At 42.5% G+C, this 141,395-nt stretch overlaps 6 protein-coding genes, 1 long non-coding RNA gene and 1 other non-coding gene across 13 annotated transcripts; 4 read left to right on the top strand and 4 right to left on the bottom strand.

The window, feature by feature from the left end:
- Window positions 1-46,985: 46,985 nt before the first annotated feature.
- Window positions 46,986-53,268, bottom strand: SOD2 (superoxide dismutase 2). Of its 2 annotated transcripts, XM_066315451.1 has the most exons (5): window positions 53,151-53,252; window positions 51,801-52,003; window positions 49,609-49,725; window positions 48,847-49,026; window positions 46,986-47,499 (listed from the first exon to the last, which is right to left on the bottom strand). In XM_066315451.1, exons 1-5 carry the CDS (start codon window positions 53,177-53,179, stop codon window positions 47,354-47,356), a joined length of 675 nt encoding a protein of 224 aa, XP_066171548.1. In that variant the 5' UTR covers window positions 53,180-53,252; the 3' UTR covers window positions 46,986-47,353. The 2 variants fall into 2 exon arrangements, with proteins under 2 accessions (XP_066171548.1, XP_066171550.1); XM_066315453.1 differs by lacking the exon at window positions 48,847-49,026 and having other exon boundaries at window positions 53,151-53,268.
- An 83-nt stretch (window positions 53,269-53,351) lies between these two features.
- Window positions 53,352-54,863, top strand: LOC136359119 (uncharacterized). The gene is made up of 2 exons (XR_010743226.1): window positions 53,352-53,862; window positions 54,567-54,863. It is a non-coding gene; the product is annotated as an uncharacterized lncRNA (long non-coding RNA).
- Window positions 54,864-56,265: 1,402 nt separating this feature from the next.
- On the bottom strand, window positions 56,266-81,850 carry WTAP (WT1 associated protein). 3 transcript variants are annotated; one of them, XM_066315449.1, is made up of 8 exons: window positions 81,619-81,842; window positions 77,531-77,568; window positions 77,392-77,447; window positions 72,705-72,763; window positions 70,864-70,991; window positions 64,178-64,356; window positions 59,288-59,442; window positions 56,266-57,491 (listed from the first exon to the last, which is right to left on the bottom strand). In XM_066315449.1, the coding sequence occupies exons 2-8, from the start codon at window positions 77,558-77,560 to the stop codon at window positions 56,908-56,910; spliced, it is 1,191 nt and encodes a 396-aa protein (XP_066171546.1). In that variant the 5' UTR covers window positions 77,561-77,568; window positions 81,619-81,842; the 3' UTR covers window positions 56,266-56,907. The 3 variants fall into 3 exon arrangements, 2 of the variants coding, with proteins under 2 accessions (XP_066171546.1, XP_066171547.1); XM_066315450.1 differs by lacking the exon at window positions 81,619-81,842 and adding an exon at window positions 80,637-81,165; XR_010743225.1 differs by lacking the exon at window positions 56,266-57,491 and adding an exon at window positions 63,623-63,967 and having other exon boundaries at window positions 59,292-59,442; window positions 81,619-81,850.
- A 6,964-nt stretch (window positions 81,851-88,814) lies between these two features.
- ACAT2 (acetyl-CoA acetyltransferase 2) lies at window positions 88,815-97,455 on the top strand. Of its 2 annotated transcripts, XM_066315448.1 has the most exons (9): window positions 88,815-88,956; window positions 89,057-89,191; window positions 90,335-90,516; window positions 91,339-91,456; window positions 92,248-92,391; window positions 93,444-93,566; window positions 94,261-94,415; window positions 96,531-96,641; window positions 97,215-97,455. In XM_066315448.1, exons 1-9 carry the CDS (start codon window positions 88,908-88,910, stop codon window positions 97,380-97,382), a joined length of 1,185 nt encoding a protein of 394 aa, XP_066171545.1. In that variant the 5' UTR covers window positions 88,815-88,907; the 3' UTR covers window positions 97,383-97,455. The 2 variants fall into 2 exon arrangements, with proteins under 2 accessions (XP_066171545.1, XP_066171544.1); XM_066315447.1 differs by lacking the exon at window positions 88,815-88,956 and having other exon boundaries at window positions 88,990-89,191.
- Window positions 97,456-97,643: 188 nt separating this feature from the next.
- TCP1 (t-complex 1) lies at window positions 97,644-106,330 on the bottom strand. The gene is made up of 12 exons (XM_066315446.1): window positions 106,164-106,330; window positions 104,540-104,625; window positions 103,650-103,778; window positions 103,183-103,280; window positions 102,755-102,865; window positions 101,875-102,056; window positions 101,152-101,278; window positions 100,657-100,832; window positions 99,816-99,939; window positions 98,681-98,873; window positions 98,202-98,365; window positions 97,644-97,948 (listed from the first exon to the last, which is right to left on the bottom strand). The coding sequence occupies exons 1-12, from the start codon at window positions 106,234-106,236 to the stop codon at window positions 97,732-97,734; spliced, it is 1,680 nt and encodes a 559-aa protein (XP_066171543.1). The 5' UTR covers window positions 106,237-106,330; the 3' UTR covers window positions 97,644-97,731.
- Window positions 105,197-105,332, bottom strand: LOC136359841 (small nucleolar RNA SNORA29). The gene has a single exon (XR_010743350.1). It is a non-coding gene; the product is annotated as a small nucleolar RNA SNORA29 (small nucleolar RNA).
- A 1,339-nt stretch (window positions 106,331-107,669) lies between the features above and the next one.
- On the top strand, window positions 107,670-110,628 carry MRPL18 (mitochondrial ribosomal protein L18). The gene is made up of 4 exons (XM_066315445.1): window positions 107,670-107,829; window positions 108,271-108,451; window positions 109,884-110,118; window positions 110,421-110,628. The coding sequence occupies exons 1-4, from the start codon at window positions 107,778-107,780 to the stop codon at window positions 110,490-110,492; spliced, it is 540 nt and encodes a 179-aa protein (XP_066171542.1). The 5' UTR covers window positions 107,670-107,777; the 3' UTR covers window positions 110,493-110,628.
- A 976-nt stretch (window positions 110,629-111,604) lies between these two features.
- PNLDC1 (PARN like ribonuclease domain containing exonuclease 1) lies at window positions 111,605-123,072 on the top strand. 2 transcript variants are annotated; one of them, XM_066315443.1, is made up of 19 exons: window positions 111,605-111,682; window positions 112,163-112,220; window positions 112,342-112,415; window positions 113,355-113,388; window positions 113,510-113,633; window positions 114,252-114,340; window positions 114,601-114,707; window positions 116,087-116,166; window positions 117,145-117,282; window positions 117,887-117,956; window positions 118,188-118,273; window positions 118,498-118,553; window positions 119,611-119,675; window positions 120,535-120,588; window positions 120,804-120,846; window positions 121,370-121,469; window positions 121,921-122,096; window positions 122,255-122,353; window positions 122,916-123,072. In XM_066315443.1, the coding sequence occupies exons 1-19, from the start codon at window positions 111,607-111,609 to the stop codon at window positions 122,980-122,982; spliced, it is 1,596 nt and encodes a 531-aa protein (XP_066171540.1). In that variant the 5' UTR covers window positions 111,605-111,606; the 3' UTR covers window positions 122,983-123,072. The 2 variants fall into 2 exon arrangements, with proteins under 2 accessions (XP_066171540.1, XP_066171539.1); XM_066315442.1 differs by having other exon boundaries at window positions 119,608-119,675.
- Window positions 123,073-141,395: the final 18,323 nt, after the last annotated feature.

Here is a 141,395-nt window from a genome sequence, read left to right as displayed (position 1 = left end):
GAGTGCATGGGTGCCCCCTGCCTGTCCTGTTTGAGACACCCATGGCAGAGATATGATGGGAAGCAAGCCAGGGAGCCTTCTCCTGGAAAGCATAACCAGGAGCAGCGCCATGCTCAATATTTGCTTCTTTCCCATATATAAAATTGTCCTCAGGATGGGAGTGACATGTGCAGGAGAGAACTCTGCCTTCCTCTCAAATGCTTCTCCCTGGCTTGTTGCCTTTCATAGCAAAGCTATAACTCCTCTAGTGATTTCCTTTCATCATGCATGCAGAGCTTTGTCCTCTTGCTGCTACCTTCCCCAGCTGTGCCAATGCCCATGGCAGTGTAATGCTGTCCCATGTGGTGCAGAGGTATACAAACAAAGCAGGGCTAGTGAAAAACCCCCTCTCCCTCCCTATCTGGATCATGTGCTCAAATCCAAAACAGTTTGGAGGCATCACTGCTCCATCTTCTGGGTCCTGTCATCAGCAGCATGTGCTCTTACCAGGATATAACCCAGCTGGTCCTTCTGTGAGCTGCTCCCCACTGTCATAATGTGATTGATGAGCAGAAAGAGCCAGACAGAAGAAAGACAGTAGGGAGCAAAGAAATGAGAGAGAGAGCAGGGGAAGAGAGCAGTGGGGGAAATCCCTTATAATAGTGAAAAACAAGCAGGGAAAAAAAAAAAAAAAAAAAAAAAAAAAGAAGGCAGATGATGAGCAAGTACAGAGAAGAAAAAAAGAAAAACTAAAGAAAACAAAGAGTGTAAAGAAAAAGAAACTGAGGAAGTAAAAAAAAAAGGGAAATAGTAGCTGAGACAGCCCCCATCTTGCAGATAAATAACACAAGAGAAAGCCTTTTGGCTAGCACACGGTAAACAGCTAGGTCAGGAGGTAGCAAATGCTGCCCTTTCTGTGGGACTGGGGCAGTCATTTGTCACAGGCAGGATCAAAGGCATCCAAAGAGACTTTTGAGGGAGTTACCACAATAGGATCAGAGGCAAACTCTGTCCTGCAAGCTGGAAAGGGCCATTAAATCAGTTATCAGAGAGCTGATCTGTTGCAAGGTCAGGCTCGGCTTGTTTGGCAGCAGCGTGTTTCTGTGCCCATGTCCTGCTCACTGCACTTGCCTCGGGAGCACAGAAAGTTCACAACACATCAGCAAGAAAACTTTCTGCCTCCTGAGACAGTGGGGCCAATCTGTGCTGCATGCAGAGACCTGTGCTCTCTTCCAGTGTAGTCATCCAACTAGTTATAAAGCTGGTCTCTCACAAAATAAAAGACTACTTGGACTCTGCTTAATATATTTTTTCATTGCTGAGATGAAATCCTTACGATGAAAGCCCACGTTTTACCAATTTAAGGAACACTAAAAGAAAGAAATGCTGATACATTAAATGCCAAATCAGAGGAAATGAGTAAAACCCACTTTATTCTCTTTAGAGCCTTCTGAGGATACACATGCTACCAACCCAATTCTTACTTCATTACCTCCATGCAGTTCCACACATGGAAGGAGGTTGCAGACATGACTAAGGGGGCAGAAGTTGTACAAGGAGGTTGAGGGAGTTGCTGCTGCTGTCCTGTGAGGACAATTACCCTGCTGAAGCACATGGTTGCTGGCGCACACTGGGCTCGCTAGGTCAGAAAATGCTGGAGCCCATCCATGGGCTCTTTGCTTTTGAATCTCAGCTCTCTGTGTTCAGAGTAACTAATGACACAGGTTTTTGGAAGGAGATTTTGCTAATCTGCAAGACCTAGGGTAAGTTTTTCCAAAAAATCCCAGGAGGTTTAAAAGAACTTCTTCTTGCTTTCTAGCAGAGCATTGGTGCCTGCACAGCTCTAAAGCAGCATCACAAATGAGAAAATGCTCACCAGACTGTGCTTGTACATCCTTGGTAAACAGCCAGCAAAAAAACAGGGGAGGAGACATGAAGTGGGATCCTGGCCTCTGTGTCACTGCAGGAGCAGAACTGGGGACAGAAACCAGCTTCTCACTGCCTCCAGCTACAGCAAACCATCCAGTTGCTACATTCAGAAAAAATAAAACAAATTTTCAAAACAAGGTTTATGTTTTGGCCTGACATGAGCACTGGAAACACTCCTGTTGCAGACTCTGTAGCTATGAAATATTTCTTTACTAAAAAGATTCCTCAGTCATAGGAAAAATTTCCTCACTGGAAGAGTGGTCAGGCACTGGAATAGGCAGCCCAGGGAGGTGGATACTATCTCTGGAAGTGTTCAAAAACCATGTTGATGTGGTGCTTAGGACCACGGTTTAGGGATGGACCTGTCAGCATCAGGTTAATGGTTGGGCTTGATGATCTTAGAGAACTTTTCCAACATTAATGATTGTGTGATTCTGTAATATTAAGTAAAAGCACATCATCCTCAAATTACAACAGATAAGAAAAGTTAACAGCTGCTGTAAACTGATATCCCTGTGCAGGAATTAGCATTGGCTTCCTCAGAAATGGCTTTCAGAGAACAGTGGGAATTTACACGACATGTACCCCTGCCCCCGAGTGCCCACTCTTTATATGTCAAACCACAAACACATCTTTAGTGTTAAAGGCTGAGCTGGAACAACAAAGTCAGACTCTCCATTAATGAAAAGAAAAATTCTCAAGAGATGAAGACAGTTACAATAGAAACACTATTTCAGATCCATTAAGCTATTTTGGAGGTCTTGGTTTAAAACACTACTTGAATCTGTCCCAGAAAACAAAACAAAACAAAACAAAAACCAACACCAAAAAAAAAAAAACAAAAAAAACAAACCAACAAACAACAGGGAAGCAGCAATAACATGAAAATTAGACTTGACTAAATGAAGGTTTTGGTAAGTAGAATAATTGTTCAATATTTTAAACTGTTAGTAAGGATTATGGTTGTTTTGTTTTAGAGCAATGAGAGCATAAAGGCATTTATAGGCATAAAATGGAGGAGGGAAGATTTTTTAATTCCATCAGATACAAAAACACCCTTCTACACCCACACATATACAAGTAAAGAAAAAGTACAAGTGCTGTGTCAAGAAAAAAACAACACATCCAGTTATTTTGCTAGTTTATTTTGTATATTTCTTAGACTAGCAAGTCTTTTAAATACTTTTACAGTCTTTTAAAAAATCATCTTGCACTGAGGGAAGTAATTTCTATTAGATAATGGTGTGGTTTGCTGTGGTTGATGGATGAAGGTGTAGAGTGGTGATGCTGTTAGGCAGTACTTCCCCAGGGTTTCCTAGCCAAGGTTATATAGAGCTCCCAATAATTCTTCATGGCATTGGAGAAAGGAGAGTCACAATCCTCCTGACCCTAAAAGCAGAGTGTTTCTCATTTCTGCTCTTTCAGTGTTGTTCCCTTGTCATTGCAGGCTGCAAGGCTGTGAATGGGTACCAGCAGTTCAGAAATCTTTCTTCACCATGACACTTGAGCATACCCCTTCTTGTTCACATCCGTAGTGCCTGTGATGTCTTGAAGCTGGATATGGAGCTGCTACACTTTAATATCTCAGCTCCTCCTCGTGCAAAGCCTTTCCCCTTCCCAACACCACATACCATCCTGGGAAACAGTATCCCATTCTGAGATGGTGCCCACTGGGATTTAGCTTTACAGTCGTCCCTTCTTTATGTGCTCTCAGTAACAAGTGAGGGGACTGACCCTGCAGCCACACAGACCCTTGTACCCACATCATTATCAGATCCATGCTGTGGCTTGGTTAATGAGCTGTGGTTGTGGCCTTGGGCTCAGCTGAGGTCCCTCTGTTGGAGCAGGACAGCAGTCTCTGGGAGGAGGGGGGCTGGTTCTCTCCGTACTGGGTTTCTTCCTCTGGCTGTACCTTGCAGCTTGTCTCCTCTTCAGGTCTCACTCTGTATCTGCGCAGCAATTTCCTGCCTCAGACTGTGACAGCGCTCCTTCAGCTTTACATCTCATGGTAGTAGCTGGTTTGTTTTAGACATAGTTGGCCAAAGCTTTAGCGATGTGTTAATAGGAATGTGAAGCTGACATTTTCTAGAAACAAACTCAGGAACCACATCATCTGTTTTCAGTGTCTAAACTGGAAAAGAATGTAATGTGTAAACATACAGTATCAACTGCCATAAGCTATTTCAAAATTATTTTTTATCTTTAAATTTTAATATTAAAAGCTCTTGGTCATAAAATCACAGAAAATGTTTATTTTCTATTAAAACAAAAGCATTTTCTGCATTCTTAGGCAATGATTTTTGTGATGATCTGCACTCAAGCTGTGAGATATTCAGCCTAACATGTAATAAATGCATATTCATATAGCTCTTAATAATGAAGCTAATCAGCATGTTATTCTCTTTCCAAAGGATTAACTTTTCCCTTTGTCACATCTGACTTTTAAAAACATCAGTCTCAGCACTGGGTAAACTGCATTAACAGAAAAGATGAAATCACTTCATGACAAATACTCAGTGTACTGTTAGATGCTATTATTTCAAAGTCTAACTGCAAACTTCAGCTTTTACAAGCAGGATGCTGGCCAAACTGCTTAGTTACCAAATGTGTTTGCATTTCTGTTTACAAACTGAACACATCCCTCCCTTCTTTTAATTAAAAAACATTAAAAAAAAAATCCTTGTAGTTTGTTAAGCTAATCCTGCACTTGCTCGCCAAAGGTTGGACAGGGAATGTCCCTTCCAGTCAATCACCAAAATTAGCAGTTCTCCCCATCATCCCTTTGCCACACCCTGTGTCAGTGGAGACATCTCCACCCCACTCAAAACCAATCCATCTCCTCCAGACAAAAACATGATGTGTGCTAGGGAAATCAGCTAGTCTTTGGCAATGCGTATTTCTGGGCACTAGAAAAGCTCCCGTGCTTTTGGTGTAAGGGAGGGTGATAATTCTTCCTTATCTGACAGGATTATTGTGGAATTACTCTATTTATGTTTGTAAGAAAGTCCAATATTTTGCGCAGTCTGAAGGAGAAGAGACTGACAAAACCCAGGCATGAGTATACTGGGAACTGCCTGGGAAGTGGGATGAATTGGTCCAGCAGAAAGGACCTACCAACGGAATGCAAAGGTTCAGGAGGAAGTCAACATTTCATAGACTAATTTTTCTGAGAGCTGATGGAAAACCAATAAAAAAACCCCTCCAACCCCTCACCAAACCCCTCCCCCGCCCCCAGCCAACAGCAGAACAAACCAAAACCAAACAAAACCACAAACTAAACAAAAACCACAACCAAAAAAACCCCAAAACCCCCAAACCAACAAAAACCCTCTACCACTTGTTCATCTTGTTACTACAGGAGACACCAACCAAGAGGGACAAACTGACTGATTGGACTGGCCAGTGCTGCGACATCACATTTTGGGTTAGAAAACAAAAGCACACACTAGGGGCAGTCAGCTGGGATTAACTGTACCTGCACAGTGCCTTTGAAGAAAAACCACAAGGGTCACACAGCACCAGGACCTCTTTGGCATGTGACAAAAATAAAAGGGCAGGGAAAAGGGATCTTTCTGCTCCTTCCCTTCAGAGAGGCCTTTCCAGGCTTCTCTGTCCCTGAAGGAGAAAGGACACAGTAGAGCTTTGGTGGAAAGCATGTAAACAGATGCAATATCAAATACTCATTTAGCCAAGCACTGATTTTTCCCTGGCACACATTACTACACAGTTGCAAAATTTCTTACAAGTCTGTAGGGGAGATTCCTGTACTGCATGATCAGAGACAAAATTCCCACCCACATCAGCAGGGCTGGAGTTTTACCCAGTCTCTCATTCCTTCATGCATTTTTCTGTCTGGAGGGGGAAGCTTGCACTAATCTTTCATATCATGAGCTGTTTTCTGTACACACTCAGTTACACCAAGCCACAGCTTGGCTCTGCACCACCCTCCAGGTGCAGCTCCCCACCTTTATGCCCTTAGAAAGAACAGAAGCCAGTGCTGAAGGAGCATCCTGTTGCTTTCAATAAAAACACTCCTGTAGCCTTTGGATTTTTCAGTTTCGTTATTCGAAGTAAGCCACTTTAATTTTGTATTATTTGGCCTGTATTTCAAAGTACTTTGTCCCCTGTGGGATCTGAGGTAAATAAAAAAGTTATCATTAACTAGAAGACTTAGAAAAAGTGCATGCACTGACCAAATATGCAGAAATCAAGTCCATTGTGGGGTTCTTGCCTTTCAGAAATCCCACCCTTGATGTGCCATAGAAAACAAGGTTGCCTGCCAGACATTTATTCTTCTTTCTCCTCACCACGCACAGAAAAAATCAGGGGCTAAACTTCAGTGATGTAAGATAAGGATAAAAGTGACAGCTCAAATTACTGTAGCCAAAAGCTGTAGCCAAGAGTGCCCACTATTCCCTGTATCAGAGCGGTCTGGTGGAAGTCCTGTGACACCAGATCCCTCCTCTGCTGGCCAGCACAGGTTGCTGAATGGGCTAGAGAAGAGCCCTGCCAGATGCAGGTCCTACAGTGGGGCAGCTCATGGGACTGCTGCACCTCATCCCACTGCTGGGATGTCAGGATGGAGTGCCCCATTCCCATAGGTGCTAGCCTGGGTGTCACTAAGGATGGCCACCAGGGAAAACCACCAGTAAAGCTGCTGCAGCATCCCAGAGTGCAGGAGGAGTTCTCCCTCCATCCCAAAGCACCCCGTGCTCACAGCAAGGCACCCAGCCCCTTCAAAGCGCTGACACCAGCAAGGCCATTTGCTGCTGGAGGTGGGATCCAGGTGTCCCCACCAGGAGTGCAGAGAATGTTCCCAGTGGAGCCACATGAGCCCCGTGGCTGTGGGGACCATTACCCTGCACTCCTGCTCAGAACCTGCCTGGCACCCACCTGGCCCTAGGCCAATGTCCTCAGGATGCCAAGGCCACCAGCTCCTGTCCCAGCTTAGATATGCCAGAGAGGGCTCTGGCCACTGAAGTGCTCACCAGATTTCACAAGGGCATGAGGTCCAGAATGAATGCATTTTTAGTATGTTTTCCCCAGGAGGAGAAAAAATACCACGCTAAGAGAGAAGCTGTGTGGAAATTGAACAGACCCATGCAGTGCTGCACAAAGTTGTCTAATCTAATCTTTCGGACTAGATCATTTTAATAAGCAACAATAGTAGTGCCTGCCAAAATACTTGCCACATTAAGTCTCCCTCTATCAAAGGACAGAGCAGTGAAACCTGCATGTGAATGGCAACCCTAATTACCTTCTATAAAACCACATTTATCTCCATAATTTACTTCTAAATGGTCAACTGATCTGTTCAATTAAGCTGCCCTTAACTGATGTTTATTGCATTTGCATGTCAGTGTTACTCTAAGAAATGAGCCAAAACCTGTGTGAAGAACAGTGAAAACCTCAAACCACAAAAAAAGGGTGAAGATTTGTTTTAGCAAAATGAAATAAGATTAAAAGCATTCTAGGCAAAGTTTTTTGACACAGGTACAAAACTACTCTCAGACTGTGTTTTAAATAAGAAATATTATACAGAAGGAGTGCATATCTAACTGAGTAAAACGTTGGCACAAAAATTAGTATTACCATAAAAAAAGGGTAAGCACAAGCAAGCACAGTCTGTTGGGCATTGGAAAGATCAATAAGCCAGTAGAGAAGCTTCTGGTTAAAAGTTTAGGAAGTACAAGTGTAGAAATTTTAAAGGCAAATAGTTGTAAAGAAATGAAATATTTTTTGTGCCATATATAGAAGGTAGAAGGAATGAAAAGTGTGGCTGATATGCAAAATGGAGAAGGTTGAAATGAGGGATAATCTAGACAAGTCCTATAACCTGAGTTTTTAATAAAGATGCTGTTCTTGAACATGGGAACAAAAATGTAATGGTTGACACTAGCTGGAGAGAGCAGGTTCCCAAAACTAGGATGCAAGTCAATTTGAAAGAAGATAATGCATGAAATGTTGATGGCACATGCATTCCCCGTAACTCTGGAGAACCTACAACTGGAAAAAGGTGAAGCCACAGTAACTAAAAGCACTGTGACAAGCAGAAAAGGCAATGAAACCCAAAGTGCATTTAGTAGGGCCAACATGATTTTTGGGGTACAGGACAAGCGCTTTCTGGAAGAAGAAAATGCAAAAGACCTGCTCTTTTTGACCTTGAGTAAAACATTTCCCACTGCATTGCTTCTGGGGAGAGCTGAAAGTGACAGCAGACTAAAAGCAGAGAACAGATTGTGTTGGAAGAGATTTGTGAAGTTCATCCAGTGAAAAGTATTGGATCTCACAGCAACACTTTCAGCAGTGACCTGAGTGACCTCTTACAGTTTTTCATGTGTTAATGAAATTTTTGCTAATGCAACATGGAAAGGAACTGCCAAGAGGCAAGGACTGCAATGTCATTTGGGAAAAAATCTGGATGACCTTGAAGTCTGGGACAGTAGAAAATAAATTAAAAGTACAAAGTCATACACTTAATGTCTAGTAGGAAGGATCTCTGATATATCCCAAGAGTTTGTTTGTGTGAGATGACGGAGGAGACAGACTGAAGTGTATTATTTAGGGTGATGCCCAGCCAAAAATGTGGTGCATCCATTAGAACAGTTGATGTGATCACAAGATGAAACAGGTATTTTGAATACAAGGACTCATGAATCAGTGAGATTACACAAAGTTCTTGTGACACACGATTTGTACAGCTGTGCACAATTTTTTTGCAAAGAGTAAATTAAATTGGAGTAGGGCTAAGCAAGGTTACTGTGGGGGATCAAGTGACACACCAGGGATGGAAAACACCTTTTTTTTAAAAGAAGGATTAATGACTGCCCACGCCAATAAAAATGGTCCTTAAGTGACAGGATTTCCTGCAGTTACCTCTGGAGAAAGGTTTGGGAGACAGGTATGTAGGCTTAAAGCAAGGCCTGATCCACTTACTCTACTAGTTGCTGAGGAGAGGGAGAGGGAGAGGAGAGGTTAAGATGCAGTAGGAAAAAAGTTACCTCAGAACTGCAGCTCTTCACTGTAAGGTCATTGGGTTCCAACCCCACCCAAGGCAGCTGTGCTCGAGTTTTTCAAACCAAGCCCAAAGCTTGTGACTTTGTTTTTGGCTGAAGGAGAGAACAGAAGACTCCTTGAAAGGAATTCTTGGAAGAAACAGGGAGGGTGGAAGAAGGAAGCTGCACATGATGTGCTGGTCAGGGAGGATGCAAAGGAGTGTCTAAAAGTTGGAATAATAGAAATCCAGCAATGGCTGGAAATACCTGAACACCAAATGGATAAATTAAGGGCAGCCAATATACAGCAAATGGGCATGCAACAAGTGTGCCTGACACAAATAGCACTGGCAGCCCTGAATACCTCTTCAAAGGCTTTTTTTTTTTTTTTTTTTTTTAAAGGAATGAAATTTACGACTCATCTGGGATTTATTTCAATTTTATTTTGTTTTCTTAGGAAATGCTTTACATTTCATCTGATCATTTGCAAATGGATGGAAAAGGTAGGATGTGTTTAGGAATCCCCAATACATGTTTTGCAAACAATCCTTTGACTCACCTCCGTCATTCCTCTGCTCTGGGTGAGTCTCCAGCAGACATAAAAGACAAGGAAGGAAGCCCTGGGGTTAATGAAAAACAGCCTGCTTGCAGACTTAATTCTTATGTTAACGATCAAAGAAAACAGAAGATACAGTATTCCTTCCAAAGCAAAAACACTCAATTTGTGTTCAGAACAAGCCAAAACCAAAACAGGAATGATCTATTCCCCACAGTGTTGCAGAGGAAGAAAAATATAGAATGGGTACACTATGCACAGGAAAAGTCCTGAAATTTCTGTAGCACTCTCAGTGGTGGCAGGAGCTGTATATGTGGGTAAGGGAAGCAATTCCCAGCCATGGTTAGTCTTTGGGTGGGTCTCCACATGCACAAGCCATGGTCACTGGGTGGCCTTGCAGATTTTCTCAACATCCAGCAGTGATGGTGAGTGTCCAGCAGAGTGGATGTTCACTGGACACTGCTATCAGCATTCCCATTTGAGCTGCCCTTTTAATTTATGAGGGTCCTTCATTTCAGGGATGTGTTTTTTCTAGTTTGCCTACGTCTTCTCACCCAATAATGGTGGGCATACTGGGAAATACAGAAGCTGGAAAAAGGAGACCCTGCAGAGGCAAAAGCAGTGCCAACAAGAGCTACAGCATCCTGTGGCCCATATTCCCATTACTGTGTGTAAATCAGTACTTGTATCTTTTCCTCTGCACTTCTTCTCAAAAGACTTGTTCAATCAGAGGGTCCCAGATAATTTCAGCAGCAAAAAGAATTGCCTTTTCCAAACAGACCTGCCCTGGGAATGTGTGCCACTGCAAGGATGTCAGGTGCTGCTGATGCAAGTACGACTCTACCTGTTGCTGGAACAGCTGGACCCTGCTCCTCACATGGAGCACTGGGCTGCCTGGTGACACTCTGCTGGCATGGTCAGCACTGCCTGCCTAAAACTATTGCTGCATGGTGTGCTCCTTCCTCAGAATCCCCAAAAGTGGCTGTGCTGGCAGAGCCTGAGCATAACATCCCATCTTGTCACATTCCCTGCACCAGTCAGAACAGAATTTCATGCAGCACGAAGAGGTCCAATGCCCTGGGGCATCTCTTTCAAAATAAATCTACAGACTGTATCTGCAAACACTATCTTGTGTGTCTATAACAATCAATCAATCAATCAATGTACCTATCTCAATCAACATCTCTCATCCTTTATCAGCTGCTGAAATGATGAAATTCACCTGCATTCTGGTCATTAAAGAGCAATCTCTACTTCAAGCCTACATCAGGCTCACACCTTTGGATCTACCACCACTATTGTGCTTCTGTCACATCTGGCCAAGTGTGGCTCTATCACATACATTCTGTCAGAAAGCATTGGTGCTAACTAGAAAGGAGGCTCTTGCAGATGAAAGACAGGAATTCAGCTGCCAAAAGAATCATGCCTAAAGAAATTTCCCCAGAAAGTGTATTTCTTAGCCCACATATTATTTCAAAACTTGAAATCTATATAATTTTCAGAAACTGATAAAATCATGTCCTTCCTTAAATGGCAAGATACCTCAGGGCCAAGCAGACCAAATTTTTTGTAATGCAAGTTGCTTCTCCTCCTAAAGTCCTGAACCAAGAGGCTTTGCGCCCAGTATCTATTTCACTTACTGGCCTGCTCAAAGGTCTTTATTGTCTGTTAGAAAGACCTTCAGCTTGCTGAAATTATACAGCATCATAGTTGCTAGTAAATTCCTTGTGCCTTCCCTCAGCATTCATTCAAATAAGCAAATGTGAGAATAAAAACCTTTTCCTTCTTAACCAGATATCTTATAAGCAATAGAAAACAAATTACATTTTTACAAGCACCAGATAAATAAAACTAAATCTAAAAAAACCCTGTACTTCCTGTAGGAAATGTTATGCGCTGTTTACCCTGACAAACAATTGAAAGCATTGACTAGGCTAACAGTAGGGAAAAAATTTAAAGCAGTGGAAACTATTTCAACACACTCCTGCAATGTGCATCAGGCTTGTTTAAGCATAACCCACCCTAGACACAGAAATCCAGGCAGTGAACATCTCTGCCCGTTCTGCTCTGTGTCTGTCCTCAAGACAGAGCAGCTTCTCTCGTGTGAACAAAGTTTTTAAGTGAGATGAAGCCACTAAGCCTTTAGACAATGATTAGTTCTCTTTTCTTTCGCACATACCAAGCATCCACACCGTGGCAGGTGATGCTATTTGGACCTGGTGATTCTCCAAACTTTAAGTCCCTTTTCTGAGGGAATATGAGGCTTGGAAACAGTATGGGCAAACCTTCCTCTGCAGAGGTGGCTGCAGCACTGGTGGGGCAGGATGTGTTTTGTCCTGATCTTCCTCTCTCACCAGCTTCCACTACATCCTGCTCAGGCATCCTGGGATGAAGAAGTGGTGGTGGCAGCCACCGATGTGGGAATGGGAGCAAGACCACTCCTGCAGAGGAGGTCTGTACAGGTGGCACCATCACAGCTGCAGAGAGGGGCACCAGGAGAGGATACATTTATGATGACTGAGGTTCACCAAGTCATTTCCATAATATGAGACACCTCTAGAAGAACCACCTGAGCAGGTGTGATGAGACACAATACAGTTCACCACCTGACACCTCTCCATTAAGTTCCTAGCAGCTCTGTGATGCTGGTAGACATGTGCCGACCTACATCTGCTGAAAGGCTGGCACTTTTTTTTTGTCTCTGAAGCATCTCCAATTCAGAGTGATCAAAAACATTGACAGACAAAGCTTGTGTGTCATTTTTCAGGTTGGTATTGATATTCTTGATGTGCCATACTGATACATCAATATCTGACTGGAGATTTCTCATCTAGTCCTATTGATATTATAGATGTTCTGCAAGAGGACAAAGTTCATCACTTTTGCCTCACACACACAAAAGCAGACATAAATACATAGCAGAGAACTTCCACATTTAAGTCTGTTTCCTTTATAAGTGCTAAAAATATTTGAGTAGGTCTTGATGCAGTCCCAGAGAGTTAAGTCATTATATCCTATTGACTTTGATGTAATAAATTTACTACTATCTACTGACATGTTTTATGATAGTTTCCTACCCTGATTGACATAAAGCACTACAAAACCTCATATCTGAACTTAGATCAAAAGAGATTATGCACTAGCTCAGACAGATGCTTTTTATTCAGTTCTCTCAGAAATGCCTGGAATTTCCATGGCAAGCCTTCTTGGGACTTTCTGCAGATAGCTGATCATCCACTGAGCAGTCTGCAGATTTACAGAGGTTGCTGCAGAACTTATGAGTGCTGGAAGAAAACTCATTTTCCATAGCTCAGGCCACATTTTTCTCTTGGAAAGCCTTGCATTCCATGGGTTTCACTGTCTGATTTTAATATATATGACATTCAGGTTTCTAAATGTGCTCTCTGTGTTTCTGTGAGAAATTTTTTTCTACCACAAATACTTTAAAGCAGGCATCATGATAGGAAAAACACTGGAAGAGGGGAAATGTTAGATGATAGAAGAGTGAAGTAACAGTATCATCATCATTTCCCAAAGGCTGATACACTCAGAGAAGTCTGCACAAGCTGGCCATTAATTTAGAAAGGAGAGTTAATAGGAGCTGACTGACAATTTCTTTTTTTTTTTTTTTTTTTTTGCTGGAGCCTGAAAATTCCAATACCTAGTGACCACCAGCTACCCCTGGTTTCCAGGTTTCTCAAAGTGTGGCACTCCTTCTGCCACCAAAAACACTCCCTCTGTCAGGAGAAGACACATGGAGCTTCTGAGCATATTTAAAAATTTACATTTTCTGGCAATACCAACAGTCACAGGAGGAGTTTCCTGTGAGCACAAGCAGCAAGTGCCCTATGTCATAAGCCTGGCACACAGAGTTATTTAGATCAAAATTGGATCTTGACACACATTCCCCCCTCCACACCAGTAGAGAAGGGGCTGAGCACTGGGACTCTGTGGAGCACAAGTCAAGCAAGTCACTGCAATCTCTATGGTTGCTTGTAAAAGCAACCATACTACCTGCTTACCAGTGGTTACTACAAGTGTTGGTGAGATCTGGCAACAAGAAATTGCTAAATTCACAATGACAGTGCAAGGCAGGGTCCTGTTTCCTGTGCAATGCATGCCGCTGAGTTGATGCCACCCTCGGGGACGGGGCCTTGCTCTGGCAATTCTGTGTGCAAAGCTTCGTGGGAACCTTGCTGTCAGGTCCAAGAGCACCAGAAGAGCCTTTCTCCTCCCTCCTCCTCCTTCACACCTTGGCCCCCTCAGCCAGCCAAAGGCAAACACACAATCCTGGAAGGATCCTAGTGCTACTCACTGTGTTCACAAATACTCCTAAGTCTCTGGCCACGTCAGCAAAGCTGGAAGGCAAAGCCCAGCTGTAGGAAGGTTGACTAGAACTTGGCAAGCACTAGGTGACAGCTATCTCAGCAAACATTTAAAATCTGACCCCCTTCCCAAACACTGTCAGCTTACAGATGGAGGAGTGGCCATTCCAGGCTGTCCTGTGCCTGGCCCTGCCAGCGTGGAAGGAAAAGCTGTGCACAGGGGGAGTAAGGTGTCCCAGGGCTTGGATTTGTGATCCATCCTCCCTTGGGTGCAGACAAGGACACTGAAATAGGCAGAAGAGCAGTTCTGCCTAAAACAGACATCTTTACAGACAGTAGTGACATGGAGAGCAGTCCAGAAATATGATGTCATCCTTTTTATCATTCATAAATCTTTCTGTACTCCTAGCCAACTCTACGACGTGGATCAAAGTTTTCTAGAGAAGGAATAGGAGCCCACTTGTTATATCTTATGAAATACCCTGTGGATCTGCTACAAAGGGATATCAAACACTGTTTATCCAAATCTATAGATATTGTGAGACTTAACACAAGGATTAGGATGTTGTTTCAGTGCATCTCCATTACATACTCTGTAAGAGGAATAACCTTACCCTGAAGGGATGGCACTTGCAAGTTTTGAGAAACCAGTGCCAAAGAATATCTCCTTTGCTTCATATGAATATACTCACTAAAGTCTTGGGCCTTTAGTTCTGCTGAAACCATCAAACAGATAAGTGTCCCTTTTATTCAGATAAGCATTATGGGGGAGGAGATGTCACCCTAGATGTTAGGACTGGTTTCATGTAAATGCAGCACTGTAGAGCAGATTGAAATAGAATGATTCAGGAGACATGTAGGAGGACAAGGATAAGGTATGTCCCCAGATAAGTATGTTTTTGTACAAGTATCTTTTTATCTAAGATACTACTGTTAGTATCTAAATATATAAATCTCGTAGGACATAGCAAAAATTCATGTTCAGCCAAGGTCAAAGAGCAGTTTACCACTACATGAAAAAGGAACACTCAAGAACATGTTCATGTCTGTTGCAATATATTACCTCAGTTTGACTGATTTATTTAATTAAATTACCTTAAATTAAAAGAAACATTTAACTTGCAATGTCAGTGCAAAAATGTTGGTGAGCTGAGAACCCTCAAACACTCCAAAGCAAATGTGACAACCTCTGCCAACAGTCCTAGCACAAAGGGACTGTCCTAGGGAGAAGAATATGCTTATCTGAGGCAGAGCATGGACCTATAGTCTACAGCAATCCCTAATTTATTTTTGTATAGAAATCCACGGTGGGGACCCAATGTTAGTGCCCTGATCTCATTTCTATCCCTGTGGTACCTTGTATCTGTGACGTCTGCACATTTATGAAGAATTTGCTAAAAGCAGTTTTAGCTGTGGGTGTGATGTGAGCTTGATGTCTGTCAAGTGCGAGGCAGGAGGAACAAGGGTTCTACTGCCCTTTCCAGACTGAAGAAGCCTGATCCTTACTGCTGGTCTTGTGGACTGGGCTCACCCCACCACATTCACACCTGCACTCACCAAATAAAGAATAAATTCAAGTTTATTGTTCTTCTTCACAATATGTGTGAACTCAGCCACACAGAAAGGTGCCAAAGGACCTGAGCCTCAAGGTGCTTTTGTATGTTTCATAAATCCTTGAAGAACTGTTCATACTTAAAAAGCTAAAACCCTTAAAGGGCTGCCAAAATTATGGTTACCAACAACATAAATGGCAGATGCATAAAAGAAATGTGACTTTGCACCAGGACTGGGTGCCAGAACTAACTCCTGCAAGCATTTTCTGACTCATTGGGTAACCTCACCCTTGCCTGTCACTGTTGCCAGGCACAGCACATAACCAGCTTTCCATCCTGCAAAATCAGTAGAGTGACAGGAGCACAGATAAGACAAGCATTAGAGAGAACAGGTGTTTTGGCTCTTGCTGGGTTACTCACATCCATCCTCAGCTTGGCTCTCATACACAGAAACATTCTCACCTTTGACCCAAGAGATCCGTACATTGGCGTGGACTGACATCAATCAATGCATGTCAGGTATTAGAAAAATCACATACCCTTCCTCACTTCAGTTTGGCTTAGTTGCCTTCCCTTCAGTCAGGGACAGAGGTTAGGGTTGGGGTGTAGGTGTTATTTCCTTACCTGGTGTAACTCCAGGAGAGAGAGGAACAGCCATGAGGAAACAAGCAACACCTGAGAATGGGGGTGGGGCATCCCCTTTTATCTCTAATGAGCCTCCAAACAACTCCCAGAAAGGAAGAGCCAAAGCATTACCACCCAGATAAAAAGAGCCACAGGGAAGAGTAGACATCCAGTCTTACCATGGGGGTCATGTGGGTGGGAGGAGTCATCCTTCTCCCTTTCCTTCTCTCCCCCTTTATTTCTCTCAAGGAGGTGTGTAGATATTCTAGGTATAGACCTTGGCATATCTTGGTAAGCGTTATTTAAACATATAACAAAATGATTCTCCACTCCAAGTTCATGATCAAAACAAAAGAGAAAAACAGAGCAGGCACACATGGAGCCTAAAGAAGCAACATCCATGTATAACAAATATTTATACTAAGACTTCCTGGATTTGATTGATTAAAGACTATGAATGTAAGTTTTAATTAAACATCAGAAGTAAATATAAGAATGGTTGTGCTTGGTCAGAATAGGCTGCTGTGGTCCTTCTCAATTCCTCCTCATCATTATGCATGATCTCCTTGCTTTTCCAAGTCCAGGGCTGATACCTTTACTGGACTTCTCTGTGGCAATACCTGTTCATGTAAGAATGATGGCACATCTCCATCTATCTTCCTTGCCTAGAACCTCACATTCACAAAAAGTGCATTGTGACTTAGACACCAATCCCAGAGGTAATTCAGGTCCACACACACTCTCAGCTCCCAAATTGGGAATTTCCTCCAGCCTGAATGCCTGCAACAAAGCCCAAGTCTGACCAGCATGCTTTATACAAGCTGTACATCACAGTCAGGTGATGGTGGCTTAAATCACTATCAGAGGAATGCAGAGCTGTTACTGATTTACACAGCTGTTCTGAAAAAAATCCTTCCTTGCTTCCTTCCTTCCTTCCTTCCTTCCTTCCTTCCTTCCTTCCCTCAGTGAAACATCTTGCACCCATCTTTTGACTCATTAACTTCAACGAAAAAATTTAAATATAGTAGAAGAAATGCAATTTCTGTAACACCACTTCCAGAAAGATACTCATACCTCATGAAAATGAGGTGCAGGTGTGCATTTCTGATGTGCCTACACATCAGCTACTCTTTCAAAGATGAATCCAACTGTTGTTCTTAGTTTTCCATTACTATTTTTTGCCCTCCCAATGGATTTCAAAAGTTAATAGAGCTTCTTCAAAATGATGATAGTGTTCCCTTTTCTTGAATAACAGGAAAATCTGATACTCACAGTAATGATTTATTTGAAAAATCATTCCACTCACCTGCAGTTATGAGTAATACTAAAACATACTGTAAGATCATCAGTCTGAGACATCTGAGCAAAATTTCTTCTTTCTGTGATGTTTTGCAATGCAACTAATGGGATTTAATAAAGACATTTATACAAAGTGAGTGCTGTTGGAGGAGAGTTTAAGAGCGCTTTACAAGTGCAAAACACCTGTCACCTGGTCACCCTCTCAGCAGACGCAGGTGGGTGGCTCCAGGGATGGAAATGATTGTGAATATGGCACTTTCACCTCCTGAGAGTCAGAAAAAAGTAGGGGTCCATTGCCTTCCTCTCAGGCATTTTGCTTGTAGTTCATTTCCTTTCTTTTCTTGTGAGTTATTGAAATAACACATTTAATCTGGAGTCAGAAGGGGTATTTCCTGCCAAACTATGTAGACTTAGTTTAATTCTCCTTCACTGGGTGAGAAACCAGACTTCCTTTTTCACACTACTTCAGTAGAAAGCCAAATAATTTTTCCCTTTATCTGACTTGACATAGCCTCATGAAGAACAAAAAGCACAACCACCCCCCACTCCACCAACAGTTCAAGTGCAAGGGGAGAGGCAGGAGATGAGCACAACCCTCTTGACTCCTCCTGTCTTTGAAGAAGTGACAAGAGTAGACAAAATCTGTCCTGGTCCCCAAATTTATGGCAAGGGCTGTTGTTTCAAATGCTGCTTGACTTGGGCTTGTCTCATCCCTTATTCCATGATGAACCTTCGTGTGGTGTCTGACATCTCATGGGCACCTGGAATGAGACAATGACTTGAAAGACCATCTCTTTTCAGATATGCCAGAGACCAAAAAAAAAAAAAATTGGCATACTGACTGTAATAAAGAGGATCTTAATAGTAGTTACTGAGTTTCTTACATCTCAGCTTCCCTCCATAATTTCTGTACCTTGGCATTTAACCCCATCACTAGGTATTTCTTCCTTACAAGTGAAACACATCAATCTCAAACTCCAAGGATGGTTCTCTGGTGCGTTGAGGAGGAAGATACATCTCACACAAATACACAGCAGCATTACTTGCTGCTCAGCAAGTGTTTGTGTCCCAAACCGCTCAGGAGCTCCAGCCACCTCAGGAAGCAGAACAGCCTCCACAATGAGCAGGAGGACCCACAGTGGCAGCATCCTCCTGCCAACCCTGTTTTGTGTGGCAATTATTTGTGGGTGCCTCTGCCCTGGCACAGGTACCCTGGTGTGGACAGAAAGGAGAGTAACTTCCTCCCAGTGGTAAAACAGCAGCTTCCTCTCTTGTGCTGCACATCTGGAAGCATCACTACAACCACCTCAGCCAGGAGGTTGCACTGCTGGCTGCTCAGGAACAACACAGCCTTGTAGCCTGTGCTTAAGTGCAAGCACCTCATAAAGGGCAAAAGCAATCTCCATGGCAGTAGCCAGTCTTTTCTCTCTAGAGGAAATCTCCCCAAAATGCCTGTCTCAGGGTCTGAGTGCTTGGGATTTTGGTAGAGGATGTGTAATTGATACTGAAGGGGAACAGTCAGTAAATTAAATTCTTGTGGCTAGAAGGGCAAATGGTTTGGCTGAGGCAATCCCCAGTAATTACAGAGATCGCTGTAATTAGGAGGTTAATGCTGTCCCAGGAGCCTGGAAAAGGAGATGTCTTCCTGCAGGGATCAGCAAGGAATTTCCCCTGTCACTCCTCACCATGCAGCATTGCTTTGTCCAAGGGATATCCTGACAGACATCCCAGCCTCCAGCCTGGCAGGGCAGGCCAGTACAGCAAAAGACCAGTGCTGAGCTCCAGCTCTCAAGGGGAACATCACAAACTTGAGAGCACCATGGAAATGAGCCATGGGAAATGTTTGTCTTACACTAGAAACCACAGCCATGCCATTACAGGGTGTTATCCAGGCTGTTCCAGCAGTGACCACTCCAGCACCCTGCTGTGGCTGCCCACACAGATCAGCATTGCTTGGCTTGTGGTACATCAGTGCTCCAGTCCCCTTTGCAAAGCCACTCTGGTTTACCCAAATAGCAATTCCAAACACCTCCTCTCCTTCCCCTCCCTTGGCCCTGAAGCAAGGCAGCATTTGGGGAAAGTGCGGCTGAGGCAAGAAATGTTTGTCCTACAGCTCCAGAGTTTAGTGACAGACTCAGGCAACAATGCTAGACCTGAAGACAAATGTCCTGTTCATGGCTCTCCAGCTTACCAAGACTTGTTTTGAGGGTGGGAGATGACATTGAGGAGGATGGCATGAGTTATCTTCAAGACTTCCTAGTCAGTACAGAGCTATAAGCATGGGCAGATATGCTTGATTATACAGAAATATAAAGATATATAAAAACATATTTATATGTACGTAACCATATCTGTGTGAATATAGAAGAGATCTCTGTACATGACAAACCCATCAGGGAGCAGTCCTACTGTTTGAGCACTCTAAGACCTTGGCTCAGATCTCATCCATAAAGAAGTAGAACATTATTTTTCCAACCTGTAGGCTGAGCTGATGAGCTGGGTTTTCCTCCTTCAGTTGAAGAATCCTGAAATATTTAGAGGTCCCACGTGAAGGGTAAATTCCATTAACTTCCTTAATCGTTGTCACAGCACCATCATGAAAATACGTTTGTCCAGAGGTGAATTTTTCCCTAATGGGATAAACAGAAGTATCTGTAAGAAGAATTGTGCCCCTTTCTCCTCCCACAGAAAGCTACATCAGAGACCAGCAAGGACAGGAATCTAATGAATCCAAAAGAACCCAGTAACAAAAGCAAAGCTCTCTCTGCTGTGGCCTGGACCAAGCCAAAACCTTCCAGCTGTTCAGTTTGCTTTCAGCAAGCATAAACCTGGCAGGTAAAAATGGAGAAACACCTTGGGAGTTGTTGCTCCGAGTTCAGGTCTTCCCTTCCTCATCCCCACATTCCTTGGGGACACACTAACAAAGCTTTTGCTTTTTTCCTGCAAGCCACCATCGGGCTACATGGAGATGACAGCCAGCTCTCTGAAATAAAATGACAGGCAGAGGCTTCCAACCGTGCTCCTAAATACCCTGTTTTCAGTGCAATTACTTCAATTCTTCTTATTAAATTATCTGTCCACTGCTGCTAATCAAACAGGAGAATGTTTTCTCTGTAAGTCAGGGAAGAGCTTGGTTTTGGTAACAATGAAAGATGACAAACCCATATTTTGCCTTTGGTAATTCAAGATGATACAGCCTAGGGCACCAGTGAAATTTTTAACCTGCATGACAATTACAGTCCAAACCTTCAACTGAAAAAAAAATGTGGGGACAAAATTCCCCTCAGAAAATATCATCAGTGGAATTTAAGATCAATCCCACACCATGAGATTGCTGCACTATAATTCTCTAAACAGAAAAGGGGGAAAAAAAAGCTGAAGTTGCTGAGAACCAACGGAGAGACAATGGAGACCACTGTGAGATTTTACCTGAAAAGACCCAAGGGATAAATGCAGAGGGATGTAGAGAACCTGCTTCAGGAGCAGCAGACATACCACGAAGGCGCATGTTAAATGGAAATAAATTGCAAGGTGAGCGGTGGTGGAAAACACTCACACAGTCTCCAAGGGGAGGCAAGTGGAAGAGGCTAATAACAGGACTTCAAAGTATCCATATTAGGATGTCATGATATTCATATTTCTGAATTCCTTCTTTGGCTACTGAGCATGGCTGTAAAATATCAGTCAGCAGATGCTCTAAATCAAAAAATACATCTCATTCCAACACTTTGGCAGCAAGTTACAACAACTTTGTTGTGTCAATGACACTGCATTCACATTCAAATGTTTCATTTCATCTAAAGTTCACTTTTCACCCTCAAACAGGGATTAGATTGTGAGCACTTTTAAACCTCTGCAATAAAACTTTTTCCTAGAAACACATTCATTAGTCCATTGCCCAACTGAACTTTCAGCTAAGCCTCAGCCAACCCAATAAAAGAAGTTATTGGCCAGTCACTAATGATTAATAGTATGCTGTTGATAGGAAATGTTTCAGGCAAAGCAGGTCCTGTTGATGATCTTGCAAAGAGAAAGCCCTTAGAAGTTCAGTTGCTTGCTGAAGCATTCACATCCCCACGCCACAGTGTCTCCAGAGAAGACATCCTCTCTGCAGAAGTGCCACGTTATCAGCACTAGAGCTAAGAAACTTCTTAGGCTTTTCTAAGTCTCTTATGCTTTGAAGCAACAAGAATAATTGTTCGTGGCAAGCACTCTCTCCAAAATGTGCAGATAGTTCTTATACAGTAAAAATGAAAGATAAAATTGCACTGTACGAGAGGAAAACTTATAAAACAGACTTTCCTGAGAGGAGCCAAGCTAAATGTGTCTAGCAGTCTTCAGGAACCTGCACTGTTTCAGCTCCCATTGCCTAAACCACAGGATAATGCTGGGCTTGGCAAAACCCTGAATTGCCTATTCTGTTTACCTGGGGATCCTAAGAGTCTGCACTCCCTCCAGATGCACTTGGAAGCCAGCACCATCAGACTAGAGGCAGACTAGAGGCTAGAGGCTGCCCCCATCATATGGCTTTGCCTTTAGAGCAGCATGTCTATATATCTCCAGGCTCATAATCTTTGTTTATTTCTAAAATCTCTCATGTCCTTTCTCTGAACAATTTCTTCCCTTCCTCATCGTCCTTAGGCATCTTCAGATAAAAAAAATAATCTTCAAGCTTATCCTCCTTCCTTCTTCTCCAGTGAGTCTACACCTTCTGTCTTTCCTTCTTTCACAGGCCTCCTGCCCACTGGACCTGTGACTGTATGAGCTCAAACACTGTCCAGGTGTTAGCTGCTCCATCGAAAACCTTCATTATGCATGATCCCTTGTCTGGCTGCTGGCAAGCTTGTCTGCTCTTTTTACTGGGTGGCAGATGTCAAATCTGCCAAGGTGCGTCTGCTTTTATGAACCAGCTGAAACTGCAAGTTTTCCATCATTTTCTCATGCAACCAGAACCAATTTCTCTCACAACAAGGGTTACATTTATCCTAAGTATTCAAAGCTGAGCATTTTAAAGAGTTTAACATAATACAGTGAAGATCGTGAAGTTACATAAAAGAAGGGTGACCAGCAGGGCGAGGGAGAGGATTCTCCACCTGTACTCTGCTCTGGTGAGACCCCACCTGCAGTGCTGCATCCAACTCTGGGGTCCCCACCTCAGGAAGGAGATGGATCTGTTGGAATGAGTCCAGAGGAGGGCCATGAGGATGATTAGAGGGCTGGACCACCTCTCCTTTGAAGGCAGGCTGACAGATTCGGAGTTATTCATTCTGGAGAGGGCTCTAGGGTGGCCCTTGTATGTAATTTTGATAATGATTTTAAGCCTGTGTTTTCCAGAGTTCAGGGGTGGAAAGATGTGGTGGTTTAGCATGAATGTGAAGGGTTTTTTTAAAAAGGAAGTACTAGCATGGATTGTGATTCACAGATTGGCTGACGAATGGGAGTGTTCTTCTCCTACCTAAAGGGGGCCTACAGGAGAGTTGGAGAGAGACTTTTTACAAGGGTGTGTTGTGACAGGACAAGGGGGAATAGCTTTAAACTGAAAACAGGCAGGTTTACATCACATATAAGCAAGAAATTCTTTGCTGTGAGGGTGTTGAGGCACTGGATTAGGTTGCCCAGTGGAGCTGCAGATGCCCTATTCCTTGAAGTCTTGGGGAGGTCAGGCTGGATTGGACTTTAAGAAACCTGGACTAGTGGAAGGGGTCCCTGCCCATGGCAGAGGGATTGGAACTAGATGATCCTTAAGGTACCTGCCAACCCAAACCATTCTATGATTCCATTAAGTTCCATGGCCAGGTGTTTCCACTGCTGTAAAGAGGATGGAGGATACACAGCTTGTTGCACAACTGCAGTTCCATTGAGGTCTGACCCACCTGCTGATGCACTTTTGTGTTAGCAGTCATTGCTAAGTTAATCTGAACCATCTGGCTGCTGCCATCCTCTAACAGCCACACATTTTCTGCATATTTTCTTGTCATTGCAGTGCTGTGTTCCGGTGTCTTTGTGAAAACATCTGCCCTGAGGAATCGCCTTTTATAATATCTTTAAAATATGTCACCATCTGCTCACTCTTAAAATTTCTTCCTTTATCCCCCTACAAGTAACTGGCCCCTCAGTGACCTCCCATTTCGTAGCAAGGTGCTTGAGCAGGAACATTAATTTCTTTGCTTCAGAACGTGAAGCATACCCTCTGTCAGGTTTTGATCCATTGGTTTGTTCAGTGTGTAGCCTCTGCTTTAGCAAATGCCCCTTCTCTTGACTGTTGTAGGCTTCTCTGCTTCTTGGCATTGGTGCAATGTCAGAAAGAAGACCTCCACCCCATCTTCCCCTGAAGCAGCCCAGCTCCAGGCAGAAATTCCTTTGGTTCTTGCATTGTAACAAACTAATTTTTCCACTGCCCCAAAAACCATCTGCACCACACACCAGACACGACCATTCTGGAATCTTCGCCGCTTGCTCTTCCCATTGTCACATTGTTTCTCCTCTGCCGTGTACATGCCACAATCTTTTGCTGCTCCCTCTAACAGCCCACCACGTGCTGTCTCCATTTCCTTTACCTATTTTCAGGCTCATTTTCCTCAAACAGTAAACGTCAAAATGCACTGCGTGTCATGTCCTTTGGACATCACAGAGTGGCTGATTCTTTACACACCCCTGTTGAGAGGACAGAGTGGGTGTTCAGTTCCCTCTTCTGAAGAGAAAAAAATTACAAAAATTGATTGTAAGGGCCCAAAAGCTGTTTTCTCATGCCCAGTGGGCATGGTTCCCCATGTAAGTTTTATTTTACAGCCAGTTCCTGATAAGAACAGTTAATACCTGCTTTAAGATTAAAAAATTATCCTCAGGTCTTCTCCACAGCTCAGCTTTTAGCTGGAATTTTCTCATGTTTCACCAAGAAAGCCACCAGGATTGTCTCAACTGCTAGGGAAACTGTTTGTGTTTTATCTCCAGACTACCAGTATATTTTTCCAAATATTTGAGAGGCATGAAAATTTGTCTTGCTAATCTGTCTTGAAACAGAGAACAAGAAGTAAACCTTCCCTTGCATCTGTCAAAGCACATACTTTTAAAAGTGCTAAATGATTTGGTTTGCATGCAAATACACGAAGATCAGAAAAACAGACTTTGATTTCCTCAAGTGAGTTTATATGCTAAAGGCGATTGACTTAGCTAATTTGAAAATGTGAAGTATGGAAAGGATAAAACAGTTCTGGAAGAACATATCCTGGGCAAAAAACAGGGAGGAAGAACTGCCCAAAGAGAAGGATGTCATTGACACCAGCAAAAGGGTGACAAACTGGACTTAACACCATTAGCTTGCAAACTGGGAGAAATCCCTGGACTGGAGTCCTATGAGGATGAAGGACAACCCCTAGGCTCTGCTGGGACAAGCAGCTGACATGCCCAGAAGAGTCTCTGACTCCCCAAAGGGGTCTGCTCTGGCAGCTGTGGCTACACAGCCCCTTTGGCACCTCTCAGCAGAGCCTGGAGTTAATTTGTGGCAGGTGTTGTCTCTCTGCATCTGAGAGCTGAGCCCTACCCCAGCAATCCAGCTGGTCCTGGTTAACCAAAACATTGCAAAATGCTAGAGATAAATTCTAGCATCTTAGAGACCCAGAGGACATCACTGCTGTCGTTGGACATTATTTTTGTTTGTTTGAATGCCGCATTCTAGAGCATTATCTAGAATTAGATAATGTTTTTGTGAGGATTTGAAACTGGAATCTTTGAGATGAAAAGAAGAAATTGGTTGATTTTTTTTCCTTTCCTTTTTTTCCCATTTGCTTTTAATTTATTAAAATATTCATGAATTTTCCTGGAGATTCACCAAGAATAATTCCAGAGGGACTAATACTCATCATTTTTCTGGATCTAATTAAATCTAACATCCATTGCCCTCATCACTAACATGTTCAACTATATTCAGCAGAGCTAAATATTTCATCTTATTGTAAATTGCATATAATTTGGCTTATTTGTTTTTCTTTTGTGGGCACTGATAGCTGTTTTTCTGCTCTGGATTTGTCATCAGTAAACCAGAACTCATCCAGAGAGAGCTTGTGTAAAGTAATCTATCAGAAGAGGTTCCTGAAGAATGTTTGTAATGGACATTACAGAGAGTTACAACCATTTCTAAAATGGGGAAAATGTTGCAGTTCCTGCCACTGTTCATTGCACAACTTGGCTTCTAAAAACACTGGCAAACAGAAATAGGACACTGCCAACTTTTGCAATTGTATCATAGTTCCTAATACTGAACTTTTTTATGAAGTCCCCACTCCCGAAAGCAGCTGGATTAGATGAAGATCTAAACCTTCATTTGTTATAAACACACTGTCTTTCTGAACCACATGGTTAGAAAAGCTTGGCAAAACATAGGTGTTATCTCATCTGGATAAACTGTCTGTAATTTAGACATCTCATACAAGCAGGTCACCAACTCCGCTCTACAGTCCATGGAAGAGGCTGGCACTTCCACAGATTATCCTGCCCTCTCTACTCACTGGCAGCTCAAAGTGAGCCTGAGCTTAAGTAGGTGGAAAGAATAGGGCTGCTTCTCCTCTCCTCTGTTCACACACGTCTTGCACTGACCCCTCAGCAACTTGATTCAGCCCCCAGTAACTTGATTTCAAAGGAAATCCAGCAGTGGGAACAAGAGACAAACCTGTGTGGCTGTGTGGCCCCACCATCACCAGCACTCCCTCTCCAAATGGTGGCCTTAGCCTGAGCCCTTGAATGGTGCTGGGTGTTGCCTGGGCCACAAAAACCAGCAGCTGTCCTGGCAGAAAGCTGTAAGAAAATAGAGCCAATGGAGCTGTGAGCCAAACTGGTCCCACGGGTGCCAAATCATATAGAAGAAGACAAGAACCACAGATTGTGACTTGGGAGATTTTTCTAATATTAGGAAAACTCTTTTCCTCAGGAGGCACTGCAGTGCTGGAGCAAGTCCCAGGTACAGGATGGGCTTCCCATCCTTGGGGGTTTCCCAAGGACTAACATAGTCTGGTGTCAGTACAGAGTAGGGCTGAACTAGGTGATCTTCAGAGTTTCTCTCCTGCCTGAGTCAGGAGATTTCATTATATCCTCACCCTGAAAGAACTGGATTTCCCTTGAGTGAGTATGCCAGCCCTCCCTAGAGAGAACTTCTGACACACTCCTCAGGTGCTGCTGGGAGTCGGCAGAGAGCCCATTTTGAGAGGCATGAATTGTGCTCCATGTGCTGGAACGTGTTCTCTCATCATTTTTAATGCTCATTTTTTGTCTTCATTTTCTTAGAGCAGCTGTGAAATAAGTCATAACATTTTAAGAGCTCCCTCCAAAAACGATTGTGGCTCCTCTCCTCTCCTCTCCTCTCCTCTCCTCTCCTCTCCTCTCCTCTCCTCTCCTCTCCTCTCCTCTCCTCTCCTCTCCTCTCCTCTCCTCTCCTCTCCTCTCCTCTCCTCTCCTCTCCTCTCCTCTCCTCTCCTCTCCTCTCCTCTCCTCCTCTCCTCTCCTCTCCTCTCCCCTCCCCTCCCCTCCCCTCCTCCCCAATGTCTTATATCCCCTAAAGGCTTGAGGCTTGTTTGGGAGTTGGGGATGTTTGATAATGACTGGAAATATTGCATTAATAGAGGGAAATGCAAGTTCTGTGAAAGAAAAGTACTGTGTGCTATGCACATTTAGTAAAAGACTATTTGAAAGACAGTTAGTTTACCATAGGTAAAAGTGATTTTGAAAGAATTGATGATTAAGAAAACCTAGGACGCTCTCACTTTCTAAGGAAGGTTCAAAATTTTTAAAAAGTCTAGCAGATAAGCTGGGAAACAAGACGTTTTTCTATGTAAGATATAGCTAGGCACGGAAGTTCCTTAAGTGTGCTACTGAAAGAGCAAGAAATGCCATGGGAGGAAGAATAAAGTTGTTTCACAGTTTGAAGCTCAAAAGCTTATCAACATGGGGAATGCCTCCCTATAGACCAAAAAAATCACTGTACTTCTGCTTCATGACAGCCCTAGATGTTCAAAACATTGCATTTAAAGAAAACATAAGGAACAAGAAAAATGTCATCACAGCACAGATAAGCAGGCATGTCTGGACACCAGAACTGTAAAGCAAACTGAGCTCTTTGGGGGTTGGAAGATCAGCTGAACTGGTTCTGGGGTGCAGCATCTGAAACACAATTAAGGATCTGCTGCAAAAAGCACGCAAGGCTAGGAATAAGAGGAAGATTTTTTTCCAAGTCAAAAATTGGTACCAAAAAAGCAAACACAACCCTACCCCAGTGGAGCAACAGCCTATCACTGTGCAGTCTTACCTCTCACTTGGCCTCTCCACAGCAGCATTACCTCATCTTGGCTACTTTGGTTGTAGAAGAGCAGAGGCAGAAACATGCTCCTAAGGTCACATGCAGACTTAGAAGCCACATTACAGAGTACCTGCATTGCAGCCAGCAGTAAATAATCTCCGTCCATGTAAGTCTGCTTCCAAGTGACCATGTGTCCAGCACATGGGGAATGCCCCAGGGAATCAACACACTTACAGGCAGAATGTGCAGGAACACACACAGGGGAGAAGCGTCAAGAGCAGGGAAAAATTCACCCTTAATCATCTGTGTGTTGTTCACGGGCTTGAAACAGGGTTTGTAAACACAGAGCTCCAACACCCCAGCTGGAGCAGGGTCTTGGTGGGACCTCCCTCTGAAGGACAACTGCATTGCTGAGTGACTTCCTCCCTGCACCCAGATGTTGACTAAAAATGGCTGGGACAATGTTAGCCATGCTGCCCTGCGTGACCAGTCTTTTCCATCTGGGGAAAGGTCATGAATCAAAATGACGACAGGACTTTTACACTCCCAGGTTCCTCACAACATGGCTAACTACAAGAACTGAACTCAGCAGAGAGCACAGGGCAAATACACCCTGGGGCAGCAGAGAATTGTGCCCAGGTAGATGAGTGGGCAGGAAACTAGTTTGACATTTCATTCCTGAAATCAAAGCATTCACATTTCCTCAGGAAAAATTGCCAAGAGAATCCAAAAGCCCTTCAGTGGTTCTCATGGTCAGCCAGGACTTGAGACTAGGAAACAGTAACACTACCCATCTTCAACCGCAAAAGAGAGAGCTGCTGCAGCTTTGGGAGCCATTCTCCCCTTCTCAGAGGGATGGGGCAGAGACACCCTCAGGATACCCACAGGGGCTCTCTGCGAGGAGCAAGCAGGAGGTCAAGCCACTGCTGGACAAGGAGCAAAGTGAAGACTGCTTTGAAGGGTAGCTCTGTAATGTTTTTTACATTACTCTGCTGGCTGGACGGCGGCAGGCAGCATCTGTTTCCAGCTACAGAACTGCTCATGGAAAATACTCTGGTGATGGCAAAGACTCCCTTCCCTCTCCCCAAGGCCTCTCCCCAAACTGCACAGGGCTGGACTGCAGGCCTCACCGCTCAGGGCATTTTGCCTGTAATCACTGGCAATAGATTTAGACTTGTAGTCCAATTATGTCCCAAAATTTGTGATTATAACAGAATGATTTATGCTGCAAACGAGAGAGCTAATGGGTCACAAGGCTTGTCTTCCCATGTTTCTATTTGTTTCCCTAATGTGCTTTTTTCTCTTTCATTTTTGGGGAGTTTGAGTTTGGGTTTTGTTGCTGGTTTGGTTTTTTTCCTGCCAGAGGAGCTGCCTCCTCATGGCTTGACATACCAGGCAAGAGGGGGGAGGCATGCCAGCAGGAAGCAGTGACTCGACGTGTCTTGTACAGTTAATTGGTCTTAATTTATGAGCTGTAGGCAGACGGTGGCTGCAGCACATTAAAGATTCTTTAGGAAATAACACATAGATTTTTCCCTCCAGTGCCTGAAAATATTGCATCCTGAATAAAAAGTTTGAGACTGCACAGCCCAGCATCAGCACTGCGGCAGCACCTGTGTAGAGCTGATGAGCCTCAGGGTCTGTTGTTTTCCAGGGCTTTTTTTGCATGAAGGCAGCTAAAGAGGAGCACAACAGCTCAAACAAAATCAGAAACGCTGATGACAACATATGCTTGCCCCCTCTCACCCTGTGCAACACCGTCTCCGTATCTATTTATCTTCCCTGAACTGGTGAGAAACCTCAAAGGAAAAAGAACAAAGTAAAAGCAAACAGAATCTTGGAAGAGAAGAAGAGCTGCTGCTTTGAATAAAGGATGCCAGATGGGAAAATCACAGCACAGAAATACAGTGTGAATCGCTACAGCAAGAAATATGGCTCTTCTGGTATACCTGCACCACCGAAGGCAGACGTAGTTGCAGACACCATGTGTCAGAAGCTTGGCATATTACTTTTACTATTACTAAATATTTCATCACAGGTCACTTGGAACATCTGGTTACAGAACATGTTTGCAAGAAGACTGAGCAGCTCTCTGTATCTCACTGCTGACAAAAGTAGAAAGGCAGATAAAACCTTTAATTCTGCTCATGACATGAGGACTCCACCATCAATATCTTTCTATCCCAAACAAACTTGGCATGGAATGCTGCAGGTGTGAAAGTCTACTTGGGTTCAAGTGACAACTTTCCACATTCATGAGCCAGAAATACATCAAGAGGTATTATATAGTCACTTCTATCTTATACACAAATTTCTGGAGGATAGGAAAGCATCCCTGTGCATTTGCCTCAGTCTTACACCATTCCCTGGCTTTGAGTATGAGTAATGGCCAGGCTCATCTTCCTGGGCTGAATGAACCTCTGTTCTGACCACTTGGTTGGTCTTATGTTCCTGTAAGATGCATTTTATGGCAAATCTGGTCAATTTTTGGTAGATCATTTCCACCCCTCCTCCAAGACCTTCCTTCCATGAAAGAGCATATCAGATGTTACCCACACAGTAGTTTACATCGGTGTAGTAGCTATTAAGTGCTTTAATGAGTCTGATGGAGCCAATGAAAGCTTATACACAGGCACAAAGTGCTGTAATACTCTATTTGAACTTTATTTTTTTATTCTCATCAAATGAAAAGAAATCAAAATAAGCCACTCTTTACCGCCAGTAGCCTATACCTATGCCGTCCTATATCGCCACACCAGCTAAAATATGCAGTAGTAATTAATCCCTGATATTTTGCATGGAGAATAGGCCTTTCTTGCAGTTCCTTGGGGATGCTTTGTTCAGCACTATGAAACTGCAGCTGCAGCTGAAGACAGAAATCCTTGAGACACTATATAGAGCTGATACAATGTTAAGGTCTATCTAGCATGTCACTCTGCATGCCACAGGGTTCCAGCAAACCCCTCCCTGGTTGCTGAGGGTTGAAACACTGCAATATCAACACTCTGCACTCCTGCCTCAGATTTGAGGAGGTGGAGAGACATCTTTTCCCTGGAAAGGCTGCTTGGAGTAACAGAATGCCTTCGAGGCATCCAGTGGGATGAGCACTTTGTTCCACTGCAGTAAGGAGAGCAAATCTAACTTGGATTTTGGACTGTTTTAGAATACAAGTATAAATAGGAATTATACCCAACACATACTTCACTCCTTGCAGTGACAGAATGTGCTTAAAAATTGTTCTTTCCATTTGTCTGTCCCTGCTTCCAGTAAAATGATTCAACCTTGCACACAATTCAGAGCTTGAACCTTGTGAAGGCTATTTTATGTGCACGTGTTCTCAGAGATGAGAAACTCTTCTGGCCATAAGGCCGTACTTGATATTTGAAACAAAATCATATGGAAAATATATTGCAAAGAACCGTATTGGGAATCTTAAAACTTCAAAAATACAGTATTTACAGCAGCTGACTTCTGTTGAAGGACAGTGCAGAAGAAGTTGGTAAAGACTTATAGCCCAAACAAATCTCTAAACAGAAGACAACTCCCTTCAGAATCCCAGTTTGATGTTAACCAGCCTTCTAACACTACAAGTAATATGTACCCTAAGGTCAAAGCAACCAGCTTTACCAGGTCAACACGTTCAAGCCACCCTTGTGCTCAAGAAAAGAAAGCATTGAAAGCCTCCTGGGCTCATCACAAAGAGCAGCACTATGGCAATCCACACCATCAAAGAAGTGGAGCAAGGGCACAGGTTTTGTTGGCACCACTTTGTGTAACTCACTGCTCAGTGCCTGCTGCTCCAGAATATGAGCACAGCCTCTGCAGGCAGGCTGCTGGGGACCCTGCTGGTGCTGAGGGATTGTGCTTTTGCCCACTGGTGGCATAGATCCATCCATGCCCCTGTCACCTGCAGGTGGGACAGCTGCCTTGGTCTCCCCCAGGCCCCAGTTCTAGAAGAGTGGGGACAGAAGCTGGTGGAGGCTGAGCTGTGTCCCTGCCCAGGGTGCAGAGACAAGGGAGCAGAGCCTGGGAGTCCCTTTCCCACAGGCTGGGTTTCTGGGAGAAGTGTGGTCCCAACCCAGTTGCTCCTGCCAGCACTGCTGTTTTCTCTCTGGGCTCCTCTTGGCTTCATCCTGTGCAGCTGTGCTCTCCACATCAGAACGGAGAGCACAGAAGGGACTTTTCACAGAAAAGTGAAATTAGCAAAAATAAAGATAGTTGAATGCATTTTGTTTGACCACAGAGACTGCTGGTGGTTAGCAAATAGACATGAAATGTTATAACATAATTTCTAACAGTACCCTATAGAGATGACTTGCCTGTTAAACATGAAATAAACCTGGCAGGAAAACCACCATATTGACTTAATAAGACATAACATTAACTGACACCAAAAAGCAATTCAGTTAAGAAGTAGAAAACTTTACAACCTCAGTTATTTGAAAAATACAGAGGTAGCCCTGCAATTAAATTGAACGTGATCATTAGGGTAATTTGAACTATTCAGCTCACTACAATTAAACATAATGCCATGAATGCATTGGGTTGGAATTTCTTTGACTCCATCATTCTCCTGACTGGTCCTGATCAAAAAAATATTAAAATACTAACTGCCAGTTGAAAACCATACACTGTTCGGCAATATTCATTTAGAGATATTTTTAGCTGAGCCAATTAAGGCTTCAGAGTTTACAGAGCGAACATCTTCCAGTCCATAATGGTACATACATTCTTGACATACTCTGTGGCTCAAACTGGGTAACTAGAGGTACTGCCTGGGTCTAAGTGAGGCCCTCAAAGCAGATATTATTAATCCTTTCTTTCTTTTAACTGGGATTTTGAAAGAACATCTGTGCCCAAAAAAAGTGAAAAATACAATAAGGTGCTAAACTACAAGGTAGTCTCTAGTTCATACCTGTGTTTCTGTACTGTGTTCACCCTGGTCCTGATCTAACTCCTTGTGCCATGGGGCCCAGAAGAGCCTCACAGTCTGCTGTTCTGCCTGTCATGAGCAGCTTTGTGGAAAAGCACAGGGTGCTTAAATGGCTGGTGAGGTGGATCAGTGTGAAACCACAGAGAGGTGAACATCACTTGTTCGTGCTGCAAGCAAGCCCCTGTGACAGTGCAGCTGTTACTATTTAAACTGCAATACCACAGTCCCAATTCCTGATTGTGTTGGGAATCTAGGGTATCAGATCATCTCCTGGTGACTGTCAGCAAAGGGCTGGTATAATTTTACCATGGGGTGGTGCATGATCTCAAAGTATACCATAAGGGCCTATCCCTTAACTGGATGGGTCCTGACCCTATTCCTATCTATTCTTCCCAGTGTCTGAGGTGTCTCCTTTTTATCACATCTCCTCTAATAACACAGTTAGTCATTTGTTCACTTTTAGATGTACAGCTTCCCTGAGAGAGTCAGCAATTTTGCTTTTTTTGTTAAAGACAAGCACAATCCATGTTGGGATGTCAGGGTTGTTTCCAGCTGCCTCTTTACCCATCTAATGCAATGTTTCAAACATCTCTGGTGTGCAACAAGAAATACAGCTACTGTAAACATTTTCCCAGCACCTAGACAGCCAGAGAAAAAGAGAAAGGTGGGAGTTTTTTGGTAGTGGTGTGTGTTTAAAGAGTGTCTAGTCCCATGGATTATATCAAGTACCTAAGTCTCCTAAGTGATAAAATATTATAAGGAAATTAATTAGGAGAACAAAGTAATTATATGGAGTAAATGTATAAGAGCAATCAATTCAGCCTTCCTCCTTAAACCCTAGGGTTTGGTGCCATTTGTCTAAAGATAGAAGACTTCAAATGCCAACACACAAAGTTTTAATATGCTTTTTCCCTAAGGCTAAACTAAAGAAAAACTGGCTGCACTTTCCTGGAGTTAACAGGTCACATTTATCATGCTGCCACTTATGTTCAGGAACCAGCAATTTAACTGTAACTGGCTTGGTTCAGCCCTCCTGAAACTGGAGATGGGCTGAGGTTTTTACACAATCTTTATCTGCTGTAAGTGACTAATATTAGAATAACACAGGACTACAATCTTGGCATTCTGGAAAGGTGGTGAGATCCTATCCCTAAATTCTCCTTAAATGCCGCTGCTAATTTCAGCAGTGTTTGTGTTATTACTATGATTTATTTATATATATAGGTCCCAGATAAGTTAACCATGAAGGAAAAGATAATTGACAAATTCTCCACTAGTCTTCTGAGTTGTTTTTTCCCCTCTTGGGACCAAAATTTCTCTAGAAAAAAAGATGATTATTCTCTCCCCGCAGCTATAAATTCCTCAGCCAGTTCCTCTGTTACCATGCAGTCTGCTGGGCATATTCCAGAATTATTTCTGAAGTTTTCTCAAACTTCCATATAAGTCAAAAAATTCCATAGTCCTGCTCATGCCAGCACGACAGTTGACCCTTACTGCTTCTTGGTATAAATTCTTGAAACACTCAGTTCCGCTGATGCGGGGCAGCCAGTTAAATTAAGGGCACAAAATCCACATAGTCCTTTGGGAAAGTGCTGCCACAATAATCACATCCATCCCTTCAGAAGCTTCTGTTCTTTGTTGCAAACCAAGCTGCCCTAGAAACCGTGGGGGTAGAAAGCAACCAGCCATCACCATGTAGTCTAACACTGATCATCGCCAGAGGAAGAGGTTTTGGGGGGCAGTTACAAAAAAGAGAGGGGGGGAAAACCCCAATATCTGTGCCAAAATACATGAATGGTACAAAAAAAAAAATAATACTCCTCCACTGAAGGCAAATAAATCACTCCCAAGTCAAGCATGACTTGAAGCACTTTATGAAAACAGATGCAGCCTTCTCAGCCCAGTGGTGTCCACAGTGAGGGCTTCCTACCAGAGCCTGGTGTGCCAGGCATGGTGTGGCTCCCACGCCTACCACAGGCTGGATGTGCAAGGCCAGTGTCTGCTCATGGCCTGTGCATCGCTGTTCCCAGCTAAAAGAGCAAGTTAGCCAACAATAACAGTGTTTGTTTTGTTGCCATCTCAGTAGACGCTCTAATAGAGCTAATAGGAAAAAGAAACCTCACCAGAGAAGGGAAAGGTCAGAAGGCTAATAAAATAAATGCAGCTATTGTGTGATCCCTTGGCAATTCATAAGGGAGGGTAATTTCCCCTTTTTTTTCCCCTCAGCAGCATCAGAATCTTCTAATGAGTCCAGAATGAAATTTCAACTTTCATGCAAAGTTTATTACTGACAGTCACATCACCAGAGAATTAGGAATATTAGAGATTTAGGTTTACACATGTTAGATTCCCCCTCATTTCATCTCTCTAGGGTTTTTTTTGAGTTTTTCTTCCAGTTCAGCTCTGGCTATGAAAGAGAAGCAGTGTCATACATGACAAAATGTTGGCCAAAAGGGTAATTTTACACCAAGAGTCCCATGATGTTCTTGAAGGGCACAGCTGGCCAGCTGCTGCCCTTTTTAATGACATTGCCCATTTAGGTAATTCATGGTTGTTTGCTCTTTAATCTAGTGAGCATTCTTCTGTTTATAATCAAATACCTGCGAAGTGTTTGACTGTTCAAGGGCTTTGAGTCAACAAAACACAATTTGATAAATGGTTTTCTTACAAGCACACCCCTCTCCATGGCACTCTGGATTCAGGGACTGCCATTTCTGAATGTCTAAGTGTACATACACACCTGTATCCTGTGTCCCTGAGAGTCACAAGTGACACACACGGCTGGAATTTGATTCTCATAGCAGTGGCAAAATCACTACAGTGCTGGAAAGATGTCCCTATGGGTAAGTGATATAAATGCAGCTGCTGCCTCTTCTCTAGGAAGGTTGTGCTTGTGCTCTTCGGCCTTCCAGGAAGAGTCAGCAACAGCAGCCTGGAGTTATGGATGAGTGGGCACCTAGGGAATTGGTATCCCAGGGCCTGCCCTGCATCCAAGCAGGACAACAACCAAGGCAACAAATCCTCTGGTGCTGCCAGCCTTTGGCTCTTCTCATACCCAGTGGAGAGGGACAGACGTGATCCTGAAGCTGTTGTAAAGGATCTGAACACAGGCCACGGTATTAGAAACAGCACAGCACAAGCTCAGGGAGAAAATAGCCTGAAAGTCTGCAAAATAAGTTACATGGCCTCACTTAAGGAGGTTTGTTCCCAGGAACTACAAGAGGAGGCCACCTGCTGCAATGAAGCTCTCTCAGATCTGCAGAAGGATGCACTCAGTCCAGCCCTCTTCCCTGCTATGGACTCCTACAGAGCCATCAGCTGAATCAGCAGCATCTGCAACTTCCCTTACAGCCCAAAGACATCGCCTAGTTTAAAAACCTATCAAACACTGGAGAAGGCTACATCCTGGCTTCTTGTATGGCAGGCTGATGCAAGAAAACATCCAGGCCCCACACCCTGGGGTGGAAGGAGGGCAGTGTTTTGGTGTGATAGAATTCCCTTCCCAGCATACTAGAGGAGAAATTCACTGTACTAGAGAGGAAAACCCATCTGTCATTTCAGCCATCCCATCCCAAAAGCAGTGGAGCTTTTTCCTAGTCAATATTTGTTACTTTAAAGGGTTCACTTTGTGGCTTTTCATGTCAGTCATTACTGAAGTGATGTGAAGATCACAAAAAACCCACTACATTTGTAGTCTCATCTGGTATACATGCTTCATGGTACCAGCTATATCATGGTACCAGTAACAATATATCCCGCCTCAACTTAACTTTACTTCTTTATAAAAACAACAGCCTGAGATTCTCCACAGAGTTAATGGAATGCTGTGATTATTTAACAGGATATTAAGCATCACTCAGAGGTGTTTTTACCCTCTGCGCACAGCTCTGGTGAACACAGACAAGGAGAGATGTAAGTACCACGCTGACAACCATTCATTCAAAAGGCTGCCAAAAATAAAGCAGGTTCATTGATCTGCTACGAAAATAATCTCATCTTTGATTGGAGTCTCTGTTCATACAGTTGGTGACAGAGCATGAAAGAGAGCTCAGTTAAACAAAGCAAAGCATGGGAACACAAAACTTCATCTTGTGAGCATCTTAATTTTTTTGTCCACATAAAAACCTGCTGCCCATCACGTATAATCTATCCTCTTAGCAACCCAGGTCTCCTGCCTAGAGCCCCTTAGTAGTACAGCCCCTTAGTTCTCCCTGAAAGTTTCCTAACCAAAGTCATTCTTCTACAGAAAAACAAAATTATATTACAACAGTGTGATTGAGAGGGAGATTAGTTATTGCTGCCTCTAAAACAAGAGATCGTAATTTCTTTCTGAGGCTCTCTTGTATCACACAGAATTGGTTAGCCTTAGAAAACCTGGTAATTCCATACCCTTCAGTAAGAGGCTCAGACTAGCCACAGACATCCTTCTCTGTTGGGTTATACACATTAGAAAGAGGAAGGCAAGGATTTGATCCAAGGTTTCAGCTTCTGCAAGGGGAGAGAACTCAATTTCTCAGCAAGGAGAAAGACAGAAAGAGTCAACAAATCATGTAGGAAACAAGAATGGGAAGAAAAAGTTTGAATTTATAGGCTTTAAAACACAAAGAGACACTGTGATCATCCATTTTGCATAGACTCCTGCATAAGCCAGGCCACAAAATGATTGATTACCTCCAAATAAATAGGTGGTTAGTTCCTCTACAGGTGTTTTCAGAAAAAAAACTCCACTTACTTGTATGCTAATATAGCAGTATTTTACCAGCATCACCTATTCACATTTTGGGAATATATTCTTACATGCTGTTCCAGATGCTGGATGTGAACTTGTGCAAAAAACCCTCAGATATGGTTAATACATTCACTAGGGAATCTTAGAAGAATACGGGATTTCCCAAATCTCTTTGTTAGAGAACATATATTGCTATTCAAACTACTTTTAAATCAGCATCCCTCTGAGGAAGAACTGTCTCAGATTTTTCTGCAAGCTCTCATTATGATGGCAGTATTTATGGCTGTGCCTCAGGGGAGCAAGCAGACAGCTTCATCCATCCATCACACACAGCCAGCAGTTACCGGGCCCTACTTACACAGAAGGGTTTTTTGATACTAATTTTATCTCAGGCCAAGGGTTCAGGCAATGACCTTCTAGACACCCCCACAGCCCCACTTGGGACTTGGACTGTTATGCCACATTAAATTTCATAACCTTAATCTGCTAAGTGATACTGAAAGAAGAGCGAGAAGCCACGAGGTCACAGCTCTTCTAACCCAGCGTTATCAGTCAGACATTCACAGACCATTGTCATGCTGCTGGGGCACTTAAGGACTCTATCAGCTCCCAACGGAAAAACATGAAACACTTCTCAAGATACTAAAGCCTTCTCCAAATACATACAAATGTGATGTGTTTTCAGAAAGCAGCAGCAGCATTTTTTTCTGGTCTCTGCTGCTTATGTTCCTTCTGAAATGTATTGATGTCCTATGTCTTAAAGAAACTGCAACTGGAGTTTCCTACAGGATTTCTTAAGAATGAAACTTTTATGTGCTGAGGATGCATGACAAGACCAGAAGGCACAATCTCAAGGACTTCTGCAGCTCTAGAGATGTGTTGAGACTTGCTTGATAAGAGGTCTGTGAAATGCAGCAGGCTTTTTACTCCAGGACACTGTTGGCTTTGAACACCACATGTGAGCAATTTAACATAAATCAGAGAGAAATATATTTGTTCAGAATTGAGACCTCTACATAATGACATACGAGACAGCACAAGAACCAGATGGGCTTACCATTGACTGTTCTCTCTTTTGCCACATGGCAAAGGAAATGACATATAATGGATTATTTTGTTTCTATGGAAATAAATACCATCTCCTGCTGGAAGTGCTCTTCTCTGCCTGTGTAGATGATGGCTGAACAAACAGCTGTCTGATGGATTCATCCAGCTGCCTGCTCTGCTTGAGTTATGAGGATCTGGGCCATGCAACCACTGTCACTCGTATTGGAAGCTGGAATATTGACACATCAGACAATAAACCCCACAAGCAGCTACAGGCTCTTCTGTGAGCTTTTCCTTTGGTGATAAGGAGCATCTACCTCTAAAGAGAGCAGAGGGTCCCTACATACATTAACACTGCCCAGTTTCATGTTAGTTCAATTTGAGAGTGAAAATAATGTGACAATAGGATATCATCTAGTCTAAGTGGGGCCTCTGTTATTTGACATATTTTTTTTAAAGATTACTGCTAACAAGTCTGGGTCATGCTTGATAATCCTTGACTGAAACCTGAGAATTTGACAGATGATGGCAATGAAGTGATGGGTTGTTTTGAGTGGATGGTGGTGATATTACTAACTTCTGAGGCAGCTTTAAATCTTCACCAAAAATATCCTGCAACAGATAACCAACATACTGGCTTTCTACAAGCATTGTTGGGGTTTTTTCCAAAATTTTTTGTTCTTTTGTTTTGTTGTTTTCCAGTTATACTATTTTTCTGATTCCTTCATTAGGACTTTTTTCTCAGGAAAGTTTTACAAATTTTTCACCATTGTCAAGCACTTTGCAAATTAGTACAAAAGACAAAAATAGAGCCTTTTTCCTCTACCTATCTCTTCCATTGCATCTATTTTTCTGGTCAAGGTGAAGGATAAAACCTGATTGTTCCTCCAACAGAAGGCGAGGTTATGTGGATTCAAAAAAGAAAATTGTTATCGCCGATTTCAGGCTATAGTATTTCTTTCCCTTTAAAAACCCCCAAACTACAAAAAAAAGTGTTGGGACTTTCAAATAATTTTCTCCCTTTGATCTGCAGCCTGACAGGTAGTTCTTTCTTCTTTTTCATTTATTTTTCATGTTACTGGTTCCTACTTCTTGCTAAATTTAATTTTGCACTATATTTAATTCTGCTGTCATTAACATAAACCAAATGTCACTGCCAACTGTCACCAAGACAGTCATTCTGACTTGAGATGAACAAATTCATTATTAATTCCTTGGGGAAAAAAAAATTCACAGCCTGAATATCTGTGGGAGATAGAGTCTAAATTTGATCATGACAAAAATCAGTAGATCAGAGTTCTTGTTTAGATGCTGTTACATGTTCTCTGACTCAGTCAACAAATTTATTTCATTCCTCTCCCCCTTTCAAGCCAATAGAAAATAGTTTCATGCAACTAAAAAATGCTTTGGGCAAGACTGGGAGAAGCAAATAACTTATTTACTGAGTATGGGGTGTTGACTGATTCAGAATGTCTCGCCAATTCATCTGAAGTCACCAAATGCTTGGAGCTGGAAAGAGGATGTTGGGCTCAGTTAGTGGAACAAGTTCATGCAGAGGGGCAGATGGCTCCCCTTGAGCAGTCAGGATACTCCCCACAATATTTTTTGATATCCAGATTCTCCTCGTTAGGGGAGTACCTTGGGCAGTGGTCCAGAGTGGGGTCCCCTTTGCCTGACTACCTCAGCTAATGAGCGTTTCAGTCATTTTGGCTGCAAGAACTCAAAATACATCACCTCTGAAATGCTCCTGCCATGGCAGACAGGGCACACCACTGGGAGATACATGTTCAGGCCCATGTCAGCAGAGGAAGAATTTCATGCTCCTCTCCTGAATTTTGGAGTGTCCGAAGTGCCTACCCAGACAGCAGAGGCAATGCTCCAGCACACACATCCTCCTTCTTTGCATGAACTGCACTGTCATCCCACCCTTTTCCTTCATCCACAAATAAATCAAAGAGGCAAGACACAAGGTCTCATTTCCTTGCATGTGTGTGTGTGGTGTGTAAGGCAAGCAAAACATATTTTTCCTGGAATTCAGTTCAGATGCCAAATGGAAGCATTCACTTTTATCACACTCATAGTGCAGGACTGACATTTCACCTGTACAATATATCTGGGTGACTGCAAGTACAGTTCCAGCCCAAGCAAGAGCTTTTTAAGGCCAAGGTTTTAGTGATGAAGCACTAGGAGAACCATATACATTTACTGCCACTTGGATTAACCTGGAAGCACTTCCATGTGGTCTAATGGTGACAACACCAGTCTAATGGTGGACCTTCTGTCCTTCCAACGCATTGTTAGATCACACTCTTCCACAAGGGACGAGTTCCTCTGCAGCACTCAGTCGTAGCAGGGAATCAAAGCATGGAAACCACATGAGCAGAGATTACACAGCCTCTCAAGTCTGGCAGCCAGATGTTGGCTTGCAAGAGTGAGTGCAACCAGATGGTTTTTCTGCCATGTTTTTCTCTGAACATTCAGAAGATGTTAACAGGATGACACACATAGAGATAACTTCGTTATCATATTTGTATATTTAGACACATACACATACTAGGCTCCTCAAAACTCTAATCCCTAAGGATTACAGGCAGGACTAGGATTTTCAGACTTCAGGCCCAGCTCAGACTCTGCAAGAAGCTCCAAGTGAATAACAGCCAGAGTAGGACTTCTCCATATTGCTGCTCTGATGTCAGGAGCAGCCCAAGGGTGCAATCCAGAAAGTCCCTCTGCAACCACTTAAAAAACATGCTCCTGGGTGCAGTACATGGGGACAGCTCATCAGCTGGACATGGGAAGCTTTGCTTTTTTCCGACCCATGCAAAACTGCCTTACAGTGAACTGCTTGAGATTTGGAATGAAAAAATTCAGCAGGAAGATCACTGCATTGTTGTGACATACTGGCCGCTGATGCAAAATGCTCAGGCAAAGGAAGGAAGGCTTTGATGGGATAGTCCTACATCCCAACATGATCTAGCTGTTGGATACTTCTCTGAGGCCACAGAAACATGCTACTTTCTAATGAAGCTGACATCATAGCCCACTGGAGAGAAATCTGGGCAGGTCAGTTTTGAATCAGTAGATGCAGATGTTAATTTCAAGGATCAGTTTCAAGGCTGAACCCTCATCACTAGCCCACACCTCTATCTGTTCCTCAGTGTCTATGCCAGACAGCCACATCTGGAACAAAAACATTTTGTTCTACTTAATATCCTGTGCTTTTCCCTATACAAGACATGGGTCTGCCACTCACATACTCCATGTGCACTGCACAGTCTCACACAAGCTGGAGGGAATGCAATTGGGCTAATTGGTTTAATAAGGAATATCAGCAGATGGACAACAATCAACACTTAACTGCTATGACTTATATTCTAATAAAACAAAATCCAGGAACAACTCTAATTCCCAGCTAGATAATACCAAAAAACAGCAATTCTGGCCTTGAGCTGCTTTTAACTGACCTGGATCTCACGAAGGCAAGTGAAAACTCCCGTTGGAGCATTTGACCCTAAGACAGGCTAAATTCCAGTTGATTGTTCCCATTTTATTTAGTTGTGCAAACAAGCACCAAGTCCTATTATGTAAGCTTTTATAAATAATATCCCTTCATCCCCAAAAAGCCCAGGTGAGGGCTTTAGTTTTGTGACCCTTATTCTTTCATAAGAAAAATAAACAAGCAGAAATTAATGAATACATTTCCTTACCAGTAGAACCTATTGCAGTTAAGGCCAGGAAGAGGTGGGGGAACCCAGATGTAAGAAAAAGTTAAAGTCCTTCTGACACAAGTTCCTTTCAGTGACTTGGGAAACAAACTCAAACACTCAAGGGACCCAAGAGTGAAGCTCTTCTCTTGAAAGGCTGGCCAGGCTTGTGTGCATCTTTTACAGGAGGAAGAAATCAGACAACTTGATGATGCATCCTTTGAAAGACTGCATTTCCTCTCCTCCCTACAGCCTCTTAACACAATTCTGCTAGAGGGGTAAGAGTGGCTGGAAATATCCCAGTGAAGCATTTAATCAGAAGGCAGATACATGAAGAAACAGAGAGCTTTCTTAAACAATACCTTTATGAGCCTGAAATGTTTTATTTGAAACAGCTCTATGTGAATGACCTTTGGAGAAGCCTGAGGCTTCAAGCCCACAACAGCTGCCCTGACAGACAAGACACCAGACTTCCCTGACAGCTGTAGGGCCTGGGGAGCTTCTGGATTCCTGGAAACACTGACAAGTTCAATTCTATCCAATTGTGACCACAGCCAAAATTCAAAATTCCTGAAAACTGGGAGCCCTTGCTTTTAGCTACCTCAGGTCTGAATTTCTAGAGACAAAACAAGAGTTGCGACATCGCCATTTCCTGTCAAGTTCCAATATCGAAATAGTACAAATTAGTCCTCCTCAGAATTGTGAGATTACCTTCAAATTATGACACTTAAATGAACAGATGTTCTTTTGTCTTGCCTTCTGATTTATAGACCTCAGATGTGTCAGTGGTATCCTTTGTAGTAACTGCATGAAAACTTTTAACTTTCTCTTACAAAAACAAGGCAAAACTGAAATTCCTGTGCAGTAATCTTCTGAGTGTTGCAAAGGTTATGGATAAAAGTAGCTGCATTACCATGCTACTTGCTCCTTGATCCAACCTTTTAGAGCTACAGTCTTAGTGCCAGTAGCATAAAGGACAAGCCCTTAAGATGCAGACCTATAGAGCAGCTGGTGAGAAGAAACACAGCTGCAAGGAACAGAACTGCAGAGCATACTCCAAAGGAAGTGGAGCTCAACAAGGGACCTCAGGAGAGGTAGGGAGAAGGCAGGGAACTATAGACTTGGTTCCTCCTCAGAAAAAAGGTGATGAAAACAAGAATGGACTAAGGAATTGTAGTTTAACTGAGGACAAACCTGGACTTTTCAAAGTTTTTACCCTTCCAACTGGGACAAAACTGTCTCACATCAAATCAAATTCTGAAGGCCTCCAACCTGTCTACAAATACCATCTGCAATAACCAGGAGCTTTTGTATGTTTCCACAGAGTTCCACAGAAATTAGTACTTTCACAAAACTGTTGTTTCCTCTTCAAATATATATGCAACAGGAGCCCACAACTAGGGGGATTGTCAGTCACTTCACACAGCCCTTATGTCAAGACTTCCCCAGTACTGTGCTGTAGGGAATTCTCTGAGCTCCGGAGATTTCCCATCAATCCGGACATGCTTTAAAACACTGCTGTAGGACACATGTCACAAGGCTGTGTGGGTCCACCACCAGCTATGTCAGGTCCAGGCAGCAGGTTTACCAATTCGTGCTAACTGGTTTATCCACCTCTTTAGGTGAGAAGATCCAGTGAAAAGCTGCTGCAGCAGCAGCCCTATAAAGCAGCACAGTTGTAACTGCAGAGCTCCGTGCCTCAGGTTGAGCACTCCCTGCAGGCTTGGCTTAATTACAGCGATGTGACAGGCTTCACCTCCTGCAGGTAAATCTGTGGTCTCTGGACTTGAAAGACTATTCAGGATGTCATCTGTCCCTACACAGACACACTTAGAGCCCGATGAAGCAGACGGGAACCATAGAAGCACCTTCATTTTAATTAGGAGTACCTCCCTCTAGCCTCTGCCTGCCTGGCTCTAGTGATGGTAAATTCTATACTTGTCTGTACATGTTACCACAAACTGTCTTCTCCCCAGCAGCATTGTCTCCCCTCACATACTGTTCACTGAAGAGGGCGGCCTTGATTATTTACGAAATGGAAATCCAAACAGATCCTCTCCTGAGAAGTGAGAACACCAGCCAGTTTCCTAACCTGACCCTTGGAAATTCAGCTTGGAAGCCCGAAGTCAACAGAGTAAGACAGACAGACACTCCCACCTAGTGGGGAAGGCAAAGCTCTGGGACTGGAGCTGCTTCAGCCCTGCAAACTCACACACTGCTATCACAGAACCCTTTGCTTTTTTGAATCAACAAGAGTAACAGCTATGACGAAACCTGATGGCCTTACTTTTAATTATTAAGCAGAAAGAAAAAGCCGGTTAAGCCTACCGTGTTACCAGTATTTTTATCTCCTCAGTATTAGACATGACTGCAAACACAACTCTTTCACATCATAGTAGTGTAATGATTAACTTCTGCGAGGTCAATGCAACAGGCATGTAAAATATTAGCAGAATGAGAAGTGGCATTTGAAACCTACTTTGCTACATAAGGGAGAACAAAATTCTTGAATGCAAAATAAAGACAAGTACGTCTTCAGTAAATAAAGAGGCCTTAATATCTAGGAGAGCATACCAGCTGACAAGCTGTGTCGCTGTCAGTATTTTCTGGAGACAGTTTAAGGGTTTAGTACTTTTGGGGGATTTTTAATATATGCTGTAGATAAAGATAAAATAGAAAAAATGTAAAGTGGCAATTAGAAGCTGGAGCGAAAAAGCCTCTTTGATCTTTTTCCATTTCTCCAGGCTCAGTAGAGATACCCACAGACCCTCCTGTTTTCCAGCAGGATGAAGGTGCCATCCTGGGGGCTCACTGGGGCTGGCCATGGCATCACTCCCATGGCCTGCCACGGGGAGTGGCAGAGACACTGCAAGAGCTCGGTTTGGCTGGTCTTGAATTACTTTAATCCGTTCTGGTACACAATGAGATACACACACTTTGTGATTCCTATTAGCCTTCAAAGGTCTTTTTATGAGTCAGCAAAAAGTCACAAAGGTGCACTTGCATTTCCCAGCAGCGTACTGCCCTTTGGGATCCAACTACCTGTTTCTGAAAAAACATTCAGCCACCAAAATATGCAATGTGCAAGCCAAAGTCTCTGTGTGCAGCAGTTTTGCCACCTGCAAGTATTTATTATGGGATCACCCTGATGGACCCTGTTCTTTCAGCCCATGACACACTATCATTTCCCAGGTTTTGGGTTAGGTACTGCACTTTGTTCCCCTCTTGAAAATTATTGCACGTTTTTATCTTCAACACACAAATTTAACTGTGGCCTACACACAGCTTGTGTCTACAAACATAGCATCTTCATAAGCAACATGGCTAAGCCCTGGGGTCTGCCAGGATGCAATTTTGCAACTCTTCTGTTTGGTCCAGGTCAAAGACTAATCCAGCACTGAAATATGCAAACTCATTATTCCTGTTGTGCACATCAGGTCTACAAATAATTCCATGCTCATTGATGATACTCTGCACAGTGCAAGTTGGAGATGACTTTGCACACAAAGTTATTTTTACCACTGGGGTTAGGAAGGTCTAGGTAGAACAAACTAATGGGTGTCAGACTTGTCCAGACAGGGCATTTGAGATCAGATGTAAGGCTTTTCCCTTCCTGTTTCTCAGTTGATGTAGGGAGAGACAGACCTGCCCAGCTCCACAGCAACCACTATAACACAAAGTGCTAGTTCTCAGCAGCAATTCTGAGTTTACTGCCTAACACAGATTAGTAAGAGGTTTACATATTTTCACTGACCAGCCAACAGCTTTGCCACCACACTTGCTAAATTACAGGCACATACTCCACCTCAGTGCCACAAGAACTTTTTCCAGATTTCATAGCAGTATGGAATTGAGTTTTACCAAGCCTTTACTTCAAATGAACCACATAAGAAACCTTTGTCCTTTACAGCTGTCCACCAGAAAAAGCATTCAATAATTTTTACTGCTTCACTGTCCCTACTCTTTGCCTCCAACAGTAAATTCTCATCTTCCTGTTCCAGACATTCCTTTTTGTATAGAGCTGAGGACTTTCGACATTCAGACCTAGACAGGACATAATGTAGCAGGACTACTCACCAGCTGACTGGAAGCAGATGAGTGGAACTTTTTCTTAACTGGTGCACAGCAGAAACTGGGTCTTACCAGCATGTGCTGGGCCTCACACTATTGCCTTTAGAGCCTCAGCAAATGTTGGCTCTCCTTGAGGAGCTCTCCGTGGTTTAAAGCCTCACCACCTGGAGCTAAGTCAACCTCCACAGCTTAAGCACTCCTTTCCAGAGCACCAGTCTACAGGCATTTACCTCCTGTTCCTTTGGAGTGCGCCGTACCAGGATGTCTGGCACACACGTTATGGCACTCCCCAACAAAGCCCTGCCTCAGTCACTCATACTGAGGAGCAATCCAGCAGTTTTGATTTCATCTCTGCAGTCTGGTACTTCACTGTATGTAATAAGGAACAGAAAAAAAACTCCAGTTTCCTTCACCTTCAAGCAGACACCATGGTAAGCAAAACATGCCAACCATTTCTTTTTCAAGACCATGGGCATGCTCTGTCACACCACACAGGTTGTTTCATCCCTGCTTCAAGCATCAAGTTTAATGACACTACTGCCTCAGCAGCAGGCCTGTGCAGAGAGAACTTGTACTTGATATATGCATGGAGTCAGCCCCTTTAGTTAAGGGATGGTCTAAGACACACCTGAGCAGTTAGTATGAAATGAGTGTCACATGCTGTCATTCAGGCTCTCTGTAACCTCCTGCCCAGGGTAATGCTTCCAACGCTTGTGCATCAGTGTGACACATGAGGGTCTCATGTAAGAGATGCAGGAAGGGGTAGAGATGACTGAAGACAGTCAATTCAAGCAGACACAGCAACACCTATTTCCCCTTCCATTTACCTTTTCAACCTTTATAAAAGCTCTACAGCCTGTAATACAACAAATTACAAAAAGCATTTTTCTCTTCGAATTGTTTTAAGATCAAGTAACTAGTCCAGATATTACCAAAAATGAGTCTCCTGTAGACAGTTATAGAAGATTCTTCTTTTGAGTTTTATTTGTTTATAGCAACAGTAGCACATATTTCCACTTAGGTATTTTAGTGCAACAAGGAAATCCATTAAGCTTCAGCAAGGTGACCTATGTTTCTATACACAAAGGAACAGATTAAAGTGTCTCCCGTTGTTGCACAACAGTTTAAAGCTTCAGAACTCTAAGTAAATACCTTTCACAGAATTAAACAAGCAGACACTGTGCTTGATTATGAAATGCTTTTGTTGGATGAGTGAAGAGCTTTCTGCAGTAGAACAATTCATTTGTAAGCCACAGGCACTACTACAAGAGTGGTATCAGAGTAGAACTAGTGACATTTTAGTAGTCTGTGCAAGAATCCCACTCTACTTCTTGCAAGTTGCATATCTTGAAGATACATTCTCCCAGTTGATCACATTCCAGATGGCTTTCAAATAATCCGGTCGAACATTTTTATATTGAAGATAATAAGCATGTTCCCATACGTCAATGCCTAGCAAAGGAATGAGACCTGTGAAAAAAGAGGATAAATTTTGTAAATGTATGACAACAGACTTTACATGTAAAGTTTTATATTGCATCCCCAAGTTGTACCCAGTTTCTGAGCCTTAATCTGCAGGAAGACAAAGAGCTCTGCAGCATAGTGATCCTTATTGGAGTGTTTTACAAAACTGTGCTCACACACACACACACATATACTCCACATAAACTCAGAGAGCTGATTTGGGTAAACACATCTATAAATATTCTGGACTGCCTTGAAGACATAACCAAAACCAGATGAAATAATTTTTGAAAGGTTTTTACCTTTTGCAGAGTTATGAAAGCACTTTCATGAAAAATTACACTATAAAGGTTTCTTGCTATGCCAAATTACTTCCAATACTTTAACTAGAGTCTATACGTTCAGTGTCTAATTACCTCCTTGCTTTTGTGCTAAAATATCCCTGTCACTGAAATTTTAATGGTAAATTTTCACAGGAGGGAGGGTGAAATTTACCCCCATTATACTCTATGTCCCTATATTAAATCTATAATTTCTTTTCACCCTACTGAGAGGCAATACACAGACTGCTGGCAATATATGAAATTCCTTGCCATTCTCTATGAGTTCTGCAGATCATGTTTTAAATGTATCTGCAAAATGATTTGGACAAACTGACACTGCAGGCAGATTCTCACTGGCTGCATCCTCTTCTCTGTGAAGGGTGTCCAGCTTGCCATTACCACTTCCATGTGTTTCTAAGAAAGTTAAGAGCATTTTGGAAACATATCATTGCCAGTACTGTGCTGCTTGTCCGGCAGCAACATTTAACCACATCATGGACTACTTTGGTTGACACTCATTATTACTCTTTGTCAATATAAAGGAAATTTATAAGGCTCTATTTTGAATCCAGTCCAGATAGGAACAAGAGTTATTATGTTCATCTTCCCTTCTCCTGTTGTCTGGCCTCCACTGATAGTGCTTAGAATAGCTCCTCCGCCAGAGAAAAAAACAATCTGAAGGTAAGAGGCTTAATGTTGCTTGATATGTGCAAGTTACTCCAGTTACTCAAGAATCTAAGGAAGCTGAAGCTAAAATATTTGCCAAGCAAAAAGCACTCCCACAATACAGCCCATCCACTTTCCCTTGGACTGGAAGGCCACTTAATCCTTCTGCTCTTCACAGTTTTTAAGTCCTGCTTTACAAATGCTGCTCTAAAAACTATTTCCACTTCTGCTAGAAGAGACACTTGATTTTTCAGATCTATTTATCCATTAATTTCTTCTCAAAATTGTCCACAAACCACTTTTCAGATGTCATACACTTGCCTATCAAACCTACAGGAGCAGAGGGGAAGGAAAGAAACCTGACCTGTTGTTCCTTGCAAAGGGTCTTGATTTGCACAAGCTGCTATCTGTAGGCGCCCCTGCTCCTTGTTATAGCCAAGCCACCCCCAGCCTGACCCTTGAACACCAACTGACACAGCTGTCAGCTTCTCCTTGAAGTTCGCAAAGGAACCGAAGTCACGCTTGATGGCTTCCATCAATTCTCCTTTAACAGAAAAAAAGCACAGAAAGGTCACAGGAATATAAACCTCAATCAAAACCTCTCAAGTGTATCACAACAGCTTTTGTGAGATCTGTACTAAAAGGCCTTTACCTTTAATTGCAGGTCACTTTAGGTAATCAGTACTCTACCCTCCACCAGGGGATTCCTTCCTTTAGGCTTTAACTGTTAAACTATCCCTATCCAAACTGGAGCATAATTCCAGCCACTAGGCTGCGTGGGTATGCAGCACATTTCTTCCCTTTCTGTGAACCGAGTACATGCAGCAATTTAATTAGCACAGCTTTGTACAACTATTTTCTCTTACGAAGGTGGAAAGGATATATACAGCAATAGCCAGGCATTTTGCAGTGTATACATAATTAGCTCTAGAAATGAAAAATACTTTGTGAATGACTAGTTTTTTATACTTTTGGCTTACATCTAAACCCCCCCCAAATACCTCAGAATTTTGGTAATTGTCACACAGAAAGGTGAATTAACTCTGAAAAATAAAGATCTTTTAGACTCCTTCAAAGAGAGGAAAGATCATCAATGATGAAATAAACCACTGTAACACGCACTAACCTTTAGGCTCCCCTCCTCCATTAGGGGAAAGGTTTGTCCAGAAGATGGTGTGATTAATATGACCCCCACCATTGAACTTCAGTGCAGGCTGAAGTGACACCTGAGCTGTAACATCACCTAAGGATACAGAAAATAAAAACACATAAATAAAAACATTATTATCACCACAAGAGGCAGTCAGTTTATACTAGGCCTCCACTGATCTCCAAAATCTTTCTACAAGCATAAAACTTATCAATGGAAAACCTAAGGTTTGTACTGTTATCCATACTTTAAACCATCACAGACAAACTCTATTAAAGATTTATTATGTCTGACCTTTTTTAATGCTGCAATAAGTGATCTGCAATATTGCAGCTATCAGGCATCCCATACCACACGTTAAGACCTACTGCCATTCGACAGCAGAATAAAGCAACAAGCACAGCCAGAACTATTTGAGAACCAACCACTTGTAAATTCTTCAGTATCATCACTACAAAGCAAGAATATTACTCACCCATTAGCTCACTGATTTGCCAACTAAGCATTTTTAAACTTCCTAAAACAACTTACAGGGCAAACAGCTTGTGCTTGAGAAAAGTCAGTAAGTAGAGTGGGCACATACACAAAATGTTCTTCTCCTTCCTACCTTTTGTTTCATTTGAGGGGTTTTTTTTGGAGAGAGGAACTCACAGAAGAGCGACCAAAATCACTTTATTACACGTGACAGAATCCTGCATCTGAAATCAAGATCAAACAGCTCTGTACCCCTCTCCTCCCACAAAATGCTGTATTCCTTGAAGACTTCACTGGTGCCTTGTGTCTCTGAACAGTGTTGCACCACTTCAATACAAGTGTTTTCATTACTATTTTTTTTTTAAAAACAGTTAAGCATTTCAAATGCTTTTACAGCTTTTTCCACTACTCCAATACATTCTTTAGTAAGGATCAGTGGGAGACCTGCTTCCTCCACCCTCAGGATTGAGTGGTAGAAATTTTCTAAGTCACCTCAACAACACAGACATGAAGACAAGCCTCAAAGCAGTACCACATCTGTTACTAAGGTTTTAATTCAGGATTTCAGGTTCTCAGCATTTCCTCACAACATTCACAGAGGGGTACAGCATTAAAATAAAGCATCCAATGCAGTTTGTAAAAACATTATTTGCTGGACTTAGGTATCATGTTAAGAATAAGAAGTCTCTCATGGCTACTCAGATGGCACCTTTTGGACATTATCCCTGAATTCTGCATGCCTTAATGAGACTTTCAAGTTCATCCAGAGCATACAACACATAAGCTTACTCAGATATCAGCAATTCTCACTTTCACCGAAGTACAAGCAGTTAAATTCCACTGTGAAGCCAGAAGTGAGTCTATACAGTAATCATTTGAGGTAAATTGATACCTTCTAAGAAAATCATCACAAAAGCAAAAAAAAAAAAAACCACCCAGAAAACATTCCACCTTCTTAAAAAGATAATACACACTATTTCACACACTTTAATCCAACTGAAAGATTCAAAGTTCAGAAAAATGCATCTCATGTTTTAGCACAGCTCTGCTGCACCTGCACTTTTCACAAAAGGAAGCGTATCTCAAGCCTGAGATGGTAACAAAAAATTCCATGATAGTTTTCTGCATATTTTAATGTCTCACATGGGCCTGTGACCTACACAACCCCTTAATTTAACCCAGTGACATAAGTGACACCCAAATTCAGGTCTCTCTGCATGTTGTATACATTAACTGTATGTTTGTCTTACCTCCACTTGTAGGCAACTGAGATTATTTACCAAGACTGAGCAGAGCATTTGATGTGAAAACTATCAAGGCACACAAATTTCCCTTAACTAACTTTGCTACTAACCTTTTATTGCAAAGCATTTGTTCAGCAAAATGACTGCAATTTCCTACTGACTCTTTGTAAGGTTCAAGTTACTAATGGAGTATGGACTAAACCTGCAACAATCAATAAATCTTCTAGTTTTACAGCACTACAGAACAGAATTCATACTTTCTACTTATATTTAATTTCCAATTATCAGTACCGCTGAAGCTACAACAAAAGATTTTCCCCTAACAATACTGCCACGACATAATCCAAAACTTTTAAAAGAAAGTATTTCCCTTCATTTTTTATTTTTGTTCTCTTGTATCACTTATGCCAGTAAGCTTCCATCTCACCTGTTAACTGTGGATATACAAACCTTTTGCCAGTGCCTCTTTGTACTTCTCCTCGACAACGTTCAGGTTGTTCACGTAGGTGGCATGATGCTTGCTGTGATGCAGCTGCATGATCTCTGCATTAATGTGAGGTTCCAGAGCAGCATAGTCATATGGCAAGTCAGGAAGAGTGTGCTTTTGTCTAGAAACCAAACACCCCAAGGGTGCCACCAACTTGGCACTGCTTCTAGAAAACAAAAACAAACAGAAGGAAGTAGCCTTATTCAGCAAAACTTGGGCTTTACCAGTGAAATAGACTGAATACACTGATGTTATGATCAGCTGCTTTAAGCACCTGGGGTGATATCTTAGCCAGAGAAATCAGATTTCTATTTCTCAAGAGTTTAGAGCAAGCATACTTTGCAGCTTAACTGCAAAGACGAATTCACACAAAGGTCGCATATATACAGGGCTTTGCACTGTGAAGCTGTTGCTTCTCAAACCGAGCCCCCAGACCACTGCAAAGACTCACGTACCCTCTTCCCAAGCACGCACGTGAGGGAAAAGCAGAGAGACAGCAACGAAAAGCCAGCAGTAACTTGATAAAGCTTCAAAGCTTCACCTGATCTTTATTGATTAAAAATAGAAGCAAAGATGTCGCTGAAACGTCATTCCTTCGCTATCCACAAGGTCCCTGTACTGGAAAATAAAAAGGCAAAACCCCCTGCAGAGTCACCGAGCTCCCAGGACTGAATCTCTCCAGCGTTTACACGGACATGTGCCCCCCTGGCCCCACTGGGTACCGGGAAACCACACGGCGTCACGGCCGTGCCCGGCACAGACACCGCAGGTCCTGCTGCCCTTCCCCATTTTAACACCTCGCACTTGTCATGCGACATGACAAGGGCTACCACGAGAGGAGAATCGCCGGGCCGGCAGGACGGTGACCTCTGAGCCCGCCGTATCGTGGTGACCTTGACATAAGCCAGGGACACACCGCGACCAAAGTCCCCGGGACCCTGAAGAGCGGCCGAGTGGGACGACCCCGGCCAGCAAAACCAAGAGGCTCTGGCAGCACCGTGTCAGGCCAGCTGAGCTCCTCGGCGGACGGCACGGACGGAACCTGGGAGCGCTCAAGGACGACCGCCAGCAGCCCCCGCCCAGGCCGGCGCCGACCCGGCGGGGCAGCCCACAGCAGCGCGACCTCCCTGCGCAAGAAATGGCGGGGGAGGGAAGACACCGAGGGGCGAATAGCCCACCCTCCCGCCGCCTCCTCCCCCGCTCCCGCCCTCCCGTCCCCGGCTCGGCGGCGGAGGGCGAGGGCGGTGCGGCGGCCGGCCCCCGGCGCGGGGCTGTGCCCGGCCCGCGCTCCCCCGGCGCGGCGCGGCGCTCACCTGCCCGCGGCAGCCAAGCGGCACAACATGGCGGCGTCTGCAGCCCGGCGCGGCTCTCACGGCGCAGCCGCGGCCCGCCCGCCGCGGGGGCTGAGCTCGGCCGAGCCGCAGGTGACACACCCCGCGGTCACCCCCGGCCGTAGGATTCGGGCAAATAACATTGCTTAGCAGTGGGTGTAGCTCGTCTTTACGGACGGAACCGTTATCCTAGAATCGTTATCTTAAAACTCAGGCCCGCAGTAATTCCAGCGGAGGCGAGGCCGCCTCAGCGCCCCTAGGACAGAGATAAAATGCCGCCCGGTGCCTGTGCCCCCGAGAGGGCCCAGCAGCACAGCACAGCTGGGCACTGAAAGCGTGCCGCCCAAAGACAGGGTTCGGGCAGGTTAGTGACGGCACCGGCAGCTCTAACGCTACCGTTTCGGCTCTTCTTGTCTACGACTTACTTTCGTTGGTTCATTTCTGTTCTTTTACCCATATTTTGAGAATCTGGTTTTCCCCAACATCTGCTTTTCCTGCGTGTAGCAATTCAGCGGCCTCTGGTGCTCATGAAGATCCTTTACCCAATTACCTTAACCCCCTGAAATAAAATAATCGGTAGAGTTAATGCAAGTGAGTCCAAAGACCTATTAAAAACTGGCTCTCTATCGAGGTCAGGGAGGAGAAGCTCATCCCTCAGAATTAGCAGGCACTCTGCAGACAAGACAAACATTAGGTTATGTTTAAATTGTGGAATTAATCTCTGCTACTACAAAACCTTCCATCTTTGTATTTCGTCTTCTTTAATAAATGCATATAACCTTAAGATCTTACAGCACCCACATTTACCAGACTATAAAATCTCAAAATACAAAAATTCAGCAGGGACTAAGCCTCAACCATTTTGTTAAGAAAAAAAATAACCCAATCTTTCCAGTTTGGAAGAAATCCACCTGGAACGACCCCACAAAGAGAATCCCAGCCTGCTGGGAGACATAGTGCTTCCACCATCCCTCACTTTTCGAGGTAGCCTGGAAAAGGACAGTAATTCAGTTTCTCTATCATCCAGCGGTGCTCTTGTGGGAATCTGGACAGTAAAAATAGCTGCTCTAGCTAAGATGTAAGGCAAATTATCCAAAATAAGCAAGCTGTTTCTTCGTCCCTGACTACTGAAAATACATACACCATTTATTTATCTAATTTTGAAGAGGATTATGTTGTATTTATTGGATCGATAAAAAGTCATTTTTTGTTAAAATGAACCAACTACATCCAGGACTATTAAGTGTCATAATACAGGCGCCAATAAGCCATGGATATTACAGGCTTTCGCATTTGCATATGTAGTATTACACTGCAGTTCACTAATGCTTGTTAGCAAGTGTTCCGTGAAAGTAAGTCAATTATGTAATTATGTATCAATTCTACTAACTTACACAGTTGCTGGGTTGCCTTCATTTTGGAAGAAAAAAAATATCACACAAAGCACCCCACCCAGCTTGCTTATTTAGAAGATACCTTCTAAGCAGAGGACAAGAAGTGGAATGCTTTGTCTTACACCATTTTTTAAACAAGTTAACTTGATGTCTGATGGTATAATTTGTATTTCTGATTATTTTTAACTATTTAAAAATAACATACCACCCTTCAGAAAATAAAAGGCTCATGTGCAGATGATTTTAAAGTCACAAATGTCCTGTAATATCTGATTTAAATAAAAAGTTGAGAAGTGGTGAACTATGCCTTTTTTAACGACAGATTTCCTCACAAGGCTTTTTACCACCTGATCACATAAAGTCCGATTACTATATTGTGTTATGAGCGTTTGAAGCTTCTTACAAATACTGTATTTTACCATGTACAGGATGTACATACAAACACATGCTACATAAGCTAGCAATATGATGCTAAGACAGGGATTTCTGTGATCTAAAAATTCCTTTGGGTGCCAGATGCTAGTACCATTTTTGTTCAGGTACTTGTCACCTCCCTTTCATGCATTCAACCATTCAACTGCTATTTTTCAAGCTATCAGGCTTGAAGCAACATTCAAAAAGCAACAAGGAATCACCAATGGAATTTATACTTCTAGTGACCAATACTGATTTTAGAACATTGATGCAAACCCTATGAAATTAAAATAGTCGTGCAAGCCATGGACTAGCATTTAATACAGACAAGCATAGATGGGAGCAATTTCATTACATCCATTTGTCTTGGACAATACTACTGCAGACACTAATTTATGCCACTTAAAACTGCTACTACAGAAGTCCTTCTATAATGTTAAGAATTTACTGTAACTGTTAAGTGTGCTGTAGAACTTTTAAGAAATACTGCTTTCAACAAGTCTGTTTCCAAAGTGAATTGCAAAGCAGTTAACTTTTTTCTTTTCATTTTAGTAGCTATATATGCATTAATTTTATTAGTCATCTGATAATTACAAGACTCACAAGTAGAAAAATGTTGGAACTGGACTTCAGTCCACCATAAAGTACACAACTAAGTACTTTTATCTTGCACCTTTGAACAGTGCTTTTTCATCTTGTTCATGTACTACCAGCTATAAACTAGTAGATAGAAAATAAACACCAGAAATCCAAATTGTGAAATTAATAGCTCATTGCTACTGAGCAGTAGAAGTATGTTTAATTAAAGATAATTAATTCTTCCTCTTTAATTAAAGAGAATTCTTTAATTCTCTGCACTTGCCAAGCAATCAGTATGCTCAGGCAGGCATTTAAAAATGAAGTTATCTGGTTAAAAAGGTTAAATTGCTAATTTCTTCATGGTTTTTAGTTTAATTTGTGCATTTACCTGTTAGGTACTTCAAGTTTTTGGGGTTTTTTGGTGATCATTAATAAAACCAGGTTCAAACTCTAAGGTTTTGTTTTTATTAACTTCTCCTTTCCACCTCCCCCCTCCCACCGTTTTCCTGCCAAATAAGGACAAAACCTGTGTGGCAAGCATGGTCAGGGATGTCCTGAAATTAGTACTGGTACACACCTACAACTTCATGTATTTGGCACAGGCTGTATCAGACAGGATTGACACAGACACAAACTCATTTCAAAAGCAAGGACTATAAATACACCGCATACAAACAAGCCATGTAAGCCAATGCAGAACAATGAGGAAATTACATTATTAAAAGTTTTTATTTAGGTTTGGTCAGTACAGGTAAGATAATATTGGAGTCACAGAGCAATATGCATCAACAGGATACAACAGTTCTTAAAAACTGAGTAACTATGCACACAATCCATAAACATTCGGTCACCTAAGGAGAAAATGCACAGATGTATGGTGGGAAAAACTGTAATTAACACTGAAACTACTACAGGACTCCTTCAGTAAGTCCATCTTTTTAGTGATAAAACTACTGTACTGGGCAAACTTGGCAGTCATAAACCCACAGCTATTATGACAAATCTTGAAGGTGGTGTTAAGTATAACAGTATGAGTAAGAATGCCCTTACACAGCACAGGTTCTAGATATACACAGATTTGTACAGACATCATTTATGTTATACTTTATGGAAATAATTTCCATTTCAACTTCACATTAACTCATATAAAAATAACTTGAGCTACACAAACGTCCTTTTAGCAACATTCAACGTAATTAACTGTTAAAATTTCCAAAGTGGCAGAGGTATTGAAGCAAAAAGAAACCCACAAAAAGGCAAAATTGTGACAAGTATGCACTAATTTAAACGGCTTCTGGACAGTATCCTCTCCCAATTTCAATGACACTGTATAAAAATTTTGCAGAAAAATGTTACAAAACTGAACCCTGCACATTTACACTGGAGTCCAAACCATTCTGGACATGACGAGAACCCACAGTTCTGTTACCTTTCATGCTCACTGTTTTCTCCTCTTGAGGATCATGATTGGAGTCTGTGTCATTTGAGTGGTGAGTGAGAGAGTTTTCACTGCCAGTGGGAGAGTCTACACTTTCATACCCAGTACTGAGCTGGTTTATGTAGCTACCACTTCCTCTACCAGTTCTATCTTCAGAGTGGTTGGACAGCTTATTACCATTGCCTGGAGAAGCCGGGAAGTCATCTTCCGTGCTGCTACCCTCCCTATAAAATCCAGGCCCAGACGTCCGCTGGTGGGAGGAGCTGCCATTGCTTGGTCCGTTTGCCAGGCGGCTGCAGTCTTTGCCCACAGCCTCACCCTGCTCTGTGGGCTCAGAGGATGGAGTCCTGCTGCTACCTGGGTTGGAGGCCTGCGACTGCTGCTGCTGGTACTGTGCCAACTGCTGCCGGGTCTCCTTCAACTGCTGCTGAAGAACTAGAATGGTGCTCTGCATACCCTCTACCTCCTCATCAAGCTGGATGATGAAGTCATTCAACTCTATGTAGAGAAAACACATTTGTTGCAAACACTTAATAGCCCATATATAGCTTGAATCTCAGACAATAAATTAAAATCCGGTAACTCAATATTTTATGCTAAATTTTTTCAATGAACTATTTCTCGGCCATCAGGTATGCACTGGTTTTGATACTCTGCCTTTGAAGGAGCAAATGCTTAACAACTGTGGTATCTACCCTACTTTCTATACTGCTATTGAAAACAGGTGAGAAAAATTTAATTTCTGGGCAAGAAAGGAAGATACTCAGAAAAAAGCTCAATTACAATAACTAATATTTTGCAAGTAGATCCTTCTTTTACTCAAATATAAATCCCTGGCAGAAATACTGTAAAAGTGACCATGAACCATATCCATATGTAAGAGATCTGAGTTACTGCAAAACCCTATTCAGTAGCCCAAAGTATTATTTTTTCATCCTATTTCAAGGGAGTTCCAATTCTTACTGTGTTTAATCCTTTAAATCCTTCAAGAGAGGACACAAAAAGACCTTCTTATCAACAACAGTGTTAACTAATTTCACGGGATGTTTTAATATTTATGTATCAGGAAAGGTTTTTACAATTAGTACTACATTCTGGAACAAAACAAACTTGATCGCAAAACAGTGTAAGAAACACTGACTCAGTCTTCAATTCAACTGCACCATCAGTATGACAGAGGAAATAAAATGCAAACTGCTTAATATTGTAAAAAAAAAAAAAAGGCATTCTTGCTGCTACAGAAAACAATCATCAGGAAAACTGTTATTGCAGGAATATCATCATCTTGATTAATCTATGGGGAAGAAGCAACTCAATGCTGGAGATTGCTGCTTTTGAGTATAGTAGTCTTTAAAGGATGTCTACACTTGCTTTAATTTTGTTGAAGTGCATTATCAAAACAGTAGTTTGTATTTGAACAAAATGACATTATACAATCATTTACCTCAAGAGTTCTAGTTATCTTATACTGCTACTTTCTTAAAGAGATGAAAATATGATTGGGGGAAGATCTATCCTTAAAAATGCAGGACATCTCAGACTTAGGTGTGATGCCATATCAAGTTTCTGGTATCCTACAACCTTCAGACGTAAAACAAAAAGATATTCTGGTCTATGTAATGTCTAGATAGGTTATATCCCCAAACTTCAGATAACCTAATTTAACATTCTGTGAAGAGCCACTGACACTACACAGAATTTGAGACTGAAAACTTTAAAACTTGCATTTTCCCCTTCATTTAAATTACGCAAGAGGTCAGAGTATTAGATCATTTCAATTTAGAGTAACAGTGTTGCAAAATTTAGACTATAAACATGATATTCTCATTCCTCTGAATTACCAAATGAAAAAAAAATCAGCTTTTCACATTATTAGGCCTTGTTGGAAAGTTGATGATTTTTTTAAAATAAATTCCAAATTAATCAGAGTTAAAAAGAAGCTTTCTGTTCTCAGTGCATGCCTAGGCTTTATATAATGTTAACAGCTTCCATCTTGCCAATTCACCAGTAATGTGTGCAGTCTAAACATTCCCTATTAAACAGCAAGACTTACAGTACAAAAATCTCGATTTCAAACACTGCATTACTGGAGCTGCAAATCCCACCAGTTCCCCCAAAGTTAAGGATTTTGTTTGTTTTTAACTAAGACTACCACTTAATACTTACTATTGTCATATTTTACTCAATACTGCCCTCTCATTTTAGCACAGATGGTTTTGTATTATATGTATCATCAGAGAATTAAACTTGGAGAAGTGCAAGGCAACTTCTATTTTTGTTAAAAAATCCCTTACCATCCTGACTGCTTTTAAGCTCCTCACTATATTTCTTCTGTAAAGCCAATTCTGCCTCAAGCTGTGCAATACGTCCTTGGGACAGCTGCCTTCCAAGCTCTTGATTCTCCTGGATAAGCATTCGACACTTCGCCATTAACTTTTTCCCTGTTTGGCTGCAAAGGAAAGAGCCATCTATCACAAAATGAATATAAAACCTTCAGTCATCTTCCTCAATCACAATTACAGACAAAAAGGAGATGCAATTTCTGCATGTCACAATTCAAGGAACATTATGCCTCAACATAATTGTCATAGCAGAAAGTCTCCCTATAGTTACCACATGCTGTTCCAACGGCAGTTGATCTTCTGTCGCTGTCCCACAAAGTGGAAGGCAAGTTTTATTACTGAAAATATGAATAAGCATATTGTATTTTTTTGATACCAACATCTGGATTATCAGTATGCACAATCTTGCATGTGCCAATTCTTAACAGAGTTAAATATTTGATTAAAGATGTGTTTTGCAATTCAAAAGATCAAGGACTGCACAGAAACTACAAAAGCAAATTATAAGCAAAATCACTCCCCATCTGTTGTACTAATGAAATTTAATAACTGAATTTGGGTGAAAAAAAAAGTTACTTGAAGGAAAAGAATAAATCTCATGTTCATTTTTCATACTGAACAACCATTTTACTTTAAGAAGTTTAAACATTCATTTAAGTGCTGTCCAGGTACTCTTGTTTAAAAAATGGGATATCTATTTTTCAACTCAACTTATATGTTTGACAGTCACATGCACAATCTGCTTCATGATTTCTATGGTCAGCATTTCTTACGTACATCTTGTATGGTGAAGAGGAATAAAAATGTAGCTGAACATTGGAAGGACATCAAGGATGGTGAGTATTATCTGCTTCCTTTAAAATGACAGATGCAGATTGTAAGTAATGATCATTATGACATTCAGTTTCTGAAAGAAATGTGAAACAGGTAGGAACTGACAAGATTTTCTTTGCTAAATTGGTAACATTACACATCTTTAATCTTTTTGATAAAAATCTCATTGTAAAGCATTATAGGAAGTAGTATGCAAATTAATATATAGGCAATACAGCTGACTCAATGAAAGGAAAAAAAAAATTAAAGTCCTTTAGGACTCGTAGTCTGCCAGGATAGCATTGCCAAACAGTTCTCCTTTTAATAGGCTCAGCACCATAATGAAGCTGTCCTCTTTTCTACACCAAGTGTAAGCTCTGCCAAAACCCCCAAACTTCCACAGTTTTATTGTGAATTCAATAGCAAGACTTGCATTACTTTTCAAGACCAAGATGGTCATTTAATTTTTTTGTATGCTTTTAAACAAGTTACAAAAACTGAAAAGAAATTGAGGATTAAAAAAATAGAACAGGAAATGTCTGCTACAATCACAGCCACAGTTCTCTCCTGCAACCAAAATACTCAACCAGAAAAATTTAAAACAGCAATTTCCTTATCAACTACCTTCTGAGCACTCCAGCCTTAAGACAACTTTTAAGTTTTCTGCCAACTCTGCCCCATTTAACATTTTTCAACTGACTTTCCCAAATCTTTCAGATGGGCTGCTCCAGAAGGAATCTGGCTGGGTAAAGTCCTGGAGGCCTGAAAATCTGCTAAAGGCAGCAGCCTGTTTTCTTTCTTGATGTGATGTCCAATGCCAGGTCCTTGAAGTTTAAATTGTGCCGACCTAATACAGTCCAAGTCGCACATTTAAGATGCAAGTTTCCTTAGAGATGTTCATTCTGTGCAAAGCAGGACCACTTTGGAGATAACCAATGTGACAGATCCCAAAAGTTATTAGGCAGACGTGATTTTTAGCCATTTGCAAATTCCTGTTACTGTATTCATCATCACTACAAGTAGAAAATGTTCACAATGCTTAAGTCATTTAATGCTTTTCTCTTCACAAACCAACATCAACGGCAGAATCAGCAAGTACCAGTTACCTTGGAATTGGGACAAATTTAGAATCCCATTAATATCTTCAGGTTAACTCCTGCCAAAATGTAAAATATTTATTACCTGTATAGAAATTTGCATAGTTACCTATAATGCTATTTCTTCCCATCAAATTTTTTCCAGATGTTCTGAACTAGTAGAGAATAATTTTGCAAGTTACAAAAAAGACAACACATTCAGGAACATTAAATTCAGTAACTATTAAAAAATTCCTATGAACTGTAAAACTAAGTTCAGCATTGTTTTCACAAATCCTCTTGGACATACATGCAATAAAACCTGTAAGAATATAAGTGGTTAAATTTCAGTAGACTAAAGTTTGTTGTACTAGGCTTACTGCAAAATGACATTTCAACTAATTTTTATTCCAAGTTTATACTCTGCTTAATGATGGTTAAAATGGCTTAGCATAGCCATTCCTTTGATTACAAGCCCTTTTATTTCCCCTTCCAGACATCAGCAATGTTTATGCTGCACAGCCTACATTAAGGTCCAGAACTAACTCTGCTTAGGGCGGCAGGTAACATGTTATCCACCCCAAGAACATCAGTTTAGGATCTGAATAGGGCCATTGCCTCTTTCAAAAAGTAGGCCAGATGCCATGAAGTAAGTAGTCGTATACAAGGATGGACAATTAAAGCAATTAAGGAAGTGGGGGGGGAGGGGGCAAGATGCAAAGAGAATGAAAAAACCCTACAAATATTTTACATGAGGCTATTTCTTCACCTTTCAAGAAATAAAAACCAGTAAAGTCTTGACCCAGTTAACAAAGCCTCAATTATTTACCAGGAAATCCAGCCACTGCATGTATGAATTATGCACATTCACACCACCAACTTAAAACTGTATGATGCAAATTAGGGTATGTCACAGCTACAGAAATAACATTTTCTTTTGACACTTGGGTTTGAAAGGAAGTGGCAAGTTACCCATCTCTCCTTGGTTGTACTCACACACTGAGAGCCTTAGGACTTCAGAAAACAACCAACCGGTATCTAAACGTTTTAAATAATTTTCTGAACCAAGTTAGAAACAAGCAATCTGCATGGAATCTGTTTCAACACATTATAGTGTGCTTTACAAATGCCTTGGTAACACATCAACAATTTATTAATGTAAGTCTTACCTCTGTTTTGATGCTAGATCAATAAAATCTTAAGATACTGCTATAGCAAAATCATTCCAGATGTATCACTTTTAAAAAGGTAAAAATTTTCTGTGGATTTTTTCTTTTGCTGTTAAGTCATTACTCATGCAAAAAAAAAATAAACCTGCATTAAGTATACTACTCTTTGATCCCGTATTAACCATCTGAAGCACAAACAGTTAAAGATACTTCCAAGTCAAAATTATGTAATGGCATCTTAATAAAAGTCACCAAAACAGTTAGAATACATCGCCTTCTGTGACAGCTGAAGGTCTTTCTTTAATTTAAAAATTAATTTTTTAAACTGAGTCATAAAACATTGCCCAACTGTTTTGAAAAATAAAAACCTCAGATTACTAAATAGAAATCTATTTGCTACTGGAAAAAAAACAAACACATAAATGCTACACCAAATCTACATTTTGCTTTACAGACCTCAGATGTGCACTCCCAACTGTCCCAGATCACTACTCTTACAAGTAACTTGGGACAACAGAACAGAGGCATCAATAGAATAGCAAAACCTCCTTCACTGAATCCACCAACAAAAATGCATGCATTTAAATTATTTTTGGTTTGTTAAAATACTGACTTTGTTTTCAGCGAACGAGACAATTCAGAAATAACAACCTGTTCAATTCTCGTTCATCCCAGGAGTTTCACGATACATCAGTATAACCAGAAGCGTTCCTTGAACTATGGATTACAACTATTTCAAGGCACATTTTATAGAAAAGCACAATACAAAAAAACCCCAGGTGTACAACGGAATAAAAACACCCCACCAACACTGAAGACAGTTGCCATCATGTGCCTTCTGTATTGAGCATTTGAGATCAGTTCTTAGTATGAAGATGGAAAAATTCTCATTTCTGCATGAAAACATGCAGTCAAATTCTTATCACAACCAGTTTTTCTTATACATGCTAGTTGTGATCAAAGATATACTGCTATAAACAATTTTAAACCTGCATTTAGATGGAACGTACATTTTTGTACAGTCCTAATTTTGAGGCGTCCACAGTATTACCAACCATCCAGAAAACAGTTCATTATTTAGCAACAGTGACTTAAAAGCTGCATCAAGCGCTAGAAAGCCCAAAGGCTAAACAGTCATATGTGTACACTACCACTGTTGTGATATCAAATAGCACTCTCGTGGCTATTCAAAACTGGTTAGCAAGTAAACTCTTTAATGCAAAATTCACCTCATCGAGTTTTGACCCAGCAGTTCAGTGAACAAGCAGGAAGTCCACAGTCTTATTGGCAAAACTGACTTACAGTGTCTCTAAGTCACTAGGCTCAAGGTTAAGAGCGAAGCATATTCCAGTTCTACATTTTACGGGAATTTTACATGTTCAATTCATGATTTATAATCTCTAGGTTCTCTCTCCTCCAAACTGTCTGTAGACACAGTGTGCCACAGACTTAAGACTTCTGTTTCTCCCTCTATTTTCTTCAAATAGAACAATTTTGCAAACGTCTACATGTTCTAGAAAAGATTTTTTTCGAAGATGGCCATTTCTTCAGAATAGTCCGACGCTGTCAGGCCTCTGAAGCAAAGGGGAGAAAAAAGCTGAAACACAAGGTTCATCTGGTAAGTTTTACATTAAGCATTACAAGCTGGACAGTATAAGAATGTGGCTTTTGCCTCAAAACGTCTGAGTCTTGGTGTGGAAACGAGTACTTGGCTGTCCCACCATAGCATTCTCGTAGTGGGACTGTCAGGGAAGTCTTGACTGGGGAGTATTTGTTTTGTTTACCTATCAGGCGTAAATTTCCAGGCACTCAGTTCATTTTGGGCTTGTTCCAGTTTGTCTTTAGTCTGTTCCAGTTCACCTTTCATTTTTAGGAAAAACAAGTTGATGGCTGGGTCCACCATTGTTGATCGCAGTTGGGCAACACTAGGCTGCTGGACTTGCTTGAGGTACTGAATCTGATTCTGCATAAAATAAGAAAAAAAGACTGTTATTCATACAATATTAAAAAAAAGTTTAAGTAATTTCAATACAAATAGTTACTCCAAAGTTAACATCAAGGTACCTTGCCCTCTTTCACACTGTAATCTGAAAAATGCAGGGTAAAAATCACTTGTGCACACCTTGCACCCTTGTCTATGCTCCTGCTCACCCAAGCCCCCATCGTAAGCATCTGCCATGCCTAACCTTTCATGGCAGATTTCCTTCCAGACCCCAGATTGCTTCCTGTATGTCAATTCACATTTGTCAGAGCAGTATCTGGAGCACCAGAATGCTCCCTTTCTTTTGGATCTGCCTGCACTTCTTCTGGAGAACAAGGAGCATAGGGAAAGAATTATCTGCTTAAAATAGACAGTTGATTCCTACTTAAGTTCAGTGGAAGTTATTAAGGAACATTACAGCTAAATTTGACATGAAATATTTACAAGCAAATAATAAAAATTACCTTTTAGAACTATCTGAAGTTTTTTTGCAACTGCAATAGTCACTGATAATGCAAGATTGTGTATTTTTAAACAAAATTATCTAGAAATACTAATAGCAATTAGAACAGATTTTGGCTGGATTTTATTCTCTTGCAAAAACCACAAGCCAAAGGAGCTGCAATTTTATATGTTTAGAGCATAGTTTGCAATAGTCAAAATTTCTGAAGTAATAACTAAGAGGTTTTCATTTAAATACAGTATTTATAATTCAAAACATGAATGTAAATAAATAGGATTAACTTCCAAAGTTTCTTCAATTTTAATCCCATCACAACAGACATATCTTAAATTGTACTAGAAGTATGTGTTTAGAACCCTGCTAACCACTGATAACACATCAGCCTACACAGAATGTGTTGATTCTTGAATTCAATTAATTATGCTTCCTGTATCACACACATTTCTACATCAGCGAGACGTGAACAAAACCACACAATGTTAAAAGACATTAACTGGAAGTCAAGACAGTTGGCCTCCTGTGCAGGCAGTCTTGCAATCAGACTTGAGAGCAAGAGAGTTTCACTGACAAACCCTTAAGACAAAGAGTCTCCCTGCACCCTCTCCTTTCCTTGGGACGCACAGCACAGGGAGCAGCATTGACAGCTTAACCACATCCCTGTACATGCAGTTACTCTTACAGGGTCTTTACACAGCAGTGGTGAAGAGGACATACAGAAGTCCTATACAACTTCAATGTGCAGTAGCAACCTCAGTCACTTCTAAATTGAGTATAACATGTTTTAATTTATATATTGTTAAGTAGCAAAAAATCTTGGATTTTATTTCAAGTAAATAGTTTCAAAGGTATTGGAATAACGGAAGTATTTCCTTTGACACATTAATTTGATATAACAATAAAAATATGTAGCTACTTAAAAAAAACCGAAATCATCATACTTAAAATTTTAAGCAAAGTTCTATGAATCCAGAAATAAATATAAAGGAAATAAAGCACTGCATATAAATATTTTCAACAAATAAAGCACTTAAGAACCCATATACAAACATTACCTAGAAACAGGAAGTTCAGATGAAGGTTATGCTAATATTTCTTGGATGGAATTTTACCTCTCAGGTCCTTTCCCTCACTGAATGCACAATATATTGCCCACTGAATAAAGATCAAATTTGTTCATTGTTATTGATGAACGTTTTCTATCCATTCGATTTTTTGATTCTTCTGCTACTGAAGTATTTCAACAACCTGCCAATGCTTTGTGATGGCTAGAGCTAGTGACAATGAAACGGAAAACTTCACTGGCAACATAATTCAGAAATATAATCACAATACAGCAACACTGTTCCTAATCCATTTTTAAAGAGGCATCAATAAGTGTGAGGGGGGGGCTGGAAAAAGAAGGGCCATGTTCTTTGTCCTACCAAGGCCCAGATTCCTCCCTCTTCCACTGTAACTCTAAAAACTGTAACAGATTCCTTGGATCACTACTAGCACACAGAACTGCTGCCACTGCTCCGCAGTCACGCCAGAAATACACTTGAGCACTCCAGAGGATGCAGCCAATGCTGTGCAATGCCAGCTGCCAGCCTCAGCGGGGTCTCTCCAGCAGATGGCACCTGCACAGGACCAGCTCAAGCATCCTTTCTAAAGCAGTCATGTAGAAAAAACTTACTTAAGCTAAACAACCCTTGCTCATTCTCTCCCCAAATTTAAAAAAACATTCTTTTCCTCCACTTTTTCCATCTCAAATTTTCTCAGTCCCTCCACAAGGGCCTTCTCCAGTTGTTAACTTCAGAGTTGTCATCTGTCAAGACTTTTCATCCATGAAGACCCAGCAATCTCCTCACAGTATGAGTTGCTCCCAAAGCAAGTCCAAATATCTTCGCTTTTCTGCCGATTTCCTAATTAAGTTTGTCTTCCTGCTTAGCCAGTTCAAACCTCACAATTCTTGCTCCCTCTAATCACTTTCTGGTATGAGTCAGCTCCCACTGATATTCCAGGTGGTAAGGGTTAGGGAGCAGGAGAGTTTGCCTGCAGTCAGGAGCAACTTCAACTACAGCTGAACATACAGCAATAGTCATGTTCAATGCCAGACTCCAGGGAATGCCCACTATAATACCTGAAATGCCTATGGACTGTTCATATTCCCAAACAGGAAAGCACACACTAGCTGGTATTCTTCAAAAGCCCATCAGATGAACAAGCAGAAGTAATTTTCACAGAGTAAGAGTCTTGCTATCAGCTTTCTCTCTGGTCCAACCCAAGGCAGGAGAGCCCTGAAAGCAGTCTATTCAGAAGACATCAGGCTGGGTGAGGTTTTGTTTATGTGGATTTTTATATTTTTGTTGAAGACAAGAAAATAACATTTTAAATCCCCCTAGTTCTCACATCCTTGGAAACAGCTGCATGCTTTCAGCTGAAATTATCCAAAGATAGCTACAAAGAACAGACTTTCTAAACATGAAGAATTTACAAAACAGATCACAGGTGCCTGAAACAAAGTGTAAGCAATCTTAAGTCAGATCAACTGTATATCCTTCTTACAAGGAGGAGGAAGGAATAAAGAGCACAACTAAGAAGAGAAAAAAACACAACAGAGCTGGAACCTAGACCACAAGAGTAATGACTATCTAGTGCTACAGTCCAATTGCACCCACAGAAAGTTCCACTCATTGTTATCTGTTCCATAAAAACATATTTGAGCAGCAAATGTTTCCAAATATCTACCCACTTACTGACTCTCAGTAACTGTGCAGTAGCCTGGAAGGAGGGTAAGGCTTTTCCCTGAAGTAGCATTAACTTTACCACCACCTCGGCCAGAAATAAAGCTTTATGTAGAAACCATACCAAATACCTTCCCCACACTTCCCTAAGAGCAGCAACCTCTTCTAGGGGCTTGTTCTTGCTGGGGGAAGGCAGCTTGAGGCCACTGCTGACAACAGGGCACAAAAGATGTTCAACATCCGAACTTCAAGGTAGCCCTTAGTCACCCTAAAACCACAGAGTAACTCTGCAGCACCTGTCACAGGGTTTACAGAGCTGCTGGCTCTGAAGAAATCCATATATTCTCCCGCTAGACTCAGCACAGAGCTCTAGAGAGGATGGAGCTATGCACTCCCCTCCTGCCCTGTTTCCTTAAAAACAGCACTTACACAGAATAAGGGCAATGATTCTACTGCTACTGCTACTCTGACATGCACACCTACACTTTCAAGATGACAACTGGTGCCTTTCATAAGCTGAAAAAAAAAAACACTAAAAAGCTACTATTTCTAACAAGGGTGAAAATTAAAACACCAAAATACAGTTCATCACACCTTATTTTAAAACAGAGCCAGTGTACTTTAGTAAGCAAGGTGTTCTACACAAGTAATCAGAAAACTCAGTCTTTGCCAACTACTAGCAGCTGACCATAGTATGAAGTTTTTAACCCTTTAACTTTGAAAGCAGTAAGCCTGTAAGAATAAAATGTCCAAAAAAAAGACATCTGTAGTTTTCAGGAAACGACACCACAGATGCTCAGTCTTTCTAATCAAAATGTGACTGAAGGCTTATATAATAAGCAAACATATAATTGTTACTGGTATATTTAACATATAAGTGTGGATTCTAAAAAAACTGTTAACTATAATAAAAATATGAAAAAATATTTTATGGATTAAAATCAGGCACATCAAATAACATCAATGATGGATAGTTTATTAAATTATTTAGCAACCTGTAGCTTAGCTTTGCATCTTATCCAACATGATATATATTTCTACTGTTACTGTAGTAGAAAACATACTCTCTAGTAGTACAAAGCCAAATCCTTCAGACCTTTAAACCATGTTTTTAAACTTGAAAATACCTAAAGGTGACAATGCCTCCATTATATACCTCCAGTGTATTCATTTTACACCTCTTCTTTAAGGATGCATCTTCCTACCTCCATATACTATGGAGATTACATCCCTGGTGTTATACTTTAGTCAAAAGCCAGAGAAATAAAAGCCACCGGAGTGTGTGGGCATATGACTATTTTTTGTTTCCTTTTGGTAAGTTGTTACCCACTCTTTTTTATTTTTTAAAGTACACTGAAAATAAAAGCTCTTCAGAAGAGATTTTTCTTAACAGATGTTCTGGAAAGATTATGCAGTTATAAACATCTAACAAAGTGCAGTCAAAAACCCCTATAGTCTTCATGATACTGTCAAATTCAAAGCTTTAAATACTTGAAGTTTATAACTTCAAGGGAGGAAGAAAGGCAAATACAGTACACACAAATTTGGTTTTGGTGTAAAAAATTAGTATTTTTTTATTTATTTTTATTTATTGCTTTAACTAGATACTTCTAAGTTCAAAAGAACAAAAACCCTGTTATTACTGCTGTTCCAGATCGCAGAATTTATCAGAAAAACTTTCCAAGTGGAGCAGGACCAGTCCAGTAGCCTTACAACTAGGGAAGTGCTGCAGTACAGTAGCAGAAGAGATCTTCACTGGCATCCTGGGCTGCATTAGCAGGAGTGCTGCCAACCAGCTGAGTGACCCCTCCTATCTCTTGGCACTGAGGAGACATCTGGGCTACTGGGGGCAGACAGGGACACCCCAGTACCACAGAGGCACACACATACCAGGAGGAGGCCAGTGAAGGGCTGTGAGGCTGATTAAGGGGCTGCAGCATGTGACACACAAGCAGAAGCTCAGGGTGTTAGGGCTGCTCAGTCTGGAGAGGAGAAGGCTCAGGGGATGTTACCAATGTGCACAAATACCTGATGGGAGTAAAGAAAGCAAAGCAGGTGGTGCCCACTGAAAGCATAGAATGTGATGGGCACAAACAAACACAGGGAAGTTCCACTTAAATATAAGAAAACATATTCTGCTGTGTCAGTGGTTAAACACTGGCACAGGTCACCAAAGAGCTTTGGAGTCTCCATTTTAGGAGATGCTTCAAAGCCAATAGTGCACAGTCCTGAGTAACCTGGTCCAACTGACCCTGCTGTGAACAGGCAGGCTGGACTAGAAACTGCAAATCTCTTCCAACCGCAGTGATTCTGAGCTTTATTTTTTTCCACTGCAAAGTAAGCTTACTCCCCTTTATTGTCTTCCTGTTTATAACACTATTTTCTGTGAACTAAAGTGATCTTATGGTCTTAAGATCAGTGCAAATACTGTGTACAGAGTTCAGTCACACTACTTCCCTATACCTTACAGCTCTGAAAAGCTTCGGGCAAAAAAGAAAGGAAGACTTAAAAAGCAAAGGAAAGCTACAACACCGGTTACAAGTTTTGCACACAGCTTTTATTTTTCGTAAGAGGATCTCTGAAGAGTATATTACTGAAACTAGCAATAAGCTTTTTACAATCCTCTCAGAAACCGCCAGACTCAAGCAGAATGAAAATCATGTTAAGAAGGTAATCCAAAATGAGATAGTTTCCAAGAAACCAAAACTAAACACAGATGTAAAAGTCACAGAAAATGGCCAGAAATAAGGAAGAGAGAAAAAGATCAACAAAACATGTATTCGGAACACTAGAAATTAAGCAGATCTGCCAAATTTCAAAAGAACTTTGAACAAGTCAGTAGCAACTTCACCTCTCCAGCCAAACAGACAAAAGCTTACAAATACCTTGTTATCCAAAGGCAAAGCAAGTATCAACCTAAGACCTCCTAGATGAAACCATATAAACTCAATCATATAATTACATTTTTATTTGTTCCTGACTCTAATGATACTCAGAAGTAACTTTTTTGTAGATATGAACTGTGGATAAATGCTAGAAGAGAGCATTTGGCGCATGCAAGAATTCACTTGACGTCTTTCCAATCACAACTGCTGCTGAAAATCAACAAAAATAACTAGTATTAAAAAATCCCCAAACTTTTAAGACATGATCTTTACTAGTTCAATGAAAGCTAAAGTACCCTGCCATGCCTTTAAAGAAAATGTGATGGTGTAGACACACAAAACACATAGCACATAGGTACTGGCTCAACAGCTGATACTGCTGCAAGTCTCAACACACTTATCCTTTCTAAATACTTACAGTACACTCTTGCATCTCCTGCTCCTTAGTTGCCAGCCTCATCACCAGAATATTCTCTCTTCGGGCAGACTCTTGCTGTTGCTGTTTCAGCTTCTCTTCAGACTCTCTCAGCCCCGTGACATCATTAGCTACCACAAGCACAACACAGAGAAAGCATGTTTTATAGTACCCCCTCATAGGAAGTTTTTTAAACATAGCTAAAAGAATTTAAAACCAAATTCATAAACAGAAGTCAAACAGTTACACTTTTTGCTGTCATGTTTATAACCAGCATAAACAAAAACCAAAATATCATTACGTATTAGAAAAGCTTGACAACAGGTGGCTTTAAATCCATATTCTTGGTCCTTCTTTAACACTCACTAAAATTTTGACGTTATTTCCATGTTTATATAGGAAATCACTTCTAAGCTGCTTCTTAACCAACTATTACTACAACCTGCAGTCTGAAACTTGGAGGGCTGGAACTGCACAGGTATATGTAAGGAAAGCTGAGGCCAGGGTGGCAGAGGAGAGAAGTCTGCACTCTTACAAAAACCTATCTGCAGTCTGTAAAACAGTTCTGTTTATAGCCAATGCTCAAACTGGTCTCAACACTCCATAAGCAAACAGTAAGACATTTGAGAACATTCTGTCACAACCAGAACTGTGCTCCACAGATATTTATGAAAATCTATATATGAAATATGAGAGAAGGCAGCACATTTCCAAATTACTGAAGCAAGAACACATGCAAGCAACCCAATAACAACTGTACACATTCACTTTGCTACTTGTCACATGCAAAACAATAATTTGAATAATTTAGATTTTTTTTTTTTTTAATTCTTGAGAATAATCAGCTGTAAATATAACCTGAACATCACAAATTGCTTCAGGACAATGATTTCTAAATACATCTTTGCAGATAATTCATTAATACTGAAACTTGTACTACAGCCTGTACTGTTTCCAAAATCAAGAAATCAGGAATGCTGAAACAATTTATTTATGTTTATACAGTTTGAGACATGAATGGAATCACCTGTTTCCATTTGCTGTATTTTAGTCTCTCCAAAACCCAAAACATTATGAGACAGCAGAACAAGGGTGTAACAACAGCAAAAGAGAGGATATCTCTTTGGACTGACAGAAAAACGCCCTTTAAACACAGTGGTACTGCATCTTTAAGTATTAAGACTGGAAAGATGAGTGGAAAACAGGATATATACCAACTCTAGCTGCCAACATAACTTTTAAAAGTGACTTAGGATGGGCTGTTTAGTCACTCTCAGAATGGATTCATATTCTCTCATTTCAGAGTAGGCTGTTTTCCCCATATTATCTTCCAAAAGATCAAGTTTTAATGACCACATAAGAATGACAATCAAATTTGCCTAATCAAATCAAATAATCCTTGGGGACTCATTTTAGACATTTACTTCTAAACATTATTTTTCCTCCCAGTTTTACAATCCTGAAAGACTATCACAAGCACAGACATTCCTGGAGTATTTCAGTAGATAAAGTTTCATTTTCTAATAGTAAAGTTCTGAAAGTACGCTTATTTATGGGGTTATGCTTTGAACCTTTCCCCTGCCCAGCAGTCTGGGTCCTATAGATGCAAAACCAAGACTTTTTAGATGGTGGGATAAATTTGCAACTGAAAAAGAAGTTGGTAAGAAAGCTGGGAGAGGCTGAAAACCTACAGTAGGAAAAATGGGCCGTTTTCCTGACAAGTAACTGACACAACAGATTATTCTCTCTTATCTCTAGCCCTGTTAGACAGCACACATATTACTTGATCACTCTGCTTTACACATCCCAACAATTTGGACCATTTTGAAACACAGCTGACTTACAGTTAAGGTCTGTGTACTTGCCCTCCAGAGCTTGCACGTACGCTTCATATTGTTTCCACCTGTTGCAGATAAAAAGAGAAAACAATTTTCTGAAGCTCTGTTTATGAAATCAAGGCATCTCATTCCTAAGCTTTCAGAGCTCACACTGATCCCATAATCAGAAAATGTCAAGAGGGAATTACAAAACTGCACAAAAGACAATTCTGGTATGGTAGCTGTGCATAAAACTGACATAAAAAAAAAAAATCAGTATTTCAGACAAACTGCAGGATCAAACACTACTTCTTTGGTCATCTTTGTAAAGGACCCTATATACACCTTATTCTCATAGCAGAGCAACTCAAAATTCTGTAACAGAAACTGCCATATAAATAGAACATGAAGTATGTGACCAAGTGAGCAGGACAACCAAGTGTGCTATAACACTAGAAATGGCAGTCTAGGTTAAGCAATTGAATTGGCTCATTCAGGTTAAAAACATTCTTTGCTTGTATTAATCATCCATAAGCCAAACAGTTTACTCACTCTTTGAAAACATGTTATTTAGGCAATTCATCCGCAGTCAAAAAGCATTACATAAAAACAGCACTGCATTTTATACAAACCATCAGATAAGTAGAAAATAACGTCTGCTGTAAAGTTTAGCAAAAAATGCTTTATGAAGTAAGTTCACAGCATGGTGTTTTGGGATTTTTAAGCACTCTGCACCTAACTATGTGTGCTCCTCACGATAGAAGAAGCTGTCTGTTCCCTCCTCTCCCTGACATGTATTTTATGCCAGATTCATCACAACTGTTCCATTTTAACTCTAACCCGCACCACTACTTTAACCGAAACTGTAAAATCTACCTCTAGGCAATCTGGACTATTTAATGAACTCAAATAGTACTTTAAAGAATCTAAAAAGCACCAGAGATCTGTAACAGCAAGCAAGACCACATCACTGAGAAAAGGAAGCAGATCTTTTCCTTCAAGCAATAACAAATTTTTACATCTCTTCAGCTGAACATGGCAACAGCATAAACAAACTCCCAAAGTTCTGTAAAAGTGAGCACTAGTATTCATACTTAACCGTTAAACTAATCTCTCTGCTCTAACAAGTTTCATCATTTGACCATTAAAAATTCTGTGTTAGCTCAGGAGATTTTTATCTCCCAGAAGTAAAATTCAAAGGGTCTACTGAACCCATCTAGAAAGAAAGAACCTAATTTTACACTAAAAAATAACACACAATAAAGAGTTGGTCTTCAAATACGCAGGACTACTTGACTTTTAAGTTACACCTAACAGCCCAAACCCAGTCCCTCTATCCAAGTCATGACATCTCCATGCCTCCCTAACAGGAACAATATACAGAGCAAGTGAAACGAGGACATGAAACACAAGTTAAGTAGACATGCTAGACCACTACCTGAAAAAAAAAGGAAAAGAACCCCCCAAATAACCACCCACAAACAATCCATGAAGCCTACAGTCACCAAGAATGTCACAGATAATACCTCTAAAGTAATCTCTCAAAAACTGCTAGGATTTAGGCAAGAACCTAACTCCCAGAAAAGAAAACCTAGATGGCACTGGGCCATGTCATGGATTTCAAGTCCTGTGCCTACCCATACGTCTGGAAAACCAAACTATTCAGATGGGGCATTTTGTCAAAAACCTGGTGAATACTCTTACAGTTCATGCAACTTGTGTTGAGTCTGGCTGAGACAGAACCCTCACAGTGTTGTGCTTGGCACTCACAGCTGACTGGTGTTGGTAACCCAGCAGTGCTTCAGCCACTGCTAGGAAGTGCTCACACACTATCAAGGCATGATTTCCAACATTCCCACCTCACCAGTAAACCCGGAATGGGCAAGACCTTGGGAGGGAACATAGCCAGATCCTTGATGTCCTTGCCCCAGACTATGCCTTCCAGCACACCTGCAGCAGACTAAGGTCATTCATCAGTCAGTCTGAGTGGGGGCAGAATGACAAAGGCCAAAAGCCAGATTTTTTTCTCCCATTATTTTGCTTTCCACTCAATATGGTAGTTTATGTCCACAATCTGATGGTTCAAAATTAATAACCTGAAGAGCTTGGAAAGGTATTCAAAAACAGAGACAGGAGAACTGTGAGCACTCTCCTGAATCTGTTCTGTATTCAAGGGATCACTTAAGAGTTTCATAAGAACTGGAAGGTAACTGAGCAGCATTATGCCAGTTATTTAATTTCCTTCATTCTCTAAACATATTAAGCAGACTTTATAGAGGCAATTTGAAGCTATGAAGTCCTCAATACTTCTTCTTGAAGCACCTACTTTTTATGCTGAACTTTGGGGTTAACAGTAAACAATAAGCAGTTAGGGGTTAAGACACACACTGCACCCAGGCCATTCCAAAAATGACAGGCTCCAAGTCCCTGTTGACTGAGGTTTAGTAAAAGCACTGTACTTCCTCAGAAATGCTTGTGTATATTGCAGTGCTTCAGTCTTTTACCAGCTAACCACTCAGCTAAATGATCAAGGCAATACTGATTAGATTTTTAGCTATGATCCATGAAGTCCATGTTCCTGGCTCTCTCTCAGCAGCTCCTACAGTCAAGCTAAGTAACTACTGCATTAAAGAGGGGAAAGTTTAAGCTGAGCCCACAGCAATAAGTCATGAGACAAGAAGAAATTCAAGGTCAGATCTAAAGGCTCTGTGTTGGTCCTGCTCATGTTTAGTCAACTAAAGTAAAGATGAGCAAACCTTCATGGAAAAGAACAGTAAAACTGGGACTCATAGCAAAGCAGCTCACTTAAAAAAAAAAATTCTAGATATGTATTTCATCACTGCAACTGTAAAGCAATGGTGACTTATTACCTACAAGACTAAAAGGTGATTACTCATGTCTGTGTCAAAAAGCATTTGCCTCACCAAAGCACAGACCAAAAAAATACATTCCAAATCTTAAAGACAATCTAAAGGTCAACACGTTTTTCTAGGTCTTAAAGTAACAGAAATTACATTAATTAAAATATATGCGTAATAATAATATTTTATTCTAGCCTACAAATGAATCCAGCAGTCAGTGAAATAACTGCTAATTTTATGTGAAATCCCAATTAGAGGTGAACTTACTAGAATTCCATAATTTGCCCCAATACAAAAAAAGTGTTTGAAAGACTGATCAACGCAAACTAATAAAATGGACATGACCAAAACAGAATTTAAATTTCCATTTCTGGGTATATTGAACAGTCATTCTCCTTAAATCCATCATGTGTCCTTTTTGAGAGCATGTTAGTTTTTCTACACACTAAGATGAGGGTTCAATAGCAATACAGCTGTCATTAGCAAACTCCTTCTGCCTCTTTGTTAACATAGGTGAGCTGCTGACATACTTTACCTCCTTGTATGTATTCCATCACATTCTCTCCTGAATGTGTGCTGGAACTTCATCTCTTCTACGGTGGCAACTAATTATTGCAAGTTACAGAACTGATTACAACTGACAGCCTCATTTTGTTTTCACACTATCAGTCAGAAAGCAAGTGGTACAGGATCCATGCTTTGGTATTTTCACATGAATTTTATCACAGGAAGTAAGGGCACAGCTTAGGAAAGTTAAGAGTTTACTACTGCAAGAGAATCTTGAGTACAGAAATTTCTATAAAAAGGATCACAAGACCAAAACCTCTTATGAAAGAAGGACTTTTTCTTGCTGTTTAAATACATTTTTCTTTACAGCCCAGAAGACTGGATGCTCAGAGGCAGACATAAACCAGTTTTAAACATATGAAGCCAGACTGTGTTTACTCCCTGGAAAGAACTCACCCCCAAGGTATCTGGCAGGATAGTTTACCCAGAAGGGAGGGGAGCTGATCACCGTGTACACTAAGTGTTGCATATGTAACTCCATGTTTCTACACAATTTAGTCTTTGTTCTATGAAACAGCAAAATTTACCTTGAGACCCTCATAATGCTAATAACTCAGTATATAGAAAGCCAAGAACTAACGTTTACCAAAATGCAGCGACTACTCCAGCAGATAAACAGATGCCCCACAGAGCATCAAACTAACCCACAGGTTAGTTTGGGAAGCTCCTGGTTTACAAATCAGGAAATTCAGGCATATGGAGACAAGTAGCTCGTGGTGGCTTTTTTAAGCAGGTGGTCTGTGCAACAGGATTTTCAATAATTGTTTCTCTGGTGACACTTAAGCTTTCTAAAAAGTGAAAAGGATGACCAGGTTCTTCCTTATCAAAGTTCTAGGCAATGAAAACTTAATTTTAATATTTTTCTGTTAATATCTGAGCATGCTGAGAAGACAACTGCATGGACTCAAAGTGTAAAAAGTACTGGAGAAGTAAAGAGTTGACATTTTCCTGATGTTTAAAATAACTTGCTATCTATGAAGGAATGTAAGCAATCGTATCTTTGATAGTTACAAGTGAAGAAAAAAACTACTCGTACTCAATTTTAAAAAAATACTATTAAGGATTTTGCCTCTTGGGAAAAAATGTTCCCTCCCAAACTAACAAACAGAACTTTAGAACTTTACAGTTCTAAACAGAAGAGAACTTTACAGAAGAGATGCATCGTGAAACAAATAAAACTCTTTTTCTGAACAAGGCTGCTAAAAGACAATAGAAGAGTAAATTCACACATCTTCCAATGGAAGTTCACCAAAATGTTGAGATGGAAAAAACACTTTTTACGTTACCTTAGGATAAGCTCATCTCTAGGCAAAACCTTAAAATCTGCTTCACTAAGGCGAACCTAGGAAGCAAAAAGAAAAGCATAACTTATTGAGCTGTCCTGATGACCTGGAAGGGTGAAGTCCCAAGTAATTTTACACATACCTTCTTTGGGAGAGGTTCTTCATTCGTCATTGTGAATGCTGAAGGGAGAAGGAAAACAGGAGTTTTATTTAGTGCAGTTTCTGGTGTAAACAGAACACTGAACAAGTCAGAAACTTGTACTTCTCACCTCAATTGTTTTAGTTCGCAATATTACAACACCAAAATATTGGATCCACACAATGCAGCACCAAAGTACAGAACAACATTATGACATGTTTGCTCCTGTAATCCGGATATAGTCAATTGCATTTTTTCTAAAAGTTACCTCAAATTTTCTATTTATGTCTAAAAAGCAATCAGAAATCAATTCTTCCTATTTAACTGATCAAAACCACCCAAATCTGTATTAACCTGACATTCAGTATGTGTCTGCATCTACATAACATTGTATTTTACAAGGTGACTTATAATCAGGGTCTGAGGAAGGCAATTCACACTACTGCTCCTCCTCTTTGGAATAAAAGAGAATCATTTGTGAACATTACAACATGTTCTTGCAAGCACTTATTCTCTTAAGAGTCTAATAAACAGGAAGCACTGTTATTTTAAAACCCATGTGAATATTTTCAGGAAAGGCAAGATGCAAAATAAATGGCTTAGACAGGCCATCAAACCAAATTCCTCTAGTGCATACAGAGCATAGAGGACTGCATTTTGCTAGGTTAAATATTCACACTGCCCTGAGTTACAGGACATCTCTCCTTATCTCAAAAGAGTAATACATAGTATTTTCTACAACTATAATTATGTAAAAATACTGAGTTCCTAAATCTTACAGGCATTCAAGTAACAACAAATCCAAGGTTTCCTAGTGCCATGCACCTTTGCAGTATGCTTTCCAGTGGAAAAGTTGCATATAATATTAAGAGTTGACAAGCTTGTAAAGCTGCTACTGCACATGTACCAGGGAAAGGATGTCCCAACTCCTTGGTTGTGAGCACTTACTTAGCTTTAAAGACAATGCTCTTAAGGAGTAGATATTCTCAGCGGTTTTTATGGATTACCTCAGTATTTTTCACAATGACACTCAATGAACCAATTTAACTTCTCCAAATTCTAAAACTGTTAGTCAGTAAGACAAGCAAATACATTCCTATGAATCAGAGCCTTTTCAACCTGCATTAATTGACACCACTGACAACTACACAGTAACCAAGTCCTGGTTAACAACAAACGAAATAACCAACACTCACCCTCCCTTCCTATAACAAATACTGACATTAGAACCCACAGAAATAAAACATTCAGTAGAAGCATCTCACTAATGAATGGCAGCTGCCTGTTGCTAGGCTTAGGAACAGACAGGCACTTAAGTGCTTCCCTAAACTAAGAGGTCTCCTCCACTCCCACCCGCTTTTCCCTCCCACTCACGAGAAGTTACTCAAGCATTTTGCTTGAACTTCTGCAAGCAGCTCCTTATTTGAGACTGTTTTAACAAAAACAAACCTTACAAGCATAAGAACCTATTGACACAAATTGCCAGTGCCCAGCTCGAGATTACAGAAGGAATGCTTGTGACCCCTGTATTTAGGATGCCTACCTTTCCCACTGTAATTTTTTCCAAAGATTTTTAGAATTTTTAACTCCTTTTGAGTTTGGAAGTAGTCTTAGAGATCCCAGCTAGTGTTTAGTTCCTGACAGAGAGAAATATGCTTTTCAGATGTTGCGCACAACTACAGCTAACACTGACTTAATGGTGAACACATGTCAAGTAATTATGTGTGTGTTCCTCAAAAATACCAGAAGCACATAAATACCAAAAAAAGGTGAATTTCACCCCAAAGACCTGCCTTGTAACCCCTGCTGCAGCACAGAGGCAATTACAAACATGACTGCTGTCACAATCACGACTACAAGAAATCAAAGGTTGTCAACCTTGCATCTCCAGACCTCACACAGAATTCCAGCACCAGACCAGGCTACTCTAACCTCTACACCCAGCACATCACCGTTTACAAACTACCTCTTGCTTTCAAGACAAGAGCATAAAAGACTGAAGTTACGGGCCACTGCATTACAGAAATTACTGACTTACTGCCACCTATTATTACTTGCCATGATAGGACCACACACTAAAAAATAAAAACATACTAGCTAAAAATATTCTGTAGGTTATTCTGGAAAAGTTAGGCTGATAATATCTACAAATAAACACTTAGTGCTCTTTCCACACGTATGAATTTCACCCTGCTATTGCCCTGCAACAGCTTTCTGAGAACCTGGAGTAACTTAGCAAAGCTTAAACATTTACTACTGCTGTATACTGCTCTCGTTGTGCTCCATGTTCCTCAGGAATATCAGCAGCACCAGCCTGGCTACAGCAACTGTCACAGTGATTCGCCTGAGTTTTATATTAATGAAGAGGCCAATCCGTACGCCCCAGACAAGAACTGCAAGTGAAATGTTCATTCTTTGAATCTAATACATCAACTTTTCATGCAGTGTCCATCAAGAGATGCTTCTTACCACCCAGCTCTCCTCTGAAAGAGATCATCTCTCTCCTACCCATATCAGAAATACCTTGCAAGAACATGATGAAGTGTCACTTTCTACAATAAAAAGAATCAATGTAAACAACATTCCTGCATAACTGACTGGAATTAACACGATTGTATTTTGTGATTTATATTATAAACAGCTTAACTGTACTATCCTAACTAAGCACTTTCATGCTTTTGCAGAAACACTGGCTGCCACACAGCACTCCTGCTCCATATCTGCTCCTGGCAACAAGCAACATAAAACCACACTCCATACTTAGAATAACGTTGTCACAGGCATTAAAAGAATTTTTAGGAAAACTCAGTATTTTAGGCTTCTACAGCAGTTTTAATTAAGAGACATGAAATGGGGAAAGCACACTTTAATTTTAGTAACTCTGGTAGAAGCCCACACACCTTTTCCTACAATATTTATAAAACACAGGTTTTAAAAACCTCAATGAATAAAAGCGACTGAATCAGGTAGGAAGCTTTACTTGTTATACCTAAACTGAGAATTATTTTAATAACTGAAGAAAGAATTCTATAGGGAAAACCCCAGTATGGGCTCCAAGCGCCTAAAGCACGTATGTGTGCAGATACATATATACAAACATATAATTTACAGAATCACAGGATCGTTAGGGCTGGAAGGCACCTCCGGGGATTACACAGTCCAAAACTGCTCCTGCCCCCGTCCCCACCAAGGCAGGGTCACCTAGAGCAGGTGACACAGGACCGTGTCCAGGTGGGTTCTGAATGTCTCCAGAGCGGGAGACTCCGTGACTTCCCAGGGCAGCTATCCCGAATGAGCGTACCTGAGATTGTTCAAAAATTTCTCAGATCACACTGCAGCCCGGAAAGGAGTTAAGGGGAATGCACCACCACCGCAGCCTGCTCCAGTGCTCTGCCGCCCTCAACGTAAGCGCCTCCTCATGCTGAGGAAACTTCTTGTATTTTAGTTTATGGCCACTGACCCTCGTCCTGTCGCTGAGTACTACTGAAGAGAGTCTGGCACCATTCCTTTTAAGACAGCACTCGCCTTTAGGATAATTGTATGTACTGGTGAGAGTCTCTCTCAAACTGCTCTTTTCTACAGTAAACAGGCCCAACTCACGCAGTCTCTCCTCACAACCGAAATATCGCAGACCTCAAATCATCTCTGTGGCCTTCCCCAACAGCTCGTACTAAGGAGCCTTTCTACATTACAAAGCTCCACAGTAGCCCCGTAGCTGGCCAGCCCTCACACTCGCCTCAGCAGCCGCGGGGGTCCCGCCCCCCCGCGGGCCGCAGCTGTGTGACAGACCCAGCTGCTGCGGCCGCCCCGCCGCCTCGCTCCGCTCCCACAGGGTAAGCCACAAACGCGGCTCCCGCAGCCGGGGCCGCGGCGGCAGCCCAAGGCAAGGGGAGGACGATCCCGGCCGCGCAGCCAGGCCGGGCTTCGGGGCCTCGAACAAAATGGCTCTAAGTGCTTCCGCTCCTCCCCCCCGCGCCCGAGGTGAGGGATGGAGGCGCCGCTGGGGTTCAGCGCCCCGGGACCGCGGCCTGCCCTGTCTGTCTGTCCGTCCGTCCGTCCCGCCGGAGCAGAGCGCTCGCACGGCCACTCACCTCCCGCCCGCGGCGCGGAGGCCCCGCGCCCCTCGCACGCCGCTTGCCTGGGCCGCGCTCCTCCTCACATTGAGCGGGGACGAAACGCCACCAGCAGCAACGCGGGCGTCGCCGCCGTCGCCACCACCACAACCAGCAGCTCCACGGCCGGGACCGCCGCTTCCCCCCGCCCGAGCTCCCCCGCGCGCCGCTCCCGCCCGCTCTTTATTTGCGGGTTCTCTGCGCTACAAAATGGCGCCCAGGGAGGAAATGAGCGCCCGCCCCGCCCCGCGGGCGGCGGCTGCGCGCGCACCCGGTGGCAGGGCGGGCGGCGCTGCGGCGGTGCCGGGCCGCGGCGGGGACGGCTCGGCCTGCTCGCGGGCGGCCGTCGCCCGGGCTAGCCGCTCGCCCTGCCGGGAAGCGGCGACTCCCACGGGTTGTTAAAGCGCCGATTTAAAGCCCGTCGGCCGAACGGGCCGCGCAGCGCCCGTACCCGTGGGGTGCCGCGCGGCCTCCTGCCGGCGGGGGGCGCCGCTGTCCGGTGCGATGGGGCGAGCGGCGCCCGTCTCCCGCCAAAGCGGCTGAGGGGAGGGAGGCCCCGCGCCTCCTGGGAAAAGCGCTTGGCGCCTTCCCGGAAGGCTGGCGGAGAGGATGGGATCTCTGGGAAGGAAGACTGCGCGCAGCAGTAAATGGAGTAAATAAAATCCAGTGAAGTATGCCCTTCATTGCGGTCTAGCACTGAGCTGGTGCATTAAAATAAAGTTTATCCTCCTTACTATCCGTGATTTCGCAAGCTGTGCTATTGGGTAAATACTTTTGCCGGTGAAGTCGTAAAGCTGCTGTAGGCTAAATTAGTCTTGTCTCCTGGGCTGCAGAGATGAAATTGGTTGCCACTCACTATGTCAGTGCTGAGGGTGCTGCAGAGCTCTGTCCTGACCCTTAACCCATGGCAGAAAGAATTTAATCTCTACAGAATGGAACCCAATGCACGGGGTCCCACATCCACATGTATGTGCATGTAGGAATCCACGAAATTTTCAGTGAGGACTTAAAACGTTTAAAAACCATGCTACAAGTGATTTGACGTAGCTACCCGAGGTAGGATGGTAAGGTGACCACAAGGAGAAAGGACCTGAATAAATGCCTTTGAAATCTTACCTCATCTAAAAGTGAAAAGAGATATGCCACAATTACTGTACTTCCCTGCTCCTGCTTTTCTTGCAGATAGTTTTTTAACCATTCAAGATTCCAATTAAGAGGTGAAGCCGTCCCAGGATATGGCAGCATGAGAGATGCACTGAAATATTAGAGTAAGCATTAATAAGAGCATTAATGTAGCAAATTGCTTGATTTCCTCATGTGCAAATGTAAATGTTACAATACTAAAAATGCATATAAACCAAGCAGGAGAAGAAATTGAAACTTTTTCTACACAAAATAGATGCGGACATACACTCAGGGCTGCTTCTATTCTGTGTAGAGCGTACCTAACATTTTCTGTGTATCAGTGCTGATTTAAACTCAAGATCTCCCAGTACTTTGTCTAGAGTTTGGCTACTTTTTGTTATGCTCAGAAACCAAAACTTCCTTTGTGTCTTCTTAGTGGTACAGATAAAGGTCTAGCTCAGATAGACTCTAAGGTGTGAGATGGTAAACCTTCCACAACTGTTTGTGTTCATGAGCACATAGAAAATATTCCTGCTTTTTTTTTTACCCCCTGTCAACACCTAGTTATTTGAAATTTATCTTTACAAGTGTAGATTATATTTGTGGGAAATATGCTAGCTGAGCAAGAGGCAGGCAGCCAGGGACATGTAGAGATAAGTGGAATTAACCTGCAGAGCTTAATATTCTGGGCTGCCTTCCTTCTGTACTTTCAAGTTAGTAAGTATATTATCAGACTACACCTATAATTTTTGTTTGAGCAAATAAGGGCAACAGTTTGGTAACCAGTCCTCTGATACCTTTGGTAAGAGGACATGTAACTGAAATACTCTCTTGTTCTGTTTGCACATAACTTTACACAGTGAGAACTAACCTGGGACTTTTTAGTGCTGCTGGAACAAGCATGTCAACACCTGCCTTGGGTTGGGTTTACAGTGTGGTAACTGGAGTAAATTAGCTTTTCAAATAGTAGGTGGTATCATAACCCCCAGCAGCAGCACCGGTCTTTGGATGAGAAGGCACACCATGATCTGTCCAAGCACGAACACAAAAGCCAAATTCATATATTGATTTGCCTATAATGATAAAATGGAATAGGAACCAGATTATGGATGTGTGGGCAGGACAGCTCACCGGGTTTTAGGTTCCTTGAATGATGGTATGTTACTCATTAACTTAATTATCCATTAACTGGATGGCTCCTCCTTGGTTTTACCAGCTCAGTTATGGGTTTCTGTTCCACCCCTCGGTTTCACACAGAAGCCCTCTGGACCAACACAAATACCATGATGTTTCCCAGCTCTGAGGGATGCTATTTGTCCCTGGGGCAAGCAGATTCTGAGGGAAAACACTTCCTAGCGTAAAAAACCTCTAAAAACCTTGTTAAAAAAATGAGTCTGCAGGTCAGGAAATTGAGGAATTAGAGGGAAAATTACATAAAGCCTGTTTCAAAAGTTAAAAAGAAAAAAAAAACCCTTGGAGTATCGTACATGCTCTTGGCATTTTAAAAGACCTTGAAATATCAGGAACTAAAGAAAGGCCAGCCAGCTCTTGCAAAGGCTGTCCTTGACTTGCAAGGACAGGAGATGAGGCAAGGCAAACCCATGGTACATCTGTTGCAGAGAATGAGCTCTCAGGCACACTGGAAAAGGCTGCTGCAGCCTACAGGTGTGGGAGAAAGATAAAATCTGTGGATTGCTCTGAGAGGAAAGTGATACAGAGAGTTCCTTCAGGTAAAGATCTTGGGCTGCAGAAAGCTCAAATTTGACATCGGAAAACACTTTTAGAGAGGCTTCCTAAATATTAGGCTGCAGGCTTAATGCTGTCTTTATATCCCCTGCTAACATGCTTTTATGGGTCTTAGTGGAATTATCACCTATTTTTCTTACATCTTTATAGCAAGAAGTAACTAAACTTCTTCAGAAAGTTCTTGCAATAATTACTTTTTAATTAACAGTAGTTTTTATCAATTTTATCATATATATCTAGCGAGTGAACTCCAAGACCCTGTCCTGAAGACCTCCCCTGAGTGATAATCCATCCAGATACAATTACAACCAAATGGGGACTCAAACTAAAATCATTTTTGGGGATGCTTGATAAATACTGCTACCTTGCATACAGGTGTGTGTATAGTTGCTAAGGATATAAGCCCAGGTGTTTACTATACTTTTTTTTAGACCATAGAAAGGCCAAGATAATTCTAATAGTGCAAGCGTTTTTCCATGTGAGGGGAAGACAACGTTTTTTAATTAAATGCAAATTATATTATGAACATTCCCTTACAAAGATGGATTCAAGGAAAACACAGATTGCTCTTAACAGAGCCAAGGACATTTTATTGCCTTGATTTCCCTGGACCCTCTCACTCAGGTGGTAGATTGAGAAATTTTAGAAAATGTATCTCTTTACCTCACTGGAAAAACAGTGTGTCTGTCTGTTTTTAGACCATATCTTATGTGCTGAACCTCCTCATAGACAACTGAATGTCAGTCCACTGCTAAGAAAACCTGGAAAAAGAATAAATTTTCTACACATGAAAAAGTCCTTAAGGTAATTAGGGCACCCAGGAAGCCTGAGTGCACTCAGCAGATATTAATACCAATATTTGTGTATAAGACTTCATAGACTAGAGAATTTGCTGTTACAGGAAAGTTGTGAAATCCATTTTTTAAAAAATATAGAATTATCTCATATTAACATTTATGAATTTAAAGTAATTGGATTTTGTTTTGCTGAGGTTTTTTTCCTTTAAGAGGTACAGCTTAGTTTTTATTAAAATCACATTCCCAACAAACCTGTTTTTGCAAATATTCATTGACCAAGTGTCAGATTCAAAGGAAAAAAATGCAAGGGCTTTGCATTTTGGTGACAATATTGATCTTTTAAAAGGTCAGATTTAGAAAAAAGGTTATTTAGCGGGAGAGTAAATCAATGAACACTGAAACCCTTTAACTTTTCATCTATTTCTGATAAAACTGAGCCACCATTAGCAAATGAAAATGCAAAAATCTTTGCGCCTTTAGCATTTCATGGAAAGGCACATGTCCATTTGATTGTGTTCATAGCAAAGTAGTAAATAAACTTGATGCAACTGATAGATAGCAAGTAAGATTTCTGTTCTGAATTGATGGCTTAATTTCCCAGAGTTTAGATTTCCAAGAAATGGCAAAATGTACCAGCATAGGGAAATAGTTTGCTATTGCGTATTGTGCTGCTCGTTAACTATGTTGAATTTAACAGCACAGCTACTCCCATTCAGTAGGTTTTTTTTCCTGCATTTAGGTAACTTAACTTTGATCTGTACCATGCATGTTTCATAACTATTTGCCTTTGTGTGATTGCTACATTATTTTGCTCCATTACAAGCCCCATTTGTCAGTTGGGATCTCAATCCTGGACACCATCCAAACAGAGTTAAATAGAATACTGGAAACCTGATAGACATACCAAGATAAAAATCGTCTCTGTTGTTTTTGGATGTTCCAACCTCACAGCCTGGTTTGTCACTGATGTTGAGCTGCAAAACTTCTGCTGGTTAGGGCTGAGAGCAAAAGTGCAGCAGGTCAGCTTACTGGAGTGAGCTGCCCTGAAGTCTCTAAGGCTGCTTCATATTTGAACTTTTTCTGTCTGCTAGTGAACTGTGGAGAGGGAAGGGTTTGAAACCTCACTTTACGTTAAATTCAATATTTGTAGTGATATTTGTAAAGTTTTAAATTCAAGAGAATCCTGTTAATAAGGTTTACTTCGGATGTAGTGTTAGTTGTGGACTTGGAACACCCACTGACATTTAATCTGAGCTCACCTCACGTTATTGCCTTTGTATTTCCATCAATGGCCTTAAGTTGTAATCAGTCAAATGTTACATTAAGAATGACATATTGGTATATGATGAAGTTGATAAACAAGGTTACTTTGTGCTGCTCTCCTATGTCTGTGTTACTCACTCTCTACTGAATTTTGAAAATGTGCAGGGACTACATCAGTCATACAGGGTTGCTCAGGAACTGTACAATATTTTTCCAAAACAATCACTGTGTTGGTTAAAATCCTGCATTCCTGAGTTTTCCTTGTATGTTAGTTTTACTACTTGCTTACTGATAGCCTTTTGTAAAGACACAAATCATACTTTTCCCCTCCAGATTTAATCTTACTTCTTTGTCAGTGTTATCAGCTGCTCTGAGTGCACAGCATCATTAAAGAAAAGCAGTGGTGTATGCACATTGCCAATTAATGCATCCTTTAATGCATCTCCTTAGGAGACTCATACATCAGTCCACCTAAGCATTTGGCTGCATGCAGGATTTTCCAGAGATTTTCTTTCCGGAAGATATCTGAGGTAATTCTTCTCTTCCTGAAAGCTGGAAACCCCAAAGAAACTGAAGAAATGTTAGGACACGTGGTTTTCTGCTTTAGCCTTATCCTTCACAAAGACCAAATTATCTACAAGGAGGGATGTATTTTGAGTGTTTGAGTCCTGTGGCGTGATTTATCAGAGGTATTGGTGAAATCTAGGCAAATCTTCCTCTCTATAGCTGAAGTAGGATTTTTTCCCTATCTAGTAATGCTGTAGCTTTTTAATACAAGAATAGAGGCTGATAGGAGTCAGTAGAATCCAGCTCAGGTATTGTAGTGCCCCGTTGCTCATTGTGCCCACACAGAAGGTTCAGAAGCATTTTGTGGATGCAGATTGAATATGGCCAGGTTCAGATTAGCTGACATGCAGGAGGCGACCATAGGTATGCTAGTGCATTCACTGCGTATATAACCACATTTATGTTTGTTGGTGTTTGTTGTCACATGCTGTGTGCTTTTTAGGACTTAATTTGTCCTTCTGTTCTCTCAGTGAAAACCTACAGAATTTTACTACCTGGACAGAAAAAAAAAAAAGTCTCCAGACTTTGTAGCTAAGGTAGGAGCAACGGCACATTTTCTAACCATCTTCTTGGCCTTCAGATGCAAATTCAATGCAGTGCTTTGGTTGGTGTGTCCCTTAGGCCAGCTATCCGTGAATGAGGAAGGAGTAGGGACTGAAGATCAAGGCTGTGCAATAGACCAGTTACTTCAGCCCGCGTAATTTTTTTTTTTTACTGTTCTTAGTTGTTTTTACTTACTTTCTTGGTTCCTCCCTTTATTCTGTCCCTTCTTTCTCCAGATGCCTTAATATTGTTGCTTCCCACCTGGCATCTCTAGGCTTCCCACCTATATTTCCCCGCAGAGAAACATTCCTGCCCGCCCGCCCTGCTGTGGGTTGCGGCCCCTGCTGCAGCCGCCCGGCTCCTTCCACTCCCCGGCTGCCAGGAGCTCCTGCGGCCAGCGCCGCGTCCTCCCAGGCTGCCTCACCTTTCCCCTGGCGGCATCATTCCCATGGACGTAGCCTGGGAACAGCCTCCTGCTTGCCTCTTTCGTCAGGTCAGATAGGAACAGCTTTTGGGCCAGCGGCGGAGCACTGCCTTATATATATATATATATAATATGTCAGGCTTCTACTGAAAATAAGAAAAAAAAATTTAAAGGCCGAGTTGGGTGTTGGTTAATCTCTGGGCATCAGCTGCTGAGCAGATCAAACCGGCGATATAGTTTTGTATAGTTTTATTCAAATTATTCTTTCTTCCTGCTCACGCAGATCCTAGGAAATGCTGTGATGAAATAAACAAACTGTCCTTAAAGCCGCAATATGACAAGCGAGCACTTGACCCGCACGCTTTATTTTGCAAATAGATAATCCAGACGGAGCTGGCAGCCGGCGCTGCGCAGGCACCGGGTGTGCGAGCGGGGGGCACGGAGACGTGACCCACCCCGGCAGCGCCGGCCTGGCCGGCGGAGCCGCTCCTCTCTCCGCCCCTCTGGGAAGGGGCTGGGAAGGAGCCGGGAAGGGGCTGGGAAGGAGCCGGACAAGGCCGCCTCGCCCTATCGATCGCACCAGGGGGCGGCCCGGCCGCGCCACCGCCCGCCCGGCCCCCGCGCTGTCCTCAGGCGCCCGGCGGCGAATCCGCTGCTCGGGCTCCGTCCGCCCGCCCCGCCCGGCCGCGGACGAGGGGCGGGACCGGCGCCGACTCCGCTTTCGCTCCGGCCGCTGCCGCCGCTCCGCTCGGGTTTCCGCTGCTTCTCTCCGCTCCGCTCCCGCCGCCGCCGCCGCTGCCGCCATGAGCGCGGACCCCGTCGTCTTCGTGTCCGCCGCCAGGACCGCCGTGGGTGAGAGGCAGCGGCGGGCGCGCCGGGGGGCGGATGCTCCCGCTGGGGCCGGGCGGGGGTCCGGGTGCTGAGCGCGCTCCCTCTGTGTCCCCTCTCCCAGGGTCCTTCAACGGCGGGCTGTCGTCGCTCCCCGCGCACGAGCTGGGCGCCGCCGCCATCCGGGAGGTGCTGCGCCGGGCCGGGCTGGCCCCCGAGGAGGTGTCGGAGGTGATCCTGGGGCAGGTCCTCACCGCAGGTACGGGCCGGGCGCTCCCTCTCCGCGGCCGCATCTCTTCGGGGCTGTCCCACTGAAACGGCTCAGGTTTCACCTTCCAGGACGTTATCTCTCGCCGTAGGGAGCACGGTTCCTTAACAAAGGACTTGAGAGGCATCGTGGCTGCTTCTCCATACGCTCTGGGTGACCGAAAGGATGGTGTTTTGGAAAGGGTGTTGTGGGGGATAGTTCGGTTGGTTTGTTTTTAATCCCTGAAGTAGCCAACAGTGCATGTGTGAATGTCAGTTTCTTTTCTTTGTTACAGCATCCTTCTCACCTTGGTCATCTCAGCTTCTAAATTTACCATCCTAAGTAATGATAACCCTGAGATTTTAAGAACCAGGTCTGCATTTGTGTTTATCTGCAGGATCGACCTGCGAGATCTCTGATGCCACTTGTTTGGAGACAAATATTTTGATTTAACGAAAATGCAACTGGCAGGGAATTATTTGTTTTGAACTTGCTCCTGATTTTTCTAGGGTAATGTTTAATCAGTAGAATCATAGGCCAGTTTGTATTTTAAACATGGAGGAAGGAAATATATATTTTTGTCTTAAAAATTAGTCAGATTCCTCTATATTTTTAGCTTGCTGAATGATGTGCTCTCCTTTTCTTTGAGCAAAGAGCTTTGGCCTCGGGAGATGCAGATGAAGACTGTTTTCTTTGAATATAGTGCTCCTGTTATCTCCCTCAAGATCACAAAAAAGACTGGAAGCTTTCAGGTCCATCTATGTATAGTTGTGCTTGTGGTTTTTATATGAACTTTCAGGGAAAGTTTAACTGCTGGTGATGTACAGAAGATGTCAAAAAGAAACTCTTCAGCAACTAGCCATTTAAATGATTCTCATCTTACACATACAACAGCCTAGGGTTGATCTGAAGTAGTGTTTCCTCTGACCTGGCATCAAAAGCAGAGTCATAGATATAAAACTATCAGTAGCAGCTATTTAGTGATCAATATAAATGAGAGAGGTTTCTGTTTATACATTACTGCTGGGTACTTCTCTACTCATCAGCTAAAAGTAGGAGCGAGCTCTAATTTTTTGTGGAATTGGGGTATTGTGAACAGTGACAAATTTGTGTTTCTAGGAACAGACAAAAGCAAAATGCTGCCTGTTCCCACAGGTGCTGGCCAGAACCCCGTCCGGCAGGCCAGTGTGGCTGCAGGAATCCCGTACTCTGTGCCCGCCTGGAGCTGCCAGATGATCTGCGGGTCGGGCTTGAAGGCTGTGTGTCTGGCTGCTCAGTCCATACTGATGGGAGACTCCAGCATCGTGGTTGCAGGGGGCATGGAAAGTATGAGCAAGGTAAAGCAGAGGATTAGACTGACATTGTGCTGACATACTGGGAGCAATGAACCCGATGTTGAAACCCTGTGTTTCCAGGCTGGCACCTGGAGGCAGATCGGAAGGGTCTCTGTGCTTGCAAATGAATTTAGACATTCAGTAGCATGTATCTTTTAAAAAAAGGAAAAGACTTCATACTGCAGCTACTGAAAAGGTGCCCTGCAAACACACACTGCATTTAAAAGTCCATTTTCATTTCCATCTAGCCCTGTTGTGGTGAATGATTTGCCTGTGACTGAGCACAATAGACAGGATTTTTGTATTACAAGAGGCCAATAACTGAAAATGTTCTTGTTTGCTAGGCAATTAGAGATTGGAAAGAAAGCAAAGCAGTTTTATTTTGAGGTGTTCATCCCAAGGTTGTATTCAGGAATGGGCCTGAGCTGGTGATGTGGTGCCCAAGACACAGGGGGCCTCTTCTGCCAGGGCTGAGCTGCCTGTGCTGAGAGTGATGTTGAATTCCTCGACAGGAGAGTGCAATTGGGAACTAACTGGAGCAGGCTAGTAGGATGGGAGAGCCACAGCCATGTGGCCCCAGGAATGGTTGTGGAGAGGAAACTACACTTGCAAGGTGGTGAACTGCTATCAGGGGAACGCACAGACAAAATGGCAACCCAGCTGGCAGGCTTTGGAGGAACAGGCAGAGCAGGCAGCTGGAGAGACTACCAGGATTTGGGGTGGGCACCTCCAGCCACCAGGCAGGGGCCTGTCTCTTCAATGGTCTGTCTGAATTGTGTCCTGGAGAGGTAACCATCTCACTCCTTTCAAAATATGCTTTTGCAGGCTCCTCATGTCATTCATATGCGAGCTGGGGTGAAAATGGGAGAGGCTTCCTTGCAGGACACTATAATCTTTGATGGCCTTACAGATGCTTTTTATCAGTATCATATGGGCATAACGGGTAAGTGATGACAGTTAATAAAATGAAATGGTCTACTGAAAGAATTCACTGACAGGAAATTTCAGAAATCTAAAGTTACAAGTAACTGTTTCAAGCTGTTCTTATGTTGTAGTCATCAAAAAGAAAGAAAAGAAAGAAAGAAAAAAAGGAAGATGTAATATTGTAAGGCAATGAAGGCATTTTCCATTTTGTTTGTAAAGCTACTGGACCGGGTTTTCTTCTGTCTGAGCTAATCTCTCTGCATCTCTTCAACATCTGAGAAATTTAATTTCAGAAAAAGTGTAAATAAAAATAATCCCTGTATGTAACTGGAGCATTCAACAGCACAGATTTACGGTGGGGGGAGTTACGCAGTGTCCTGTGGATATGTGTGGTTCTGCAGCTTCAGGTTATTGCACCCTGGATGGGATGATCAGCCAAGTGCTTTTCCAGACCCTGCTTATGCAACAGAATGACTTCAGAACTCTTCCCTTTCCTGGAAGTGGCTGTAGAGAGATCTGAGCATAGTAATTCAGAGAAGCAATAAACTACAAAAGCTTGTTTGCATTTGTATTTGGTTTGATAATATCATCTGGGAGGAGATTCCATCCTCAGAACAGAAATTTTCGCCCTCAAGTGAAAATACAGTTGAAAATCATCAGTAAACAAAATGAGGAAATTGGAATGAGAACGGTTCAACAAACTCAGCTGCTTGCTACAGCAAACATTAATGACTACATTTGTGCTTACAATTTTGCAACTTAAAATTTTGTCATTTCCTGATGGCAGTGTGCATTTTGTTCCTGTTTCAGCTGAAAATGTGGCCAAGAAGTGGCAAGTCAGTAGAGGGGAACAAGACCAACTTGCTGTTCAGTCACAAAACAGGGCAGAGGCAGCACAGAAAGCTGGCTATTTTACGAAAGAAATTGTTCCTGTTCTTGTACCTTCTAAAAAAGGTAAGTATGAATGGATAATGAGAGCTGATTTTAAGGAAAATAAAATCTGTTTTCTGCTATGCATCCTGTAATCAGTGGATTGTTTCCTACTTACCAAACCTTTTTGTATGCATGTAGCCTGTTGCTCTGTTTTTCAGCTTTCAGTGGTTATGTTGTAAATAAGAGAGAAGCAATGCAAATGTGAAATATCTCAGCATAGCTTTCTGCAAATACTACTGGTGTGTTTTATTTGAGATAGAGTAACAACCTAGACAAAGCACTGACTTGCCATAGCTTGGATATAGTACCAAACCCAGTATTTTTAATTTTCTTAAGACTCTTGCTGCAGCAAACTTACAACAGTCATATTGATCTGGCAAACTCTGCCCACCTAGTACAATAGAGAGTGAAAATAATTAGGGTTACTAGTTAATTATGTAGTAAGGTTACATATAATGGGTCTGTTTCTCTTTAGATCTGTGAGGGATATAAACAGACCCATTACAATGCTTGAGCCAAAGGTCTGTTTCTAGAGCAGGAGAATTCCCCAGCTCCTTGTGAGGTAGATGCAAATCTGAATTTTCCAAAAAGAAATCAAGAATCAGTTCTTCAACTATTCCATTGAACAGACCCTGCAGGAAAAGTCTTGGCTTAGGCCAGCTACAAACTATTTGCTTATACCAGTCTGGATGATAACATTTAATGACACTTGACTACTCTTTGTAACAAGATTACCAGAAGTATAATTTGAAATATACCCTCCTGCTGAAAGAGAAGCTAGTGGTTTAGGAACAGCAAGAACAATACTGGCTTTTGCACAACTACACAGTATTTTAGCTGCTAGTGTTTGTCTTAGAAAACCTGAGCTGTCTGCACTGCTAGAAGGAGCTGGAGGGTTACAGCCATTTGTTAAACTTCATTGAGTTGGCAGCTGTCTCCAGTGTAAGAATGCCTTGTTAGTTGAAAGGAATATGGTGTATATTCCCACTCAGCATGTTGTTTTTGCTGTCTTTCTTTTCGAGACGTGTTTGTGTGATTAGACCCTCCTGTGAGCACAATGCTCTGTTTTGCAGGTCCTATAGAAGTTAAAATAGATGAACACCCTCGACATGGGAGCAACTTGGAAACAATGGCAAAGTTAAAGCCCTGCTTCCTGACAGATGGAACTGGGACAGTAACAGCAGCTAATGCTTCAGGTTGGTCCATCTGGCTTAAATGAAATAGAAAAGAATGGTAGCTGCTTGTGGCACAAGGCAGGGTCTCTGCATGGGGTGTGACTGCTGTGTGTTTACTGCTTTGCAGGAAATGGCAGTGTGTTTGACAACATGGGTAGAAGAACTCCATTTTAGATGTGGTGGAGGATGTCTTTACAGAGATGTCTTTTGTTTCTTTGTTTTCTGTGAAACAGTACAAGAGTTTGGACAATAACAGCAATATTTGGTTGGCTGGAAAGAATAGTTCCTTTTAAAACTGTCTAAGGGTTTCTGACACTGCAGGTCTGGACAATGGAAAACTTAACAATTCATGCTTGAAAATGTTACTCCTGTGGGACTGCCACAAGCAGCGTTTAAACATCTTCCTGCGTCCTTATGCTGCCCCTTCCAAAGCCTGCCTAACAAATCTGATGTACTTCTTTTTCAGATTGTACTTTGATTCTTCCACCTGCTGCTTTCCAAATAGAATCACAAATGTGTCAGCAAATATTAACAGCAATATAGTTTCAAGTGGCAGAGAACAGACTTGGCTGATATGAACAGTACTGACCTAAACCAATAGATGATTTGTGATTTTTGTTTTGTCTAGCTTGTGATTTTATGCAAGCAGGAGAAAGTGGTACAGTAAAGGCCACAAAGTCCAACAAATACATACAAGCTTTTTGTTATCCCACAGGTTTAAATGATGGAGCTGCAGCTGTTCTTCTAATGAAGAAATCTGAGGCTGCTAGGAGAGGTCTTATGCCTTTGGCTCGAATTGTATCTTGGGCTCAGACAGGTATAGATCCATCTATTATGGGAGTTGGGCCCATTTCAGCAATAAGGAAAGCTGTAAGTAATCACTTACCTATGCATCTGCATTAAAACTCTTGCTTTTAATTGCTTTTTGTTTTCTGGCCATGTCTTGGTTTTGCCCTGTTCTAAAGAAAACTTAGTGGGGAAAAGTAAACTATGTGAAAAAAAGGCTCGAAATAGTATAGTATGTAAGATTAGGAATCCTAGCACTATTAGGCTAGTACCTACTTTTGGAAAAAGAAAACCCAAATGCATATGTGTATAAATGGACTTTAGAGCATAAACTAGTCAAGTTTGTGGAAGGGTACCTAGATAATGTAGGAGGCTAAAGATCAAATTTCAGGGATGTGTGTAACTAACCTAATTCAGTAATATGGTTCTGATGCTGTGTCGGGCCAGGTTATTTTTCAGATTGTATTTGCCTGATTGTATTTGCAGGAGTGCAACACAAAGGGAAGGGCCACTGAGTGGCCTGTTGCACTGTTGTACTCACTAATGGGATGGTGCCCCTTGTGTTTCAGTTTGGCCTGCAAAAACTTGGAGCTTACAAGCTGAATTCCTTTCAGGTGTAACTAAACAGGAAGGTGCATTCCAAAACCACATCTAATGTGCTCAGAGCACTACTGCACCCACTGATGTGCTCAGTGTTCAGTCCACAGAACAAGGTTCTCAATGCCCCAGTGTGCAGCCCTGTTGGTACCACACTGCTAGTACAGATATAACCCATGGCAGCCCCAGCAGATTATTTGTTAAAGCTTAGCTATGAAATTGAGCATGAAAAGAGCTAAGAACAAAATTTGCTTTACTGTTCCTTATTTTTTTAATACTGTGTAAAGGCCTTATTTTGTTCACCTCTGAAATATCCTGGTGATGTGTAGGTCTGACTTGAGCTCACCCAAGCTCTGTGGCTTTTGACAAGAGAATCAGAACTGTAATGCTAGAGCTTTTCCTTACCATATCTCCAACTGTTCTTTTACATGAAGAGTGGAGTAACTGCATATAGAGTACAGTTTAATTTTAAATTTTGAAGTTTTAGTTTAAACTGTGGGACAGACAAGCTGTACCTGTAACTGTATACATACTATGAAAAAGGGCACACTACTTCATAGAGCACGGTCCTAATAACACCAAAGTCGTGGCTTTGATCCCTTTATAGGCCATTTACTTAAGAGTTGGATCCGATGATCCTCATAGGTCCCTTCCAACCCAGAATGATCTGTGATTCTGTGATAAACTTTGTAATGTGTGTTATCAAATGTTCACACCTTCAGTGTATTATGCTTATCACTTCAGAATTTTAGAGTACTTTATATGAAGAGAATGACTATAACACAGTGTATCTTAAGCATTTCCCAGAAGAATGGGATACTCCATACTGTCTATTTTATCCAGTAGAAAAAGGCTCTCCATGACTACAGCCTTGGAGGTGCACCAGTGTGGCTAGCCTAGGTTGTGAAACATCATTGCTGATGATTCCGCTGATAAAAGTATTGCTGTTAGAAACAAAGTAAGTCGAAGTAAAAATGTAAATATGTGAAACATGCCTAAGCCTGTACCAGAATAGGCAATTACATCACAGGTTTCTCAAGTGAAAACACGAGCCAAACCATCTTCAAAAATAGTCACCTGTGAAAAGCCTAAAGTGGCAGCTTTCAATGTAAAGGCAGGAGAGGCTGGACAAATTAGATGTGGCACTGATCACTGATGGCTGACAGCTCACTATCTCCTGTGTAAAAGCCTGTGTTAAGTAGAGACTCCCTAATGGATTAAGACTATGTCCTAAAGAAATTGCTTTTTACCTGTTAAAGCCTGCTTTTGAATCCAGTGCTTGTTCTAGTAAGAGCACCAGTAAGGTAGCACTAGAAATGTACAGTTTGATTCTTACAATTGCACCAACTACTGCTACACTTGTAAAATTAGTCAAGATTTTTATGAGCTGCCAGTGTTACTGCAGCTCATTGTCCTGACTTGTCTGACACGAAAGTCTGTAGTCTTCCAGAATTCTGTCACCAATGCTGGCTATAATTGTTTTCCTTCAACTTTTTAAAAGTGGTAGCTTCAAATCACCTAATTTACATCTTATGAAAAGCTTCCTCTGGTGCTAAGGAAGGCCTAAAAGATAATAAGGTCCTATTTGTATTGTTTTCTCAGATTGACAAAGCTGGCTGGACTCTGGAGGAAGTTGACCTGTTTGAAATTAATGAAGCCTTTGCATCACTATCTGTTGCAATAGCAAAAGAACTGAAAGTAAATCCAGAAAAGGTAATGATTTGTAGGCTGGCATTACTTTGCCTCCTGCAATTTAAATTTGTCGTACTCTGTGCATCTGGATTGTAGGGGTGAGCACAGCTCTCTTGCAATCCCTTTGGTGTAAGCAAATAGGGTGGGAACCCCAGCAGGCATTTCCTCACATGCTCTGTCCACTGGCTTTGCTGGCAGGCAGTTTCCCAGCTGAACAAGTTCCAACATTGTTGCAATGGATTTTTATGCAAATCTAGGCAACTGCTCAAGCACACTTAATCCAGAATTTGAAATTGCTGCTGCAAGTATGTTTGCCATAGTATTCTTTCAGTGATGGCAAAAAGCATGGCTATTACTCTCCCCTCCCTAAATTCACCTCTTATCTTCACAATGAAGATAGCACCCTTGCAGAAGAAATACTGATTATTACCAGCTGTTGCACTCATATGCATTTTCTTGTATGAAATGATGTCTGGGGTTTCAAGCTCAAAAATAATCAAGGGGTAGATCCCAGTGAAGTCACTGATGTTGAAACGTCATCAGCTAAGCCAGTTTAATGTTCTTCACTGTCTCTATTGACTTTCTTTTTTTCAGATCAATGTACAGGGTGGAGCTATTGCTCTTGGCCACCCTCTGGGCGCCTCTGGTTGTCGCATCCTCGTAACTCTTCTATATGCACTGGAACGAACTGGTGGAAAACGTGGTGTTGCTGCTCTCTGTATAGGAGGAGGAATGGGAATAGCCATGTGTGTTGAGAGATAAATGTGGGGGAATGAATGAAGAGCTAGTGTGAACTACCTTTGAAGCATTTTACTAATAAACTTCTGATAACGGAGTTCACACTTTGTTTGTTTTGCCTAAAAGTAAATAAGCTTACACCATTACTTGTTGACATTCAGTGGCTGACTTGACAAAGATGTCAGTGGTTACTGAGGTGAGCCAGTTGTTAACACATGCTAGAGCCTAAATTCTCACTGCAAGGACCAAGCTTGCTTTCAAAAATTAAGTTTGTTCACAAGAAAATAGCAGCAACATTCAACCACTTGTTTTATTAACATTTTAGTTATAAGAGTGGGAAGTGTAAGTGAAACAAACATAAATAAAGCCTAAGTTATTCTTCAAGTGCTCCAGACTGAACTGCATCCTCATAGCACCCTCCTCTCTCTTCTTTAGTTTCAGGGTGCAGTTTAATAAGGTCATCAATTCGAAGAATAGTAATTGCAGCTTCTGTTGCAAACTTGAGGCTCTTAGTTTTGACCATGGTTGGTTCAAAGACACCAGCTTGCTTGTTATCACGAGGTTTTCCATTGATCAAGTCTAGACCAATCCTGCAAACAAGGAATGCTGTCAGATGGGGAGGGAGAAACAGTAGAAATACAGCTGGGAGTATGCTCTGTAGCTATTACTTTGTTACAGCAATACATAAAAACGACTGAAGGACAGGGGCAGAGGAGTTCACTGATAACATACTTTTTTTTTTTAACCATGCAAATCATGGTTCAGTAATCTGGGAGAACAATTTTCCATCTAGGTCACCAACCCACATCACTTTTACTAGCCTTCTAACAAATAGATACTTGCCATTTCAGATTTTTGCGATCTGGGTTCACTTGAGCCTCGTTGTGGAATGCTCTCAACTTTGCAACAAGATCTGTGGCATCCTGAGCGGCATTCACTGCCAGTGTATTTGGAATTACTAAGAGGGATCTTGCAAATTCTGCTATTGCAAGTTGTTCACGTGATCCCTAGAAAGAGGAAAAAAGTTTTCAAACCAATAGCTACTACAAGAGGAAAAAATACAGCCATGATCAAGAAAAGCGCTAATAATAGGTAGGGGTTTTCACATGCAAAACCTGTGTTTGGGTCAAACAACCATACAGTCTAATTATCAAAGAAAGAATTATCTCATATCCTAAATTTAAAAGAACCATCTTAGATTCTGTAAGATGATTAGGTTTTCATGAACCACAAATTACTTCTAGTAGATGCAAACAAGAGCCTGGAGATTCATTGTGCAAGTCTAACACATATACACCATCGCTGCTTTGTGCAAGACTTACCATGCTGGTTGCATAATTTTCAAGATATATTGAAAGTGCTGCCTCTACAGCACCACCACCTGGGACAACAGACTTGGATTCCAAAACCCTTTTGACAACGCAGAGAGCATCATGTATAGATCGCTCCATTTCATCACACATGAAGTCATTGGCGCCTCGTAAGATAATTGATGCTGAAGTACGAGCCTTTGTACTAAGAAAAAAAACAGGAATCAGAAGTCAGCTGTACTGGATGGAATATGTATTAAAATTCTTCGTAATTTTTTTATTCTAAAGTCAAGTTCAGTTGAGCCTCATTATTTCAACATTTAGAAGAAAACCTGAACTTGCTACATCCCCTTGCAAGATACATACATTGTAATTTAGTCACCATTTTAATTCCAAACATGTAAGCACCCAGTTTGAATTTTAGTGTTTTAAAGAAAGCTACCTGTCAAAGTGTGATGACAAGATGTTTTCTCATCAAAGAGAGAAAAGTGTACTTAGTAAGAAAGGCCCTTTTTGCACAGCCCTCAAGTAAGCTAGTGACTGCCAATGTTCTAGAAAAGGCTGTCACCATGCAGCTGACACACAAGTGCTAGAGGCAGAGTGGAGCGTTTCATCCACACTCAGGTGACACCACAGGAACATGAACACAGAAGGGATATTGAAGCAGTGGAAAATTCATTTTGCGAAGTATGTTCTCATTAAATTAATTGATATTTTAAGTCTTCAGGTACCAGACAGCAGTGACAGCAGAACAAGCAAACACTGTCTTTCACTACAAGTGGAAAGATTTAGTTCACGCCTCTTTGTTCAGATGAAATTACTCAGGTGGTACCTATTTCCCTTTACCATCTTTAAAGGGAAGCCAGTTTAGAAACACTTGCTTATGCACAAAAAGCTAAGTAACTGTCTAGCAATCTAACTATCCTATATACTGCAGTTAACAAAATGTATCCAACTACAGCAAAAGAGGTTAAATACTGATACTTTCACCTCTAATTTGCACTGGATTTGTGTATAACTACTTTCCCATGTGTAAACTACTCCAACCACTTAAGATAGCATGAAGTAAATAAAAAGAATTTTGTCTTGAACTTAGTGTAGAGTAGAGAACATATACAAAACTGAGTATTTTTAAAAGCATACTTACTTCTTGATTAAAATCAGCTCATCATCACAGATTCTCTCTTGAATCACCTCTTCTGCCTGTCCCAACATCAATGCCTCAAAACTCTCCTCACCTTCAAGGTTTGCAAGGGTTGAACATATGGTTGCTTTAACAGACAAAAAAGTGAAGTTAACATTCAATTCCTGCACATAATCCTTTGCCCACTTCCCAGCATAGGTGTACAGAAAGTAAAACCGAAATAAAAGCTGTGTTAAATAGATTTTTCTTAAACAACACTTGCAGTTCTCAGGCAGCAATTCAGTATTTCAGTTTACAACTGATAAACTGACCGTTCCTTTTGTTCAACTTTTACAGCACCTCTTTTTTCACAGCCAGTACAAGTGCCCATGCTTTACTGCAATGACAGTGGTTTCTTCCAAATTTAAGAACAGACAGATAAAAGTATGTACAGGACCAGTTTTTTTTTTTTTTTAAGTATGTATTTAGTGATTTAGGAGTTCTTTATTCATCTTGAACTATCTAAACAATGTACTTAACTATCTAAACAGAGGCTTATGAATGCATGCATAATAAAGACTTCTAAATAAACACAAATTATGGCTCCTGTTTCTACAAGAGGCCAATCTTGGCAGTGCAAGACAGCTTCTTCTCCCACTGTAAATCTTCAACAATCTAGTCTTACTATTACTTTGACAAAGGTCACTTAAAAGCAACATTAAAGCTAAAAAAGAAGTGGCTCAGCTTAACTCATCCTAATCTTGAATGTAAAGAAGCTGTATTTTTAAAATCAGTTAACAAATACCCTAACAGCTTCTACTCTGAAGAAAAAAATTATAAACCAGGTGTTCTTATACAGACATACCTCCTGATGCCTTAGCAATCCGCTTAAGGTCCTTTTTTACAACTCTTCGTACTGCCATAGCTCCGGCATCAACAAAGTATTTCAGACACATATCATCAATACCTCCAGTGGTGAGAATAACATTGGCACCAGTGGCCAGAATCTTCTGAATTCTTTCTTTGGTAATATCTGACTCCCTGCAAAGATTGATGTCAAAGTTATAAGAAGGTATTGAAAATATGCCATCACAGCCTGTCAGCCAATTTCCTGAAACCTTAATGCAGAGCAGGAATGGATGACTGCATAAACATACTTGCATTTAATGAAAACTGACTTAATACTAGTTCTGCCTCCAGAAGTGAAGGCTTCTTTCATTACTATTTGGTATTGCTGGGAATATTCAAAACATTTTTTACCTCCTGCACTCAGCCAAAACTACACTGAGCCACCTCAACTAAAGAGACCAAATCAAGCTTATGAAACCCCACTGCCTCAGTTATTCAACCTTCCACACACCTCTGTCTTATCTGGTCCAGCTTCTCAGGGTCTGAGATAACAACCTGAACACCGAGCTTCATTTTTGCTTTCTGCAGGCTGAAGTCAAGGCATGCAATCTTTGCATTAACTATTCTCTTGGTCATACCTGATGAGGAAAAATAAGGAAGAAGGATTTTGTCAAATCAGTTTAATAAAACATCAAGTCAGCATTAGAGACTAAAATTAATGTTACTTTAACATTTCAGATTTTTACCGTTTGCTTCTCTATCTCCAGTTCTTCCCTACTGCAGAAAAATGCCAATCAAGACTTTTCCTGTGTTATCTTTTTACGCACCCTGTCCCCAAAATGTGCATGACCATGACAATCTGACCCATCAGTCTCACATCCTCTAAGTCACCTAATCACAGCACAGCTGTGCTAAATGGAACAGTTACAAAAAGACCTGGCACTGGCTCCCCACAAGGGAAGGGTTTATGTTCCACCAGACCACAATGCTACCTTGCTGACACTGAGCTAGGGAAAACTACACCAACTCACCAACACTTTGTGGATCACAGCTAGCTGGCAGGCTCTAGCCTAAGAAACACTAGTGAAGTGCAGTATTTTGTGTTCTTGTTTAATTGCTCTGGAACTGAAAACCCAGCTGCCTTGCAATGAACGCAGCCAATAAGAAGAGCAGTGCAGAAAGCCAAAGGGGACTGAGCTGACACAGAAGACTCAGAGGCACAGCCTGTTCTTACCCTGTGAGCCCACCACACAGTTGAGAGCGTAGCCGTTGACAAGGATACTCTCCTTCTGGCTGCGCCCGTGGGCCTTCAGGACATTGACCGAGTTGATGGGGTACCGAGCCTGACCCTTCTGGTCTGTGTACTTAACTGCCAGCGCAGCATCCACCACCATGTTAGCAAAGAAATCACCGTCACTGAAAGGCTGTTAAGGTTAAAACTGAAGAAGGAAGCTAGTATTATGCTTAAGGAAAAAAAAAAAAAAACAACCAAACCCAGCAACCAAAACAAACTATGAACAGAAATAACTGACAGTGCCTAAACCAAGATTCCAGAAAAGCTTCAGAAAGGCACAAACGTGTTAGCTCTCCTTACCATTATCTTAAAGGAATGAGTCGTTCTAGAAGCTGGTAAAAAAATTATGACAACTAGTGTGAAGCCTACATTTTATGTAACTTTTGTTGCTAAAGAAAAATACATATCCTGTGTTCAGTCTGCTAAAAAGCTAAAAATGCAGGTTCTTCTGTGCCCATGGAGTAAAATTCAACTTTCTTTCCTCTAAATTCACTCCCCAGGTACTTCTGTACCACATTCTTCCATTCACACAACTGTCTAGTCTAGTCTCCCTAACAAGCAAAGCAATTCTTAGGAAACAATACCCCTTAAAAACCATCATGATGTACCAACCAAGATTTAAATAAATTGTGAAGTTTGAAGATGCTTTCCCACGCCAGGTCATAATATCTGAAAAACGCCTGTTATGAACACAACAGCTTAAATACTGTGTCACGTTCATAAAAGGAACATGTATCCTGCCAAGGATACTCTAGTCTAGCTCCTGAAGCTCTCTAATCAACCACTCTCACTTCACTCACTTGATCAGGTTAAAGGATACACTCCTATAATTTTCGAGGACATGGATGTTTTAGCAGCATTAATCAGGCACTCCCTGCCCAACTCGTCTGTGTTAATAACAAGATTTTCATTGATGTAGCGGACAGCTTCCCTGTAAAATAAACACAAATACACTGGTATGGAACCATCTCCACAAAAAGATGAAAACTTACACATTTTTAGCTCTTTTAAATGTTACCTCAGAGAGCAAAGGGATAAAATAAATTGCTCTCCAAGGACAGTAATGTGACTGTCATTTCATTATGTGAGTACAGAAATACAATTAGAAAAAAATGAAGTCTACAAGAAAACCCAACCCAATAAAAACCTCACCACCCCTGCAACAGACCACTATATTCCAATTGGTGCCAAAAAGTCTGTATTAATGCAGTCACAAAATGCAGAAATTGAACTAGATCAGCTTCTTACTTGCAGGCAAGTCGATATCCACCGATAATGGAGGTAGGGTGAATTTTTTGTTTCACCAGCTCATCTGCATTTTTGAGAAGTTCTGCAGCAATAATTACCTGTTAAAATTACAAACACTAAATACATGCATTCTACATAAACAAAATAACTACCCCGTGTAATGCAGAACTAAAAACAGTTTCTGATGTGAGAGCTACTTAATTCCAACCCCCTCCACAGTATCCCAAGTCTCAGACAAGTTTTCAACACTCAGTATCCTTGCTGGTACTTCATTTCTTGTAGCCGTTAAAAATTAGAAACCTCAATTCAGCCTCTATCACCAACCTTCAAAACAGGAAGTAATGAAATAGAAGTAAACAAATTCCCTCCCGGAGCACCACTTGGCATATGGAAACCAGCATCTATGGAAAATACCAGATCTAAACACTGACTTTTGATATTATCTGCCTATAAAAGTTGCTACATACCACTGAGGTGGTCCCATCACCAACTTCTTTGTCTTGCAGGTCTGCCAGCTCACAAAGGACTTTTGCAGCAGGATGTTCCACCTCCAGCAGTTTCAGAATGGTCGCACCATCATTAGTAATAGTCACGTCCTAATTTTTAGAAATCAAATGTGCATATGAGGTACACTTCTATTACACTTTCATTGTTGCATTTCATAATGTACATACAAAAAAAGTTTAATTATTCTTTGCATTTGTCCATAAAATAACTATTTATACCAAAACTTTCCTGCTTCTTCTTAACCAGGAGTCGCATTCTAATACCAGAAATCTTACCAGTGCAGAATCCGCACTTTTTTTTTTGATCAGAAAAGGCTTTATGTTACAGAAACTCATCAAAGATTCTGCAAATACTGGCTAAGTAGCCACGCAATGGCCTCCCTCCAACAAAGTATTATATTACATCAGTGTAGAAAATGACAAACTCTCTTCAATTGCGTGAAACATTTTAGAATACAACATGATGCTTAAAATTTTGTCGTGATTTACTTGATTTTTTTTCTGTTATTTCTCCTAGTGTGGAGACCAGGATATACAAGCCAGCACCTGTTAAACCTGATTTATATGATGAAATTCACTTCTTACAATGAGACCCGTATTTTAAGTGGTTACAAGAACTAACCTACAGAAAAGAAATAACTGTACTACGTAAATTACCACCACAATAGATGAAACTAAAATGATGTAACACACATTACACAGTACTCAATTTTACCACAGTTCTCCTACCCCTCTCAGAACCATTGAAAAAACAGGCACACGCACATTAGGCCTATGAACTGCACTAAGTGGAAGCACTTTCATACAAGAATACAAGTCCTCCTGACACTTCTTAAAGTAACATTACTTACCCCAATATCATCCACCAACATCTTATCCAGACCAACCGGCCCAAGAGAACTTTTTACAATATTGGCAATAGCAGATGCAGCCGTAACTGAATAAATGAAAGAAATAAGAAAAAAAAAAGTTTAATCTTCCCAGCTTCAGTATGATTCTCAGGTTTATAAGAAATGGTGCCAAGAACCAATAAATCAAAAACTTGACAACAAGCGATCTAATCTATTATTATTACATTTCAGCCTATCTAACCTGAAGCTTTACCTTACTTTGCTAGGCTGCTAATAAAAAAATACAATCTGCGCCAAACCTCACTCTTTCCTCCAGTTGGTTTATCCAGCTAACCTGGCAAAACTGACTGACCAGGAAAAGAATGCTTTTTCTGCTGTCTGGGTAAGATGAAGGACAGGAGTGAGGTCAGAAGAGCAGCGGTGTTAGAGCAGGAGGGGTGGGAAGCACTGCTGCTTCTGACTGCAGCAAGCGGTGCCACAAGATTTCACCCTCATTTAGTCCCCAGTTCTGGGCAGACAGAGAACAACGGCATCATCACACATCAATCAGTAAAATATCTTCTGGTCCATATCAGGCCTGTGACTGAAACAAAACATTTACTCCTACAACTGAGTCACTACTAAAACAACACAAAGCCCCTAAAACACTGGCTCGTTTAAAGGTTGTTCTGCCATCTTCATATAGGAAAAAGATACAATCAACCTTTTCCTTCAGACCATGGCAAATGTTTCTCTATCCCACAAGCATAGCCACTTAAACTAGAGACTGAATAAGTGGTAGTTAAATGGGAATAATTATAACTCAGAGACATTTAAATAACCCAATAATTTATTTTGTTTAGGAGGATTAATGGCAGCTTTCTGGAAAAAATAACGTTGTACTAAAGGTGCCATTATCCCGTGGAATCTCACCCGTGAATTAAGGCAAGACTCATAAATTTTAAGCGAGCTGCCTAAAGTATCATCGGAGCTACCAGAATTAATCTCAGTCTTTTAAGCAACCTCTTTTAAGCAAGTCTTTGGCTTTTGTCTACTCAGAATCTGAGATCGGCCTCGGAGTTTGCAGCCTTCCCCCAGGACTTGTGGTACAATCCTGAGCAATGGGTAATGTGTTTGAGAACCAGTTACAGACACGCATGTCGAGGGCGGTCCCCACTTTCCCAAGTAGGTTATTCCCTGTGCTGGGCAGCGGGGACCTTCCCCGACTGCCCCTTCCCCCGCAGAATTCCCCGCAGGCCCTGCGGGCTCAGGCCCCACGCAGTCGGGACGGGGCACAGCCACCCCCGTGCAGCAGCCGCCGCCTCGGCACGGCGCTGGCTGCTACCAAGGGAAGGAGGGCGGGGGACGCGGCATCGCGTCGCCACTCAGACTCCGGGAAGCGGCGCGGGATGGCGTGTGCTCCTCCGCCGCCTGCCTTCCTCCCTCCATCCTTCCTTCGTTCTCCCTGCACGGCAGCAGCGGCCCGGGACGGAAGGAGTCTGTCGGGAGGAGCGGGGGTTCCCGGGAAGGCCGGGGCGGGTGAGCACATGGCAGGGGTGACCATGGCCGCGCCATGTTCGCTCCTTCCTGCCCCTCCCTTCCCCCTACCGCTCCGCCGGCCCTCGCCGGGGCGCGCCGCCGTTACCGTTTTGCGTGCGGACCGTGTCACCGCTGGTCCGCTCGCCGAACACGGCCAGGGGGCCCTCCATCGCCGACATCTTCCCGCCCGGGCGCGGCGCCACACGCACAGGGAAGGGCCGGGAGGGCGCGGGGCGGCGGGATGGCCGGGGCGGCGCGAGGCACGCTGGGAACGCGCCCCCCTGCGCGAGGGGGCGGAGGGACGGGACACGCCCCGGGGGGTGGGGCCGCTTCCCGAGCCTGCCCAATCCCGGGGCGCGGAGCAGCTCGGCCTCGAGCCGCGATTGGCGGGCGCGGCTGAACAAAGGGGCCGCGCGACGGGGCGGGGTCGGGGGCGCTTCCATGGGCTTCTAGAATGTGTCGCGGGCTTGGGCGCGCAGGCGCGTGAGGGCCCGCCGGTGGTGGGGTAGGGAATATGGGCGGGGGAGTGGCGCCCGCGGCCCAGCACTGGGAAATAATTTCCTTCCCAAAGCGGGGACTTCGGCACGCGTGGTTGTAACTGCGCTTCTCAAACACGCGGGCCATTGCTCAGGATTCGACCCCGGATCCCGGGGGAGGGCTGCAAATTCCGATAGCGATCTCGGGTTCTGAGATGCCAAAAGATAAAGAAGCTGAAGACCTGCTTCCTGGAGAAACTGAGATTTAAGCTGATACTTCAGGCAAAACGCTTTTAAGCCGAAGTCATGACTGCGATTGTGTGCACTTGATAATGGCACCATTGTGTTGTTTGAAGGTCTCCGAGCTGTAACTGTCCCCATTACCCTACCACTTTTCAGTGGCTAAGTGGCGATGCTTGTAGGACAGCGAAAAAATTGCTGCAGTCTGAGGGAAAAGTCTCGGGGAGTGATGGGGGAGATAGGGAATCTGCAAGGTTCAGTATGGGCATGTAATGATTCGTAGGGCATGGTGTGATCAGGCTTCTTGTATTTTGACAAGCAGGTACCTTGTGGGGCCAGGAGGCTCCTGTGGCAGTGTGCAGAGCTCATCTGCCAGCTGGTGCCAGGGTCTCACCAGGCCTTCAGCCTCCTTTTAACAAAATTTGCTCTTAGATGGCTCATTAAATGCGTTTTCAGGACTGCAGCAGTTAAATACGGCCCCAAAGTAGGGTTCCTGCACGGCCATGCTTGCAGGAGGATGCTTTGAGAAGGCAAAGAAGCTCCGCTGTGCTGCAGGAGCGCTTGGAAAGAAGCCTAAAACAGGATGATGATGGTAGTTCTCGAAACGCCTATTGCTGCTCTTACCCGCTGCTCTTTCCGCGCCTTGGTCCCTTTTCAGGAAAAGCCGACCCAGTCTCTGTAGGCCGGCATTTCCAAAACCCCTTCTGCCACGGGGAAAAGTTAAAAGATGATGGCCTGAGTCGCGGCAGTGTTTTTTGCGCTGTTGTGAGAGGCGCGAAGAGCACACGGGCGCCCTTGCCCGGGGAGGCGGCGCTGGGGCGGCTCAGCCGGCGGGGCGGGAGCGGCCCCGTGCCCGGCGCTTCCGCCCGACCCCGCCGCCCGGGCGGAATTCCCGCGGCCGCTTCCGCGGGAAGCGCCGCCCCTCGCGCATGGCGGCGCCCGGGTGTCCCTGAGCGCAGGGAGGGCAGCGGCGGCCGCCGGGGCTGTGGCGGGCCCGGCTCCCCATGGCGCTGAGCAGCCGCCTGCTGCTGGCGGCCGGCGGGCTCCGTGCGGCGGGTAAGCCCAGGGCTCGCCGTGCCCGCCTTTCTCGGCGGCGGCTCCGCGGCCCCCGTGCTCCTGCGGCCGTCCGGCGGCTGGGTGTCTTGGCGGTGCTACTGTGCCTAGGATCAAGGGTTTATACTTTGGGTTTTTTTTGCAGCGCTGTCTCTGGTTCCTTGTGTACTTCGCTTTCAGGGTTGTGTAAAGCTCTGGTCGTAGGAATCCCGTATTCACGCGTTTAGAAACGGCGTTAGTATACTTGCAGTTCACCTCATAAATCGGGGAAACAGGCTGAGGTCTTGTCATTCATTTGTTAAGTGCTTAAAAAAATAAAAGCGAGATGATTCTGCCCGGCAGACTTCTGTAAGCTGTGTCATTCTGTACTGTATCCATTCTGCTGTCTGCACTACGTGTTTTTTTAAATCATTGGTGGTATTTTTATCTGCTCTCCCCCACAAGGTCTTCGTTTAGCATCAACTACAGCCAGAGTCAAAACTGAGACTGAAGTAGACACAAGTGAAAATGAGGTTGTTGCCCCAAACTTCACTAACAGAAATCCTCGGAACTTGGAGCAGATGGCCCTGGCTAGGAAGGAGCGTGGCTGGAAGACAACGTGGCCAAAGCGTGAGTTCTGGCACAGGTGAGTCAGGAAGTTACTCCGAGAAATGAAGACTCCAAACGAAAAAAAAACAAAAAACCAAAACAAACCCCATAAACCCTCATACAAAATCTGTATTTTGGGTTGCTGAATACATTATCACATTAGTGTTTCTTAATCAGCAGGCATCTTCTGTATTCAGGGAACAGTGGACTAGTAGCATGTGAAAGCATATGGGGTCAAGATTTTCCCATCTATTGTTAAGGCAACCATCTATTGTTACGTTGCTTAAGCAACAGCTTTTTAACTTGGGATTCTCTCACTTCTGTGCTTACCATGCTTCATGGTTTTATTTCAGGCACCATAATAGTCTGGGGTTGTTTTATGTTTGTGGATTTTGTTTTAATTTACTTGTCCTCTGGAAAATAAGTATTTTAAGATGGCATTTCAAAGTCTTTATTTTTTTCTCGTGAGGAGAGCACCATCCAATTTGTTCTTACCAGGAAAGTCTATCTCAGTGCAGTAAGAAATAGTTGCTCCTAATAAATATTCTGCTCTTTCATGGAGGCTTATGAGGTACTTTCTAACCACTTGCAGATCTCAACAAGTTGTTACCTGCTGTGTCAGCACAAGCCTTTAAGGGACTGCACAGTTACCCTAAAGTTCCATTTCTGTTGGAGCAGTTCCCTTTATATATATCTGTTCCACACTGTGCAGGTGTACAGTGCTTGGTTTGGAGGCAGTCTGAGGCGGTCAGCTTGGTCTGAGTCAACACAGGACTGTGGCCCTGAGTAACTGATGAAAAGTTGCTCTTGGAATTTCACTCTTCTGAGTTAGTAGTAGGAGTTGTGTGAGTTGACACAGGCAGGCAGCTGAACAACCACAAAACTATTGCTGAAATGCAGAGTACACTTATTTCATTACCTTGCTAACTGGAGGATCTCAAGGCACCACCTAGGCAGAGACACACAGGCCTAGTCTGTGCAGGTGTGCCTGCTGTTTGCATCCGTTTATTAAGGGCATTTAGGTTTACCATCATGCTGCGGTCTCCCCTGTGCCTGTTATGATCTCTGAGCTTTGTTCTTCCGTCTGTCAAAACAGGGAGCTCAAGCACATCCATGAGAGAGCCTCCAAGGCTCTTCAAGCACCTGTGTTATCTCTACACAGAGATTCTACTTCTCAAAACAGACACAGGATAAACAGAAGTAGGCATAATACGTGGGGTTTCCCACAGTGTTATTCTCCAGGCCCTGGCATTCCCAGCTGCAAGGTCACTTAAGCAAATCCTCCTCACCATTCTTCCACTGTTAACCCTTTCCTCCTAACATGAGTCCTATTTTGTGTCTTAGTAAGCAAAATAATATTATAATATAATATAACATTCACTTTTATTTCTTAAAGGGAGTAATTTAAGCATTTGACTGTGTTCTCTGGAAAAGACATAACAATCTCGTTATTTCTTTCCTGCACCCAGATTACGGCTTGAGCGGACACAGCATTATGTAGAAGCCTTTGTTGAGCGCCCCAACGGAGATATTGTGGTATCTGCCTCTACCCGGGAGTGGGCCATAAAGAGACACTTGTACAGTCCCAAGGGAGTAACTGCATGCAAGAACCTTGGCCGAGTAATGGCACAGCGCTGCTTGGAAGCAGGAATCAACTTTGTGAACTTCAAAGCCATTATCCCCTGGGAACGCCATTGTGACTCGGCAAGTACCCATCTCCTTGTTCCTTTGGCCCTTTCCTCCTTTTTAGGCATTCTACTTCTCTTCACCATTAATTTTCTTATGTGGCTTGACAATCTGTCCTTGCAACACTCAGAAGGGCAGCTTTGACAAGCTGCAGTTCCTGGTATTATACTTCTGTGAGGCTATTAACATCTGTCCCTCCATATAACATGTCCCCACTAATATTTAAGTGCTGCTGGGTGGGTTTTTTTGTTTGTTTTGATTTGGTTTTGGTTTGGGTTTGGTTTTTTTCTGTATTTATTTGTGTCTATCTTTTAATCAAGATTCAGGAATTTGAGAAAGCTATGGAGGAGGGTGGTGTCGTTCTGCGTGAGCCACGAAGAATCTACCGGTAAAATGGAGACCGTTGGGAAGACTTTCCAAAGAACAAGGATCACTTCTTTAGGTTTTTGTACTGACAGAGGGAAGGTCCGGAGTTGGAAAAAGTTAGAATGTGTCATCTTGTAATAAAATATTTTCAAATGGATAGAAGTGTGTCATATTCTTTATTCTAAAATGATCAACACCTTTAAGGCTAGAATAAACTTTCCATAGTTCAGCTTGATGATTTATTAATAATTCAACGTTTTAAAAATACATTTTATTTTTAATATTTGATTTTGTTTGTTCCAGCCTGAACTCTGGAAATGCTTTGATACTTGATCCCTGTACACTGCCAACCTAACCTAGCAAAGTGTAGTCATAACGTGAGTGTTCAGAACCGTGATAAAGTAATGCGCAAATCTTGGTGAAAAGATTAAACTCCCCCAACTCATCTTTGCACCTTTCCTGCAATCCGGAGATTCTAACTGCTTAACCACATGGATAGGTCTAGGAGAGAAGCTGCACAAATGCCTCCTCTAGGGAACAAGAAGCCCCATTCTCCCCTTGTGTGTCTGTCTGCTGCTTGGCACAGGCTGGTGCTGTCAGTCTCTGCCCGATCCCTCGGCAGAGCGCTCGAGTACGACCAGGCTGTGAAATCCCCACAGTGTGCTGGAGCCCCTCGGACAGGCAAGTTCAGGGCGCCGAGCCTGGTCAGTGCCACTGCTGTACCTGTGTCCTGGGGCTGTAGCTGTGCCTCGTGTTTGCGAGTCTGGGGCAGAAGGGAGCGCAGCGTGCGGGGTGAGCCCGGCCTGGTTCTGGCATCTGTATTAAATCCTGTGTTCAGATGGCATAATGAGAAAAAACACTTGTACTGGCTTTTTACCTAGTTGTTGGTTGATAACAATAACAACTCTCAGATAATGATGGCCTCTGGGCGAGCTGTATTTCGGCAGACGCGCAGCAGGAGCTGCCCCTGCGCTCCTGTGAGCGCGGGCTGTGCCGGGCGGACTCGCAGCCTCTCCACTCCGCAGCCCACGCTCGCAGCTCCGTGCGCTGCCTTTCCCCTCCCTTCCCGCGGCCGGGGCCCGCCCCGCGAGGCAGCGCCGGGCACGCAGGCGCGCCGGGCCGGGCTGCGGGAGGGCGGCGATGGAGGTGGGCGCGGAGGGCTTTGCCTGGCGCCTGCCGCGCCTCAGGCGCCGCATCCTCCGTGCCGCCTTCGTGGGTGAGCGTCGGGGCCGTGTCGTCCGGCCGCAGTGCTGCCCTCGGGCCCCGCCCGAGCAGGGGGCTGCTGGCCCCTGCCCGACGTAGGGACCTGGGCGCACTGAGGGGTACTGCAGCCGATTATGGCGCTGCTGCGACCAGAGCAGCGAGCGCTGAGGCTGGAGAGGGAACCCCGACGGCGCTGCTGGCCTCGGCTCGGCGGGCTGGGGGCCGGGGGCCGTAGGGGCTCGGGATGGGGGCACAAACACAGCACAGGGTGAGACAGGCCCCTCCTGAGGGGCGTCAGGAAGGCGTCCCTGCCATATCGTGCCACAGCAGCGAGGCAGCTGGATGTGTAAGCCCCACAGCGATTTCTCCCGAGCTTGCTTGCTGTGGTGTGACAAAGGTTACGGTGAAGAGGTTGTTTGAGAGGCCCCCGTCCTGGTGCTGGTGAAGCGCATGCTTCAAATTTCAGATTCTTGTGCTCTTTCCACCTCAACAGCCCTTGATACGGAGTTTACTGGTTTGCATTCAACTTCCCTGCAAAACAACGAGCCCAGGTAAAGCTGTTGGACTTGAAATATGAGGGAGACTTGTTGCTCTAGCCCTGTGAGAACAACCTGTGCATAGCAACCCTTCATATGTCTGCTCTCCTTTCCCCAATTCCGGTTTTGTTCCTAGCCTGTTTGACTCCCCTGCGGAGCGGTATGAGAAGGCCAGGCAGAGTGTTCAGCACTTCACTGTTGTTCAGCTTGGTAAGTGCCGCTCTGAGATGGAAAGTTATCTTCCGAGGTCGTGCAGGTAACTGGCCTTTTGCTAACAGCTGGGGCCTGCAGGTGGCCCCGGCCTTAATTCACTCATTCCAGAGACGTTTGCTTGTTGGGTTTTTTTTCCCTCTGATGTTTGACACTATCAGCCTTTTAATAAATAATGTGAAGTCAGGTGGGCTGTGTAGTTTTTACTGGTCTAAAGTTGACCATATTTAAAGGTTGCAGTTAAAAATACAAGGCTTTTAAATCAAAGGATGCAAGCAAGAAGCATATGATAGCAGCTCCTGTTCAAAGCTGTGTCATTTGATGCAGTGCATTATGAGTAAGGGGACTATGAGGAAAATAAAGGCTGCTATTTCTGCTACTCCTAAAATAGCAAATCAGCATGAGAAAGGCCCTGTGGAGGAGGGCTGTTGACAGTTAAGAACCAGTAAGGAGTCAGGAAGCCAGCTCAAAACCAGTTTGAAATATTGTTCAGAGTCTTGAGGTGTGTAGGAACTTAATGTGCCTTTAAGGGATTAATAGAAGAAAAAAGAACCTGAGAAGTAAACCCCATGCATCAGTCCTCTGTGGTGGTACCAGCTTGTTCCAAACATTATTGTGGTGTAGTTGGACCCAGAAACTTGTCTGTGTATGCACAGTCAGAGACTCATCACCATCTCACCCCTTGCCCATTGCTCAGACTATTTGTTATTTAATTCAGATTTGACTCATTTTCCCATATACCAGTGAAAGCTTGTCTCATTCAGCTCTCAGGAATCCAGGGAGTGGCCTGGCAGTTGCTGTTAGGATTGGCACAGTGACATTTGTGCATGGAAAACATGTATTTCTTCAGGGGTTCCTCACATCCCTCATCTAATCTGTACACTATCTGTAGACATCCAGCTAAACACTGCCATCTCAACAGAGGTTTCTTTCTTGTAGGGCTGGCAATATTCTCAAAAGAAAATTCAAACAAGTAAGTAAAACAGTTTTCTGTTACAATGAGGATAATGCAGTAGAGATTTTATGCATAATTCCCTTTGGGCAGAGTTATTTCTTGTAATGATCTTTTAGAGGTATTTTTCTTTTCATTTTAGGTATGTGGTCCATTCATACAACTTTTTTCTCTTTCCCTCAACACTGGGAATAAGGGATGTTGAATTCACCCTCTCTGCATCTAGTATTCAGTTCCTGTCTCATTATGGCTTTGACTACAACAAGGTATGCAATCTCTGCCAGAAATGCAGAACAGAAAAAATCTGTGCAACTGTAGAAGAAATCAGATTAGTATCCCTAAATGTTACATTTCTGGGGTAAATAGCATCTTCCTAGAGTATGGATGCATCATGCAGTTCATTATAAATAGGGGTAGTGAATGCTGTTTTTTCTGAACTAATGTAAAGGCAATAATCACATCCTCAGCAGCCTCAGGCAGGTTCTTCTGCTTCAAAAAAACCCCAAAACCTATCTCTGGTGAGGTAAGGATTTACTAAACAGACCCTGCCTGGTGTGTGTCTTTACCATCTATGAAGGTGCAGAACTATCAGTTTACCAGCATCCTATATATTGTCACATTTCCCATAAAATTCAGACTCTCTCATCTCAGAGTACTGTTCTGCAATTTTGGGCAGGAAGCATCTGACTTCTTGACTCTTGGGAGCATCTTTTTAAAGGGAAGGTAAAAAGAAGAGCAAAAAAATTGATTATAGTTGATAAATATTCTTTCCTCTGTACTTGTTGGATTGCCTACAGTTTGTCCTGACTAACCTGTTAATTCTCTAATGTGCTGTGAGAAAATCCAGGGGAATGTAACCAGCCTGGCATTTTCTCCCCCCTCAGTTCCTCAAAGATGGAATCCCGTACATGAATGAGGTGCAGGAGAAGGTCCTGAGGCAGCACCTCTTGGCAGACACCTGGAAAGTCTGCAGGTGAGCACTTCTCAGTACTGTGTTCACGGCTCGGCTTCACTCAGATCACATTTTGCAGAAATAGTGAAATGTGTTGGTCTGAATCCCTCACTGCCACCTGTTCCAGCCTGCTGTGGTGTCTGAAGGAGGATTGAGATCACAGGATATTATGTGGAGAATTTGGTGCATGTTGGGAAATGAAGCTTTTGCTTTCCTACAGGAAGGCACAAGGCTTCACCTGTAAAGAGCATTGCTCACACTGCCTCTTTCCACTCATCCAGCACTAGTAGTGCAGACAAGGATGTCCTGAAAAAAGCTATTGATGAAGTGACCTCTTGGATAGCTGCAGCAAAAGAAGAGGATACTATGATTCTGCAGGATCTGAATGGTATGGAGCAGTGCCTCTCTTACACACCTGTGGGCTCTGAGTGGCTTTGTAATTTCTTGTGGACCTCTGGGACTATAACTGTCATTTTTTTATGTTGAATTGCTTTATTGAGAAAGCATCAGTGCCCATCCTGCCTTTACAGCTCTTTACCCCAGTTTATACTTTAGATCTTGTCAGGAGTTCATCTCTGGGCCCTGCATTTCTGCTCTGTTGGGGTGGTGGGTCTTTCTGAAGCAGAAGTGGATGTCTGGATGCTTGGAGCATGCTTTGTGGTAATTGACTTCCATTTTGTGCTTCTTCTGAGCAGCAACTAGAGAATTTGTATTTACTCTGAATCAGGGTAATGTTTTACATATTTTAAATCCTAGGTGATCTGGTTTTTTGTTTATTTTCTTCCGTTCCTTTCAGAGTTTAGGCCCTCTCATGTGGAGCAGCAGGAGCCCCATGGAGGCGTATATATGCGAGTGGGAATAAACAGGCCACTTACCCCATGTTAGGTTTTGGGAGCACTATAACAGAGCTGAAGAACTTCTGTGCTGATTTGAAGAACAGGGAATTTTTGCAGGGAATAATTTGTAGGTTTCCTCACAGAACCCAAAACTTAATTGTCTAGGTCAGGGAATAAAATATAGAAAAGGTTAGGAAAAGCAGAGTATTCAAGGCTTTTGTCTGTTGACTTTTTTTGCAGAGTGTGCAATAGGAGGGATGGAGACTGTGCTGCACTTTTTATCTGCTTTATCAGCTAGATATGATACTGATACTTTAATAGAGCCTGGCAGTGATGAGCACCTGTGATAAGAAAGACATTTATCTAAGTAAGCAAGAAGACTGATTCAGGTGTCTCTTTTAATGCTATTCAGAAGAGGACTGGGTTAGTTCCTTATCAGCTGTGGGGGAAAACGCATTGGCACCCTATGTGTGCTTGGCTTCTGGGTCTGTTGCTCTGAAACTGTCCAAAACCAGAGAGTGTCTTTTTCAGAGTAGTAGCCTTCCTCCCTCTTCAATTATTCCTTTTCTTCATGTCCTTACAAAAGCTCATTTGCCTGAAATTTTCACTGATTTTTGCAGTTTTTTAAATGTTTTGTTTATTTCTGCAGGTTTGTGGTGGTTGTTGTTGGGGGAGGGGGTTGTGTGTGTCTGTGATTTTTGTTTGTTTTGTTTTCTTTCTGTCCTCATCTACAGTAACTTACCAGGATCATATGTTGAGGAATATTTTCTAAACGTTGGGGGAGAAACATCTGGTCAGTCCTTCTGTCTAGAATGATGTGTTTTCCTTAGTAGGCTTGTCTGCAGGTCTGAAGTTTTGCTTAAAAAAATTAATATTAATAATAATAATAGTTTTTAATTTATAAATTTGGGGGGGTGTATGTGTCTCATAGGCTATCAGATGCTTGACGTTCAGCTGGTTCTGAGGCAGGCTCTTGAAAATGTTTGGACAGAACCTCTTGGAGACAAGAAGGTGAGATGGAAATATGAACCTTTTGAAAAGAGGATTTCTATCTGGACAGACAGGAGTGTCGTTCTTGTAGGGACTCTGAAATGCTGCTTGTACTTTTAATGATACAATCGAGGAAGAGAAGACAATGACAAAGGAAATACTGATTGTGGGATCCTAAGAAAAGGGATACAGAAAACAGAGCAACTTTGGTTTCTGTTTGTCCTGTAGCCCCAAAATCCCTTTAAATAGAAATGCTTTTCCTTGGAACACTTCTGGAGGCACTCTTTCTGTGTCTTCAGATTTTATTAAGTCTCTCCTTCAATACCTTCACAAGAATGTTCAGCTTTTGTGTTTTCTGGGATTTTCCTTTGCTGACTTCTACCATGAAGTTGCTTTCAACTTCACTTTTACTCTGTGATTTGCTATTTTGCTATTCACTACTCATATTTTACATTCAGTGCATATTTTCTGTATTAAAGCTATTATTGTGGACTTCTTCAACTATGAGGGTGGGAGTATGATATCAGTTAGTTGCTTAGAATTAGCTTACAGAAATCTTTTTTTTGCATCAGTCCTCATTTTTTCTGATAACCAGCGTCCCCAGAATCGGATTTACTCAGATTTCTCATCTGAAGCATTGCCTTTAGGGACTCAGCTTGTAGGATTGCTGTTTGTTTCTGCATTTTTGGTACCATGAACTTAAAATATCGTTATCAGGTTAAATTGAATTTGGTTAATTTGTACTCAAAAAACCTCTTTGGTAGGGATAATCCTCTTAAGTAGAGAAGCACAATTAAGACTCACTTTGAGCAGGCCTGTTTAGTTACTGGAGCACTGATCTGCATAAAGAAGTGAGACAGTCCCAAGGTCCCAGGGGATGCAGTTTTTCTGTGCTTCATTGCCTTGAAGCTGAACTTCACTTCAGCATTAGTGAACCCCAGTAAGCAGTGTACATACAACTAACATGGGAGGCTGAGATTCAGCGACTGTTCTTTTCAGGTAATGGTGAAAAAAGTGAGTCCAGAGTACCGTCAGCTTCTGGAGAACTCTCCTTATGACCACTGTCAGAAAAAGCTCGTTCTCCTCTCTGCCCGGGGCTTCACCAATGTCTTCCAGATACTTGTTAAAGCCAAGAAGGTAAAATGCCTTAACCCTGCTCTCACTGTTCATTTCTTTTTAATTTTGCTGTGTCAAATGCAATATTAAAAATCCAGGTGTTACAGTTTTGAGTCACCATCTAAGAAGACTGAGCAGATTTTTTTGCCTTTTGGGAAAGCTGTGCTTTTCAGCGTGCAACAGACCAGTTTATTTGACTATGTGAACCATTGGTCTGACTTTGTGTGGAAATTCTTATGTTCTGTGTGCAGTTTATCAAATGGATTTCAGCTTAAGAGGACTATGGGCGATGTGCAGCAAAGATTCCCTGCCCTTGCGAGTGAGCATATAAACCTGATGGCTAGAACCCTGTTCAGCTGAACTGAGAATCCACTTAGGTCCACTGAAAATAGAATGCTGCTGAAACAATACCCTCTCAGAGAGTCCACAAGTCTGATTTCCTGCAGGCAATAGTCCTCCTGTGAGCCTTGCAGCCTGAATGATTCCTGTGTGAGCGTGTGTGGATGTTGTCTGCTGGAGGAAAGGGTCACAGTTGTTACCTGTGGAGTGTGCTTGTGTTGTTTATCTCTGAGCTCTCTTCAGAAATGTGCTCCAATGGGCTGTTATGTTTATATTCCTCCTGCAGCCCCTGGTGGGACACAACATGCTTATGGACCTTATGCATCTTCATGACAAGTTCTACAGGCCCCTCCCAGGTACTGCTGTGCATAGCTGCTGTACTGGGCTGCTGCCCTTGCACTGGGGGTGGAACAGGAGGTGCAGTGGCCATTTGCCACCACAGACACCTGCAGGGCTTAGCAAGCAGCAGGGCTGGTTGCCTCTTCTGAATTCTAAATGCTGGAAGGGCATTGTTGCCTGCCATCACTTCTCTTTCCTAATTTCTTTGTGATTCCATTGGATTTTCTCCACCTGTGCTTTGCTTTCAGAAAGCTATGAGGAGTTTAAAAGGAACATTCACAACCTGTTTCCTGTCATCATAGATACCAAGACTGTAACAAAATATGTGCAAAAGGTGAGATGCACAGGTTTTTTTGTTTGAAGTTCAAACTTGTTTCATCCAAGAGAGAGGATATCTTTCCTCAGTGCCCTTTGATAATAACCGAACTGCAACCAGTTCTCAGTGTTGCCTTGGGAAGTTCTAATTTTAGATCTCATTTAACAAACTGGCAGTGCAAGTAATTGAACTCACTGTAAGGTCTGTTGTGGTTGGTTTTCTAATACATTTTTCTTTCATAGAAATGTCTGTTTCCTCGAGTATCTAGTCTTTTGGAGGTGTATACAGTTTTGTGCAGGTAGGTGCCGACCAATAGAGCTTTCAGCTACCCCTGTCGTCTTTGGAAAGATATTTCACAGTAAGCCATTTCCCACGTTCATAGTTTCCCTCCTCTCAAATGTTTTCAATTGGATCCTTGTCTTTCTGAATTTAAGAGCAAAGGATTTGCACATCCTTCTTATAAAGGAATTATGTAGTAAATTATTTGTTTTGAGTCACTTCTCACATGGAATCGCCATTATTGATCACAAATTTGGTTTGCATACAGCTGTACATGCAGCTTGAGAATTATTTTGTTTATGTCGTGCTCTGAAATGAGTAAGATTCAGTTCTTGGTGAAAATACGTCCTAATTTCAAATGCCTGTCCCAAGAGAGGGCTGCACTGAGCTCAAAGCAGTAACTGAAGACAGTGTTCAAATGGAGCACATGAGTAGATGTTGTATCTCATGAGCTTAGTCATGATCTGGTAGGAGACTTATTTCACACTTCTGTGAATTAATTTTTTCCATGTCAATTTTGTGAAGAAAAGGAATATTTTGCCTGTTTCCCATTACCCCCTAGTCCCAAGAAGGAGATGCAAAATTAATACATTTTTAAAAACAGTACTGGAATTTTGAGGGTTTATTTATTAGCAATTTCAGACTGCATATTCTGCTTGATGATTCTTTGTTTTATTTCAGTCATTCCAGGGGTATCTGTTTATCCTCCAGGATTCCCCATTCAAATAGAACCATCTAATCAACTTCTTTCCCTGCAGTTTTAGTTCTGGTTACATTTTTTTTTTCCTTTTTCTTCTTCTCTCTTTTTTTTTGTATGCAATTAGAACAGATTTTCTGCTTACAAGTTTTGAGTGAGGGAAGAGACTAAGGAAATATTTTGGAGTTACTTTTCAGGAAGAAAACTGATAGACATTACTAAAGTAAGAATTTTGGCCTTATCTTCGAGGCCTACCAAAGTTCATTTTAAAATCTCCAGTAGCTTTTTCTGAAATGCAACTACAGATCACTAGAGAACAGTAACTTTTCTCTAACATGCTGAGGAAAGACAATCTCACACATCCACTTGTCTTCAGCAGCAACCTGAATCCCAAAGGTCCACCGTGCCCTGTTATAGCTCTTGCAAGTGGCTGCTCAAGATATGGTATGTTGTTAAGCAAATCTTCACAGTCAGATCAAAAGAGATTTGTTGTACTCTATGGGTGAGCACATGTAAAGCATGAGGAAATGCCAGTAGGTCTGCTGAATTTGCCCAGAGCTGCTGATAACACATTTTTGTCCAGACCCAAAGTCTGGGCTCCCAAGATGTGTGTTCTGCATGTCCCTGCTAGCTGCTGAGGGTAATGCAGGGCAGGTTTGCCTCAAGGCGCCAGTACAGACAGCATTTACACTATGTTGGGCTGTGCTGAACCTGACTTGGGCTGTGAAGAGTCAGGAGCCCTTGGAAGGGGCAAGGGGAGGTGGGAAACACCTGTCTTAGAAGGAAAAGTAGAAGGAGCTAATGGCAAAGTAGCAGCAGCTCTGTGGCTGCTGTGCAGAGTTAGTGATGCCTGTGCAGGAGGTTGTGTCCAGGACATGGTGTGATACAGGCTGTGAGGCAGATGTTTTCTGGCTTCTGGCAGCATTGTGCCCTGCAGCACAGGGCCTCCTGTGTTTTGGAATGGTCCCCATACCATCAGTAACATAGACGACACAGTTTGGTTTAGACTTTTATAAAAGTTAAAAATTTCTAACGTGCATCTTGCTAAGCTTTTCATACATTCGTGAATTTCAGACATTCATGTAACTGCTGCTTCTTTTTTGGTGTTGCTTTAAAATGAATGCTAGAAGCACAGACCTTTTACTGAGTGTGAAGTTTTCAGGGTGAGGAAGGGAACAGAGATGAGGGAGGGGGGAAAGAACCTCCAGAATAGTGGATTTTATGAGTTGGATTCTGCAGTGTAGTCGTTCTCACAGCATGCTAGATGTGTTTACTTCTTCTTGTTTTTGTTCGACACTTACAGCTGAGAACACATTTCCTCATGAGGCAGGCTATGATGCTTTTCTCTGTGGTTCAGGTAAAACGCTTCTTCAAAACTCCTTCAGATATTGTGTTGAGATTTGGCAATCTTTTCCTTCTCTCTAGATCTATTTGATGCTAAGAAATATTTGTTTATATACAGTCTCTTGCTCTTAGTAACTTAGCTGTGCTTCAATGCATTTTTGGTTTCTATATATTTAACTGTGTTTCTCTAGCTTTCTTGTAATGCCATCTCGTTATTCCTTTCTCTAGTTTTTCTGATGTCAGCTCATTTGCTACTGTGCAGATCCACAGAGTAAGTAATGTTTAAGTGTTGACTGAAAATTGCATTACATGGGATGTTTTCCTATGGAAAACAATCTTCCGTTTGCTCTGGCTGACTTTTTGTTTTGCAGGCTGGCCTTCCTTTTGGACAAAAGAAAGTGTTATTGGAAATGTCATGTTCTAATTAGATTTTTGTTTTATAAATCTGAAAGTAGTAGTTTTATGTCAAAGCTGACATTTTAAAAATGAAATCGGGGCCATGTGATGGCTCAGAGGTTGGGAAATGACATTGTGACTTCTTTATTCTTGAACAAGCTCTCTCAAGTTCAGTTCACTTGGGTAAGGGTCAAATAATTTTCCATTAGTTTCCATTTTTGAAATCTCTGTGAATCAGTGCCTTCAGTTAAGTTCCCTTTTCTTGCAGCTTTTTGACTTCTGTAGGAAGGTACTAAGATCTGAAATATCTGTTCTATAACTAGTTGAAGAGCTTGACACTGTGTAGCAGTGCAGCACTGGAGAAACAAAACTATGTTCTCTTTTGTTTTCTGATTTAGTGATACAGTGGAGGCTGATCCTTCTCTCTCGCAGTATCTCACCGTGTTAGCTGAGCATGTGAACAAAGTGAATTTCATCCGAGGGGGTGTTTCAAGCATTGTGCGTATGAATTGCAGGTCTGTGACCTGTTGGTGGGGTGCATAGGTCAGTAGCCTACTTCAGAGCTTCCTTAGAGGAGAGGAATCCACTGGTGCTGGGGCCCACCTTGGCAGAAATTGTGGTCATGCAAGTGATGCAGTGGACCTTTTAAAATGGCCAATGAGTTGAATTTCTGCTTTGCAAAATGTATTCATGCTGTTTTTCTGTAAGATGCCATTAGCCAGTTTACATTGCTGTTTCTTGGGTAGTTTCTCCATGGTAGTTGTGACAGTTTGCTTTTATGATGATATTTCGATGAATCTTGGGGCGAAAAAAAATTAATTTTACACCAGCAGCAGTATTATACAACCTGTCATTTATTTGTCATGTTCTGCATATTTTCTGATAATATTAATAGTGCCTCTATAGTATTTCTGAATTCAGATATGTTTCGATGTTGTACATTTTCCAGAATTTTTCTGGGGAAGATGCTCCTTGCCATCATCCCCCTGCCTTGGTTGTTCATGTCCGAGGCTGGCCAGGGCTGACTGAGAGGCAGATTTACCACGAGTTTAAAGCTCGTTGTCGCTTTGATGTCAGACGGCTTTCAAAGAACCAGTTCATTCTGCTCTCCAATAAATACAAGCAGTAAGTGATCAGAAAATCTTAATTTTCAGTCCTTACTTCCTCTGATCCAGGCCTTTGTCCCACTCTCTGCTGTGACAGCTCTTGGACAGAAACAGCCCTGAGCTGTGGGGTGCTGTAAGCAGCCTGCGGGCTGAGCTCAAGCCGTACTTTCATTGCAGGGTCAGGCTCGTCCTGCGGGATTACAGACACCACCCTCACCTGCAGGTCTCCGTCTATCGCCACTGGAGGCACTCGCCGAGCGTGAACTGCCTGCTGCAGTGAGTTGCGGGAGCACGGGAATGGGGCGGGGGCAAGCATTCCCTTCAGGTCCGCGGCCCTGGCACAGCAGCAGCCTGCCACGTGTTTGCAGTGTTCTCCTGCCAGCCTCTCGGAGGAACAGGGGACTCAGAAGCAGGTTTGCTTGCTGAGTGGCTGCTCATGAGCTGATTTCAGCCCCGGGCGACTGGACTTTAATCTCACTCGTGGTTAACCCAGGAATGTTACCCTGTGGGTAGCAATTAGGTATATGCTCTCACAGTAGAGAGGTGGCAATCTTAGTGAGTGTAGGACCAGCTCTAATAAGCTTGATGAGAAGCAGGCATAATCTCAGGTGTGGGATGGATGTGAGTTTTTTTCTACAGCTGAGTTGAAAGCTTGGTAGTGGGAGAGAATTCCAGATTCAAAGTGCACTCCTCTTGTGAGGTGGTGACAGTGAATTCACTCATGAAGAGTGAATTTCTGCCTTGACATGGTTTGGAAAAGAATCTGAGGGCTTAGCAAACACAAAATGAAGTTGGAAATATAACTAACTAGCAGAATTTTATTATTCTTGTCTCTTAGAATCTCTGGTGTTGTGGCACTGTGGTCTGTCTTGGCCTTTGTGCTTGGAGGAGCTCGTAGTTGTTGACTGTAAAGGACTGCTGAAGAGATGAGACAAGAAGAATGCTGATCTGATTTCTTGTGTTTGTCTGTTTCATTTAATTCAATAAAATATGAGAAAAAATTAACAAAACCCCCCCCCAAACTATGATTACTGTTTGAATTTTTTTCTTGGAGATATGTTTTTAAAAGGGATGTGTTGGTTTTCAATTTGTGGTATTTTGTAATCTGCTGAAAGCATCATCTCCTCCTGAAGGGGGAGATGATTGTTTCAATGTCTAATTTACTTTGGTCCTGTGTAGGTTCTTTGCAGCTATTCAGACCCTCACTTTGTTTCCAGTGCCAGTGCTTACTGCATGAAGCACATTTCTGATAAAGTTTGGGAAGTTATGAAATGAAAGATGCTATTTTTAGCTTCACTTTTAAAGCGGGGGTAATGTCACTGTTAACCAAATGAAAATGGGCAGAGTTGATGGAGAAACCACTCTTGGGGCTCATTACAGATTCTGGGGAATAGTAAATAATTTGCAGTGCTCTCAGTGTAGTCTCATGCACTGGTATTTTCAGTGGCAGTGTAGCTGAGGTTTGACACAGATTAGTGGAATTTATCAGGTTCCAATTTGTGGAGTATGTAGAGGTCAGGTGAGTCAGCACACATTTCTGTTTGCTTCTGGTGCACAGCATGTGAGCAGTCCTTTATCCAAAGTAGCATGAGACATGCTTTGTAGATCAGTTTCTCTTGATACAGCTAGATTTTTTGTCAATCCAGGGAATTTGGTCTTCAGAGATTTTTCTTTTTAATCTCCTCTTCTTAAAAATAACCTGTTGATCCAGGCTTTCCATATAATGGTTCCTAGATGTCATTAGTCATATTTAATTGGATGGGGCCCATGTTCACCTAATAGGCAGAATCTGCCTTTAATTGACTGTAGGGTGGGAGCTGCTGCAGGGGACCTTAAGGCAGCAGCACAGCACTGTGGGGTGCCTGAGGATCACATGCTCTCTGCTGCTGAGGGCCTGCTGTTCTGCTGCTCTTGAGGAGAGAAGGGCAGCACATCCTCAGATGTGGTTCTTGAGTTCTGCACAGCTTGTGGTTCACAGCTCGTTTCATAAACGAGCTCCTACAAGACAAGTAACTAGTCAGTTACTTCTTGATGACCTTTTCTGTAACCTTTCAGTGGTGGGATTTTCTGTCACAGTGCTCCTTCAGGTACCAGTGTGTCTCTCTGCTTATTCTGTAATGTTAGTTTGTCTTCTAGCATCATTAGACACCCTACCTTATGTCAAGGACAGCACAGGCTCTTTGTGTTGTGTAGGTCTAGGAAGATTTTCTCTGGGTATTATATACAGCAGCATGTTGTTTTCACATGAAAACAACTCTTCTTGGTTTATGGTCTGGGAAACAATACCCTTGTTCTCTGGGGTCTGGATTCAGCTAGCTATTTAAATGTGGGGAGACAAAGCCTCATTTGCATCTAATCTTTACAGTCTGGGGATCATGAAGATACAGGTGCTCTTACCTATGAGAAGCCCAGCAGTTTTCAAGGGAACATGCACTTTGAAGGAACAAAGAAATCGTTCTGTCTTTAAATTTTCATCCTCCCATTTTCTTGTCAGAGTGGCACACAGACAAATAATGACTCTGTTCCCTACAGTGCTGTTCTCTCTCTTGGTTCACCCTCTAGAGAAGCACATTTCCCTGTGAACAAAAGTAGAGATCCTCTCACCCTTTTTGGAGAAATAGCTTATGGGTCCATCCATGTGTTTTCCATCTCCAAGAGACAGACACACCTCATGTAGCAATGTGGTGTAGTGAATCAAGAGACTTGATTTTCCTGCTTTAGAGCTGTAGAGAGAAGTAAGTGACAATTGCTGTAGAACTACCAGATATTCCTAGTATCAATCAGTTAAGTTTGCATGCAGAGTAAAAACATGAAGAGAACAAAGTGAGTTGAGTATGTTCTGATCTTCCAAGGAAAGACTTAAGAGAAACAAGTTGCCTTCTCTGATAATCAAGGGTCATTTGCTGCTCAGAGCTTCTTAAAGAGCTCATTGAGATGTACTGGCAGTCAATTCCAATGCAGTTTGTTAGCTGGGGGCTAGTCAGACAAATCAGAGCAGAGACATTTGGCCCTGGGAACAGAGCTGCAAGTTTTTCTGAGCAGCTGTTGATGAAGACACAATCTTCCTGAATACATCAATCTGGTCATTCCAACCTCAGCTGTTGCTTTTTGCTCCAGACTAGGGAATTCTGACTAATTGAACTTGTATCCAAAGTATTTCAGGCTATGCCTGTTCCTGCCTGTCTCCTGCAAGGAGCAGGAGATAATTTAGATTCTTGTGAGGCCAATTCATGGTGGTGCAACCTGACTTGTAACTCTGGCCCTGAAGAGATGCATGTCAGAGTTTCTGAGTTGTTCTGCGGGCTGGCAGTTCAGAAAATCAAACCTGTCTCCCTTAGACAGTGATAAAACCACAGCAGAGTCCCTAGCAGCAGTTACAGCACACCTGCCTCTTAGCACTGCTAGAAATTTATGCTTTAGCTGCAGGACTTGAAAGGATAATGCCAACCTTCAATGAAAAAAAAAAGTTAAAATTCAAGTTGTGAAGGTGTGTGCTAAAAATACAGCCCTGAAAATGGAACACTGCAGATCAGAATTTACTTATTTACAAGAACAGTTTGATTTTTGATACATTGACTTTTTTTATTGGATTCAAGATTAAATAAGTGAGTTTTGATATAACACCTCTACTTCTATGAGTAGGCATGGAAAAGGCAGAACTATCTAAATATTACTCTCTTCTCACTGCTGCTGATGGCTTTACTGGTAATAGGCCAGATTCCCACTGGCCCTGGAGGACAGGAGAGCAGGATTTACCTCTCTGAAAAGATATTTTTTCATATAGAAGAAAATTTTGTATAGTTCTGTGATTTCAAATGGTGTGAATCAACAGTTCTTCTTTACAATATGCTTTCATTCAAAAGACATCATAGCAGAGAACCTTGGAACGGCGAGGTTGCAGATGTCTTGCTGGATGAATGAAGTGCAACAGCCTGTGCCAAGTGCCAGCAGTGCTCAGCCCCTTGGAGGGAGGTTCACTCACAGGAAAGGCAGAAGGGCTTTGGCTGTGCTGCAGCACCACAGCTGGGTCAGAACGTTGTGTGCTGATGAAGCGACTGACAAAGTTTCCATATGCCTTAGACATGGGAAAAGCCTGCCGTGCAACTGCTCTCTTAACACGTTTTTGTGGTGTTCTTTTATATTCAGCAGCAAATCTGAATTTTATTTTATGGTTTTTATCTCCCTTTTTTCCCATGACTTTCCCAACAGCCCCTCTCCACTGGTTGCTATAGACTCCAGCACTGGAGAACCCCCCCAGGAAGTCTGAGTGAAGGGGCAGTGCATGAAATGCCATGGGGGTATTTCTTTCAACAACCCTTATGCTTAAGGAAGAGGGAGTGATTGTACCCAGTCGAGGTACAAGAACAAGGGACCCTTGGAAGGGGAATGCTGCATCAGCCCATCTGAAAGGTGTCTCTGCAAAGGCCACACAGATCAGCGGTGCTGGGGAGAGCCCAGATCTCCGATCCCTTGGTTTGCCGGAGGTGTGGCATGGCTGACACCTATGCTGGCTGTCCTGCAGAGCTGTCACCACACATCCCCAGGGGAGTGACCCACGGAAGTGTGTGTCAGTGCTGTGTTACAAAAGCTGTGGCAGAGCAGTGGGGAGGGAAGCAGGACCTGTGTCCCCAGAGGTGGAGCTCACGGCACAGAAGATGGCCAAGGATTGCTCTGGTGCAGGGACTGGAAGAACATATGCAAGCAGAAGCCATGAAAAGATTTTTTTCCCAGGAGCCCCTGAGAAGCTGTGAGTTTGTTGCAAGGCAGGAGGCCATGAAAAGTGGAGAAGAGCTGTAGTAGTCAGGATGCATGGAGGATGAGGGAGAGTTTATGCCCAATGTCTTGCCTCATGCTTTCTCTTGCTGCACAAACTACCTTGTTCAAGCTTGTGGTTTAAACTAATTTTAACAAAACTAGTGCTAAAGTATTATGGGAGTGCCTTTGGGCTTCCCTTCTGGGAAAGATCTTGGCACAGTCCCATCCCTGAAGGATACCTGGGCTGGGGTTGCTCCCTTTTAAGCAGAGACAGTATGCAGAAACACTCCCAACTGACATTCAGACCCCTGCCCTGCAGCTTGGGCAGGGGAATGAGACTCATATCCTCAGAAAAAGTGGATTCAAGTCCCATCAGCTTCCTAACAAGCAGGTGAGTAGTTGAATCCTCTTGGCCTTTCTCCCCAGCCAAATGAGCATATAAACAGGCAGATGTTTCACCAAAGGTAAGATGAAGATGAGACTCCTGCACCACTTCCTCCCCGTGCAGGACAGGTATGGACCCCCTCCAGACACTGGGGTGATTGATACTCAATCTCCCCTTTCTGGAGATGGCTGTGTTAATCCATTGACCTTCCACAGCCTTAAAAGCTTTAAAAGAAAATGGCAATAGCAAAGTGTTGGCCAAGAGCTTCATGTCAGTGATGTAAGTTAGGCTAGCTTTTAAAATACCTGTGGGATGGAAATCTGTGAAAGGTAATAGCTACTGTGCATGGGAAACACATGGTGCCCTGACAGAAATACATCAAGTTAAAAAGGAAAATATAAAAGTGCTATTTAAAACTTAAAGACAGCTTATTAAACATCACCCAGGCAGACACAAATTAAGGAAGTCCTAAAGTACTAAGTTTGGACCTGGTTCACCCACAAACATTCCTGGAGTTTACCTGGGTTTATGAGCAGTGGAAGAGTAATCTGCAATCCTCATTTTGAATTTTGAAGTAATACAAACTATTTTACTTGCCCCATAAATCTTGGCAGTAGTGTTTGTCACATGTTCTCACCCTGCATGAAAAGGTGCTCCTAGAAATTACTGCTTTGCCTCCAGCTTTTGCTTAACAAAGGTACAACTGTCTTTATTTCTTACTATTTAACAAGATGCTTGCAAACAAGTGCAGCCAGCCTAACCAAAACAGGCAGTCATTTGCTCACTCTGGAACTCAGCTGTCCTGTGCGTGAAACATGTACAACTGTCTTTGCCACTCCTACATAAATGTGAGGATTTGCAAACCCACAGGCTCCCACAGCTGCCTGCAGTGCTCAAAATTTGCCCCCTCCCCTGGGATGCAGGACAGAAGCAGCTTGATGTAATTGTTCCACAGGGCCACTGGGTCATGGGAAGCAGTGCCACAGGAGACATGCTGGGCTCCTGGGCCTCCCTTGGGGTCCTGCAGCCTCCAGAAGCTGGGCAGTCTCCAGAGGTTGGACTGGGTCTGGCTGCTCAGTCAGAGGTGTCTGGGAGCTCTCTGCAGCCAGAGGCACCTCTGTGAGGAGGGATGCTCTTGCTCCATGGTTTGCATTGATCGATGTCCTAAATGTACCATAACTTAACACAAGATTAGTGCACAGTGATGGGGGAACAGAGCTGTAACCAGACCTCTTCCCAATTCCACGGGTACCTGTCACCATCCTTAGACTCCCAAGTACTTGTACAGTCTGGCTGGCACCTCTGATTCTCCATCTGCTCCCTACTGAACTTGCCCTCCTTTACCTGCATGCTTCCAGTGGTGTCACTGTCGCGGCACCTGGAGGAACAAACAGAGCCTGTCAGTGGCTGCCGGCTCATGGTGGGCTCCAATCGAGCAGGAGGCAGGGCTGTGGCTTCACAAAGCACCGCCCCATCCCCTTGTTGCAGGCAGTTCCCAAGGAAGATGTGCTGGCCTGTCTGCTGCTCCTGTGAGTACTTGTGCAAGAGCAGTGCCATGAGCTCCTGGCACACCTGCCAGGATTAGCAGCCTCTCATTGCTGCCAGGGCAAGAGGGTCCTGACCCCGAGATTGACTCAGCTGCTCAGAGCATGGTACTGATAACACCCAGCCTGTGGGTTCAGTCCCTGTATGGGATACTTGCTTGAGTGTGGGACTCAATGATCCTTGTGGCTCCCTTTCAACTTTGAATATTCTGTGAATCTGTGAACCCTGGTCCCCCCTTTCTTCCAGTTTTTGGTCCCCACCACATCCCTGGAGCAGCAAGCACAGGAGAGAGAGATGGACTTGGCTCCTCAGCAGGCAAGGAGAACTCAGAGAAAAAGTTGGATTTGGAGAGAATGGGCAGGAATAGGTGACAGGGAGCTGGAGGTGACGTGAAAAGGTTTGCTGATGATCATCTGCAGGGGGAAAATAGGCTTTAAGACAGGGGATTTTGCCACTTCAACCCCACAGGAGTTTTGCCTTGCTGAAGGTTACCACTTCTCTCAGGGCTTTGCACATTCACCCTCTAATCTTTCACATTCACCACAAATTCCATCAGAGTCGGCAAGGGGGCTGGAGCAGCTGATGTGTGGACCTGGCAACGTTCAGTAAGGGTCAATGTTTCTTTCCTGCTACTCTCCTCCTGCAGCTCTGAAGTTTAGAAATGAACTCAGCTTCCTTCTGTAAGTATGGATTTCCCCTGACACCAATATTTTTCTACTATGGGGATGGTGCTGGCTCTGTGTTCATAGGTATTATTATCAGGCAGGTGTCCTGGAAAACTGAATACAACCCTGGTTGCCCTACTCTGCACCCAGCTTGCCACAGGCACAAGGAATCAGCCTGGACTCCTCTGTGCTGGGGCTGGCTTCTCTGCCTCTTTTAGTCTGTCAGCTAGCTTGTTCAGCTGAGGCAGAGACTAGGAGGAAATTTCCCTTGAATCACTCTGGCAGGGATCCCGTGTGATTTTCATTTTCTAGCCAGGGACAGGGTGCCTACCTGGTGGGGTGGATTGAGCATTCCTTTCTTCACTCCTTATTCCAGCAATACCCAAGCATAAGTTTCCTGTTCTGTAGCCACTTGTGCTCCCATTTCTGAGATGTGAAATCCTATATGTTATTAAAGTTTAGAAGATTTAATGGATTTTGGTGTTTTTCCAAGAAATCCCAAATTCACTGACAAATGGAGTTCTCATCACAAAAACTGGGACTATTTTTGAAAATAATAAATGGTAAAGTTTACTTTCTTTCCCGTCAAAAACTTCTTTCTCTTATTAATGGCAAAATGCTTGATTTTGTCACACTGCAAATCTGACACCAGCACCTGCCACTGGTTTCATCTCCCCTGAAATCCCCTTGTGCTGAAGACTGTGACTCTTCTCGGGTAATATAATGTAGCAATTTGTTTTCTTTATGGTCTTCAAAAATCTGAAAAACTCATCCACCTGCAGACTGCATCCCTTCAAGAGGGTGTAACTAAACTTCTGGGTTTCCAACCCATCCTGTTTCCATTTCTGCTCTCACCTTGCTCCCCATGTCCCACCCATTAAGGCTTTCTGCAGGGCTCTCTAAATGGTTTCTCCAATTCTCATCTTTCATTCCCTGACACAGAAGGAGACCAGGGGTTTTGCACTGCTGGTGGTGATGCTGAATGAAGCAGAAGTGTGCACGAGCCGGAGTGGCAGCAATGCAGAAAGCCTTTGTTTCACAGTGGTTGTTGAGTCTGACAGCACAGCAAGGGTGAGGAATGGCATGGCACTGACCATCCTGGCAAGGTCAAGCCTCATTTGGAGGTCTCTTTTAGACAATGATGAACAAGATCAAACTGGGGAGAATTATTAATAAGTTAAAAATGAGGCAAATAATGACTGAAAATAATTATTGCATTGTTGCTCCCAGAGCCCTTAGTAAGCAGGTTAAGAGACCTTTATTTCCTGAAACCCTCCATCCCACTGAAACCAACGTAATGAAAGATGCTTCTCCTCTTTTGATAAAGACCCAGGAAATATAACCATGTTGGCAAATCACCTGAATTACAATGTGATTCATCACCTACTATGTACTCAACATGGAATCCAATCTGATAAAGTTGTAACTGCCACCAAAGAGAAAAATCAATATCTCGATAAAGTCTTGTTTATGTAACTGAAGAGTTCGTAAATTTTTCAGAGAACACAAAGTCATTGATCACCGATCTGTATCTCTCTGTGTCAAAATGGTAATTAATGCACTGTGTTAACAGATAAATATACACAAGTATGTAAAGATAACACATGGTATCATTTGATCTTTTGCCTTTTGCTTTCTAATGTAGTTTGCTCATATTTACATAGACTTGGAAAAGTACAAATTACCAAGCATCTTTTACCCCTTTTATGTTAATAGCAGCAGATAATATTCAATGTTTGGTGAAAATAGGTCCTACATTTTCCACGACTCATGAGCTTTGTTGTAATTTGCCTCCAAGGACCCAGTTGGGAGTGCAGCACTGATCTCTCCAGCTCTGGTGGGCTGGTTTCAATTGGTTCTCTATATCCATCAGAAAAGGGGAGAGCTTGGTTGTGTCCCAGCGTTGTTCTCCCTGAGGCTGTGTGTCAAGGCAAAAAGGCTCAGCCTCAATGCCTCTGTTGGAGGAAGGGCTGAGTACTCGGCCTGTCGCTGTGACCTTCCCCAGTGTGTCCCAGGTTATCTCCTGTCAACAAAGGCAAAGCACCACCTTATCAGTCTGCTTTTAGAGACCTTACAGCAAATGTGCAAGGGCATTTTTAGAGTATATAAGTAAGAATAAAAGCCTACCATTGCTCTTTAAAATGAGACTATTAAAAAAAAAAGGTTTGGAATGAAATCTTTATTTTGGTGCATTTAATTGCTGAGTTTTTAAAGAAATGGCAGAAACCCTTTTGGCTGTTTAAATACCTATTTATGTACTCTATTTATTAAAAAAGACACAGAAAAAGAATGGCATTGATTCTAGGTGGCATTGATTTAAAACTAAGCCAGCCAAGTATTATAATTCAAATTATTTCTCTTCTCTCTCAAGCAAAGTGTCTCAGAGGCATTTGCTAAGACTCTTGCTTTATGCTCGTGGTGCCCACACCTCCCATCCCCGTGTCGTTTTTGCTGGGGCTGAATGTGAGCCTTGTGGCAGCCTCACGTGTTTTTTGTTTCCTGTGAAGGAGGAACTGTGAGCACAAGGGTGTGTGTATTCTTGCTATTACAGTTGTTTGAGGCTGCTGCTCTGGTCTCCAGGGACTTGCAGGAGACAGCCACCTTCTTTCTCACACAACTCTTGCTTGCAAGACCTGAAAAGTGAAGCAAATGGGATGCTGAAGGCTCCACTGATCATACAGGAATGGAAACTCACAGACGTACTCATGAACTAGATTCAAGCCAAATAAGCAGATTTTATTAGTACCACTCTTGCACAAAAAGTGCTTGAATCCAGAATTGCCAAGGGCAGAAGAGATGCAAAGGAGGATATGCTGACTTTTTTATTTGTACTACACTGAAGTAAGATTATTAATGTGCTCAAGAAGGAATTCAGGACTAGGAGGGAGCTCTTACTTTGCAAAGCTGAATTTCTTGTTATTGCAATTCAAAAGATAAAAAAAAATCCCATCCTTAAGCTGATCATATTCTTTCCTGAAAATATTCAAGATTTTCTGCCTGTTCTTATTCCAGACTGTCCAGAAGCCATAGTCCTCTGCTACCAGATCAGTTTCCAGCCCAGTTTCACTTTCATGCTGGAGGTGGTACAATCTTGTCAGCCAGGCCAAGTCACTCTGACATTTCTAGATAATGTCCAACAGAAGTAATCATATAATTTCCTAACTGGAGGGAAAAAGTGTGTTTCTCAGGCAGTTTTCCTAAGTTTTTCAGAACAAAAAATGTAAGTCAACATTCAAACAAGTGTCAGACAGGGTCCTGCGTCCAGTTAAGCCAAGGGATGAGCTTTGCTGGAGGTTTTGGTGGGAGCTGCTGTGGTGATTAAAATGTTTAAGATATGTGTGAGACATAATTATTTTTGTCTTGAAAAATGCCAGCATGCTACGTTTTGCCGATTGTGCATATGAAGAATTGCAGACATTCAGTGGCAGCCACTGTGCTCATGATGAGGGGATGCCCAGCTAATCCAGCTCATGACTTCTTTGCCAAGAGTGTTAGTGGTGTTCCAAGTCTGTAGATGAGCCATGAGGGAGGAAAGTGAAAGATGAAGCTGAGGCAGGTCACTGCATGCACTCAAACAAGCTCCAGGGCTTATGTTGTAACTGGAGGGACAGTGTAATGCCTCCAAAAAGGTAACATTTCTTCAATGCTCAGTGTATCTAAAGGGTTAACGTGACAGAGGAGGTTTTCTTTTCTGCCTAAATTAGGAAGGAGAAGAAACTTCTGAGATTCCATGTTTTATGTGTATGTCTGTGTCCTGGAAGACCTCTACCAAATAAAGACTTTACATAAACAATTGGACAAAAATAAATTTTCTCCCTGAGGTAGAAGGAGCACATTGTAAGAGGGGGTGAAGGCAGCCCCCTGGGCCAGAGGGTGGGTTTGAAATGAGCATGTAGACAGAGAAGAACTTTAATGGCTGCTGGTGTAACAGGAACAAGGTCTGAAGCACGTTATGATCAGTGGCTTGCTGAGTAGAAATGCAGACAGGACGTGACAGGGAGATCCTGAAGATGCCTGCACTCTCCACAATCTCCATATCATGCTTTGATAGCATTGAAGTTAAGGAAAAAGTCCCATGCCTCTTTGCCTTGGAGTTTTTTTCCTTTACGTCATTCTTCTTTCCAGTTTCCTAATCTCTTAAGTCTTGTCTGGCATTCAGGTGTTCAAAAGAAGAAAGTGAACATCTCAAGGGAGAGCTGCAGAAGTGATGAAAGGACAGAGGAGAAAAAAAAAAAAAAGCCATAAAAAAGAAGAGGGAAATAGAAACACCCAAAGCTGTGAACATTGGAGCAATAAGATGGACAAAGAAGGCAGAAGAGTAATTTCAGTACTGCTCATTTTGTTCCTTCTGCTTGGTCCAATTCAACACAGAGCTGAAAGTCTGCAGCCAATGCAATGGCAGAAATACTATTTTAAGGTCTGTTTGTTTTCAAATCAGCTGTCAAACAGTCGATTCAGCAGCCCAGCCCTCTGCCTAGCCCCAGGAGGACATCTCTGGCTTCTACAGCCATCAGATTGTGCAGCTATCCAAGAGCAGAAAAGATCAGGGCAGAGGCCCAAAAAGGAAATGCTTCCTCTTCTTTCCCCAGAATTGTTTCCAAATCCTCCTCTGAGCATGGCTTTTGTATATAAAAAAGAAATGACCCTAGAAGAGAAGGGGCACCTGTGCCTATTCCAGAAGAATTTTGACTCTTATGCAATACTTTCTATGGAAAGAAAGACTTTGAAGTGCACAAACATGGAATTAGCCTCATGGTGCTACCACAGCCATGTCCAAGAGCAACACAAGGGGATGATGTGCCTGTGATATAATGTGCATTTGAGATATGTGAGGAACAAGTGAGAATATGAGTATCGCCAGTCACAGATTGTGCCAGTTACTGCAGTGGGGAACTGCTCTTGGCTGTGAATTAGGGCAGAGACTGTATCTCCTCTTGCATTAACATAAAGCCTATTCTTGGAGGCCAGAAGGGATAATTAGGCTTAAACAATTACATGTTTCCCACCAGGGAAGTCTGTTTCACCACTGACACAAGGAGATGGACTCTTGAAAAGCCTGGCCTTGTTTTGCCTGGCACAATGTTCCTTCAGGAATTATGCATCTAGTTTAATGATCATCCTGAGAAAGATTTACGTTTGCAATTATGGAGCAGGCAGTATCACCCCTCAGCTGTTTCTTCCCAGCTGATGAAAATGTGAAGACTGAAGAATTTAAGCCTTGACTGAATAAAGTGCCTGAATACAAGCTAGAATTTAGGTGGCATTTAAGACACGTTCTCATGCCATCTCGACTTGAGCTTGCCCTTCAGAAGAGTTTGTGGTTTATATACCATACAAAACCTTTGTATTCAGAGCCTGCACCCTGATCCCATCCTGAGGTACAGACAGCAGCTTGCTTAAGTAGTTGAGAGGATGCAAGAAACTCCTGTGAAACTACTTAGCTGGGATCAGGAAGCACCTGGGGCTCATTCCCTGGTTTTGGGCTCACATATTCTGTAGTTTAGCTCTGCCAAAACAGAATGAGTAGACGCCCACTGAGACTATCACAGGTAATAGGAACAAAAAAATGCCCCATGTCTACAGATTCTGGCCAGCATCTACTCATATTGCCTACTCTGTCCCAGCAGAGTCATCAAAGCGACAGCCATGGTGCAAGAGAGACAGCCGCCAGTGACTCATCTGCCACGTGAGGAACAAGCCCACTGCTGTGACATCCTGACGTGGTGCTGGGTGAGGCTCTGCTTCAGGACTCTGCCACTGGAGTTACCTTCCAGCTTACAATGCTGGCACTCCATCTCTGCCAAAAGACAGCTATGATTTTGGTCTTCAACCATCACAATGCCTCCAAAGCTTTCCAATGAAAAAAAGAGATACAGATCATCAGGTTATTTTTCAATCTCTTAATCTATTTTTTTTCTTCTGACTCATATGGCTTCTACACAACCAACCGTGTTCTAGTCTCTTGCTGATTCATCCTTCCCCCATCTTTGTTCCTCAAAAAAATACACCCCAACATCAGAAACCTTTCTTCACTGGGAGAGTACTAAATTTAATTTTGGCAAGATATGTGTATAAATATTATGCATATTATATGCTATACAGTCATCTGTGATTGGTACACTCAGCCTGATAAGGAGGAGCTCATGTGACTGACACCTCTCTATCTCCTTCCATCAATCCAGAGTTGGAGGAGGACTAGGAAATAGCTTTGCTGAGAATATGTCTCAGCTTAGAGTCTAATCTCTTTGCACGGCAGCAGAACAATCCACATAACAACATAGTTGCAGAAAACTTATAAAGTGTATTTAAGTGTGCCTGGAGTCATGCTTGTAAACTCTGCTCCTCCACCTCACTGAAAATGTGTGTTTGTCAGTGAGAAAGTGGGTGCATGCAAACCACAAAGTATTACAAGATTAAGCCAGGATCAGAGAGAGAGAAAAAAAACCCCAAGATAATGAGAAAGAGATAGATGATACAGAGCCGCCGACCTTCACTGTTTTGCATGTAGGTGCCTCGTGAGCAGTGAAAGTGCAGGGAAAATGCTTTGTTGCCAGGGCTACATCCTGTGGGACTGTGTTGGCCTGGGGGCTGGTGATAACCTGAACATTTCTGCTCTGCACAGCCACCTCAGGCCCGCCCCATCCCACTGTGGGTGCACAAGCAGACACGACTGCCCACCTGGGACATGCCCTGGGGCCCTGCCTGCATCTGCCTCCACTGTGATCAGCAACACTTACTGCATGGCCAAGAACCACACAGAGATGCTGGTGTGTTGCTCATAGGGCGAGGAAAATCATGTGTCCTTGTCACCAAAAGACAAGGGCAAAGTATGACCAGGAATAAAAAATGTATTCCTGGGAAATGTGTTCAGCAGGAAACAGAGGCAGCAGTAGTCCCTGGAACATATAAATTCAGGGGAAATATTTTCTATTAAATAAAGACTGAAATGTCAATTGACTCTGAACATATTTTAGTTGTTGGAAGTTCCTGTTAAGGAGGGGGAGAAAGCAGTGGTGTCTTATGGAAACTTAAAGAAACTGGATCTTTTGATCCAGGAGGAAGAAGTGGAATGCCTAAAACACACAGAATTTCAGGTTCTTTATCTCCAGCTGCAACTTGGTTGGTTGTTGTCCACTTACTTAGTGTTATCTCAACCGTTCAGGGCAAATACTTTGTCATCAAATCAAACGATGAATGGAAGAGGACAAGTCAATACTCTTCCCAAAAGCAAACTGATGACACAGCCAATATGGGAGTTTATGCTGGAACTTTGGCAAGAGGTACCACTGCATCACTGTAGGAGACAGAAATCCTGAACTTGAAGTCCTCAAGAGTAGCCTTTGTTCATGTGCAGGGCCTGAATTATTACCTGGTTCAATGATATGGATTTCCATGGGATGACTACCACAGCTCAGCATCTTGTCCCATTTCTGTCAAAGGTATTAACTTTTTAGTTGAAAAGGTGGAAATATATGTTAAAAAAGCCAATACCCTGTTTTTCCTGTCATAGAATCAAACTAATTTCTTATTGTTTTTGTGAGGTTGAAGCAGTGGGTAAATTCCTTGTATTTTTAGTATTTATATTACTATATTAGCTAAGTGTCTCACAAATTTGAAGTTGGCCTCCCAGTGCTCCCATGCTACTCCCACTTTTGCAGAGGAGGAATTTTGATGACGTTGAGACAGTCTGAAAGAGAGTAAACCCAGGCCTCATGATTTCTAACCTCAGAGTCATTGCCCTGTACTCTTGCTACATTTTAGCAATTTCATTTTTCAGAAAAATATAATGGCCTTTTAAATATTTTAGGGCTCTAGATCCACTCCATATATATATATGTACACTTGATAGAAGAGACAGTTCAGTGTTTTTACTCAGTGACTTTCTGACTTCATGCAGTAAACCCACTGCATGAGCTTGTTTTGCACATGTGTTCAAGATGCATCACTTTGAAAAATAAAAATTACCTGATCTATGTTTTGTCTTTGCAAAGAGATGGGTATTAGAAGCAATTCAGAAATAATAGAAGAACTTTACTCAAAGGAAAATGTTTAGCTACTTGAGAGTCTTCATTCAAAAATTCAGCATTTGGGGAAAATCCTAAAGCAAGAGGAAATATTTCCCTTCTGCAATGATATTTTGATGCACTGTGCTCTGGTTCTTCTCTATCAGTCATGTTCCCAGCTGGACACCAAGAGAAAACACGATTAAAATACAAAGTCATATTCCATGGTGCACTGTGGGAGGTTCTGTTCGAAAAGGAGAAATGAGACATGAGAAAACTGGGCTACAGTTTCCCTGCAGAACCTACACACACCCATCACAACATTGAAATTTTGATTTTTAAAATATTGAATTAATTTATGGACATTTAGACCACTTTTACAGTTCTGATGGAAATTCCTTCTTTAAACCCCTGCAACACATAGTAATTCACACCTCATTCAGGCATGCCATTATACAGCTCTTGTTGTTTAGTGCTTATTATCTAGCTATAGTCATACACAGTAGTTCCATTTTTGGCATGTCAACAACTTGTAAAGATGTTGCTCTAAGGAGTCACAGACCTATCCTGGCTGATTCCAAAGAGTGTCCAGAAAGGGCTGTTAACAATTCCTGTGTCATCTATATAAACTTTTTTTTAAACTCCTGGTGCGTCCATACACCAGTTATCATCCTTTTAAACAGTTTTCCAGAACAAGGAATCCTCAGCAGTATAGCAATTTCTCTTGTGCAGAGGACAGGGAGACAGGTGAGCCATGAGACTTCAGGTGAAAAATCCTGAGTGTTCAGTGAACTGAACAAAAGAGATTCAGGTTTCACAGCAACATGCATCAGGCATCTTATTTAACCACCCATTCCCACAATACATAGGGCGAATAAAAAACAATGGCTAATTTCTGTGATAGGTTGGAAATGCATGCAAATGATAAATATGTGATACAGACTAAAAGTAAATGGGGTAAAAGACAAATTGGTACAATCAAGAGTAAAGATTAATTCAGGGCAGTCTTTCTTACTAGGGCAGGCACTTGAGAGACATAACTTAGTCTGACAAGCAGCACTGTTTCAAGAAGGGTTTGGACATATGTTGATGGAAACATCCAGAAACAACAGGGGTTGAAAGAGAGAGCACCATGGTATCAGACCCCTCATTCATAAACTTTATCAGTAATACAAAATATTATATTTTACAAATACATCAGTAACACAAAATATTATATTCTTGCTCTACATGCACTACTGGCTAAACACCATTCAGAGCTTTCCTTCCAACGTTTTATCATGGGAAGCTCTGACTCATCTCTATCCCGCCTCAGTCACATTTTCTAATGTGTAACTTCTGCTTTGCACAACTAAAGCTAAAGAGGTTTAAACTGCCTGTACTAATCAGATACGCCCAGTTATTACTGCCATTCTCACCCTATTGTCTCCCCAGTGGTTTCCTGTATTGTTTCACACATACGAAATGAAAATGTAGAGAGAAAACACTGTTTCCTGTATTGTCTTACACTACAGAGCAGTGGTGGCCCCGTTGGGGCAGCCAGCAGACAGGTGCAGTGTATTTTGTCTTTTGATGCATGACCATGCTGTGTTTGGTGCAAGCCTTTGTGCCATCAGTGACCAGACCAAGAACGAAATAAGGCTGAGAATGATTTTAGCAAGGGTAAACTTCCACTGGAGACAGATTCTACTGTCTTCAAGGTAAGAACAACTACCTGCTATGCATGCTGTGACTGAAGGTAGGTCTGCAGACAGCTGGGGAGCCTCTGAAAGCCCAGGATATAGGGGATAAAGATGGGCATTAGGATACCTTGTTATTTTATATTAGTTTTCCACAACTCACAGCAACACTTAGAGCTCCTCACTTGCTGATACTCTCTGATTTGGGAAACTCCCTGCAACTTACTCTAGCTGCTTCCTCACCAGCTGTGACATGACAAGAGGTATAAGTTCAGATCCAGAACACCACATGTGCTGCTGGCATCATCCCTGAGTGCTGAGCCCTGGCTTGCCACCCAGAGCTGTGCAGGTCAGAAAAAAGAAGGTGTGGCCCAAGTCAGGAGCAGGAACATCTCCAAATCCTACATTGCTCACAAGACAGTCAGTCCATAAAGTTAACATGTAAACAAGTCCTCTAACCTTCCAGCAGCCTGGGCAACACCAGCAGAGTAATGGGCCCGACTCGTCACTTTGCTTCCAGAGATGTACACACCAGCTTGGGGCTTGCCTGGCCCTACCTTTTATCTGCTATTAAATACCCTTTTCTCATCAGCATTTTCAGAGCAGAACCTAAAATTCATGGATCATTTAAAAATATCTCTGACAAAGACTGGAAAAGTAATCTGAAAACAGCTTTGCCAAACTATTTTAGGAGCCTGTATGGTCCCAACACCAACTGTAAACTGCCCCATCTCTCACTGTATCCCTTATTCTTTCCTCAGGTAAGGTTCATCCCTGTTTCCCACAGTACACCTGGCTTTCAGGCCCTAAACCCACTTTCATAAACAAAATGTGGTAGGTCTTGACCACCCAGAAAATAATATGGTTAATTCACCTCTACCAACTTTAGCAATCAAAATTTCTCAGTAGGATTACAAGATTAAGCAGTAATCCTTGATTTGGAGCCTGCTATTCCATACTGGTCTCATGAAAACACAATTCTATGATTGCCACTAATAGGATTTAACAACTGGCCTTACAGCAACTGAGCAGCCACCAAGGAGTCTTCAGCCTTACACCAATTCCAGATTTAAGTAATCTTTGTCTTATGTTTTCTAGAATTTTAACTACTACCATGACCTTTCTTTTAGCTATCAACAGATGACCCAGTTTGGCTTCAAAACTTGCTGGTGACATATATTTTCACCTTGTTTTACAGAAACCAGCAATAAAGCCAGCTTTCACACCTGTTGCCTATAAAACACAATCCATCAGTTACCACCCTTTAGGGAACTGATATATGCTAAGATCATGGCTGGTATGAGTAGGATAAAAGATGTTCAGCAAGTTCTGTGGTGAGTTTTGGGTTAGGGTAACCTTAATTCTTAAGTTTACCCCACACCTAACTCCTACTTTAATGACACTCTCATATCACTTACTGAGGAGTATCCGTAAGTCATCATGGCTCTTCCAGGTTCTGTGAGACTTAAGGAGTCTTGAGACCCTTAGAATCCATCTGTTTTATACAGTCACAGAATGGTTTGTGTTGGATGGGACCTTAAAGATCATCCAGTTCCAATCTCCCTGCCACGGACAGGGCATCTTCCACTAGATCAGGTTGCTCAGAGCCCCAGCCAACCTGGTCAGGAACACTTCCAGGCATGAGGCATCCACAGCTTCTCTTGGAAATTCATTCCAGTGCCTCACCATCCTCACAGTAAAGAATTTTTTCCTAATATCTGATCTAAATCCACCCTCTTTCAGTTCAAACCATTTCCCTTTGTCCTGTCACTACATGTCCTTATAAGAAGCCCCTCTCCAGTTGTTCCCGGTGTGTCCCCTAGTCCTGTTTGCACCTTAAAGCCTCCTCTTTAATCTTTAGCTCTATTACAACCCCTGTTTCTCAGCGTGCCCTTCAGCTTTCTGTCAGTGGTTTGTACCCAGATCTTCAGTCCATACTTTGAAACCCAGGCCCAACTCCTAACCTTTGTTAGAGCCGAATAATTAAGGAGTGAATTTCACCTGGAAAGTGGTAATGTCAGAATGACCATCACGAAAAATTGCACTTCTTCAAAGTGCTATCAAAGCTATTCTCTGAGGGGTTTTGGTTATGGCTCATATAAGTATATAGTGGCAGATCTGACTCCTGGTACACAGAGGCTTTTTTATACACCGGCACCTGTATCAGCCACATAACTCCCTCCAATCTGGTTTATAAATCCTAGATTGTTTGGTTGTGTTTAATGAACAAATTGGAAGTTCTTTACAGGTTGCCTTCTGCTTCCAGGAACTGGAGATGGGAGAACA

Source organism: Sylvia atricapilla, chromosome 3, assembly GCF_009819655.1.
Source record: "Sylvia atricapilla isolate bSylAtr1 chromosome 3, bSylAtr1.pri, whole genome shotgun sequence".
Classification (NCBI taxonomy): Eukaryota; Metazoa; Chordata; class Aves; order Passeriformes; family Sylviidae; genus Sylvia; species Sylvia atricapilla.
This window is presented reverse-complemented; position numbering and strand designations above follow the sequence as displayed.

What these genes read in the sequence shown, in the direction of transcription:
- SOD2 (XM_066315451.1), bottom strand. Translation starts at nt 53,179, where the DNA reads ATGTTGTGCCGCTTGGCTGCCGCGGGCAG. An exon ending in CGCTTGGCTGCCGCGGGCAG is followed by an intron (nt 52,004 to 53,150) that starts GTGAGCGCCGCG and finishes TTTGTTTTCTAG; the next exon opens with AAGCAGTGCCAAGTTGGTGG. An exon ending in TGGAGGAGGGGAGCCTAAAG is followed by an intron (nt 49,027 to 49,608) that starts GTTAGTGCGTGT and finishes TTTCTGTTAAAG; the next exon opens with GAGAATTGATGGAAGCCATC.
- WTAP (XM_066315449.1), bottom strand. Translation starts at nt 77,560, where the DNA reads ATGACGAATGAAGAACCTCTCCCAAAGAAG. An exon ending in CAAGTACACAGACCTTAACT is followed by an intron (nt 70,992 to 72,704) that starts GTAAGTCAGCTG and finishes TGCTTGTGGTAG; the next exon opens with CTAATGATGTCACGGGGCTG. An exon ending in TGGAAATTTACGCCTGATAG is followed by an intron (nt 59,443 to 64,177) that starts GTAAACAAAACA and finishes TTTCCTTTGCAG; the next exon opens with CCAAACAGGGAAAAAGTTAA.
- ACAT2 (XM_066315447.1), top strand. Translation starts at nt 88,990, where the DNA reads ATGCTCCCGCTGGGGCCGGGCGGGGGTCCGGGTGCTGAGCGCGCTCCC. An exon ending in GTATCATATGGGCATAACGG is followed by an intron (nt 91,457 to 92,247) that starts GTAAGTGATGAC and finishes TTCCTGTTTCAG; the next exon opens with CTGAAAATGTGGCCAAGAAG. An exon ending in TCTTGTACCTTCTAAAAAAG is followed by an intron (nt 92,392 to 93,443) that starts GTAAGTATGAAT and finishes TCTGTTTTGCAG; the next exon opens with GTCCTATAGAAGTTAAAATA.
- TCP1 (XM_066315446.1), bottom strand. Translation starts at nt 106,236, where the DNA reads ATGTCGGCGATGGAGGGCCCCCTGGCCGTGTTCGGCGAGCGGACCAGC. An exon ending in TGTTGGTGGATGATATTGGG is followed by an intron (nt 103,779 to 104,539) that starts GTAAGTAATGTT and finishes TCTAAAAATTAG; the next exon opens with GACGTGACTATTACTAATGA. An exon ending in AAAATTATGCAACCAGCATG is followed by an intron (nt 98,366 to 98,680) that starts GTAAGTCTTGCA and finishes TCCTCTTTCTAG; the next exon opens with GGATCACGTGAACAACTTGC.
- MRPL18 (XM_066315445.1), top strand. Translation starts at nt 107,778, where the DNA reads ATGGCGCTGAGCAGCCGCCTGCTGCTGGCGGCCGGCGGGCTCCGTGCG. An exon ending in CGGCGGGCTCCGTGCGGCGG is followed by an intron (nt 107,830 to 108,270) that starts GTAAGCCCAGGG and finishes CTCCCCCACAAG; the next exon opens with GTCTTCGTTTAGCATCAACT. An exon ending in AAGCGTGAGTTCTGGCACAG is followed by an intron (nt 108,452 to 109,883) that starts GTGAGTCAGGAA and finishes TCCTGCACCCAG; the next exon opens with ATTACGGCTTGAGCGGACAC.
- PNLDC1 (XM_066315442.1), top strand. Translation starts at nt 111,607, where the DNA reads ATGGAGGTGGGCGCGGAGGGCTTTGCCTGGCGCCTGCCGCGCCTCAGG. An exon ending in CTTCACTGTTGTTCAGCTTG is followed by an intron (nt 112,416 to 113,354) that starts GTAAGTGCCGCT and finishes TCTTTCTTGTAG; the next exon opens with GGCTGGCAATATTCTCAAAA. An exon ending in ATGGCTTTGACTACAACAAG is followed by an intron (nt 113,634 to 114,251) that starts GTATGCAATCTC and finishes CTCCCCCCTCAG; the next exon opens with TTCCTCAAAGATGGAATCCC.